The sequence below is a fragment of the Ambystoma mexicanum genome, chromosome 10, assembly GCF_040938575.1.
Source record: "Ambystoma mexicanum isolate Mex_15411 chromosome 10, UKY_AmexF1_1, whole genome shotgun sequence".
Classification (NCBI taxonomy): Eukaryota; Metazoa; Chordata; class Amphibia; order Caudata; family Ambystomatidae; genus Ambystoma; species Ambystoma mexicanum.
In genome coordinates, this window is record NC_090932.1 from 573,076,220 (window position 1) to 573,220,398 (window position 144,179).

Sequence of the window (144,179 nt, forward strand, 5' to 3'; positions counted from 1 at the left end):
GGTTATAGGAAGGATCTCAGGTTTGGTATTAGAAGCATTGAGATATCACATCTCATGCTATCGGAAGGATCTCAGGTTTGGTATTAGAAGCATTGAGATATCACATCTCATGCTATCAGAAGGGTCTCAGGATTGGAATTGGAAGGAGATGGATATCACATCTCATGCTAAAGGGAGGGTCTCAGGTTTGGAAGGGGAAGGATTTGGATATCACATCTCATGTTATCGGAAGGATCTCAGGTTTGGTATTAGAAGTATTGAGATATCACATCTCATGCTATAGGAAGGGTCTCAGGATTGGAATGGGAAGGAGTTGGATATCACATCTCATGCTAAAGGAAGGGTCTCAGGTTTGGTAGAAGCATTGAGATATCACATCTCATGCTATAGGAAGGGTCTCAGGATTGGAATGGGAAGGAGTTGTATATGACATCTCATGCCGTAGGAAGGGTCTCAGGTTTGGTATAAGCATTGAGATATCACATCTCTGCTATCGGAAGGGTCTCAGGATTGGAATGGGAAGGAGTTGGATATCCCATCTCATGTTATAGCAAGAGTCTCAGGTTTGGTATTAGAAGCATTGAGATATCACATCTCATGCTATAGGAAGTGTCTCAGGATTGGAATGGGAAGGACTTGGATATCACATCTCATGCTATAGGGAGGCTCTCAAGTTTGATATTAGAAGCATTGAGATATCACATCTCATGCTATAGGAAGGGTCTCAGGATTGGAATGGGAAGGAGTTGGATATCACATCTCATGCTATAGGAAGGGTCTCAGGTTTGGTATAAGCAGTGAGATATCACATCGCATGCTGTAGGAAGGGTCTCAGGTTTGGTATTAGAAGCATTGAGATATCACATCTCATGCTATAGGAAGGATCTCAGGTTTGGTATTAGAAGTATTGAGATATCACATCTCATGCTATAGGAAGGGTCTCAGGATTGGAATGGGAAGGAGTTGGATATCACATCTCATGCTAAAGGAAGGGTCTCAGGTTTGGTAGAAGCATTGAGATATCACATCTCATGCTATAGGAAGGGTCTCAGGATTGGAATGGGAAGGACTTAGATATCACATATCATGCTATAGGGAGGGTCTCAGTTTTGATATTAGAAGCATTGAGATATCACATCTCATGCTATCGGAAGTGTCTCACGATTGGAATGGGAAGGAGCTGGATATCACATCTCATGCTAAAGGAAGAGTCTCAGGATTGGAACGGGAAGGAGTTGGATATCACATCTCATGTTATATGAAGGGTCTCAGGTTTGGTATAAGCATTGAGATATCACATCTCTGCTATCGGAAGTGTCTCAGGATTGGAAATGGAAGGAGTTGGATATCCCATCTCATGTTATAGGACGGGTCTCTGGTTTGTTATTAGAATCATTGAGATATCATATTGCATGCTGTAGGAAGGGTCTAAGGATTGGAATGGAAAGGACTTGGATATCACATCTCATGCTATAGATAGGCTCTCAGATTTGGAAAGGGAAGGAGTTGGATATCACATTTCATGTTAGAGGAAGGATCTCAGGTTTGGTATTAGAGGCATTGAGATATCATATTGCATGCTGTAGGAAGGGTCCAAGGATTGGAATGGGAAGGACTTGGATATCACATCTCATGCTATAGGAAGGGTCTCAGGTTGGAATGGGAAGGAGTTGGATATAACATCTCATGTTAAAGGGAGGGTCTCAGAATTGGAAGGGGAAGGATTTGGATATCACATCTCAGGTTATAGGAACGATCTCAGGTTTGGTATTAGAAGCATTGAGATATCACATCTCATGCTATCGGAAGGATCTCAGGTTTGGTATTAGAAGCATTGAGATATCACATCTCATGCTATCAGAAGGGTCTCAGGATTGGAATTGGAAGGAGATGGATATCACATCTCATGCTAAAGGGAGGGTCTCAGGTTTGGAAGGGGAAGGATTTGGATATCACATCTCATGTTATCGGAAGGATCTCAGGTTTGGTATTAGAAGTATTGAGATATCACATCTCATGCTATAGGAAGGGTCTCAGGATTGGAATGGGAAGGAGTTGGATATCACATCTCATGCTAAAGGAAGGGTCTCAGGTTTGGTAGAAGCATTGAGATATCACATCTCATGCTATAGGAAGTGTCTCAGGATTGGAATGGGAAGGAGCTGGATATCACATCTCATGCTAAAGGAAGGGTCTCAGGTTTGGAACGGGAAGGAGTTGGATATCCGATCTCATGTTATAGGAAGGGTCTAAGGTCTGGTATAAGCATTGAGATATCACATCTCTGCTATCGGAAGTGTCTCAGGATTGGAATGGGAAGGAGTTGGATATCCGATCTCATGCTATCGGAAGGATCTCAGGTTTGGTATTAGAAGCATTGAGATATCACATCTCATGCTATAGGAAGGGTCTCAGGATTGGAATGGGAAGGACTTAGATATCACATATCATGCTATAGGGAGGGTTTCCGTTTTGATATTAGAAGCATTGAGATATCACATCTCATGCTATCGGAAGTGTCTCAGGATTGGAATGGGAAGGAGCTGGATATCACATCTCTTGCTAAAGGAAGGGTCTCAGGTTTGGAACGGGAAGGAGTTGGATATCCGATCTCATGTTATAGGAAGGGTCTAAGGTCTGGTATAAGCATTGAGATATCACATCTCTGCTACGGGAAGTGTCTCAGGATTGGAATGGGAAGGAGTTGGATATCCCATCTCATGTTATAGGAAGGGTCTCAGGTTTGGTATAAGCATTGAGATATCACATCTCATGCTATAGGAAGGGTCTCAGGTTGGAATGGGAAGGAGTTGGATATCACATCTCATGTTAAAGGGAGGGTCTCAGAATTGGAAGGGGAAGGATTTGGATATCACATCTCATGTTATAGGAAGGATCTCAGGTTTGGTATTAGAAGCATTGAGATATCACATCTCATGCTATAGGAAGGATCTCAGGTTTGGTATTAGAAGCATTGAGATATCACATCTCATGCTATCAGAAGGGTCTCAGGATTGGAATGGGAAGGAGTTGGATATCACATCTCATGCTAAAGGGAGGGTCTCAGGTTTGGAAGGGGAAGGATTTGGATATCACATCTCATGTTATCGGAAGGATTTCAGGTTTGGTATTAGAAGCATTGAGATATCACATCTCATGCTATAGGAAGGATCTCAGGTTTGGTATTAGAAGCATTGAGATATCACATCTCATGCTATCAGAAGGGTCTCAGGATTGGAATGGGAAGGAGTTGGATATCACATCTCATGCTATAGGAAGGGTCTCAGGATTGGAATGGGAAGGAGTTGGATATCACATCTCATGCTATAGGAAGGGTCTCAGGATTGGAATGGGAAGGAGTTGGATATCACATCTCATGCTAAAGGAAGGGTCTCAGGTTTGGTAGAAGCATTGAGATATCACATCTCATGCTATAGGAAGGGTCTCAGGATTGGAATGGGAAGGACTTAGATATCACATATCATGCTATAGGGAGGGTTTCTGTTTTGATATTAGAAGCATTGAGATATCACATCTCATGCTAAAGGGAGGGTCTCAGGATTGGAATGGGAAGGAGCTGGATATCACATCTCATGCTAAAGGAAGGGTCTCAGGTTTGGAACGGGAAGGAGTTGGATATCCGATCTCATGTTATAGGAAGGGTCTAAGGTCTGGTATAAGCATTGAGATATCACATCTCTGCTATCGGAAGTGTCTCAGGATTGGAATGGGAAGGAGTTGGATATCCCATCTCATGTTATAGGAAGGGTCTCAGGTTTGGTATAAGCATTGAGATATCACATCTCATGCTATAGGAAGGGTCTCAGGATTGGAATGGGAAGGAGTTGGATATCACATCTCATGCTAAAGGGAGGGTCTCAGGTTTGGAAGGGGAAGGATTTGGATATCACATCTCATGTTATCGGAAGGATTTCAGGTTTGGTATTAGAAGTATTGAGATATCACATCTCATGCTATAGGAAGGGTCTCAGGATTGGAATGGGAAGGAGTTGGATATCACATCTCATGCTAAAGGAAGGGTCTCAGGTTTGGTAGAAGCATTGAGATATCACATCTCATGCTATAGGAAGGGTCTCAGGATTGGAATGGGAAGGACTTAGATATCACATATCATGCTATAGGGAGGGTTTCTGTTTTGATATTAGAAGCATTGAGATATCACATCTCATGCTAAAGGGAGGGTCTCAGGATTGGAATGGGAAGGAGCTGGATATCACATCTCATGCTAAAGGAAGGGTCTCAGGTTTGGAACGGGAAGGAGTTGGATATCCGATCTCATGTTATAGGAAGGGTCTAAGGTCTGGTATAAGCATTGAGATATCACATCTCTGCTATCGGAAGTCTCTCAGGATTGGAATGGGAAGGAGTTGGATATCCCATCTCATGTTATAGGAAGGGTCTCAGGTTTGGTATAAGCATTGAGATATCACATCTCATGCTATAGGAAGGGTCTCAGGATTGGAATGGGAAGGAGTTGGATATCACATCTCATGCTATAGGAAGGGTCTCAGGTTTGGTATAAGCATTGAGATATCACATCTCATGCTATAGGAAGGGTCTCAGGATTGGAATGGGAAGGAGTTGTATATGACATCTCATGCCGTAGGAAGGGTCTCAGGTTTGGTATAAGCATTGAGATATCACATCTCATGCTATAGGAAGGGTCTCAGGATTGGAATGGGAAGGAGTTGGATATCACATCTCATGCTATAGGAAGGGTCTCAGGTTTGGTATAAGCATTGAGATATCACATCGCATGCTATAGGAAGGGTCTCAGGATTGGAATGGGAAGGAGTTGTATATGACATCTCATGCCGTAGGAAGGGTCTCAGGTTTGGTATAAGCATTGAGATATCACATCTCTGCTATCGGAAGGGTCTCAGGATTGGAATGGGAAGGAGTTGGATATCCCATCTCATGTTATAGGAAGAGTCTCAGGTTTGGTATTAGAAGCATTGAGATATCACATCTCATGCTATAGGAAGTGTCTCAGGATTGGAATGGGAAGGACTTGGATATCACATCTCATGCTATAGGGAGGCTCTCAAGTTTGATATTAGAAGCATTGAGATATCACATCTCATGCTATAGGAAGGGTCTCAGGATTGGAATGGGAAGGAGTTGGATATCACATCTCATGCTATAGGAAGGGTCTCAGGTTTGGTATAAGCAGTGAGATATCACATCGCATGCTGTAGGAAGGGTCTCAGGTTTGGTATTAGAAGCATTGAGATATCACATCTCATGCTATAGGAAGGATCTCAGGTTTGGTATTAGAAGTATTGAGATATCACATCACATGCTATAGGAAGGGTCTCAGGATTGGAATGGGAAGGAGTTGGATATCACATCTCATGCTAAAGGAAGGGTCTCAGGTTTGGTAGAAGCATTGAGATATCACATCTCATGCTATAGGAAGGGTCTCAGGATTGGAATGGGAAGGACTTAGATATCACATATCATGCTATAGGGAGGGTCTCAGTTTTGATATTAGATGCATTGAGATATCACATCTCATGCTATCGGAAGTGTCTCACGATTGGAATGGGAAGGAGCTGGATATCACATCTCATGCTAAAGGAAGAGTCTCAGGATTGGAACGGGAAGGAGTTGATTATCACATCTCATGTTATAGGAAGGGTCTCAGGTTTGGTATAAGCATTGAGATATCACATCTCTGCTATCGGAAGTGTCTCAGGATTGGAAATGGAAGGAGTTGGATATCCCATCTCATGTTATAGGACGGGTCTCAGGTTTGTTATTAGAATCATTGAGATATCATATTGCATGCTGTAGGAAGGGTCTAAGGATTGGAATGGAAAGGACTTGGATATCATATCTCATGCTATAGATAGGCTCTCAGGTTTGGAAAGGGAAGGAGTTGGATATCACATTTCATGTTAGAGGAAGGATCTCAGGTTTGGTATTAGAGGCATTGAGATATCATATTGCATGCTGTAGGAAGGGTCTAAGGATTGGAATGGGAAGGACTTGGATATCACATCTCATGCTATAGGAAGGGTCTCAGGTTGGAATGGGAAGGAGTTGGATATCACATCTCATGTTAAAGGGAGGGTCTCAGAATTGGAAGGGGAAGGATTTGGATATCACATCTCATGTTATAGGAAGGATCTCAGGTTTGGTATTAGAAGCATTGAGATATCACATCTCATGCTATCGGAAGGATCTCAGGTTTGGTATTAGAAGCATTGAGATATCACATCTCATGCTATCAGAAGGGTCTCAGGATTGGAATGGGAAGGAGATGGATATCACATATGCTAAAGGGAGGGTCTCAGGTTTGGAAGGGGAAGGATTTGGATATCACATCTCATGTTATCGGAAAGGATCTCAGGTTTGGTATTAGAAGTATTGAGATATCACATCTCATGCTATAGGAAGGGTCTCAGGATTGGAATGGGAAGGAGTTGGATATCACATCTCATGCTAAAGGAAGGGTCTCAGGTTTGGTAGAAGCATTGAGATATCACATCTCATGCTATAGGAAGTGTCTCAGGATTGGAATGGGAAGCAGCTGGATATCACATCTCATGCTAAAGGAAGGGTCTCAGGTTTGGAACGGGAAGGAGTTGGATATCCGATCTCATGTTATAGGAAGGGTCTAAGGTCTGGTATAAGCATTGAGATATCACATCTCTGCTATCGGAAGTGTCTCAGGATTGGAATGGGAAGGAGTTGGATATCCGATCTCATGCTATCGGAAGGATCTCAGGTTTGGTATTAGAAGCATTGAGATATCACATCTCATGCTATAGGAAGGGTCTCAGGATTGGAATGGGAAGGACTTAGATATCACATATCATGCGATAGGGAGGGTTTCCGTTTTGATATTAGAAGCATTGAGATATCACATCTCATGCTATCGGAAGTGTCTCAGGATTGGAATGGGAAGGAGCTGGATATCACATCTCATGCTAAAGGAAGGGTCTCAGGTTTGGAACGGGAAGGAGTTGGATATCCGATCTCATGTTATAGGAAGGGTCTAAGGTCTGGTATAAGCATTGAGATATCACATCTCTGCTATCGGAAGTGTCTCAGGATTGGAATGGGAAGGAGTTGGATATCCCATCTCATGCTAAAGGAAGGGTCTCAGTTTTGGTAGAAGCATTGCGATATCACATCTCATGCTATAGGAAGGGTCTGAGGATTGGAATGGGAAGGACTTAGATATCACATCTCATGCTATAGGGAGGGTCTCAGTTTTGATATTAGAAGCATTGAGATATCACATCTCATGCTATCGGAAGGGTCTCAGGGTTGGAATGGGAGGAGCTGGATATCACATCTCATGCTAAAGGAAGGGTCTCAGGTTTGGAAGGGGAAGGATTTGGATATCACATCTCATGCTATAGGAAGGGTTTCAGGTTTGGTAGAAGCATTGAGATATCACATCTCATGCTATAGGAAGAGTCTCAGGTTTGGGAAGGGAAGGATTTGGATTTCACATCTCATGTTATAGGATGGTTCTCATGTTTGGTTTTTGAAGCATTGAGATATCACATCTCATGCTATCGGTAGGGTCTCAGATTTGGTATTAGAAGCATTGAGATATCACATCTCATGCTATAGGATTGGGCTCCAGATTGGAATGTGAAGGATTTGGAAATCACATCTCATGCTAAAGGAAGGGTCTCAGGTTTGGAATGGGAAGGAGTTGGATATGACATCTCTTGTTATAGGGAGGGTCTCAGGATTTGAATTGCAAGGGGTTGGATATCACATCTCATGCCGTAGGAAGGGTCTCAGGTTTGGTATAAGCATTTAGATATCACATCTCTGCTATCGGAAGGGTCTCAGGATTGGATTGGGAAGGAGTTGGATATCACATCTCATGTTATAGGAAGGGTCTCCGGATTGGAATGTGAAGGATTTGGATATCACATCTCATGCTAAAGGAAGGGTCTCAGGTTTTGGAATGGGAAGGATTTGGATATGACATCTCTTGTTATAGGGAGGGTCTCAGGATTTGAATGGCAAGGAGTTGGATATCACATCTCATGCCATAGGAAGGGTCTCAGGTTTGGTATAAGCATTGAGATATCACATCTCTGCTGTCGGAAGGGTCTCAGGATTGTATTGGGAAGGAGTTGGATATCACATCTCATGCCATAGGAAGGGTCTCAGGTTTGGTAGAAGCATTGAGATATCACATCTCATGCTATAGGAAGGGTCTCAGGATTGGAATGGGAAGGACTTAGATATCACATATCATGCTATAGGGAGGGTTTCAGTTTTGATATTAGAAGCATTGAGATATCACATCTCATGCTATCGGAAGTGTCTCAGGATTGGAATGCGAAGGAGCTGGATATCACATCTCATGCTAAAGGAAGGGTCTCAGGTTTGGAACGAAAAGGAGTTGGATATCCCATCTCATGTTATAGGAAGGGTCTCAGGTTTGGTATAAGCATTGAGATATCACATCTCTGCTATCGGAAGTGTCTCAGGATTGGAATGGGAAGGAATTGGATATCCCATCTCATGTTATAGGACGGGTCTCAGGATTGTTATTAGAATCATTGAGATATCATATTGCATGCTGTAGGAAGGGTCTAAGGATTGGAATGGGAAGGACTTGGATATCACATCTCATGCTATAGGAAGGGTCTCAGGTTTGGTATAAGCATTGAGATATCAAATCTCATGCTATAGGAAGGGTCTCAGGATTGGAATGGAAGGAGTTGGATATCACATCTCATGTTATAGGAAGGATCTCAGGTTTGGTATTAGAAGCATTGATACATCACATCTCATGCTATAGGAAGGGTCTCAGGATTGGAATGGGAAGGAGTTGGATATCACATCTCATACTATAGGAAGGGTCTCAGGTTTGGTATAAGCATTGAGATATCACATCTCATGCTATAGGAAGGGTCTCAGGATTGGAATGGGAAGGAGTTGTATATGACATCTCATGCCGTAGGAAGGGTCTCAGGTTTGGTATAAGCATTGAGATATCACATCTCTGCTATCGGAAGGGTCTCAGGATTGGAATGGGAAGGAGTTGGATATCCCATCTCATGTTATAGGAAGAGTCTCAGGTTTGGTATTAGAAGCATTGTGATATCACATCTCATGCTATAGGAAGTGTCTCAGGATTGGAATGGGAAGGACTTGGATATCACATCTCATGCTATAGGGAGGGTCTCAAGTTTGATATTAGAAGCATTGAGATATCACATCTCATGCTATAGGAAGGGTCTCAGGATTGGAATGGGAAGGAGTTGTATATGACATCTCATGCCGTAGGAAGGGTCTCAGGTTTGGTATAAGCATTGAGATATCACATCTCTGCTATCGGAAGGGTCTCAGGATTGGAATGGGAAGGAGTTGGATATCCCATCTCATGTTATAGAAAGAGTCTCAGGTTTGGTATTAGAGGCATTGAGATATCACATCTCATGCTGTAGGAAGTGTCTCAGGATTGGAATGGGAAGGACTTGGATATCACATCTCATGCTATAGGGAGGCTCTCAAGTTTGATATTAGAAGCATTGAGATATCACATCTCATGCTATAGGAAGGGTCTCAGGATTGGAATGGGAAGGAGTTGGATATCACATCTCATGCTATAGGAAGGGTCTCAGGTTTGGTATAAGCAGTGAGATATCACATCTCATGCTATAGGCAGTGTCTCAGTATTGGAATGGGAAGGAGTTGGATATCACATCTCATGTTATAGGAAGGATCTCAGGTTTGGTATAAACATTGAGATATCACATCTCTGCTATCGGAAGGGTCTCAGGATTGGAATGTAAGGAGTTGGATATTCCCATCTCATGTTATAGGAAGGGTCTCAGGTTTGGTATTAGAAGCATTGAGATATCACATCTCATGCTATAGGAAGGGTCTCAGGATTGGAATGGGAAGGACTTGGATATCACATCTCATGCTATAGGGAGGGTCTCAAGTTTGATATTAGAAGCATTGAGATATCACATCTCATGATATCGGAAGGGTCTCAGGATTGGAATAGGAAGGAGTTGGATATCACATCTCATGATAAAGGAAGGGTCTAAGGTTTGGAAGGGGAAGGATTTGGATATCACATCTCATGTTATAGGACAGGTCTCAGGTTTGGTATTAGAAGCATTGAGATAGCAAGTCTCATGGTATAGGAAGGGTCTCAGAATTGGAATGGGAAGGAGTTTGATATCACATCTCATGCCATAGTATGGGTCTCAGGTTTGGTAGAAGCATTGGGATATCACATCTCATGCTATCGGAATGGCATCAGGATTGGATTTGGAAGGAGTTGGATATCCCATCTCATGCTATAGGAAGGGTCTCAGGTTGGAATGGGAAGGAGTTGGATATCACATCTCATGTTATAGGAAGGGTCTCAGGATTGGAATGGGAAGGACTTGGATATCACATCTCATGCTATAGGAAGGCTCTCAGGTTTGGAAGGGGAGAGAGTTGGATATCACATTTCATGTTAGAGGTAGGATCTCAGGTTTGGTATTAGAGGCATTGAGATATCACATCTCATGCTATCAGAAGGGTCTCAGGATTGGAATGGGAAGGACTTAGATATCACATATCATGCTATAGGGAGGGTCTCAGTTTTGATATTAGAAGCATTGAGATATCACATCTCATGCTATCGGAAGTGTCTCAGGATTGGAATGGGAAGGAGCTGGATATCACATCTCATGCTAAAGGAAGAGTCTCAGGTTTGGAACGGGAAGGAGTTGGATATCACATCTCATGTTATAGGAAGGGTCTCAGGTTTGGTATAAGCATTGAGATATCACATCTCTGCTATCGGAAGTGTCTCAGGATTGGAATGGGAAGGAGTTGGATATCCCATCTCATGTTATAGGACGCTTCTCAGGTTTGTTATTAGAATCATTGAGATATCATATTGCATGCTGTAGGAAGGGTCTAAGGATTGGAATGGGAAGGACTTGGATATCACATCTCATGATATAGATAGGCTCTCAGGTTTGGAAAGGGAAGGAGTTGGATATCACATTTCATGTTAGAGGAAGGATCTCAGGTTTGGTATTAGAGGCATTGAGATATCACATCTCATGCTATAGGAAGGGTCTCAGGTTGGAATGGGAAGGAGTTGGATATCACATCTCATGTTAAAGGGAGGGTCTCAGAATTGGAAGGGGAAGGATTTGGATATCACATCTCATGTTATAGGAAGGATCTCAGGTTTGGTATTAGAAGCATTGAGATATCACATCTCATGCTATCGGAAGGATCTCAGGTTTGGTATTAGAAGCATTGAGATATCACATCTCATGCTATCAGAAGGGTCTCAGGATTGGAATGGGAAGGAGTTGGATATCACATCTCATGCTAAAATGGAGGGTCTCAGGTTTGGAAGGGGAAGGATTTGGATATCACATCTCATGTTATCGGAAGGATCTCAGGTTTGGTATTAGAAGTATTGAGATATCACATCTCATGCTATAGGAAGGGTCTCAGGATTAGAATGGGAAGGAGTTGGATATCACATCTCATGCTAAAGGAAGGGTCTCAGGTTTGGTAGAAGCATTGAGATATCACATCTCATGCTATAGGAAGGGTCTCAGGATTGGAATGGGAAGGACTTAGATATCACATATCATGCTATAGGGAGGGTTTCCGTTTTGATATTAGAAGCATTGAGATATCACATCTCATGCTATCGGAAGTGTCTCAGGATTGGAATGGGAAGGAGCTGGATATCACATCTCATGCTAAAGGAAGGGTCTCAGGTTTGGAACGGGAAGGAGTTGGATATCCGATCTCATGTTATAGGAAGGGTCTAAGGTCTGGTATAAGCATTGAGATATCACATCTCTGCTATCGGAAGTGTCTCAGGATTGGAATGGGAAGGAGTTGGATATCCCATCTCATGTTATAGGACGGGTCTCAGGTTTGGTATAAGCATTGAGATATCACATCTCATGCTATAGGAAGGGTCTCAGGATTGGAATGGGAAGTAGTTGGATATCACATCTCATGCTATAGGAAGGGTCTCAGGTTTGGTATAAGCATTGAGATATCACATCTCATGCTATAGGAAGGGTCTCAGGATTGGAATGGGAAGGAGTTGTATATGACATCTCATGCTGTAGGAAGGGTCTCAGGTTTGGTATAAGCATTGAGATATCACATCTCATGCTATAGGAAGGGTCTCAGGATTGGAATGGGAAGGAGTTGGATATCACATCTCATGCTATAGGAAGGGTCTCAGGTTTGGTATAAGCATTGAGATATCACATCTCATGCTATAGGAAGGGTCTCAGGATTGGAATGGGAAGGAGTTGTATATGACATCTCATGCCGTAGGAAGGGTCTCAGGTTTGGTATAAGCATTGAGATATCACATCTCTGCTATCGCAAGGGTCTCTGGATTTGAATGGGAAGGAGTTGGATATCCCATCTCATGTTATAGGAAGAGTCTCAGGTTTGGTATTAGAAGCATTGAGATATCACATCTCATGCTATAGGAAGTGTCTCAGGATTGGAATGGGAAGGACTTGGATATCACATCTCATGCTATAGGGAGGCTCTCAAGTTTGATATTAGAAGCATTGAGATATCACATCTCATGCTATAGGAAGGGTCTCAGGATTGGAATGGGAAGGAGTTGGATATCACATCTCATGCTATAGGGAGGCTCTCAAGTTTGATATTAGAAGCATTGAGATATCACATCTCATGCTATAGGAAGGGTCTCAGGTTTGGTATAAGCAGTGAGATATCACATCGCATGCTGTAGGAAGGGTCTCAGGTTTGGTATTAGAAGCATTGAGATATCACATCTCATGCTATAGGAAGGATCTCAGGTTTGGTATTAGAAGTATTGAGATATCACATCTCATGCTATAGGAAGGGTCTCAGGATTGGAATGGGAAGGAGTTGGATATCACATATCATGCTAAAGGAAGGGTCTCAGGTTTGGTAGAAGCATTGAGATATCACATCTCATGCTATAGGAAGGGTCTCAGGATTGGAATGGGAAGGACTTAGATATCACATCTCATGCTAAAGGAAGAGTCTCAGGTTTGGAACGGGAAGGAGTTGGATATCACATCTTATGCTATAGGAAGGGTCTCAGGTTTGGTATAAGCATTGAGATATCACATCTCTGCTATCGGAAGTGTCTCAGGATTGGAAATGGAAGGAGTTGGATATCCCATCTCATGTTATAGGACGGGTCTCAGGTTTGTTATTAGAATCATTGAGATATCATATTGCATGCTGTAGGAAGGGTCTAAGGATTGGAATGGGAAGGACTTGGATATCACATCTCATGCTATAGATAGGCTCTCAGGTTTGGAAAGGGAAGGAGTTGGATATCACATTTCATGTTAGAGGAAGGATCTCAGGTTTGGTATTAGAGGCATTGAGATATCACATCTCAACCTATAGGAAGGGTCTCAGGTTGGAATGGGAAGGAGTTGGATATCACATCTCATGTTAAAGGGAGGGTCTCAGAATTGGAAGGGGAAGGATTTGGATATCACATCTCATGTTATAGGAAGGATCTCAGGTTTGGTATTAGAAGCATTGAGATATCACATCTCATGCTATCGGAAGGATCTCAGGTTTGGTATTAGAAGCATTGAGATATCACATCTCATGCTATCAGAAGGGTCTCAGGATTGGAATGGGAAGGAGATGGATATCACATCTCATGCTAAAGGGAGGGTCTCAGGTTTGGAAGGGGAAGGATTTGGATATCACATCTCATGTTATCGGAAGGATCTCAGGTTTGGTATTATAAGTATTGAGATATCACATCTCATGCTATAGGAAGGGTCTCAGGATTGGAATGGGAAGGAGTTGGATATCACATCTCATGCTAAAGGAAGGGTCTCAGGTTTGGTAGAAGCATTGAGATATCACATCTCATGCTATAGGAAGTGTCTCAGGATTGGAATGGGAAGGAGCTGGATATCACATCTCATGCTAAAGGAAGGGTCTCAGGTTTGGAACGGGAAGGAGTTGGATATCCGATCTCATGTTATAGGAAGGGTCTAAGGTCTGGTATAAGCATTGAGATATCACATCTCTGCTATCGGAAGTGTCTCAGGATTGGAATGGGAAGGAGTTGGATATCCGATCTCATGCTATCGGAAGGATCTCAGGTTTGGTATTAGAAGCATTGAGATATCACATCTCATGCTATAGGAAGGGTCTCAGGATTGGAATGGGAAGGACTTAGATATCACATATCATGCTATAGGGAGGGTTTCCGTTTTGATATTAGAAGCATTGAGATATCACATCTCATGCTATCGGAAGTGTCTCAGGATTGGAATGGGAAGGAGCTGGATATCACATCTCATGCTAAAGGAAGGGTCTCAGGTTTGGAACGGGAAGGAGTTGGATATCCGATCTCATGTTATAGGAAGGGTCTAAGGTCTGGTATAAGCATTGAGATATCACATCTCTGCTATGGGAAGTGTCTCAGGATTGGAATGGGAAGGAGTTGGATATCCCATCTCATGTTATAGGAAGGGTCTCAGGTTTGGTATAAGCATTGAGATATCACATCTCATGCTATAGGAAGGGTCTCAGGTTGGAATGGGAAGGAGTTGGATATCACATCTCATGTTAAAGGGAGGGTCTCAGAATTGGAAGGGGAAGGATTTGGATATCACATCTCATGTTATAGGAAGGATCTCAGGTTTGGTATTAGAAGCATTGAGATATCACATCTCATGCTATCGGAAGGATCTCAGGTTTGGTATTAGAAGCATTGAGATATCACATCTCATGCTATCAGAAGGGTCTCAGGATTGGAATGGGAAGGAGATGGATATCACATCTCATGCTAACGGGAGGGTCTCAGGTTTGGAAGGGGAAGGATTTGGATATCACATCTCATGTTATCGGAAGGATCTCAGGTTTGGTATTAGAAGTATTGAGATATCACATCTCATGCTATAGGAAGGGTCTCAGGATTGGAATGGGAAGGAGTTGGATATCACATCTCATGCTAAAGGAAGGGTCTCAGGTTTGGTAGAAGCATTGAGATATCACATATCATGCTATAGGAAGTGTCTCAGGATTGGAATGGGAAGGAGCTGGATATCACATCTCATGCTAAAGGAAGGGTCTCAGGTTTGGAACGGGAAGGAGTTGGATATCCGATCTCATGTTATAGGAAGGGTCTAAGGTCTGGTATAAGCATTGAGATATCACATCTCTGCTATCGGAAGTGTCTCAGGATTGGAATGGGAAGGAGTTGGATATCCCATCTCATGTTATAGGAAGGGTCTCAGGTTTGGTATAAGCATTGAGATATCACATCTCATGCTATAGGAAGGGTCTCAGGATTGGAATGGGAAGGACTTAGATATCACATATCATGCTATAGGGAGGGTTTCTGTTTTGATATTAGAAGCATTGAGATATCACATCTCATGCTAAAGGGAGGGTCTCAGGATTGGAATGGGAAGGAGCTGGATATCACATCTCATGCTAAAGGAAGGGTCTCAGGTTTGGAACGGGAAGGAGTTGGATATCCGATCTCATGTTATAGGAAGGGTCTAAGGTCTGGTATAAGCATTGAGATATCACATCTCTGCTATCGGAAGTGTCTCAGGATTGGAATGGGAAGGAGTTGGATATCCCATCTCATGTTATAGGAAGGGTCTCAGGTTTGGTATAAGCATTGAGATATCACATCTCATGCTATAGGAAGGGTCTCAGGATTGGAATGGGAAGGAGTTGGATATCACATCTCATGCTATAGGAAGGGTCTCAGGTTTGGTATAAGCATTGAGATATCACATCTCATGCTATAGGAAGGGTCTCAGGATTGGAATGGGAAGGAGTTGTATATGACATCTCATGCCGTAGGAAGGGTCTCAGGTTTGGTATAAGCATTGAGATATCACATCTCATGCTATAGGAAGGGTCTCAGGATTGGAATGGGAAGGAGTTGGATATCACATCTCATGCTATAGGAAGGGTCTCAGGTTTGGTATAAGCATTGAGATATCACATCTCATGCTATAGGAAGGGTCTCAGGATTGGAATGGGAAGGAGTTGTATATGACATCTCATGCCGTAGGAAGGGTCTCAGGTTTGGTATAAGCATTGAGATATCACATCTCTGCTATCGGAAGGGTCTCAGGATTGGAATGGGAAGGAGTTGGATATCCCATCTCATGTTATAGGAAGAGTCTCAGGTTTGGTATTAGAAGCATTGAGATATCACATCTCATGCTATAGGAAGTGTCTCAGGATTGGAATGGGAAGGACTTGGATATCACATCTCATGCTATATGGAGGCTCTCAAGTTTGATATTAGAAGCATTGAGATATCACATCTCATGCTATAGGAAGGGTCTCAGGATTGGAATGGGAAGGAGTTGGATATCACATCTCATGCTATAGGAAGGGTCTCAGGTTTGGTATAAGCAGTGAGATATCACATCGCATGCTGTAGGAAGGGTCTCAGGTTTGGTATTAGAAGCATTGAGATATCACATCTCATGCTATAGGAAGGATCTCAGGTTTGGTATTAGAAGTATTGAGATATCACATCACATGCTATAGGAAGGGTCTCAGGATTGGAATGGGAAGGAGTTGGATATCACATCTCATGCTAAAGGAAGGGTCTCAGGTTTGGTAGAAGCATTGAGATATCACATCTCATGCTATAGGAAGGGTCTCAGGATTGGAATGGGAAGGACTTAGATATCACATATCATGCTATAGGGAGGGTCTCAGTTTTGATATTAGAAGCATTGAGATATCACATCTCATGCTATCGGAAGTGTCTCACGATTGGAATGGGAAGGAGCTGGATATCACATCTCATGCTAAAGGAAGAGTCTCAGGATTGGAACGGGAAGGAGTTGATTATCACATCTCATGTTATAGGAAGGGTCTCAGGTTTGGTATAAGCATTGAGATATCACATCTCTGCTATCGGAAGTGTCTCAGGATTGGAAATGGAAGGAGTTGGATATCCCATCTCATGTTATAGGACGGGTCTCAGGTTTGTTATTAGAATCATTGAGATATCATATTGCATGCTGTAGGAAGGGTCTAAGGATTGGAATGGAAAGGACTTGGATATCACATCTTATGCTATAGATAGGCTCTCAGGTTTGGAAAGGGAAGGAGTTGGATATCACATTTCATGTTAGAGGAAGGATCTCAGGTTTGGTATTAGAGGCATTGAGATATCATATTGCATGCTGTAGGAAGGGTCTAAGGATTGGAATGGGAAGGACTTGGATATCACATCTCATGCTATAGGAAGGGTCTCAGGTTGGAATGGGAAGGAGTTGGATATCACATCTCATGTTAAAGGGAGGGTCTCAGAATTGGAAGGGGAAGGATTTGGATATCACATCTCATGTTATAGGAAGGATCTCAGGTTTGGTATTAGAAGCATTGAGATATCACATCTCATGCTATCGGAAGGATCTCAGGTTTGGTATTAGAAGCATTGAGATATCACATCTCATGCTATCAGAAGGGTCTCAGGATTGGAATGGGAAGGAGATGGATATCACATATGCTAAAGGGAGGGTCTCAGGTTTGGAAGGGGAAGGATTTGGATATCACATCTCATGTTATCGGAAAGGATCTCAGGTTTGGTATTAGAAGTATTGAGATATCACATCTCATGCTATAGGAAGGGTCTCAGGATTGGAATGGGAAGGAGTTGGATATCACATCTCATGCTAAAGGAAGGGTCTCAGGTTTGGTAGAAGCATTGAGATATCACATCTCATGCTATAGGAAGTGTCTCAGGATTGGAATGGGAAGGAGCTGGATATCACATCTCATGCTAAAGGAAGGGTCTCAGGTTTGGAACGGGAAGGAGTTGGATATCCGATCTCATGTTATAGGAAGGGTCTAAGGTCTGGCATAAGCATTGAGATATCACATCTCTGCTATCGGAAGTGTCTCAGGATTGGAATGGGAAGGAGTTGGATATCCGATCTCATGCTATCGGAAGGATCTCAGGTTTGGTATTAGAAGCAATGAGATATCACATCTCATGCTATAGGAAGGGTCTCAGGATTGGAATGGGAAGGACTTAGATATCACATATCATGCGATAGGGAGGGTTTCCGTTTTGATATTAGAAGCATTGAGATATCACATCTCATGCTATCGGAAGTGTCTCAGGATTGGAATGGGAAGGAGCTGGATATCACATCTCATGCTAAAGGAAGGGTCTCAGGTTTGGAACGGGAAGGAGTTGGATATCCGATCTCATGTTATAGGAAGGGTCTAAGGTCTGGTATAAGCATTGAGATATCACATCTCTGCTATCGGAAGTGTCTCAGGATTGGAATGGGAAGGAGTTGGATATCCCATCTCATGTTATAGGAAGGGTCTCAGGTTTGGTATAAGCATTGAGATATCACATCTCATGCTATAGGAAGGGTCTCAGGATTGGAATGGGAAGGAGTTGGATATCACATCTCATGCTATAGGAAGGGTCTCAGGTTTGGTATAAGCATTGAGATATCACATCTCATGCTATAGGAAGGGTCTCAGGATTGGAATGGGAAGGAGTTGTATATGACATCTCATGCCGTAGGAAGGGTCTCAGGTTTGGTATAAGCATTGAGATATCACATCTCATGCTATACTAAGGGTCTCAGGATTGGAATGGGAAGGAGTTGGATATCACATCTCATGCTATAGGAAGGGTCTCAGGTTTGGTATAAGCATTGAGATATCACATCTCATGCTATAGGAAGGGTCTCAGGATTGGAATGGGAAGGAGTTGTATATGACATCTCATGCCGTAGGAAGGGTCTCAGGTTTGGTATAAGCATTGAGATATCACATCTCTGCTATCGGAAGGGTCTCAGGATTGGAATGGGAAGGAGTTGGATATCCCATCTCATGTTATAGGAAGAGTCTCAGGTTTGGTATTAGAAGCATTGAGATATCACATCTCATGCTATAGGAAGTGTCTCAGGATTGGAATGGGAAGGACTTGGATATCACATCTCATGCTATATGGAGGCTCTCAAGTTTGATATTAGAAGCATTGAGATATCACATCTCATGCTATAGGAAGGGTCTCAGGATTGGAATGGGAAGGAGTTGGATATCACATCTCATGCTATAGGAAGGGTCTCAGGTTTGGTATAAGCAGTGAGATATCACATCGCATGCTGTAGGAAGGGTCTCAGGTTTGGTATTAGAAGCATTGAGATATCACATCTCATGCTATAGGAAGGATCTCAGGTTTGGTATTAGAAGTATTGAGATATCACATCACATGCTATATGAAGGGTCTCAGGATTGGAATGGGAAGGAGTTGGATATCATATCTCATGCTAAAGGAAGGGTCTCAGGTTTGGTAGAAGCATTGAGATATCACATCTCATGCTATAGGAAGGGTCTCAGGATTGGAATGGGAAGAACTTAGATATCACATATCATGCTATAGGGAGGGTCTCAGTTTTGATATTAGAAGCATTGAGATATCACATCTCATGCTATCGGAAGTGTCTCACGATTGGAATGGGAAGGAGCTGGATATCACATCTCATGCTAAAGGAAGAGTCTCAGGATTGGAACGGGAAGGAGTTGATTATCACATCTCATGTTATAGGAAGGGTCTCAGGTTTGGTATAAGCATTGAGATATCACATCTCTGCTATCGGAAGTGTCTCAGGATTGGAAATGGAAGGAGTTGGATATCCCATCTCATGTTATAGGACGGGTCTCAGGTTTGTTATTAGAATCATTGAGATATCATATTGCATGCTGTAGGAAGGGTCTAAGGATTGGAATGGAAAGGACTTGGATATCACATCTCATGCTATAGATAGGCTCTCAGGTTTGGAAAGGGAAGGAGTTGGATATCACATTTCATGTTAGAGGAAGGATCTCAGGTTTGGTATTAGAGGCATTGAGATATCATATTGCATGCTGTAGGAAGGGTCTAAGGATTGGAATGGGAAGGACTTGGATATCACAACTCATGCTATAGGAAGGGTCTCAGGTTGGAATGGGAAGGAGTTGGATATCACATCTCATGTTAAAGGGAGGGTCTCAGAATTGGAAGGGGAAGGATTTGGATATCACATCTCATGTTATAGGAAGGATCTCAGGTTTGGTATTAGAAGCATTGAGATATCACATCTCATGCTATCGGAAGGATCTCAGGTTTGGTATTAGAAGCATTGAGATATCACATCTCATGCTATCAGAAGGGTCTCAGGATTGGAATGGGAAGGAGATGGATATCACATATGCTAAAGGGAGGGTCTCAGGTTTGGAAGGGGAAGGATTTGGATATCACATCTCATGTTATCGGAAAGGATCTCAGGTTTGGTATTAGAAGTATTGAGATATCACATCTCATGCTATAGGAAGGGTCTCAGGATTGGAATGGGAAGGAGTTGGATATCACATCTCATGCTAAAGGAAGGGTCTCAGGTTTGGTAGAAGCATTGAGATATCACATCTCATGCTATAGGAAGTGTCTCAGGATTGGAATGGGAAGGAGCTGGATATCACATCTCATGCTAAAGGAAGGGTCTCAGGTTTGGAACGGGAAGGAGTTGGATATCCGATCTCATGTTATAGGAAGGGTCTAAGGTCTGGTATAAGCATTGAGATATCACATCTCTGCTATCGGAAGTGTCTCAGGATTGGAATGGGAAGGAGTTGGATATCCGATCTCATGCTATCGGAAGGATCTCAGGTTTGGTATTAGAAGCATTGAGATATCACATCTCATGCTATAGGAAGGGTCTCAGGATTGGAATGGGAAGGACTTAGATATCACATATCATGCGATAGGGAGGGTTTCCGTTTTGATATTAGAAGCATTGAGATATCACATCTCATGCTATCGGAAGTGTCTCAGGATTGGAATGGGAAGGAGCTGGAAATCACATCTCATGCTAAAGGAAGGGTCTCAGGTTTGGAACGGGAAGGAGTTGGATATCCGATCTCATGTTATAGGAAGGGTCTAAGGTCTGGTATAAGCATTGAGATATCACATCTCTGCTATCGGAAGTGTCTCAGGATTGGAATGGGAAGGAGTTGGATATCCCATCTCATGTTATAGGAAGGGTCTCAGGTTTGGTATAAGCATTGAGATATCACATCTCATGCTATAGGAAGGGTCTCAGGATTGGAATGGGAAGGAGTTGGATATCACATCTCATGCTATAGGAAGGGTCTCAGGTTTGGTATAAGCATTGAGATATCACATCTCATGCTATAGGAAGGGTCTCAGGATTGGAATGGGAAGGAGTTGTATATGACATCTCATGCCGTAGGAAGGGTCTCAGGTTTGGTATAAGCATTGAGATATCACATCTCATGCTATACTAAGGGTCTCAGGATTGGAATGGGAAGGAGTTGGATATCACATCTCATGCTATAGGAAGGGTCTCAGGTTTGGTATAAGCATTGAGATATCACATCTCATGCTATAGGAAGGGTCTCAGGATTGGAATGGGAAGGAGTTGTATATGACATCTCATGCCGTAGGAAGGGTCTCAGGTTTGGTATAAGCATTGAGATATCACATCTCTGCTATCGGAAGGGTCTCAGGATTGGAATGGGAAGGAGTTGGATATCACATCTCATGTTATAGGAAGGATCTCAGGTTTGGTATAAGAATTGAGATATCACATCTCATGCTATAGGAAGGGTCTCAGGATTGGAATGGGAAGGAGTTGGATATCACATCTCATGCTATAGGAAGGGTCTCAGGTTTGGTATAAGCATTGAGATATCACATCTCATGCTATAGGAAGGGTCTCAGGATTGGAATGGGAAGGAGTTGTATATGACATCTCATGCCGTAGGAAGGGTCTCAGGTTTGGTATAAGCATTGAGATATCACATCTCATGCTATACTAAGGGTCTCAGGATTGGAATGGGAAGGAGTTGGATATCACATCTCATGCTATAGGAAGGGTCTCAGGTTTGGTATAAGCATTGAGATATCACATCTCATGCTATAGGAAGGGTCTCAGGATTGGAATGGGAAGGAGTTGTATATGACATCTCATGCCGTAGGAAGGGTCTCAGGTTTGGTATAAGCATTGAGATATCACATCTCTGCTATCGGAAGGGTCTCAGGATTGGAATGGGAAGGAGTTGGATATCCCATCTCATGTTATAGGAAGAGTCTCAGGTTTGGTATTAGAAGCATTGAGATATCACATCTCATGCTATAGGAAGTGTCTCAGGATTGGAATGGGAAGGACTTGGATATCACATCTCATGCTATAGGGAGGCTCTCAAGTTTGATATTAGAAGCATTGAGATATCACATCTCATGCTATAGGAAGGGTCTCAGGATTGGAATGGGAAGGAGTTAGATATCACATCTCATGCTATAGGAAGGGTCTCAGGTTTGGTATAAGCAGTGAGATATCACATCTCATGCTATAGGAAGTGTCTCAGGATTGGAATGGGAAGGAGTTGGATATCACATCTCATGTTATAGGAAGGATCTCAGGTTTGGTATAAGAATTGAGATATCACATCTCTGCTATCAGAAGGTGTTAGGAAAGATTTCGTTATTGTAGGGAAATTTCCTTCCATGTGGCAACCCCTAAACTTTTTGCTATTGTTTTTAACCTTGTTCTTGACTTTGCCAGGGAAGTACAGCCTTCTGCCGCACTTCCCTGGGCTTTCGCTCCTTTCTTACGGGGAAACTGACATGCCCTTATGACAGTCAGTACCGGGGAACGTTGTTTCCCGTAGTTTCTTTTATCGTGTCGCCGCTTTAGTGCAACACGACACAAGAGAGCACTGTAAGCTAAGTTACAGCTCTCTTGGGTCTCTAGCCTTCTACAGGCCCTAGATACTCTTTTAGGATGGTATTTGATCGGTGCAAGTCATTCAGGGACTGGAATGGTGGCAGCGATCGTTTTGTATATTTTGAGCTCCTTTTGCCGTTCTGAGCACGTTTTTGCACTGAACCCAAAATGGTGGCCTGGCTCCCCAAAATGGCCAGACCACGAGGCTCCTTTGTCCTGTCCACTGTCCGTCTTGCTCCCTTCACCTTCCCCAGGTCCAGCGACCCGGGGCCTTCCTTATTTGGGCATATACTTTCCCGCGAAACGTGGTTGCTTTCGCGGGCTTCTACATGCCGTTTGTGTGCCTCCAGGGTGTGGGCTGGGATGTCTGGTCCCAAAACACATCCTGGGTGCCAGAGAGTCTAGGGTGGTGTGAATGCCTGGGACCACCGTGGTCCGTGATTGGTCCACGTATGGTATGTGTTTTGATTAGCGGATCTCCCATTGGTTCCCCTCCGTTTTGGCGCGAAGGGAACCGTGGATAAGAGGGGGCTGGAAACACCACTACCATGTCGATCTCCTGAGTTCTCACGAACGAAGGAATACAGGAGCCAAGTATCCTGCAACCAAGAGGCTGGACCGAGGAATCGCTGGTGACCCGCTGAAGGAATCCTCCTTTGCACTGCTGTCGTCCTGAGAGCCCCCGTCCTCCTTTGATCGAACCAGAAGGCCTGTATTGGTGCTTCGACCTATTGGAATAGCAGGAACAGCTATTCCCGGCATCTTCATCAACTCCTCGCAGTAAGCCTTCGGAAGCGTCTCTGGGCCATCCAGTTGACTGACCAGCTTACAAGGGAGTCCTGCTCTGTAACCGCCGCCAGGTTGTGCCGTATCTCGAGTCCTTGTCACTCTCCCACGCTTCGTACACTTGGCGTTCCCAAGTCTGAAGGGAGGAGTGTAGTTTTGACTCCGATACGCACGGCCGCTCCGTTGTCCTGCTGCGGCAACAAAACTGTGCTGGTTTCGTCGATTGGGACGTCTTTTTGATCTACACGACTGGAAAGCGTTCCCTGCTCTTCTGAACCTGCCAGCTGCTGAAACTAACGTGGAGAAGCCTGGGTCTGCTTGCTTCGGGGACCGGTGAGTAGTTTAGCTAGGATCTGGTCGCCCTCCTGCAGTAACCCATTGCTTTTCCCCGCTGTGTAAAACAGCACCCTTTTCGTCCGTACTCGCGCTCTGCTTCTGCTCGCTGTGGAGGCTGCGCTTGAGTTGCGGAACCTGTTCTTCTTCTGCTGTGCACTAACACGAACTGCCTGACCTCCTCCGAAGAGCTTCTCCTTTTGCCCGTTGGCACCAGCACTTGCAGGTACTTTGAGCACAAGGCTCCACTCTTCTCAGGGCTCGGACTTCCATCTAGTTAGGTGCCTCTGAAGGCGAACTGAGTCTAAAGCATTATCGCACTGCCTGTTTTCCTTCCCTTTCAGGTGGACTACATATTTCGTGCTTTAAACGCTTGCGACTGTGTATTTGTATATATATTGTGTTGATTTGGTATGTGTTGGTTTAATATTGTTATAGAGTGATTTTCTTGCTACGGTCATTGTTTTAAAGGCCTTAAAATAAATGTGTTTATATTTTTGATATAACACCTGTTTGGAGTAGTTTGTAAGCGCTCTTGCTTTGTGTGCTCATTGCGGGCTTTCAGTCACCCTCACCCCTCTTGAGACCTAGTCTTGACCGCCGCGATCGCTACCTTGATTGGTCTGGCTCGTCCAGAGGTTACCCTGTTCCAAGTAATTAGGTTGACCTTCTGAACTTCTGCGCCACCAGGACAGAGTTCAGAAATCCGTCTTAACAGAAGGGTCTCAGGATTGGAATGGGAAGGAGTTGGATATTCCAATCTCATGTTATAGGAAGGGTCTCAGGTTTGGTATTAGAAGCATTGAGATATCACATCTCATGCTATCGGAAGGATCTCAGGTTTGGTATTAGAAGCATTGAGATATCACATCTCATGCTATCAGAAGGGTCTCAGGATTGGAATGGGAAGGAGATGGATATCACATCTCATGCTAAAGGGAGGGTCTCAGGTTTGGAAGGGGAAGGATTTGGATATCACATCTCATGTTATCGGAAGGATCTCAGGTTTGGTATTAGAAGTATTGAGATATCACATCTCATGCTATAGGAAGGGTCTCAGGATTGGAATGGGAAGGAGTTGGATATCACATCTCATGCTAAAGGAAGGGTCTCAGGTTTGGTAGAAGCATTGAGATATCACATCTCATGCTATAGGAAGGGTCTCAGGATTGGAATGGGAAGGACTTAGATATCACATATCATGCTATAGGGAGGGTTTCCGTTTTGATATTAGAAGCATTGAGATATCACATCTCATGCTATCGGAAGTGTCTCAGGATTGGAATGGGAAGGAGCTGGATATCACATCTCATGCTAAAGGAAGGGTCTCAGGTTTGGAACTGGAAGGAGTTGGATATCCGATCTCATGTTATAGGAAGGGTCTAAGGTCTGGTATAAGCATTGAGATATCACATCTCTGCTATCGGAAGTGTCTCAGGATTGGAATTGGAAGGAGTTGGATATCCCATATCATGTTATAGGAAGGGTCTCAGGTTTGGTATAAGCATTGAGATATCACATCTCATGCTATAGGAAGGGTCTCAGGATTGGAATGGGAAGGAGTTGGATATCACATCTCATGCTATAGGAAGGGTCTCAGGTTTGGTATAAGCATTGAGATATCACATCTCATGCTATAGGAAGGGTCTCAGGATTGGAATGGGAAGGAGTTGTATATGACATCTCATGCCGTAGGAAGGGTCTCAGGTTTGGTATAAGCATTGAGATATCACATCTCATGCTATAGGAAGGGTCTCAGGATTGGAATGGGAAGGAGTTGGATATCACATCTCATGCTATAGGAAGGGTCTCAGGTTTGGTATAAGCATTGAGATATCACATCTCATGCTATAGGAAGGGTCTCAGGATTGGAATGGGAAGGAGTTGTATATGACATCTCATGCCGTAGGAAGGGTCTCAGGTTTGGTATAAGCATTGAGATATCACATCTCTGCTATCGGAAGGGTCTCAGGATTGGAATGGGAAGGAGTTGGATATCCCATCTCATGTTATAGGAAGAGTCTCAGGTTTGGTATTAGAAGCATTGAGATATCACATCTCATGCTATAGGAAGGGTCTCAGGATTGGAATGGGAAGGAGTTAGATATCACATCTCATGCTATAGGAAGGGTCTCAGGTTTGGTATAAGCAGTGAGATATCACATCTCATGCTATAGGAAGTGTCTCAGGATTGGAATGGGAAGGAGTTGGATATCACATCTCATGTTATAGGAAGGATCTCAGGTTTGGTATAAGAATTGAGATATCACATCTCTGCTATCGGAAGGGTCTCAGGATTGGAATGGGAAGGAGTTGGATATTCCAATCTCATGTTATAGGAAGGGTCTCAGGTTTGGTATTAGAAGCATTGAGATATCACATCTCATGCCATCGGAAGGATCTCAGGTTTGGTATTAGAAGCATTGAGATATCACATCTCATGCTATCAGAAGGGTCTCAGGATTGGAATGGGAAGGAGATGGATATCACATCTCATGCTAAAGGGAGGGTCCCAGGTTTGGAAGGGGAAGGATTTGGATATCACATCTCATGTTATCGGAAGGATCTCAGGTTTGGTATTAGAAGTATTGAGATATCACATCTCATGCTATAGGAAGGGTCTCAGGATTGGAATGGGAAGGAGTTGGATATCACATCTCATGCTAAAGGAAGGGTCTCAGGTTTGGTAGAAGCATTGAGATATCACATCTCATGCTATATTAAGGGTCTCAGGATTGGAATGGGAAGGACTTAGATATCACATATCATGCTATAGGGAGGGTTTCCGTTTTGATATTAGAAGCATTGAGATATCACATCTCATGCTATCGGAAGTGTCTCAGGATTGGAATGGGAAGGAGCTGGATATCACATCTCATGCTAAAGGAAGGGTCTCAGGTTTGGAACGGGAAGGAGTTGGATATCCGATCTCATGTTATAGGAAGGGTCTAAGGTCTGGTATAAGCATTGAGATATCACATCTCTGCTATCGGAAGTGTCTCAGGATTGGAATGGGAAGGAGTTGGATATCCCATCTCATGTTATAGGAAGGGTCTCAGGTTTGGTATAAGCATTGAGATATCACATCTCATGCTATAGGAAGGGTCTCAGGATTGGAATGGGAAGGAGTTGGATATCACATCTCATGCTATAGGAAGGGTCTCAGGTTTGGTATAAGCATTGAGATATCACATCTCATGCTATAGGAAGGGTCTCAGGATTGGAATGGGAACGAGTTGTATATGACATCTCATGCCGTAGGAAGGGTCTCAGGTTTGGTATAAGCATTGAGATATCACATCTCATGCTATAGGAAGGGTCTCAGGATTGGAATGGGAAGGAGTTGGATATCACATCTCATGCTATAGGAAGGGTCTCAGGTTTGGTATAAGCATTGAGATATCACATCTAATGCTATAGGAAGGGTCTCAGGATTGGAATGGGAAGGAGTTGTATATGACATCTCATGCCGTAGGAAGGGTCTCAGGTTTGGTATAAGCATTGAGATATCACATCTCTGCTATCAGAAGGGTCTCAGGATTGGAATGGGAAGGAGTTGGATATCCCATCTCATGTTATAGGAAGAGTCTCAGGTTTGGTATTAGAAGCATTGAGATATCACATCTCATGCTATAGGATGTGTCTCAGGATTGGAATGGGAAGGACTTGGATATCACATCTCATGCTATAGGGAGGCTCTCAAGTTTGATATTAGAAGCATTGAGATATCACATCTCATGCTATAGGAAGGGTCTCAGGATTGGAATGGGAAGGAGTTGGATATCACATCTCATGCTATTGGAAGGGTCTCAGGTTTGGTATAAGCAGTGAGATATCACATCTCATGCTATAGGAAGTGTCTCAGGATTGGAATGGGAAGGAGTTGGATATCACATCTCATGTTATAGGAAGGATCTCAGGTTTGGTATAAGAATTGAGATATCACATCTCTGCTATCGGAAGGGTCTCAGGATTGGAATGGGAAGGAGTTGGATATTCCAATCTCATGTTATAGGAAGGGTCTCAGGTTTGGTATTAGAAGCATTGAGATATCACATCTCATGCTATAGGAAGGGTCTCAGGATTGGAATGGGAAGGACTTGGATATCACATCTCATGCTATAGGGAGGGTCTCAAGTTTGATATTAGAAGCATTGAGATATTACATCTCATGATATCGGAAGGGTCTCAGGATTGGAATGGGAAGGAGTTGGATATCACATCTCATGATAAAGGAAGGGTCTAAGGTTTGGAAGGGGAAGGATTTGGATATCACATCTCATGTTATAGGACGGGTCTCAGGTTTGGTATTAGAAGCATTGAGATATCAAGTCTCATGGTATAGAAAGGGGATCAGAATTGGAATGGGAAGGAGTTGGATGTCACAACTCAAGCTATAGGAAGGGTCTCAGGATTGGAATGGGAAGGACTTGGATATCACATCTCATGCTATAGGGAGGGTCTCAAGTTTGATATTAGAAGCATTGAGATATCACATCTCATGATATCGGAAGGGTCTCAGGATTGGAATGGGAAGGAGTTGGATATCACATCTCATGATAAAGGAAGGGTCTAAGGTTTGGAAGGGGAAGGATTTGGATATCACATCTCATGTTATAGGACGGGTCTCAGGTTTGGTATTAGAAGCATTGAGATATCAAGTCTCATGGTATAGGAAGGGGCTCAGAATTGGAATGGGAAGGAGTTGGATATCAAGTCTCATGGTATAGGAAGGGGCTCAGAATTGGAATGGGAAGGAGTTGGATATCACATCTCATGCTAAAGGGAGGGTCTCAGGTTTGGAAGGGGAAGGATTTGGATATCACATCTCATGTTATAGGAAGGATCTCAGGTTTGGTATTAGAAGCATTGAGATATCACATCTCATGCTATCGGAAGTATCTCAGGTTTGGTATTAGAGGCATTGAGATATCACATCTCATGCTATCTATCATAAGGGTCTCAGGATTGGAATGGGAAGGAGTTGGATATCACATCTCATGCTAAAGGGAGGGTCTCAGGTTTGGAAGGGGAAGGATTTGGATATCACATCACATGTTATAAGAAGGATCTCAGGTTTGGTATTAGAAGCATTGAGATATCACATCTCATGCTATCGGAAGGGTCTCAGGATTGGAATGGGAAGGAGTCGGATATCACATCTCATGCTATAGGAAGGCCCTCAGGTTTGGAAGGGGAAAGAGTTGGATATCACATTTCATGTTAGAGGTAGGATCTCAGGTTTGGTATTAGAGGCATTGAGATATCACATCTCATGCTATCAGAAGGGTCTCAGGATTGGAATGGGAAGGAGTTGGATATCACATCTCATGCTAAAGGGAGGGTCTCAGGTTTGGAAGGGGAAGGATTTGGATATCACGTCTCATGTTATAGGAAGGATCTCAGGTTTGGTATTAGAAGCATTGAGATATCACATCTCATGCTATCGGAAGGATCTCAGGTTTGGTATTAGAGGCATTGAGATATCACATCTCATGCTAAAGGGAGGGTCTCAGGTTTGGAAGGGGAAGGATTTGGATATCACATCTCTTGTTATAGGAAGGATCACAGGTTTGGTATTAGAAGCATTGAGATATCACATCTCATGCTATCGGAAGGGTCTCAGGATTGGAATGGGAAGGAGTTGGATAACACATCTCATGCTAAAGGGAGGGTCTCAGGTTTGGAAGGGGAAGGATTTGGATATCACATCTCATGTTACAGGAAGGATCTCAGGTTTGGTATTAGAAGCATTGAGATATCACATCTCATGCTATCGGAAGTATCTCAGGTTTGGTATTAGAGGCATTGAGATATCACATCTCATGCTATCTATCATAAGGGTCTCAGGATTGGAATGGGAAGGAGTTGGATATCACATCTCATGCTAAAGGGAGGGTCTCAGGTTTGGAAGGGGAAGGATTTGGATATCACATCACATGTTATAAGAAGGATCTCAGGTTTGGTATTAGAAGCATTGGGATATCACATCTCATGCTATCGGAAGGGTCTCAGGATTGGAATGGGAAGGAGTCGGATATCACATCTCATGCTATAGGAAGGCTCTCAGGTTTGGAAGGGGAAAGAGTTGGATATCACATTTCATGTTAGAGGTAGGATCTCAGGTTTGGTATTAGAGGCATTGAGATATCACATCTCATGCTATCAGAAGGGTCTCAGGATTAGAATGGGAAGGAGTTGGATATCACATCTCATGCTAAAGGGAGGGTCTCAGGTTTGGAAGGGGAAGGATTTGGATATCACGTCTCATGTTATAGGAAGGATCTCAGGTTTGGTATTAGAAGCATTGAGATATCACATCTCATGCTATCGGAAGGATCTCAGGTTTGGTATTAGAGGCATTGAGATATCACATCTCATGCTAAAGGGAGGGTCTCAGGTTTGTAAGGGGAAGGATTTGGATATCACATCTCTTGTTATAGGAAGGATCACAGGTTTGGTATTAGAAGCATTGAGATATCACATCTCATGCTATCGGAAGGGTCTCAGGATTGGAATGCGAAGGAGCTGGATATCACATCTCATGCTAAAGGAAGGGTCTCAGGTTTGGAACGAAAAGGAGTTGGATATCCGATCTCATGTTATAGGAAGGGTCTCAGGTTTGGTATAAGCATTGAGATATCACATCTCTGCTATCGGAAGTGTCTCAGGATTGGAATGGGAAGGAATTGGATATCCCATCTCATGTTATAGGACGGGTCTCAGGATTGTTATTAGAATCATTGAGATATCATATTGCATGCTGTAGGAAGGGTCTAAGGATTGGAATGGGAAGGACTTGGATATCACATCTCATGCTATAGGAAGGGTCTCAGGTTTGGTATAAGCATTGAGATATCAAATCTCATGCTATAGGAAGGGTCTCAGGATTGGAATGGAAGGAGTTGGATATCACATCTCATGTTATAGGAAGGATCTCAGGTTTGGTATTAGAAGCATTGAGACATCACATCTCATGCTATAAGAAGGGTCTCAGGATTGGAATGGGAAGGAGTTGGATATCACATCTCATACTATAGGAAGGGTCTCAGGTTTGGTATAAGCATTGAGATATCACATCTCATGCTATAGGAAGGGTCTCAGGATTGGAATGGGAAGGAGTTGTATATGACATCTCATGCCGTAGGAAGGGTCTCAGGTTTGGTATAAGCATTGAGATATCACATCTCTGCTATCGGAAGTGTCTCAGGATTGGAATGGGAAGGACTTGGATATCACATCTCATGCTATAGGGAGGGTCTCAAGTTTGATATTAGAAGCATTGAGATATCACATCTCATGCTATAGGAAGGGTCTCAGGATTGGAATGGGAAGGAGTTGTATATGACATCTCATGCCGTAGGAAGGGTCTCAGGTTTGGTATAAGCATTGAGATATCACATCTCTGCTATCGGAAGGGTCTCAGGATTGGAATGGGAAGGAGTTGGATATCCCATCTCATGTTATAGGAAGAGTCTCAGATTTGGTATTAGAGGCATTGAGATATCACATCTCATGCTGTAGGAAGTGTCTCAGGATTGGAATGGGAAGGACTTGGATATCACATCTCATGCTATAGGGAGGCTCTCAAGTTTGATATTAGAAGCATTGAGATATCACATCTCATGCTATAGGAAGGGTCTCAGGATTGGAATGGGAAGGAGTTGGATATCACATCTCATGCTATAGGAAGGGTCTCAGGTTTGGTATAAGCAGTGAGATATCACATCTCATGCTATAGGCAGTGTCTCAGTATTGGAATGGGAAGGAGTTGGATATCACATCTCATGTTATAGGAAGGATCTCAGGTTTGGTATAAACATTGAGATATCACATCTCTGCTATCGGAAGGGTCTCAGGATTGGAATGTAAGGAGTTGGATATTCCCATCCCATGTTATAGGAAGGGTCTCAGGTTTGGTATTAGAAGCATTGAGATATCACATCTCATGCTATAGGAAGGGTCTCAGGATTGGAATGGGAAGGACTTGGATATCACATCTCATGCTATAGGGAGGGTCTCAAGTTTGATATTAGAAGCATTGAGATATCACATCTCATGATATCGGAAGGGTCTCAGGATTGGAATGGGAAGGAGTTGGATATCACATCTCATGATAAAGGAAGGGTCTAAGGTTTTGAAGGGGAAGGATTTGGATATCACATCTCATGTTATAGGACGGGTCTCAGGTTTGGTATTAGAAGCATTGAGATAGCAAGTCTCATGGTATAGGAAGGGTCTCAGAATTGGAATGGGAAGGAGTTTGATATCACATCTCATGCCATAGTATGGGTCTCAGGTTTGGTAGAAGCATTGGGATATCACATCTCATGCTATCGGAATGGTATCAGGATTGGATTTGGAAGGAGTTGGATATCCCATCTCATGCTATAGGAAGGGTCTCAGGTTGGAATGGGAAGGAGTTGGATATCACATCTCATGTTATAGGAAGGGTCTCAGGATTGGAATGGGAAGGACTTGGATATCACATCTCATGCTATAGGAAGGCTCTCAGGTTTGGAAGGGGAGAGAGTTGGATATCACATTTCATGTTAGAGGTAGGATCTCAGGTTTGGTATTAGAGGCATTGAGATATCACATCTCATGCTATCAGAAGGGTCTCAGGATTGGAATGGGAAGGACTTAGATATCACATATCATGCTATAGGGAGGGTCTCAGTTTTGATATTAGAAGCATTGAGATATCACATCTCATGCTATCGGAAGTGTCTCAGGGTTGGAATGGGAAGGAGCTGGATATCACATCTCATGCTAAAGGAAGAGTCTCAGGTTTGGAACGGGAAGGAGTTGGATATCACATCTCATGTTATAGGAAGGGTCTCAGGTTTGGTATAAGCATTGAGATATCACATCTCTGCTATCGGAAGTGTCTCAGGATTGGAATGGGAAGGAGTTGGATATCCCATCTCATGTTATAGGACGGGTCTCAGGTTTGTTATTAGAATCATTGAGATATCATATTGCATGCTGTAGGAAGGGTCTAAGGATTGGAATGGGAAGGACTTGGATATCACATCTCATGCTATAGATAGGCTCTCAGGTTTGGAAAGGGAAGGAGTTGGATATCACATTTCATGTTAGAGGAAGGATCTCAGGTTTGGTATTAGAGGCATTGAGATATCACATCGCATGCTATAGGAAGGGTCTCAGGTTGGAATGGGAAGGAGTTGGATATCACATCTCATGTTAAAGGGAGGGTCTCAGAATTGGAAGGGGAAGGATTTGGATATCACATCTCATGTTATAGGAAGGATCTCAGGTTTGGTATTAGAAGCATTGAGATATCACATCTCATGCTATCGGAAGGATCTCAGGTTTGGTATTAGAAGCATTGAGATATCACATCTCATGCTATCAGAAGGGTCTCAGGATTGGAATGGGAAGGAGTTGGATATCACATCTCATGCTAAAATGGAGGGTCTCAGGTTTGGAAGGGGAAGGATTTGGATATCACATCTCATGTTATCGGAAGGATCTCAGGTTTGGTATTAGAAGTATTGAGATATCACATCTCATGCTATAGGAAGGGTCTCAGGATTAGAATGGGAAGGAGTTGGATATCACATCTCATGCTAAAGGAAGGGTCTCAGGTTTGGTAGAAGCATTGAGATATCACATCTCATGCTATAGGAAGGGTCTCAGGATTGGAATGGGAAGGACTTAGATATCACATATCATGCTATAGGGAGGGTTTCCGTTTTGATATTAGAAGCATTGAGATATCACATCTCATGCTATCGGAAGTGTCTCAGGATTGGAATGGGAAGGAGCTGGATATCACTTCTCATGCTAAAGGAAGGGTCTCAGGTTTGGAACGGGAAGGAGTTGGATATCCGATCTCATGTTATAGGAAGGGTCTAAGGTCTGGTATAAGCATTGAGATATCACATCTCTGCTATCGGAAGTGTCTCAGGATTGGAATGGGAAGGAGTTGGATATCCCATCTCATGTTATAGGAAGGGTCTCAGGTTTGGTATAAGCATTGAGATATCACATCTCATGCTATAGGAAGGGTCTCAGGATTGGAATGGGAAGTAGTTGGATATCACATATCATGCTATAGGAAGGGTCTCAGGTTTGGTATAAGCATTGAGATATCACATCTCATGCTATAGGAAGGGTCTCAGGATTGGAATGGGAAGGAGTTGTATATGACATCTCATGGCGTAGGAAGGGTCTCAGGTTTGGTATAAGCATTGAGATATCACATCTCATGCTATAGGAAGGGTCTCAGGATTGGAATGGGAAGGAGTTGGATATCACATCTCATGCTATAGGAAGGGTCTCAGGTTTGGTATAAGCATTGAGATATCACATCTCATGCTATAGGAAGGGTCTCAGGATTGGAATGGGAAGGAGTTGTATATGACATCTCATGCCGTAGGAAGGGTCTCAGGTTTGGTATAAGCATTGAGATATCACATCTCTGCTATCGCAAGGGTCTCTGGATTTGAATGGGAAGGAGTTGGATATCCCATCTCATGTTATAGGAAGAGTCTCAGGTTTGGTATTAGAAGCATTGAGATATCACATCTCATGCTATAGGAAGTGTCTCAGGATTGGAATGGGAAGGACTTGGATATCACATCTCATGCTATAGGGAGGCTCTCAAGTTTGATATTAGAAGCATTGAGATATCACATCTCATGCTATAGGAAGGGTCTCAGGATTGGAATGGGAAGGAGTTGGATATCACATATCATGCTAAAGGAAGGGTCTCAGGTTTGGTAGAAGCATTGAGATATCACATCTCATGCTATAGGAAGGGTCTCAGGATTGGAATGGGAAGGTCTTAGATATCACATATCATGCTATAGGGAGGGTCTCAGTTTTGATATTAGAAGCATTGAGATATCACATCTCTTGCTATCGGAAGTGTCTCAGGATTGGAATGGGAAGGAGCTGGATATCACATCTCATGCTAAAGGAAGAGTCTCAGGTTTGGAACGGGAAGGAGTTGGATATCACATCTCATGCTATAGGAAGGGTCTCAGGTTTGGTATAAGCATTGAGATATCACATCTCATGCTATAGGAAGGGTCTCAGGATTGGAATGGGAAGGAGTTGTATATGACATCTCATGCCGTAGGAAGGGTCTGAGGTTTGGTATAAGCATTGAGATATCACATCTCTGCTATCGGAAGGGTCTCAGGATTGGAATGGGAAGGAGTTGGATATCCCATCTCATGTTATAGGAAGAGTCTCAGGTTTGGTATTAGAAGCATTGAGATATCACATCTCATGCTATAGGAAGTGTCTCAGGATTGGAATGGGAAGGACTTGGATATCACATCTCATGCTATAGGGAGGCTCTCAAGTTTGATATTAGAAGCATTGAGATATCACATCTCATGCTATAGGAAGGGTCTCAGGATTGGAATGGGAAGGAGTTGGATATCACATCTCATGCTATAGGAAGGGTCTCAGGTTTGGTATAAGCAGTGAGATATCACATCGCATGCTGTAGGAAGGGTCTCAGGTTTGGTATTAGAAGCATTGAGATATCACATCTCATGCTATAGGAAGGATCTCAGGTTTGGTATTAGAAGTATTGAGATATCACATCTCATGCTATAGGAAGGGTCTCAGGGTTGGAATGGGAAGGAGTTGGATATCACATATCATGCTAAAGGAAGGGTCTCAGGTTTGGTAGAAGCATTGAGATATCACATCTCATGCTATAGGAAGGGTCTCAGGATTGGAATGGGAAGGACTTAGATATCACATATCATGCTATAGGGAGGGTCTCAGTTTTGATATTAGAAGCATTGAGATATCACATCTCTTGCTATCGGAAGTGTCTCAGGATTGGAATGGGAAGGAGCTGGATATCACATCTCATGCTAAAGGAAGAGTCTCAGGTTTGGAACGGGAAGGAGTTGGATATCACATCTTATGTTATAGGAAGGGTCTCAGGTTTGGTATAAGCATTGAGATATCACATCTCTGCTATCGGAAGTGTCTCAGGATTGGAAATGGAAGGAGTTGGATATCCCATCTCATGTTATAGGACGGGTCTCAGGTTTGTTATTAGAATCATTGAGATATCATATTGCATGCTGTAGGAAGGGTCTAAGGATTGGAATGGGAAGGACTTGGATATCACATCTCATGCTATAGATAGGCTCTCAGGTTTGGAAAGGGAAGGAGTTGGATATCACATTTCATGTTAGAGGAAGGATCTCAGGTTTGGTATTAGAGGCATTGAGATATCACATCTCATGCTATAGGAAGGGTCTCAGGTTGGAATGGGAAGGAGTTGGATATCACATCTCATGTTAAAGGGAGGGTCTCAGAATTGGAAGGGGAAGGATTTGGATATCACATCTCATGTTATAGGAAGGATCTCAGGTTTGGTATTAGAAGCATTGAGATATCACATCTCATGCTATCGGAAGGATCTCAGGTTTGGTATTAGAAGCATTGAGATATCACATCTCATGCTATCAGAAGGGTCTCAGGATTGGAATGGGAAGGAGATGGATATCACATCTCATGCTAAAGGGAGGGTCTCAGGTTTGGAAGGGGAAGGATTTGGATATCACATCTCATGTTATCGGAAGGATCTCAGGTTTGGTATTAGAAGTATTGAGATATCACATCTCATGCTATAGGAAGGGTCTCAGGATTGGAATGGGAAGGAGTTGGATATCACATCTCATGCTAAAGGAAGGGTCTCAGGTTTGGTAGAAGCATTGAGATATCACATCTCATGCTATAGGAAGTGTCTCAGGATTGGAATGGGAAGGAGCTGGATATCACATCTCATGCTAAAGGAAGGGTCTCAGGTTTGGAACGGGAAGGATTTGGATATCCGATCTCATATTATAGGAAGGGTCTAAGGTCTGGTATAAGCATTGAGATATCACATCTCTGCTATCGGAAGTGTCTCAGGATTGGAATGGGAAGGAGTTGGATATCCAATCTCATGCTATCGGAAGGATCTCAGGTTTGGTATTAGAAGCATTGAGATATCACATCTCATGCTATAGGAAGGGTCTCAGGATTGGAATGGGAAGGACTTAGATATCACATATCATGCTATAGGGAGGGTTTCCGTTTTGATATTAGAAGCATTGAGATATCACATCTCATGCTATCGGAAGTGTCTCAGGATTGGAATGGGAAGGAGCTGGATATCACATCTCATGCTAAAGGAAGGGTCTCAGGTTTGGAACGGGAAGGAGTTGGATATCCGATCTCATGTTATAGGAAGGGTCTAAGGTCTGGTATAAGCATTGAGATATAACATCTCTGCTATGGGAAGTGTCTCAGGATTGGAATGGGAAGGAGTTGGATATCCCATCTCATGTTATAGGAAGGGTCTCAGGTTTGGTATAAGCATTGAGATATCACATCTCATGCTATAGGAAGGGTCTCAGGTTGGAATGGGAAGGAGTTGGATATCACATCTCATGTTAAAGGGAGGGTCTCAGAATTGGAAGGGGAAGGATTTGGATATCACATCTCATGTTATAGGAAGGATCTCAGGTTTGGTATTAGAAGCATTGAGATATCACATCTCATGCTATCGGAAGGATCTCAGGTTTGGTATTAGAAGCATTGAGATATCACATCTCATGCTATCAGAAGGGTCTCAGGATTGGAATGGGAAGGAGTTGGATATCACATCTCATGCTAAAGGGAGGGTCTCAGGTTTGGAAGGGGAAGGATTTGGATATCACATCTCATGTTATCGGAAGGATTTCAGGTTTGGTATTAGAAGTATTGAGATATCACACCTCATGCTATAGGAAGGGTCTCAGGATTGGAATGGGAAGGAGTTGGATATCACATCTCATGCTAAAGGAAGGGTCTCAGGTTTGGTAGAAGCATTGAGATATCACATCTCATGCTATAGGAAGGGTCTCAGGATTGGAATGGGAAGGACTTAGATATCACATATCATGCTATAGGGAGGGTTTCTGTTTTGATATTAGAAGCATTGAGATATCACATCTCATGCTAAAGGGAGGGTCTCAGGATTGGAATGGGAAGGAGCTGGATATCACATCTCATGCTAAAGGAAGGGTCTCAGGTTTGGAACGGGAAGGAGTTGGATATCCGATCTCATGTTATAGGAAGGGTCTAAGGTCTGGTATAAGCATTGAGATATCACATCTCTGCTATCGGAAGTGTCTCAGGATTGGAATGGGAAGGAGTTGGATATCCCATCTCATGTTATAGGAAGGGTCTCAGGTTTGGTATAAGCATTGAGATATCACATCTCATGCTATAGGAAGGGTCTCAGGATTGGAATGGGAAGGAGTTGGATATCACATCTCATGCTATAGGAAGGGTCTCAGGTTTGGTATAAGCATTGAGATATCACATCTCTGCTATCGGAAGTGTCTCAGGATTGGAATGGGAAGGAATTGGATATCCCATCTCATGTTATAGGACGGGTCTCAGGATTGTTATTAGAATCATTGAGATATCATATTGCATGCTGTAGGAAGGGTCTAAGGATTGGAATGGGAAGGACTTGGATATCACATCTCATGCTATAGGAAGGGTCTCAGGTTTGGTATAAGCATTGAGATATCAAATCTCATGCTATAGGAAGGGTCTCAGGATTGGAATGGAAGGAGTTGGATATCACATCTCATGTTATAGGAAGGATCTCAGGTTTGGTATTAGAAGCATTGAGACATCACATCTCATGCTATAAGAAGGGTCTCAGGATTGGAATGGGAAGGAGTTGGATATCACATCTCATACTATAGGAAGGGTCTCAGGTTTGGTATAAGCATTGAGATATCACATCTCATGCTATAGGACGGGTCTCAGGATTGGAATGGGAAGGAGTTGTATATGACATCTCATGCCGTAGGAAGGGTCTCAGGTTTGGTATAAGCATTGAGATATCACATCTCTGCTATCGGAAGTGTCTCAGGATTGGAATGGGAAGGACTTGGATATCACATCTCATGCTATAGGGAGGGTCTCAAGTTTGATATTAGAAGCATTGAGATATCACATCTCATGCTATAGGAAGGGTCTCAGGATTGGAATGGGAAGGAGTTGTATATGACATCTCATGCCGTAGGAAGGGTCTCAGGTTTGGTGTAAGCATTGAGATATCACATCTCTGCTATCGGAAGGGTCTCAGGATTGGAATGGGAAGGAGTTGGATATCCCATCTCATGTTATAGGAAGAGTCTCAGGTTTGGTATTAGAGGCATTGAGATATCACATCTCATGCTGTAGGAAGTGTCTCAGGATTGGAATGGGAAGGACTTGGATATCACATCTCATGCTATAGGGAGGCTCTCAAGTTTGATATTAGAAACATTGAGATATCACATCTCATGCTATAGGAAGGGTCTCAGGATTGGAATGGGAAGGAGTTGGATATCACATCTCATGCTATAGGAAGGGTCTCAGGTTTGGTATAAGCAGTGAGATATCACATCTCATGCTATAGGCAGTGTCTCAGTATTGGAATGGGAAGGAGTTGGATATCACATCTCATGTTATAGGAAGGATCTCAGGTTTGGTATAAACATTGAGATATCACATCTCTGCTATCGGAAGGGTCTCAGGATTGGAATGTAAGGAGTTGGATATTCCCATCTCATGTTATAGGAAGGGTCTCAGGTTTGGTATTAGAAGCATTGAGATATCACATCTCATGCTATAGGAAGGGTCTCAGGATTGGAATGGGAAGGACTTGGATATCACATCTCATGCTATAGGGAGGGTCTCAAGTTTGATATTAGAAGCATTGAGATATCACATCTCATGATATCGGAAGGGTCTCAGGATTGGAATGGGAAGGAGTTGGATATCACATCTCATGATAAAGGAAGGGTCTAAGGTTTTGAAGGGGAAGGATTTGGATATCACATCTCATGTTATAGGACGGGTCTCAGGTTTGGTATTAGAAGCATTGAGATAGCAAGTCTCATGGTATAGGAAGGGTCTCAGAATTGGAATGGGAAGGAGTTTGATATCACATCTCATGCCATAGTATGGGTCTCAGGTTTGGTAGAAGCATTGGGATATCACATCTCATGCTATCGGAATGGTATCAGGATTGGATTTGGAAGGAGTTGGAAATCCCATCTCATGCTATAGGAAGGGTCTCAGGTTGAAATGGGAAGGAGTTGGATATCACATCTCATGTTATAGGAAGGGTCTCAGGATTGGAATGGGAAGGACTTGGATATCACATCTCATGCTATAGGAAGGCTCTCAGGTTTGGAAGGGGAGAGAGTTGGATATCACATTTCATGTTAGAGGTAGGATCTCAGGTTTGGTATTAGAGGCATTGAGATATCACATCTCATGCTATCAGAAGGGTCTCAGGATTGGAATGGGAAGGACTTAGATATCACATATCATGCTATAGGGAGGGTCTCAGTTTTGATATTAGAAGCATTGAGATATCACATCTCATGCTATCGGAAGTGTCTCAGGGTTGGAATGGGAAGGAGCTGGATATCACATCTCATGCTAAAGGAAGAGTCTCAGGTTTGGAACGGGAAGGAGTTGGATATCACATCTCATGTTATAGGAAGGGTCTCAGGTTTGGTATAAGCATTGAGATATCACATCTCTGCTATCGGAAGTGTCTCAGGATTGGAATGGGAAGGAGTTGGATATCCCATCTCATGTTATAGGACGGGTCTCAGGTTTGTTATTAGAATCATTGAGATATCATATTGCATGCTGTAGGAAGGGTCTAAGGATTGGAATGGGAAGGACTTGGATATCACATCTCATGCTATAGATAGGCTCTCAGGTTTGGAAAGGGAAGGAGTTGGATATCACATTTCATGTTAGAGGAAGGATCTCAGGTTTGGTATTAGAGGCATTGAGATATCACATCTCATGCTATAGGAAGGGTCTCAGGTTGGAATGGGAAGGAGTTGGATATCACATCTCATGTTAAAGGGAGGGTCTCAGAATTGGAAGGGGAAGGATTTGGATATCACATCTCATGTTATAGGAAGGATCTCAGGTTTGGTATTAGAAGCATTGAGATATCACATCTCATGCTATCGGAAGGATCTCAGGTTTGGTATTAGAAGCATTGAGATATCACATCTCATGCTATCAGAAGGGTCTCAGGATTGGAATGGGAAGGAGTTGGATATCACATCTCATGCTAAAATGGAGGGTCTCAGGTTTGGAAGGGGAAGGATTTGGATATCACATCTCATGTTATCGGAAGGATCTCAGGTTTGGTATTAGAAGTATTGGGATATCACATCTCATGCTATAGGAAGGGTCTCAGGATTAGAATGGGAAGGAGTTGGATATCACATCTCATGCTAAAGGAAGGGTCTCAGGTTTGGTAGAAGCATTGAGATATCACATCTCATGCTATAGGAAGGGTCTCAGGATTGGAATGGGAAGGACTTAGATATCACATATCATGCTATAGGGAGGGTTTCCGTTTTGATATTAGAAGCATTGAGATATCACATCTCATGCTATCGGAAGTGTCTCAGGATTGGAATGGGAAGGAGCTGGATATCACATCTCATGCTAAAGGAAGGGTCTCAGGTTTGGAACGGGAAGGAGTTGGATATCCGATCTCATGTTATAGGAAGGGTCTAAGGTCTGGTATAAGCATTGAGATATCACATCTCTGCTATCGGAAGTGTCTCAGGATTGGAATGGGAAGGAGTTGGATATCCCATCTCATGTTATAGGAAGGGTCTCAGGTTTGGTATAAGCATTGAGATATCACATCTCATGCTATAGGAAGGGTCTCAGGATTGGAATGGGAAGTAGTTGGATATCACATATCATGCTATAGGAAGGGTCTCAGGTTTGGTATAAGCATTGAGATATCACATCTCATGCTATAGGAAGGGTCTCAGGATTGGAATGGGAAGGAGTTGTATATGACATCTCATGCCGTAGGAAGGGTCTCAGGTTTGGTATAAGCATTGAGATATCACATCTCATGCTATAGGAAGGGTCTCAGGATTGGAATGGGAAGGAGTTGGATATCACATCTCATGCTATAGGAAGGGTCTCAGGTTTGGTATAAGCATTGAGATATCACATCTCATGCTATAGGAAGGGTCTCAGGATTGGAATGGGAAGGAGTTGTATATGACATCTCATGCCGTAGGAAGGGTCTCAGGTTTGGTATAAGCATTGAGATATCACATCTCTGCTATCGCAAGGGTCTCTGGATTTGAATGGGAAGGAGTTGGATATCCCATCTCATGTTATAGGAAGAGTCTCAGGTTTGGTATTAGAAGCATTGAGATATCACATCTCATGCTATAGGAAGTGTCTCAGGATTGGAATGGGAAGGACTTGGATATCACATCTCATGCTATAGGGAGGCTCTCAAGTTTGATATTAGAAGCATTGAGATATCACATCTCATGCTATAGGAAGGGTCTCAGGATTGGAATGGGAAGGAGTTGGATATCACATCTCATGCTATAGGAAGGGTCTCAGGTTTGGTATAAGCAGTGAGATATCACATCGCATGCTGTAGGAAGGGTCTCAGGTTTGGTATTAGAAGCATTGAGATATCACATCTCATTCTATAGGAAGGATCTCAGGTTTGGTATTAGAAGTATTGAGATATCACATCTCATGCTATAGGAAGGGTCTCAGGATTGGAATGGGAAGGAGTTGGATATCACATATCATGCTAAAGGAAGGGTCTCAGGTTTGGTAGAAGCATTGAGATATCACATCTCATGCTATAGGAAGGGTCTCAGGATTGGAATGGGAAGGACTTAGATATCACATATCATGCTATAGGGAGGGTCTCAGTTTTGATATTAGAAGCATTGAGATATCACATCTCTTGCTATCGGAAGTGTCTCAGGATTGGAATGGGAAGGAGCTGGATATCACATCTCATGCTAAAGGAAGAGTCTCAGGTTTGGAACGGGAAGGAGTTGGATATCACATCTCATGCTATAGGAAGGGTCTCAGGTTTGGTATAAGCATTGAGATATCACATCTCCTGCTATAGGAAGGGTCTCAGGATTGGAATGGGAAGGAGTTGTATATGACATCTCATGCCGTAGGAAGGGTCTCAGGTTTGGTATAAGCATTGAGATATCACATCTCTGCTATCGGAAGGGTCTCAGGATTGGAATGGGAAGGAGTTGGATATCCCATCTCATGTTATAGGAAGAGTCTCAGGTTTGGTATTAGAAGCATTGAGATATCACATCTCATGCTATAGGAAGTGTCTCAGGATTGGAATGGGAAGGACTTGGATATCACATCTCATGCTATAGGGAGGCTCTCAAGTTTGATATTAGAAGCATTGAGATATCACATCTCATGCTATAGGAAGGGTCTCAGGATTGGAATGGAAAGGAGTTGGATATCACATCTCATGCTATAGGAAGGGTCTCAGGTTTGGTATAAGCAGTGAGATATCACATCGCATGCTGTAGGAAGGGTCTCAGGTTTGGTATTAGAAGCATTGAGATATCACATCTCATGCTATAGGAAGGATCTCAGGTTTGGTATTAGAAGTATTGAGATATCACATCTCATGCTATAGGAAGGGTCTCAGGATTGGAATGGGAAGGAGTTGGATATCACATATCATGCTAAAGGAAGGGTCTCAGGTTTGGTAGAAGCATTGAGATATCACATCTCATGCTATAGGAAGGGTCTCAGGATTGGAATGGGAAGGACTTAGATATCACATATCATGCTATAGGGAGGGTCTCAGTTTTGATATTAGAAGCATTGAGATATCACATCTCATGCTATCGGAAGTGTCTCAGGATTGGAATGGGAAGGAGCTGGATATCACATCTCATGCTAAAGGAAGAGTCTCAGGTTTGGAACGGGAAGGAGTTGGATATCACATCTTATGTTATAGGAAGGGTCTCAGGTTTGGTATAAGCATTGAGATATCACATCTCTGCTATCGGAAGTGTCTCAGGATTGGAAATGGAAGGAGTTGGATATCCCATCTCATGTTATAGGACGGGTCTCAGGTTTGTTATTAGAATCATTGAGATATCATATTGCATGCTGTAGGAAGGGTCTAAGGATTGGAATGGGAAGGACTTGGATATCACATCTCATGCTATAGATAGGCTCTCAGGTTTGGAAAGGGAAGGAGTTGGATATCACATTTCATGTTAGAGGAAGGATCTCAGGTTTGGTATTAGAGGCATTGAGATATCACATCTCATGCTATAGGAAGGGTCTCAGGTTGGAATGGGAAGGAGTTGGATATCACATCTCATGTTAAAGGGAGGGTCTCAGAATTGGAAGGGGAAGGATTTGGATATCACATCTCATGTTATAGGAAGGATCTCAGGTTTGGTATTAGAAGCATTGAGATATCACATCTCATGCTATCGGAAGGATCTCAGGTTTGGTATTAGAAGCATTGAGATATCACATCTCATGCTATCAGAAGGGTCCCAGGATTGGAATGGGAAGGAGATGGATATCACATCTCATGCTAAAGGGAGGGTCTCAGGTTTGGAAGGGGAAGGATTTGGATATCACATCTCATGTTATCGGAAGGATCTCAGGTTTGGTATTAGAAGTATTGAGATATCACATCTCATGCTATAGGAAGGGTCTCAGGATTGGAATGGGAAGGAGTTGGATATCACATCTCATGCTAAAGGAAGGGTCTCAGGTTTGGTAGAAGCATTGAGATATCACATCTCATGCTATAGGAAGTGTCTCAGGATTGGAATGGGAAGGAGCTGGATATCACATCTCATGCTAAAGGAAGGGTCTCAGGTTTGGAACGGGAAGGAGTTGGATATCCGATCTCATGTTATAGGAAGGGTCTAAGGTCTGGTATAAGCATTGAGATATCACATCTCTGCTATCGGAAGTGTCTCAGGATTGGAATGGGAAGGAGTTGGATATCCGATCTCATGCTATCGGAAGGATCTCAGGTTTGGTATTAGAAGCATTGAGATATCACATCTCATGCTATAGGAAGGGTCTCAGGATTGGAATGGGAAGGACTTAGATATCACATATCATGCTATAGGGAGGGTTTCCGTTTTGATATTAGAAGCATTGAGATATCACATCTCATGCTATCGGAAGTGTCTCAGGATTGGAATGGGAAGGAGCTGGATATCACATCTCATGCTAAAGGAAGGGTCTCAGGTTTGGAACGGGAAGGAGTTGGATATCCGATCTCATGTTATAGGAAGGGTCTAAGGTCTGGTATAAGCATTGAGATATAACATCTCTGCTATGGGAAGTGTCTCAGGATTGGAATGGGAAGGAGTTGGATATCCCATCTCATGTTATAGGAAGGGTCTCAGGTTTGGTATAAGCATTGAGATATCACATCTCATGCTATAGGAAGGGTCTCAGGTTGGAATGGGAAGGAGTTGGATATCACATCTCATGTTAAAGGGAGGGTCTCAGAATTGGAAGGGGAAGGATTTGGATATCACATCTCATGTTATAGGAAGGATCTCAGGTTTGGTATTAGAAGCATTGAGATATCACATCTCATGCTATCGGAAGGATCTCAGGTTTGGTATTAGAAGCATTGAGATATCACATCTCATGCTATCAGAAGGGTCTCAGGATTGGAATGGGAAGGAGTTGGATATCACATCTCATGCTAAAGGGAGGGTCTCAGGTTTGGAAGGGGAAGGATTTGGATATCACATCTCATGTTATCGGAAGGATTTCAGGTTTGGTATTAGAAGTATTGAGATATCACACCTCATGCTATAGGAAGGGTCTCAGGATTGGAATGGGAAGGAGTTGGATATCACATCTCATGCTAAAGGAAGGGTCTCAGGTTTGGTAGAAGCATTGAGATATCACATCTCATGCTATAGGAAGGGTCTCAGGATTGGAATGGGAAGGACTTAGATATCACATATCATGCTATAGGGAGGGTTTCTGTTTTGATATTAGAAGCATTGAGATATCACATCTCATGCTAAAGGGAGGGTCTCAGGATTGGAATGGGAAGGAGCTGGATATCACATCTCATGCTAAAGGAAGGGTCTCAGGTTTGGAACGGGAAGGAGTTGGATATCCGATCTCATGTTATAGGAAGGGTCTAAGGTCTGGTATAAGCATTGAGATATCACATCTCTGCTATCGGAAGTGTCTCAGGATTGGAATGGGAAGGAGTTGGATATCCCATCTCATGTTATAGGAAGGGTCTCAGGTTTGGTATGAGCATTGAGATATCACATCTCATGCTATAGGAAGGGTCTCAGGATTGGAATGGGAAGGAGTTGGATATCACATCTCATGCTATAGGAAGGGTCTCAGGTTTGGTATAAGCATTGAGATATCACATCTCATGCTATAGGAAGGGTCTCAGGATTGGAATGGGAAGGAGTTGGATATCACATCTCATGCTATAGGAAGGGTCTCAGGTTTGGTATAAGCATTGAGATATCACATCTCATGCTATAGGAAGGGTCTCAGGATTGGAATGGGAAGGAGTTGGATATCACATCTCATGCTATAGGAAGGGTCTCAGGTTTGGTATAAGCATTGAGATATCACATCTCATGCTATAGGAAGGGTCTCAGGATTGGAATGGGAAGGAGTTGTATATGACATCTCATGCCGTAGGAAGGGTCTCAGGTTTGGTATAAGCATTGAGATATCACATCTCTGCTATCGGAAGGGTCTCAGGATTGGAATGGGAAGGAGTTGGATATCACATCTCATGTTATAGGAAGAGTCTCAGGTTTGGTATTAGAAGCATTGAGATGTCACATCTCATGCTATAGGAAGTGTCTCAGGATTGGAATGGGAAGGACTTGGATATCACATCTCATGCTATAGGGAGGCTCTCAAGTTTGATATTAGAAGCATTGAGATATCACATCTCATGCTATAGGAAGGGTCTCAGGATTGGAATGGGAAGGAGTTGGATATCACATCTCATGCTATAGGAAGGGTCTCAGGTTTGGTATAAGCAGTGAGATATCACATCGCATGCTGTAGGAAGGGTCTCAGGTTTGGTATTAGAAGCATTGAGATATCACATCTCATGCTATAGGAAGGATCTCAGGTTTGGTATTAGAAGTATTGAGATATCACATCTCATGCTAAAGGAAGGGTCTCAGGATTGGAATGGGAAGGAGTTGGATATCACATATCATGCTAAAGGAAGGGTCTCAGGTTTGGTAGAAGCATTGAGATATCACATCTCATGCTATAGGAAGGGTCTCAGGATTGGAATGGGAAGGACTTAGATATCACATATCATGCTATAGGGAGGGTCTCAGTTTTGATATTAGAAGCATTGAGATATCACATCTCATGCTATCGGAAGTGTCTCAGGATTGGAATGGGAAGGAGCTGGATATCACATCTCATGCTAAAGGAAGAGTCTCAGGTTTGGAACGGGAAGGAGTTGGATATCACATCTTATGTTATAGGAAGGGTCTCAGGTTTGGTATAAGCATTGAGATATCACATCTCTGCTATCGGAAGTGTCTCAGGATTGGAAATGGAAGGAGTTGGATATCCCATCTCATGTTATAGGACGGGTCTCAGGTTTGTTATTAGAATCATTGAGATATCATATTGCATGCTGTATGAAGGGTCTAAGGATTGGAATGGGAAGGACTTGGATATCACATCTCATGCTATAGATAGGCTCTCAGGTTTGGAAAGGGAAGGAGTTGGATATCACATTTCATGTTAGAGGAAGGATCTCAGGTTTGGTATTAGAGGCATTGAGATATCACATCTCATGCTATAGGAAGGGTCTCAGGTTGGAATGGGAAGGAGTTGGATATCACATCTCATGTTAAAGGGAGGGTCTCAGAATTGGAAGTGGAAGGATTTGGATATCACATCTCATGTTATCGGAAGGATCTCAGGTTTGGTATTAGAAGTATTGAGATATCACATCTCATGCTATAGGAAGGATCTCAGGTTTGGTATTAGAAGCATTGAGATATCACATCTCATGCTATCAGAAGGGTCTCAGGATTGGAATGGGAAGGAGATGGATATCACATCTCATGCTAAAGGGAGGGTCTCAGGTTTGGAAGTGGAAGGATTTGGATATCACATCTCATGTTATCGGAAGGATCTCAGGTTTGGTATTAGAAGTATTGAGATATCACATCTCATGCTATAGGAAGGGTCTCAGGATTGGAATGGGAAGGAGTTGGATATCACATCTCATGCTAAAGGAAGGGTCTCAGGTTTGGTAGAAGCATTGAGATATCACATCTCATGCTATAGGAAGTGTCTCAGGATTGGAATGGGAAGGAGCTGGATATCACATCTCATGCTAAAGGAAGGGTCTCAGGTTTGGAACGGGAAGGAGTTGGATATCCGATCTCATATTATAGGAAGGGTCTAAGGTCTGGTATAAGCATTGAGATATCACATCTCTGCTATGGGAAGTGTCTCAGGATTGGAATGGGAAGGAGTTGGATATCCCATCTCATGTTATAGGAAGGTTCTCAGGTTTGGTATAAGCATTGAGATATCACATCTCATGCTATAGGAAGGGTCTCAGGTTGGAATGGGAAGGAGTTGGATATCACATCTCATGTTAAAGGGAGGGTCTCAGAATTGGAAGGGGAAGGATTTGGATATCATATCTCATGTTATAGGAAGGATCTCAGGTTTGGTATTAGAAGCATTGAGATATCACATCTCATGCTATCGGAAGGATCTCAGGTTTGGTATTAGAAGCATTGAGATATCACATCTCATGCTATCAGAAGGGTCTCAGGATTGGAATGGGAAGGAGTTGGATATCACATCTCATGCTAAAGGGAGGGTCTCAGGTTTGGAAGGGGAAGGATTTGGATATCACATCTCATGTTATCGGAAGCATTTCAGGTTTGGTATTAGAAGTATTGAGATATCACACCTCATGCTATAGGAAGGGTCTCAGGATTGGAATGGGAAGGAGTTGGATATCACATCTCATGCTAAAGGAAGGGTCTCAGGTTTGGTAGAAGCATTGAGATATCACATCTCATGCTATAGGAAGGGTCTCAGGATTGGAATGGGAAGGACTTAGATATCACATATCATGCTATAGGGAGGGTTTCTGTTTTGATATTAGAAGCATTGAGATATCACATCTCATGCTAAAGGGAGGGTCTCAGGATTGGAATGGGAAGGAGCTGGATATCACATCTCATGCTAAAGGAAGGGTCTCAGGTTTGGAACGGGAAGGAGTTGGATATCCGATCTCATGTTATAGGAAGGGTCTAAGGTCTGGTATAAGCATTGAGATATCACATCTCTGCTATCGGAAGTGTCTCAGGATTGGAATGGGAAGGAGTTGGATATCCCATCTCATGTTATAGGAAGGGTCTCAGGTTTGGTATAAGCATTGAGATATCACATCTCATGCTATAGGAAGGGTCTCAGGATTGGAATGGGAAGGAGTTGTATATCACATCTCATGCTATAGGAAGGGTCTCAGGTTTGGTATAAGCATTGAGATATCACATCTCATGCTATAGGAAGGGTCTCAGGATTGGAATGGGAAGGAGTTGTATATGACATCTCATGCCGTAGGAAGGGTCTCAGGTTTGGTATAAGCATTGAGATATCACATCTCATGCTATAGGAAGGGTCTCAGGATTGGAATGGGAAGGAGTTGTATATGACATCTCATGTTATAGGAAGGGTCTCAGGTTTGGTATAAGCATTGAGATATCACATCTCATGCTATAGGAAGGGTCTCAGGATTGGAATGGGAAGGAGTTGGATATCACATCTCATGCTATAGGAAGGGTCTCAGGTTTGGTATAAGCATTGAGATATCACATCTCATGCTATAGGAAGGGTCTCAGGATTGGAATGGGAAGGAGTTGGATATCACATCTCATGCTATAGGAAGGGTCTCAGGTTTGGTATAAGCATTGAGATATCACATCTCATGCTATAGGAAGGGTCTCAGGATTGGAATGGGAAGGAGTTTTATATGACATCTCATGCCGTAGGAAGGGTCTCAGGTTTGGTATAAGCATTGAGATATCACATCTCTGCTATCGGAAGGGTCTCAGGATTGGAATGGGAAGGAGTTGGATATCCCATCTCATGTTATAGGAAGAGTCTCAGGTTTGGTATTAGAAGCATTGAGATATCACATCTCATGCTATAGGAAGTGTCTCAGGATTGGAATGGGAAGGACTTGGATATCACATCTCATGCTATAGGGAGGCTCTCAAGTTTGATATTAGAAGCATTGAGATATCACATCCCATGCTATAGGAAGGGTCTCAGGATTGGAATGGGAAGGAGTTGGATATCACATCTCATGCTATAGGAAGGGTCTCAGGTTTGGTATAAGCAGTGAGATATCACATCGCATGCTGTAGGAAGGGTCTCAGGTTTGGTATTAGAAGCATTGAGATATCACATCTCATGCTATAGGAAGGATCTCAGGTTTGGTATTAGAAGTATTGAGATATCACATCTCATGCTATAGGAAGGGTCTCAGGATTGGAATGGGAAGGAGTTGGATATCACATCTCATGCTAAAGGAAGGGTCTCAGGTTTGGTAGAAGCATTGAGATATCACATCTCATGCTATAGGAAGGGTCTCAGGATTGGAATGGGAAGGACTTAGATATCACATATCATGCTATAGGGAGGGTCTCAGTTTTGATATTAGAAGCATTGAGATATAACATCTCATGCTATCGGAAGTGTCTCACGATTGGAATGGGAAGGAGCTGGATATCACATCTCATGCTAAAGGAAGAGTCTCAGGTTTGGTATAAGCATTGAGATATCACATCTCTGCTATCGGAAGTGTCTCAGGATTGGAAATGGAAGGAGTTGGATATCCCATCTCATGTTATAGGACGGGTCTCAGGTTTGTTATTAGAATCATTGAGATATCATATTGCATGCTGTAGGAAGGGTCTAAGGATTGGAATGGAAAGGGCTTGGATATCACATCTCATGCTATAGATAGGCTCTCAGGTTTGGAAAGGGAAGGAGTTGGATATCACATTTCATGTTAGAGGAAGGATCTCAGGTTTGGTATTAGAGGCATTGAGATATCATATTGCATGCTGTAGGAAGGGTCTAAGGATTGGAATGGGAAGGACTTGGATATCACATCTCATGCTATAGGAAGGGTCTCAGGTTGGAATGGGAAGGAGTTGGATATCACATCTCATGTTAAAGGGAGGGTCTCAGAATTGGAAGGGGAAGGATTTGGATATCACATCTCATGTTATAGGAAGGATCTCAGGTTTGGTATTAGAAGCATTGAGATATCACATCTCATGCTATCGGAAGGATCTCAGGTTTGGTATTAGAAGCATTGAGATATCACATCTCATGCTATCAGCAGGGTCTCAGGATTGGAATGGGAAGGAGATGGATATCACATCTCATGCTAAAGGGAGGGTCTCAGGTTTGGAAGGGGAAGGATTTGGATATCACATCTCATGTTATCGGAAGGATCTCAGGTTTGGTATTAGAAGTATTGAGATATCACATCTCATGCTATAGGAAGTGTCTCAGGATTGGAATGGGAAGGAGTTGGATATCACATCTCATGCTAAAGGAAGGGTCTCAGGTTTGGTAGAAGCATTGAGATATCACATCTCATGCTATAGGAAGTGTCTCAGGATTGGAATGGGAAGGAGCTGGATATCACATCTCATGCTAAAGGAAGGGTCTCAGGTTTGGAACGGGAAGGAGTTGGATATCCGATCTCATGTTATAGGAAGGGTCTAAGGTCTGGTATAAGCATTGAGATATCACATCTCTGCTATCGGAAGTGTCTCAGGATTGGAATGGGAAGGAGTTGGATATCCGATCTCATGCTATCGGAAGGATCTCAGGTTTGGTATTAGAAGCATTGAGATATCACATCTCATGCTATAGGAAGGGTCTCAGGATTGGAATGGGAAGGACTTAGATATCACATATCATGCTATAGGGAGGGTTTCCGTTTTGATATTAGAAGCATTGAGATATCACATCTCATGCTATCGGAAGTGTCTCAGGATTGGAATGGGAAGGAGCTGGATATCACATCTCATGCTAAAGGAAGGGTCTCAGGTTTGGAACGGGAAGGAGTTGGATATCCGATCTCATGTTATAGGAAGGGTCTAAGGTCTGGTATAAGCATTGAGATATCACATCTCTGCTATGGGAAGTGTCTCAGGATTGGAATGGGAAGGAGTTGGATATCACATCTCATGTTAAAGGGAGGGTCTCAGAATTGGAAGGGGAAGGATTTGGATATCACATCTCATGTTATAGGAAGGATCTCAGGTTTGGTATTAGAAGCATTGAGATATCACATCTCATGCTATAGGAAGGATCTCAGGTTTGGTATTAGAAGCATTGAGATATCACATCTCATGCTATCAGAAGGGTCTCAGGATTGGAATGGGAAGGAGTTGGATATCACATCTCATGCTAAAGGGAGGGTCTCAGGTTTGGAAGGGGAAGGATTTGGATATCACATCTCATGTTATCGGAAGGATTTCAGGTTTGGTATTAGAAGTATTGAGATATCACATCTCATGCTATAGGAAGGGTCTCAGGATTGGAAAGGGAAGGAGTTGGATATCACATCTCATGCTAAAGGAAGGGTCTCAGGTTTGGTAGAAGCATTGAGATATCACATCTCATGCTATAGGAAGGGTCTCAGGATTGGAATGGGAAGGACTTAGATATCACATATCATGCTATAGGGAGGGTTTCTGTTTTGATATTAGAAGCATTGAGATATCACATCTCATGCTAAAGGGAGGGTGTCAGGATTGGAATGGGAAGGAGCTGGATATCACATCTCGTGCTAAAGGAAGGGTCTCAGGTTTGGAACGGGAAGGAGTTGGATATCCGATCTCATGTTATAGGAAGGGTCTAAGGTCTGGTATAAGCATTGAGATATCACATCTCTGCTATCGGAAGTGTCTCAGGATTGGAATGGGAAGGAGTTGGATATCCCATCTCATGTTATAGGAAGGGTCTCAGGTTTGGTATAAGCATTGAGATATCACATCTCATGCTATAGGAAGGGTCTCAGGATTGGAATGGGAAGGAGTTGGATATCGCATCTCATGCTATAGGAAGGGTCTCAGGTTTGGTATAAGCATTGAGATATCACATCTCATGCTATAGGAAGGGTCTCAGGATTGGAATGGGAAGGAGTTGTATATGACATCTCATGCCGTAGGAAGGGTCTCAGGTTTGGTATAAGCATTGAGATATCACATCTCTGCTATCGGAAGGGTCTCAGGATTGGAATAGGAAGGAGTTGGATATCCCATCTCATGTTATAGGAAGAGTCTCAGGTTTGGTATTAGAAGCATTGAGATATCACATCTCATGCTATAGGAAGTGTCTCAGGATTGGAATGGGAAGGACTTGGATATCACATCTCATGCTATAGGGAGGCTCTCAAGTTTGATATTAGAAGCATTGAGATATCACATCTCATGCTATAGGAAGGGTCTCAGGATTGGAATGGGAAGGAGTTGGATATCACATCTCATGCTATAGGAAGGGTCTCAGGTTTGGTATAAGCAGTGAGATATCACATCGCATGCTGTAGGAAGGGTCTCAGGTTTGGTATTAGAAGCATTGAGATATCACATCTCATGCTATAGGAAGGATCTCAGGTTTGGTATTAGAAGTATTGAGATATCACATCTCATGCTATAGGAAGGGTCTCAGGATTGGAATGGGAAGGAGTTGGATATCACATCTCATGCTAAAGGAAGGGTCTCAGGTTTGGTAGAAGCATTGAGATATCACATCTCATGCTATAGGAAGGGTCTCAGGATTGGAATGGGAAGGACTTAGATATCACATATCATGCTATAGGGAGGGTCTCAGTTTTGATATTAGAAGCATTGAGATATCACATCTCATGCTATCGGAAGTGTCTCACGATTGGAATGGGAAGGAGCTGGATATCACATCTCATGCTAAAGGAAGAGTCTCAGGATTGGAACGGGAAGGAGTTGGATATCACATCTCATGTTATAGGAAGGGTCTCAGGTTTGGTATAAGCATTGAGATATCACATCTCTGCTATCGGAAGTGTCTCAGGATTGGAAATGGAAGGAGTTGGATATCCCATCTCATGTTATAGGACGGGTCTCAGGTTTGTTATTAGAATCATTGAGATATCATATTGCATGCTGTAGGAAGGGTCTAAGGATTGGAATGGAAAGGACTTGGATATCACATCTCATGCTATAGATAGGCTCTCAGGTTTGGAAAGGGAAGGAGTTGGATATCACATTTCATGTTAGAGGAAGGATCTCAGGTTTGGTATTAGAGGCATTGAGATATCATATTGCATGCTGTAGGAAGGGTCTAAGGATTGGAATGGGAAGGACTTGGATATCACATCTCATGCTATAGGAAGGGTCTCAGGTTGGAATGGGAAGGAGTTGGATATCACATATGCTAAAGGGAGGGTCTCAGGTTTGGAAGGGGAAGGATTTGGATATCACATCTCATGTTATCGGAAAGGATCTCAGGTTTGGTATTAGAAGTATTGAGATATCACATCTCATGCTATAGGAAGGGTCTCAGGATTGGAATGGGAAGGAGTTGGATATCACATCTCATGCTAAAGGAAAGGTCTCAGGTTTGGTAGAAGCAATGAGATATCACATCTCATGCTATAGGAAGTGTCTCAGGATTGGAATGGGAAGGAGCTGGATATCACATCTCATGCTAAAGGAAGGGTCTCAGGTTTGGAACGGGAAGGAGTTGGATATCCGATCTCATGTTATAGGAAGGGTCTAAGGTCTGGTATAAGCATTGAGATATCACATCTCATGCTATCAGAAGGGTCTCAGGATTGGAATGGGAAGGAGATGGATATCACATATGCTAAAGGGAGGGTCTCAGGTTTGGTAGAAGCATTGAGATATCACATCTCATGCTATAGGAAGGGTCTCAGGATTGGAATGGGAAGGACTTAGATATCACATATCATGCTATAGGGAGGGTCTCAGTTTTGATATTAGAAGCATTGAGATATCACATCTCATGCTATCGGAAGTGTCTCACGATTGGAATGGGAAGGAGCTGGATATCACATCTCATGCTAAAGGAAGAGTCTCAGGATTGGAACGGGAAGGAGTTGGATATCACATCTCATGTTATAGGAAGGGTCTCAGGTTTGGTATAAGCATTGAGATATCACATCTCTGCTATCGGAAGTGTCTCAGGATTGGAAATGGAAGGAGTTGGATATCCCATCTCATGTTATAGGACGGGTCTCAGGTTTGTTATTAGAATCATTGAGATATCATATTGCATGCTGTAGGAAGGGTCTAAGGATTGGAATGGAAAGGACTTGGATATCACATCTCATGCTATAGATAGGCTCTCAGGTTTGGAAAGGGAAGGAGTTGGATATCACATTTCATGTTAGAGGAAGGATCTCAGGTTTGGTATTAGAGGCATTGAGATATCATATTGCATGCTGTAGGAAGGGTCTAAGGATTGGAATGGGAAGGACTTGGATATCACATCTCATGCTATAGGAAGGGTCTCAGGTTGGAATGGGAAGGAGTTGGATATCACATATGCTAAAGGGAGGGTCTCAGGTTTGGAAGGGGAAGGATTTGGATATCACATCTCATGTTATCGGAAAGGATCTCAGGTTTGGTATTAGAAGTATTGAGATATCACATCTCATGCTATAGGAAGGGTCTCAGGATTGGAATGGGAAGGAGTTGGATATCACATCTCATGCTAAAGGAAAGGTCTCAGGTTTGGTAGAAGCAATGAGATATCACATCTCATGCTATAGGAAGTGTCTCAGGATTGGAATGGGAAGGAGCTGGATATCACATCTCATGCTAAAGGAAGGGTCTCAGGTTTGGAACGGGAAGGAGTTGGATATCCGATCTCATGTTATAGGAAGGGTCTAAGGTCTGGTATAAGCATTGAGATATCACATCTCATGCTATCAGAAGGGTCTCAGGATTGGAATGGGAAGGAGATGGATATCACATATGCTAAAGGGAGGGTCTCAGGTTTGGAAGGGGAAGGATTTGGATATCACATCTCATGTTATCGGAAAGGATCTCAGGTTTGGTATTAGAAGTATTGAGATATCACATCTCATGCTATAGGAAGGGTCTCAGGATTGGAATGGGAAGGAGTTGGATATCACATCTCATGCTAAAGGAAGGGTCTCAGGTTTGGTAGAAGCAATGAGATATCACATCTCATGCTATAGGAAGTGTCTCAGGATTGGAATGGGAAGGAGCTGGATATCACATCTCATGCTAAAGGAAGGGTCTCAGGTTTGGAACGGGAAGGAGTTGGATATCCGATCTCATGTTATAGGAAGGGTCTAAGGTCTGGTATAAGCATTGAGATATCACATCTCTGCTATCGGAAGTGTCTCAGGATTGGAATGGGAAGGAGTTGGATATCCGATCTCATGCTATCGGAAGGATCTCAGGTTTGGTATTAGAAGCATTGAGATATCACATCTCATGCTATAGGAAGGGTCTCAGGATTGGAATGGGAAGGACTTAGATATCACATATCATGCGATAGGGAGGGTTTCCGTTTTGATATTAGAAGCATTGAGATATCACATCTCATGCTATCGGAAGTGTCTCAGGATTGGAATGGGAAGGAGCTGGATATCACATCTCATGCTAAAGGAAGGGTCTCAGGTTTGGAACGGGAAGGAGTTGGATATCCGATCTCATGTTATAGGAAGGGTCTAAGGTCTGGTATAAGCATTGAGATATCACATCTCTGCTATCGGAAGTGTCTCAGGATTGGAATGGGAAGGAGTTGGATATCCCATCTCATGTTATGGGAAGGGTCTCAGGTTTGGTATAAGCATTGAGATATCACATCTCATGCTATAGGAAGGGTCTCAGGATTGGAATGGGAAGGAGTTGGATATCACATCTCATGCTATAGGAAGGGTCTCAGGTTTGGTATAAGCATTGAGATATCACATCTCATGCTATAGGAAGGGTCTCAGGATTGGAATGGGAAGGAGTTGTATATGACATCTCATGCCGTAGGAAGGGTCTCAGGTTTGGTATAAGCATTGAGATATCACATCTCATGCTATACTAAGGGTCTCAGGATTGGAATGGGAAGGAGTTGGATATCACATCTCATGCTATAGGAAGGGTCTCAGGTTTGGTATAAGCATTGAGATATCACATCTCATGCTATAGGAAGGGTCTCAGGATTGGAATGGGAAGGAGTTGTATATGACATCTCATGCCGTAGGAAGGGTCTCAGGTTTGGTATAAGCATTGAGATATCACATCTCTGCTATCGGAAGGGTCTCAGGATTGGAATGGGAAGGAGTTGGATATCCCATCTCATGTTATAGGAAGAGTCTCAGGTTTGGTATTAGAAGCATTGAGATATCACATCTCATGCTATAGGAAGTGTCTCAGGATTGGAATGGGAAGGACTTGGATATCACATCTCATGCTATAGGGAGGCTCTCAAGTTTGATATTAGAAGCATTGAGATATCACATCTCATGCTATAGGAAGGGTCTCAGGATTGGAATGGGAAGGAGTTAGATATCACATCTCATGCTATAGGAAGGATCTCAGGTTTGGTATAAGAATTGAGATATCACATCTCTGCTATCGGAAGGGTCTCAGGATTGGAATGGGAAGGAGTTGGATATTCCAATCTCATGTTATAGGAAGGGTCTCAGGTTTGGTATTAGAAGCATTGAGATATCACATCTCATGCTATCGGAAGGATCTCAGGTTTGGTATTAGAAGCATTGAGATATCACATCTCATGCTATCAGAAGGGTCTCAGGATTGGAATGGGAAGGAGATGGATATCACATCTCATGCTAAAGGGAGGGTCTCAGGTTTGGAAGGGGAAGGATTTGGATATCACATCTCATGTTATCGGAAGGATCTCAGGTTTGGTATTAGAAGTATTGAGATATCACATCTCATGCTATAGGAAGGGTCTCAGGATTGGAATGGGAAGGAGTTGGATATCACATCTCATGCTAAAGGAAGGGTCTCAGGTTTGGTAGAAGCATTGAGATATCACATCTCATGCTATAGGAAGGGTCTCAGGATTGGAATGGGAAGGACTTAGATATCACATATCATGCTATAGGGAGGGTTTCCGTTTTGATATTAGAAGCATTGAGATATCACATCTCATGCTATCGGAAGTGTCTCAGGATTGGAATGGGAAGGAGATGGATATCACATCTCATGCTAAAAGAAGGGTGTCAGTTTTGGAACTGGAAGGAGTTGGATATCCGATCTCATGTTATAGGAAGGGTCTAAGGTCTGGTATAAGCATTGAGATATCACATCTCTGCTATCGGAAGTGTCTCAGGATTGGAATGGGAAGGAGTTGGATATCCCATCTCATGTTATAGGAAGGGTCTCAGGTTTGGTATAAGCATTGAGATATCACATCTCATGCTATAGGAAGGGTCTCAGGATTGGAATGGGAAGGAGTTGGATATCACATCTCATGCTATAGGAAGGGTCTCAGGTTTGGTATAAGCATTGAGATATCACATCTCATGCTATAGGAAGGGTCTCAGGATTGGAATGGGAAGGAGTTGTATATGACATCTCATGCCGTAGGAAGGGTCTCAGGTTTGGTATAAGCATTGAGATATCACATCTCATGCTATAGGAAGGGTCTCAGGATTGGAATGGGAAGGAGTTGGATATCACATCTCATGCTATAGGAAGGGTCTCAGGTTTGGTATAAGCATTGAGATATCACATCTCATGCTATAGGAAGGGTCTCAGGATTGGAATGGGAAGGAGTTGTATATGACATCTCATGCCGTAGGAAGGGTCTCAGGTTTGGTATAAGCATTGAGATATCACATCTCTGCTATCGGAAGGGTCTCAGGATTGGAATGGGAAGGAGTTGGATATCCCATCTCATGTTATAGGAAGAGTCTCATGTTTGGTATTAGAAGCATTGAGATATCACATCTCATGCTATAGGAAGGGTCTCAGGATTGGAATGGGAAGGAGTTAGATATCACATCTCATGCTATAGGAAGGGTCTCAGGTTTGGTATAAGCAGTGAGATATCACATCTCATGCTATAGGAAGTGTCTCAGGATTGGAATGGGAAGGAGTTGGATATCACATCTCATGTTATAGGAAGGATCTCAGGTTTGGTATAAGAATTGAGATATCACATCTCTGCTATCGGAAGGGTCTCATGATTGGAATGGGAAGGAGTTGGATATTCCAATCTCATGTTATAGGAAGGGTCTCAGGTTTGGTATTAGAAGCATTGAGATATCACATCTCATGCTATCGGAAGGATCTCAGGTTTGGTATTAGAAGCATTGAGATATCACATCTCATGCTATCAGAAGGGTCTCAGGATTGGAATGGGAAGGAGATGGATATCACATCTCATGCTAAAGGGAGGGTCTCAGGTTTGGAAGGGGAAGGATTTGGATATCACATCTCATGTTATCGGAAGGATCTCAGGTTTGGTATTAGAAGTATTGAGATATCACATCTCATGCTATAGGAAGGGTCTCAGGATTGGAATGGGAAGGAGTTGGATATCACATCTCATGCTATAGGAAGGGTCTCAGGTTTGGTATAAGCATTGAGATATCACATCTCATGCTATAGGAAGGGTCTCAGGATTGGAATGGGAAGGAGTTGGATATCACATCTCATGCTATAGGAAGGGTCTCAGGTTTGGTATAAGCATTGAGATATCACATCTCATGCTATAGGAAGGGTCTCAGGATTGGAATGGGAAGGAGTTTTATATGACATCTCATGCCGTAGGAAGGGTCTCAGGTTTGGTATAAGCATTGAGATATCACATCTCTGCTATCGGAAGGGTCTCAGGATTGGAATGGGAAGGAGTTGGATATCCCATCTCATGTTATAGGAAGAGTCTCAGGTTTGGAATTAGAAGCATTGAGATATCACATCTCATGCTATAGGAAGTGTCTCAGGATTGGAATGGGAAGGACTTGGATATCACATCTCATGCTATAGGGAGGCTCTCAAGTTTGATATTAGAAGCATTGAGATATCACATCCCATGCTATAGGAAGGGTCTCAGGATTGGAATGGGAAGGAGTTGGATATCACATCTCATGCTATAGGAAGGGTCTCAGGTTTGGTATAAGCAGTGAGATATCACATCGCATGCTGTAGGAAGGGTCTCAGGTTTGGTATTAGAAGCATTGAGATATCACATCTCATGCTATAGGAAGGATCTCAGGTTTGGTATTAGAAGTATTGAGATATCACATCTCATGCTATAGGAAGGGTCTCAGGATTGGAATGGGAAGGAGTTGGATATCACATCTCATGCTAAAGGAAGGGTCTCAGGTTTGGTAGAAGCATTGAGATATCACATCTCATGCTATAGGAAGGGTCTCAGGATTGGAATGGGAAGGACTTAGATATCACATATCATGCTATAGGGAGGGTCTCAGTTTTGATATTAGAAGCATTGAGATATAACATCTCATGCTATCGGAAGTGTCTCACGATTGGAATGGGAAGGAGCTGGATATCACATCTCATGCTAAAGGAAGAGTCTCAGGTTTGGTATAAGCATTGAGATATCACATCTCTGCTATCGGAAGTGTCTCAGGATTGGAAATGGAAGGAGTTGGATATCCCATCTCATGTTATAGGACGGGTCTCAGGTTTGTTATTAGAATCATTGAGATATCATATTGCATGCTGTAGGAAGGGTCTAAGGATTGGAATGGAAAGGGCTTGGATATCACATCTCATGCTATAGATAGGCTCTCAGGTTTGGAAAGGGAAGGAGTTGGATATCACATTTCATGTTAGAGGAAGGATCTCAGGTTTGGTATTAGAGGCATTGAGATATCATATTGCATGCTGTAGGAAGGGTCTAAGGATTGGAATGGGAAGGACTTGGATATCACATCTTATGCTATACGAAGGGTCTCAGGTTGGAATGGGAAGGAGTTGGATATCACATCTCATGTTAAAGGGAGGGTCTCAGAATTGGAAGGGGAAGGATTTGGATATCACATCTCATGTTATAGGAAGGATCTCAGGTTTGGTATTAGAAGCATTGAGATATCACATCTCATGCTATCGGAAGGATCTCAGGTTTGGTATTAGAAGCATTGAGATATCACATCTCATGCTATCAGCAGGGTCTCAGGATTGGAATGGGAAGGAGATGGATATCACATCTCATGCTAAAGGGAGGGTCTCAGGTTTGGAAGGGGAAGGATTTGGATATCACATCTCATGTTATCGGAAGGATCTCAGGTTTGGTATTAGAAGTATTGAGATATCACATCTCATGCTATAGGAAGTGTCTCAGGATTGGAATGGGAAGGAGTTGGATATCACATCTCATGCTAAAGGAAGGGTCTCAGGTTTGGTAGAAGCATTGAGATATCACATCTCATGCTATAGGAAGTGTCTCAGGATTGGAATGGGAAGGAGCTGGATATCACATCTCATGCTAAAGGAAGGGTCTCAGGTTTGGAACGGGAAGGAGTTGGATATCCGATCTCATGTTATAGGAAGGGTCTAAGGTCTGGTATAAGCATTGAGATATCACATCTCTGCTATCGGAAGTGTCTCAGGATTGGAATGGGAAGGAGTTGGATATCCGATCTCATGCTATCGGAAGGATCTCAGGTTTGGTATTAGAAGCATTGAGATATCACATCTCATGCTATAGGAAGGGTCTCAGGATTGGAATGGGAAGGACTTAGATATCACATATCATGCTATAGGGAGGGTTTCCGTTTTGATATTAGAAGCATTGAGATATCACATCTCATGCTATCGGAAGTGTCTCAGGATTGGAATGGGAAGGAGCTGGATATCACATCTCATGCTAAAGGAAGGGTCTCAGGTTTGGAACGGGAAGGAGTTGGATATCCGATCTCATGTTATAGGAAGGGTCTAAGGTCTGGTATAAGCATTGAGATATCACATCTCTGCTATGGGAAGTGTCTCAGGATTGGAATGGGAAGGAGTTGGATATCACATCTCATGTTAAAGGGAGGGTCTCAGAATTGGAAGGGGAAGGATTTGGATATCACATCTCATGTTATAGGAAGGATCTCAGGTTTGGTATTAGAAGCATTGAGATATCACATCTCATGCTATAGGAAGGATCTCAGGTTTGGTATTAGAAGCATTGAGATATCACATCTCATGCTATCAGAAGGGTCTCAGGATTGGAATGGGAAGGAGTTGGATATCACATCTCATGCTAAAGGGAGGGTCTCAGGTTTGGAAGGGGAAGGATTTGGATATCACATCTCATGTTATCGGAAGGATTTCAGGTTTGGTATTAGAAGTATTGAGATATCACATCTCATGCTATAGGAAGGGTCTCAGGATTGGAAAGGGAAGGAGTTGGATATCACATCTCATGCTAAAGGAAGGGTCTCAGGTTTGGTAGAAGCATTGAGATATCACATCTCATGCTATAGGAAGGGTCTCAGGATTGGAATGGGAAGGACTTAGATATCACATATCATGCTATAGGGAGGGTTTCTGTTTTGATATTAGAAGCATTGAGATATCACATCTCATGCTAAAGGGAGGGTGTCAGGATTGGAATGGGAAGGAGCTGGATATCACATCTCGTGCTAAAGGAAGGGTCTCATGTTTGGAACGGGAAGGAGTTGGATATCCGATCTCATGTTATAGGAAGGGTCTAAGGTCTGGTATAAGCATTGAGATATCACATCTCTGCTATCGGAAGTGTCTCAGGATTGGAATGGGAAGGAGTTGGATATCCCATCTCATGTTATAGGAAGGGTCTCAGGTTTGGTATAAGCATTGAGATATCACATCTCATGCTATAGGAAGGGTCTCAGGATTGGAATGGGAAGGAGTTGGATATCGCATCTCATGCTATAGGAAGGGTCTCAGGTTTGGTATAAGCATTGAGATATCACATCTCATGCTATAGGAAGGGTCTCAGGATTGGAATGGGAAGGAGTTGTATATGACATCTCATGCCGTAGGAAGGGTCTCAGGTTTGGTATAAGCATTGAGATATCACATCTCTGCTATCGGAAGGGTCTCAGGATTGGAATAGGAAGGAGTTGGATATCCCATCTCATGTTATAGGAAGAGTCTCAGGTTTGGTATTAGAAGCATTGAGATATCACATCTCATGCTATAGGAAGTGTCTCAGGATTGGAATGGGAAGGACTTGGATATCACATCTCATGCTATAGGGAGGCTCTCAAGTTTGATATTAGAAGCATTGAGATATCACATCTCATGCTATAGGAAGGGTCTCAGGATTGGAATGGGAAGGAGTTGGATATCACATCTCATGCTATAGGAAGGGTCTCAGGTTTGGTATAAGCAGTGAGATATCACATCGCATGCTGTAGGAAGGGTCTCAGGTTTGGTATTAGAAGCATTGAGATATCACATCTCATGCTATAGGAAGGATCTCAGGTTTGGTATTAGAAGTATTGAGATATCACATCTCATGCTATAGGAAGGGTCTCAGGATTGGAATGGGAAGGAGTTGGATATCACATCTCATGCTAAAGGAAGGGTCTCAGGTTTGGTAGAAGCATTGAGATATCACATCTCATGCTATAGGAAGGGTCTCAGGATTGGAATGGGAAGGACTTAGATATCACATATCATGCTATAGGGAGGGTCTCAGTTTTGATATTAGAAGCATTGAGATATCACATCTCATGCTATCGGAAGTGTCTCACGATTGGAATGGGAAGGAGCTGGATATCACATCTCATGCTAAAGGAAGAGTCTCAGGATTGGAACGGGAAGGAGTTGGATATCACATCTCATGTTATAGGAAGGGTCTCAGGTTTGGTATAAGCATTGAGATATCACATCTCTGCTATCGGAAGTGTCTCAGGATTGGAAATGGAAGGAGTTGGATATCCCATCTCATGTTATAGGACGGGTCTCAGGTTTGTTATTAGAATCATTGAGATATCATATTGCATGCTGTAGGAAGGGTCTAAGGATTGGAATGGAAAGGACTTGGATATCACATCTCATGCTATAGATAGGCTCTCAGGTTTGGAAAGGGAAGGAGTTGGATATCACATTTCATGTTAGAGGAAGGATCTCAGGTTTGGTATTAGAGGCATTGAGATATCATATTGCATGCTGTAGGAAGGGTCTAAGGATTGGAATGGGAAGGACTTGGATATCACATCTCATGCTATAGGAAGGGTCTCAGGTTGGAATGGGAAGGAGTTGGATATCACATATGCTAAAGGGAGGGTCTCAGGTTTGGAAGGGGAAGGATTTGGATATCACATCTCATGTTATCGGAAAGGATCTCAGGTTTGGTATTAGAAGTATTGAGATATCACATCTCATGCTATAGGAAGGGTCTCAGGATTGGAATGGGAAGGAGTTGGATATCACATCTCATGCTAAAGGAAAGGTCTCAGGTTTGGTAGAAGCAATGAGATATCACATCTCATGCTATAGGAAGTGTCTCAGGATTGGAATGGGAAGGAGCTGGATATCACATCTCATGCTAAAGGAAGGGTCTCAGGTTTGGAACGGGAAGGAGTTGGATATCCGATCTCATGTTATAGGAAGGGTCTAAGGTCTGGTATAAGCATTGAGATATCACATCTCATGCTATCAGAAGGGTCTCAGGATTGGAATGGGAAGGAGATGGATATCACATATGCTAAAGGGAGGGTCTCAGGTTTGGAAGGGGAAGGATTTGGATATCACATCTCATGTTATCGGAAAGGATCTCATGTTTGGTATTAGAAGTATTGAGATATCACATCTCATGCTATAGGAAGGGTCTCAGGATTGGAATGGGAAGGAGTTGGATATCACATCTCATGCTAAAGGAAGGGTCTCAGGTTTGGTAGAAGCAATGAGATATCACATCTCATGCTATAGGAAGTGTCTCAGGATTGGAATGGGAAGGAGCTGGATATCACATCTCATGCTAAAGGAAGGGTCTCAGGTTTGGAACGGGAAGGAGTTGGATATCCGATCTCATGTTATAGGAAGGGTCTAAGGTCTGGTATAAGCATTGAGATATCACATCTCTGCTATCGGAAGTGTCTCAGGATTGGAATGGGAAGGAGTTGGATATCCGATCTCATGCTATCGGAAGGATCTCAGGTTTGGTATTAGAAGCATTGAGATATCACATCTCATGCTATAGGAAGGGTCTCAGGATTGGAATGGGAAGGACTTAGATATCACATATCATGCGATAGGGAGGGTTTCCGTTTTGATATTAGAAGCATTGAGATATCACATCTCATGCTATCGGAAGTGTCTCAGGATTGGAATGGGAAGGAGCTGGATATCACATCTCATGCTAAAGGAAGGGTCTCAGGTTTGGAACGGGAAGGAGTTGGATATCCGATCTCATGTTATAGGAAGGGTCTAAGGTCTGGTATAAGCATTGAGATATCACATCTCTGCTATCGGAAGTGTCTCAGGATTGGAATGGGAAGGAGTTGGATATCCCATCTCATGTTATGGGAAGGGTCTCAGGTTTGGTATAAGCATTGAGATATCACATCTCATGCTATAGGAAGGGTCTCAGGATTGGAATGGGAAGGAGTTGGATATCACATCTCATGCTATAGGAAGGGTCTCAGGTTTGGTATAAGCATTGAGATATCACATCTCATGCTATAGGAAGGGTCTCAGGATTGGAATGGGAAGGAGTTGTATATGACATCTCATGCCGTAGGAAGGGTCTCAGGTTTGGTATAAGCATTGAGATATCACATCTCATGCTATACTAAGGGTCTCAGGATTGGAATGGGAAGGAGTTGGATATCACATCTCATGCTATAGGAAGGGTCTCAGGTTTGGTATAAGCATTGAGATATCACATCTCATGCTATAGGAAGGGTCTCAGGATTGGAATGGGAAGGAGTTGTATATGACATCTCATGCCGTAGGAAGGGTCTCAGGTTTGGTATAAGCATTGAGATATCACATCTCTGCTATCGGAAGGGTCTCAGGATTGGAATGGGAAGGAGTTGGATATCCCATCTCATGTTATAGGAAGAGTCTCAGGTTTGGTATTAGAAGCATTGAGATATCACATCTCATGCTATAGGAAGTGTCTCAGGATTGGAATGGGAAGGACTTGGATATCACATCTCATGCTATAGGGAGGCTCTCAAGTTTGATATTAGAAGCATTGAGATATCACATCTCATGCTATAGGAAGGGTCTCAGGATTGGAATGGGAAGGAGTTAGATATCACATCTCATGCTATAGGAAGGATCTCAGGTTTGGTATAAGAATTGAGATATCACATCTCTGCTATCGGAAGGGTCTCAGGATTGGAATGGGAAGGAGTTGGATATTCCAATCTCATGTTATAGGAAGGGTCTCAGGTTTGGTATTAGAAGCATTGAGATATCACATCTCATGCTATCGGAAGGATCTCAGGTTTGGTATTAGAAGCATTGAGATATCACATCTCATGCTATCAGAAGGGTCTCAGGATTGGAATGGGAAGGAGATGGATATCACATCTCATGCTAAAGGGAGGGTCTCAGGTTTGGAAGGGGAAGGATTTGGATATCACATCTCATGTTATCGGAAGGATCTCAGGTTTGGTATTAGAAGTATTGAGATATCACATCTCATGCTATAGGAAGGGTCTCAGGATTGGAATGGGAAGGAGTTGGATATCACATCTCATGCTAAAGGAAGGGTCTCAGGTTTGGTAGAAGCATTGAGATATCACATCTCATGCTATAGGAAGGGTCTCAGGATTGGAATGGGAAGGACTTAGATATCACATATCATGCTATAGGGAGGGTTTCCGTTTTGATATTAGAAGCATTGAGATATCACATCTCATGCTATCGGAAGTGTCTCAGGATTGGAATGGGAAGGAGATGGATATCACATCTCATGCTAAAAGAAGGGTGTCAGTTTTGGAACTGGAAGGAGTTGGATATCCGATCTCATGTTATAGGAAGGGTCTAAGGTCTGGTATAAGCATTGAGATATCACATCTCTGCTATCGGAAGTGTCTCAGGATTGGAATGGGAAGGAGTTGGATATCCCATCTCATGTTATAGGAAGGGTCTCAGGTTTGGTATAAGCATTGAGATATCACATCTCATGCTATAGGAAGGGTCTCAGGATTGGAATGGGAAGGAGTTGGATATCACATCTCATGCTATAGGAAGGGTCTCAGGTTTGGTATAAGCATTGAGATATCACATCTCATGCTATAGGAAGGGTCTCAGGATTGGAATGGGAAGGAGTTGTATATGACATCTCATGCCGTAGGAAGGGTCTCAGGTTTGGTATAAGCATTGAGATATCACATCTCATGCTATAGGAAGGGTCTCAGGATTGGAATGGGAAGGAGTTGGATATCACATCTCATGCTATAGGAAGGGTCTCAGGTTTGGTATAAGCATTGAGATATCACATCTCATGCTATAGGAAGGGTCTCAGGATTGGAATGGGAAGGAGTTGTATATGACATCTCATGCCGTAGGAAGGGTCTCAGGTTTGGTATAAGCATTGAGATATCACATCTCTGCTATCGGAAGGGTCTCAGGATTGGAATGGGAAGGAGTTGGATATCCCATCTCATGTTATAGGAAGAGTCTCATGTTTGGTATTAGAAGCATTGAGATATCACATCTCATGCTATAGGAAGGGTCTCAGGATTGGAATGGGAAGGAGTTAGATATCACATCTCATGCTATAGGAAGGGTCTCAGGTTTGGTATAAGCAGTGAGATATCACATCTCATGCTATAGGAAGTGTCTCAGGATTGGAATGGGAAGGAGTTGGATATCACATCTCATGTTATAGGAAGGATCTCAGGTTTGGTATAAGAATTGAGATATCACATCTCTGCTATCGGAAGGGTCTCATGATTGGAATGGGAAGGAGTTGGATATTCCAATCTCATGTTATAGGAAGGGTCTCAGGTTTGGTATTAGAAGCATTGAGATATCACATCTCATGCTATCGGAAGGATCTCAGGTTTGGTATTAGAAGCATTGAGATATCACATCTCATGCTATCAGAAGGGTCTCAGGATTGGAATGGGAAGGAGATGGATATCACATCTCATGCTAAAGGGAGGGTCTCAGGTTTGGAAGGGGAAGGATTTGGATATCACATCTCATGTTATCGGAAGGATCTCAGGTTTGGTATTAGAAGTATTGAGATATCACATCTCATGCTATAGGAAGGGTCTCAGGATTGGAATGGGAAGGAGTTGATTATCACATCTCATGCTAAAGGAAGGGTCTCAGGTTTGGTAGAAGCATTGAGATATCACATCTCATGCTATAGGAAGGGTCTCAGGATTGGAATGGGAAGGACTTAGATATCACATATCATGCTATAGGGAGGGTTTCCGTTTTGATATTAGAAGCATTGAGATATCACATCTCATGCTATCGGAAGTGTCTCAGGATTGGAATGGGAAGGAGCTGGATATCACATCTCATGCTAAAGGAAGGGTCTCAGGTTTGGAACGGGAAGGAGTTGGATATCCGATCTCATGTTATAGGAAGGGTCTAAGGTCTGGTATAAGCATTGAGATATCACATCTCTGCTATCGGAAGTGTCTCAGGATTGGAATGGGAAGGAGTTGGATATCCCATCTCATGTTATAGGAAGGGTCTCAGGTTTGGTATAAGCATTGAGATATCACATCTCATGCTATAGGAAGGGTCTCAGGATTGGAATGGGAAGGAGTTGGATATCACATCTCATGCTATAGGAAGGGTCTCAGGTTTGGTATAAGCATTGAGATATCACATCTCATGCTATAGGAAGGGTCTCAGGATTGGAATGGGAAGGAGTTGTATATGACATCTCATGCCGTAGGAAGGGTCTCAGGTTTGGTATAAGCATTGAGATATCACATCTCATGCTATAGGAAGGGTCTCAGGATTGGAATGGGAAGGAGTTGGATATCACATCTCATGCTATAGGAAGGGTCTCAGGTTTGGTATAAGCATTGAGATATCACATCTCATGCTATAGGAAGGGTCTCAGGATTGGAATGGGAAGGAGTTGTATATGACATCTCATGCCGTAGGAAGGGTCTCAGGTTTGGTATAAGCATTGAGATATCACATCTCTGCTATCGGAAGGGTCTCAGGATTGGAATGGGAAGGAGTTGGATATCCCATCTCATGTTATAGGAAGAGTCTCAGGTTTGGTATTAGAAGCATTGAGATATCACATCTCATGCTATAGGAAGTGTCTCAGGATTGGAATGGGAAGGACTTGGATATCACATCTCATGCTATAGGGAGGCTCTCAAGTTTGATATTAGAAGCATTGAGATATCACATCTCATGCTATAGGAAGGGTCTCAGGATTGGAATGGGAAGGAGTTGGATATCACATCTCATGCTATTGGAAGGGTTTCAGGTTTGGTATAAGCAGTGAGATATCACATCTCATGCTATAGGAAGTGTCTCAGGATTGGAATGGGAAGGAGTTGGATATCACATCTCATGTTATAGGAAGGATCTCAGGTTTGGTATAAGAATTGAGATATCACATCTCTGCTATCGGAAGGGTCTCAGGATTGGAATGGGAAGGAGTTGGATATTCCAATCTCATGTTATAGGAAGGGTCTCAGGTTTGGTATTAGAAGCATTGAGATATCACATCTCATTGTATAGGAAGGGTCTCAGGATTGGAATGGGAAGGACTTGGATATCACATCTCATGCTATAGGGAGGGTCTCAGGTTTGATATTAGAAGCATTGAGATATTACATCTCATGATATCGGAAGGGTCTCAGGATTGGAATGGGAAGGAGTTGGATATCACATCTCATGATAAAGGAAGGGTCTAAGGTTTGGAAGGGGAAGGATTTGGATATCACATCTCATGTTATAGGACGGGTCTCAGGTTTGGTATTAGAAGCATTGAGATATCAAGTCTCATGGTATAGAAAGGGGATCAGAATTGGAATGGGAAGGAGTTGGATGTCACAACTCAAGCTATAGGAAGGGTCTCAGGATTGGAATGGGAAGGACTTGGATATCACATCTCATGCTATAGGGAGGGTCTCAAGTTTGATATTAGAAGCGTTGAGATATCACATCTCATGATATCGGAAGAGTCTGAGGATTGGAATGGGAAGGAGTTGGATATCACATCTCATGATAAAGGAAGGGTCTAAGGTTTGGAAGGGGAAGGATTTGGATATCACATCTCATGTTATAGGACGGGTCTCAGGTTTGGTATTAGAAGCATTGAGATATCAAGTCTCATGGTATAGGAAGGGGCTCAGAATTGGAATGGGAAGGAGTTGGATATCAAGTCTCATGGTATAGGAAGGGGCTCAGAATTGGAATGGGAAGGAGTTGGATATCACATCTCATGCTAAAGGGAGGGTCTCAGGTTTGGAAGGGGAAGGATTTGGATATCACATCTCATGTTATAGGAAGGATCTCAGGTTTGGTATTAGAAGCATTGAGATATCACATCTCATGCTATCGGAAGTATCTCAGGTTTGGTATTAGAGGCATTGAGATATCACATCTCATGCTATCTATCATAAGGGTCTCAGGATTGGAATGAGAAGGAGTTGGATATCACATCTCATGCTAAAGGGAGGGTCTCAGGTTTGGAAGGGGAAGGATTTGGATATCACATCACATGTTATAAGAAGGATCTCAGGTTTGGTATTAGAAGCATTGAGATATCACATCTCATGCTATCGGAAGGGTCTCAGGATTGGAATGGGAAGGAGTCGGATATCACATCTCATGCTATAGGAAGGCCCTCAGGTTTGGAAGGGGAAAGAGTTGGATATCACATTTCATGTTAGAGGTAGGATCTCAGGTTTGGTATTAGAGGCATTGAGATATCACATCTCATGCTATCAGAAGGGTCTCAGGATTGGAATGGGAAGGAGTTGGATATCACATCTCATGCTAAAGGGAGGGTCTCAGGTTTGGAAGGGGAAGGATTTGGATATCACGTCTCATGTTATAGGAAGGATCTCAGGTTTGGTATTAGAAGCATTGAGATATCACATCTCATGCTATCGGAAGGATCTCAGGTTTGGTATTAGAGGCATTGAGATATCACATCTCATGCTAAAGGGAGGGTCTCAGGTTTGGAAGGGGAAGGATTTGGATATCACATCTCTTGTTATAGGAAGGATCACAGGTTTGGTATTAGAAGCACTGAGATATCACATCTCATGCTATCGGAAGGGTCTCAGGATTGGAATGGGAAGGAGTTGGATAACACATCTCATGCTAAAGGGAGGGTCTCAGGTTTGGAAGGGGAAGGATTTGGATATCACATCTCATGTTACAGGAAGGATCTCAGGTTTGGTATTAGAAGCATTGAGATATCACATCTCATGCTATCGGAAGTATCTCAGGTTTGGTATTAGAGGCATTGAGATATCACATCTCATGCTATCTATCATAAGGGTCTCAGGATTGGAATGGGAAGGAGTTGGATATCACATCTCATGCTAAAGGGAGGGTCTCAGGTTTGGAAGGGGAAGGATTTGGATATCACATCACATGTTATAAGAAGGATCTCAGGTTTGGTATTAGAAGCATTGGGATATCACATCTCATGCTATCGGAAGGGTCTCAGGATTGGAATGGGAAGGAGTCGGATATCACATCTCATGCTATCGGAAGGCTCTCAGGTTTGGAAGGGGAAAGAGTTGGATATCACATTTCATGTTAGAGGTAGGATCTCAGGTTTGGTATTAGAGGCATTGAGATATCACATCTCATGCTATCAGAAGGGTCTCAGGATTAGAATGGGAAGGAGTTGGATATCACATCTCATGCTAAAGGGAGGGTCTCAGGTTTGGAAGGGGAAGGATTTGGATATCACGTCTCATGTTATAGGAAGGATCTCAGGTTTGGTATTAGAAGCATTGAGATATCACATTTCATGCTATCGGAAGGATCTCAGGTTTGGTATTAGAGGCATTGAGATATCACATCTCATGCTAAAGGGAGGGTCTCAGAATTGGAATGGGAAGGAGTTGGATATCTCAAGCTATAGGAAGGGTCTCAGGTTTGGAATGGGAAGGGGTTTGATATCACAACTCATGCCATAGTATGGGTCTCAGGTTTGGTAGAAACATTGGGATATCACATCTCATGCTATCGGAAGGGTATCAGGATTTGATTTGGAAGGAGTTGGATATCCCATCTCATGCTATAGGAAGGGTCTCAGGTTGGAATGGGAAGGAGTTGGATATCACATCTCATGTTATAGGAAGGGTCCCAGGATTGGAATGGGAAGGACTTGGATATCATATCTCATGCTATAGGAAGGCTCTCAGGTTTGGAAGGGGAAGGAGTTGGATATCACATTTCATGTTAGAGGAAGGATCTCAGGTTTGGTATTAGAGGCATTGAGATATCACCTCTTGTTATAGGAAGGGTCTCACGTTTGGTACAAGCATTGAGATATCACATCTCATGCTATAGGAAGGGTCTCAGGATTGGAATGGGAAGGAGTTGTATATCACATCTCAAGCTATAGGAAGGGTCTCACGTTTGGTATAAGCATTGAGATATCACATCTCATGCTATAGGAAGGGTCTCAGGATTGGAATGGGAAGGTGTTGGATATCACATCTCATGTTATAGGAAAGATCTCAGGTTTGGTATTAGAAGCATTGCGACATCACATCTCATGTTATAGGAAGGGTCTCAGGATTGGAATGGGAAGAAGTTGGCTATCACATCTCATGCTATAGGAAGGGTCTCAGGTTTGGTATCAGCATTAAGATATCACATCTCATGCTATAGGAAGGGTCTCAGGATTGGAATGGGAAGGAGTTGTATATGACATCTCATGCCATAGGAAGGGTCTCAGGTTTGGAATAAGCATTGAGATATCACATCTCATGCTATAGGAAGGGTATCAGGATTGGAATGGGACGGACTTGGATATCACATCTCATGCTATAGGGAGGGTCTCAGGTTTGGAAGGGGAAGGATTTGGATATCACATCGCATGTTATAGGAAGGATCTCAGGTTTGGTAAGGGAAGGAGTTGGATATCACATTTCATGTTAGAGGTAGGATCTCAGGTTTGGTATTAGAGGCATTGAGGTATCACATCTCATGCTATCAGAAGGGTCTCAGGATTGGAATGGGAAGGAGTTGGATATCACATCTCATGCTAAAGGGAGGGTCTCAGGTTTGGAAGGGGAAGGATTTGGATATCACATCGCGTGTTATAGGAAGGATCTCAGGTTTGGTATTAGAATCATTGAGATATCACATCTCATGCTATCGGAAGTATCTCAGGTTTGGTATTAGAGGCATTGAGATATCACATCTCATGCTATCATAAGGGTCTCAGGATTGGAATGGGAAGGAGTTGGATATCACTTCTCATGCTAAAGGGAGGGTCTCAGGTTTGGAAGGGGAAGGATTTGGATATCACATCACATGTTATAAGAAGGATCTCAGGTTTGGTATTAGAAGCATTGAGCTATCACATCTCATGCTATCGGAAGGGTCTCAGGATTGGAATGGGAAGGAGTTGGATATCACATCTCATGCTATAGGAAGGGTCTCAGGTTTGGAACGGGAAGGAGTTGGATATCACATCTCATGTTATAGGAAGAGTCTCAGGTTTGGTATAAGCATTGAGATATCACATCTCTGCAATCGGAAGTGTCTCAGGATTGGGATGGGAAGGAGTTGGATATCACATCTCATGCTATAGGAAGGGTCTCAGGTTTGGAACGGGAAGGAGTTGGATATCCCATCTCATGTTATAGGACGGGTCTCAGGTTTGGTATTAGAAGCATTGAGATATCACATCGCATGCTGTAGGAAGGGTCTCAGGATTGGAATGGGAAGGAGTTGGATATTACATCTCATGCTATAGGAAGGTTCTCAGGTTTGGTATAAGCATTGAGGTATCACATCTCTGCTATCGAAAGTGTCTCAGGATTGGAATGGGAAGGAGTTGGATACCCATCTCATTTTATAGGACGGGTCTCAGGTTTGTTATTAGAATCATTGAGATATCATATTGCATGCTGTAGGAAGGGTCTAAGGATTGGAATGGGAAGGACTTGAATATCACATCTCATGCTATAGGTAGGCTCTCAGGTTTGGAAAGGGAAGGAGTTGGATATCACATCTCATGTTATAGGAAGGATCTCAGGTTTGGTATTAGAAGCATTGAGATATCACATCTCATGCTATAGGAAGGGTCTCAGGATTGGAATGGGAAGGAGTTGTATATGACATCTCATGCCATATGAAGGGTCTCAGGTTTGGTATAAGCATTGAGATGTCACATCTCTGCTATCGGAAGGGTCTCAGGATTGGAATGGGAAGGAGTTGGATATCCCATCTCATGTTATAGGAAGAGTCTCAGGTTTGGTATTAGAAGCATTGAGATATCACATCTGATGCTATAGGAAGTGTCTCAGGATTGGAATGGGAAGGAGTTTGATATCACATCTCATGCCATGTATGGGTCTCAGGTTTTGTAGAAGCATTGTGATATCACATCTCATGCTATCGGAAGGGTATCAGGATTGGATTTGGAAGGAGTTGGATATCCCATGTCATGCTATAGGAAGGGTCTCAGGTTGGAATGGGAAGGAGTTTGATATCACATCTCATGCCATGTATGGGTCTCAGGTTTTGTAGAAGCATTGTGATATCACATCTCATGCTATCAGAAGGGTCTCAGGATTGGAATGTGTTAGGAAAGATTTCGTAATTGTAGGTCATTTTCCTTCCATGTGGCAACCCCTAAACGTTTTGCTGTTGTTTTTCACCTTGTTCTTGACTTTGCCAGAGAAGTGCAGCCTTCTGCCGCACTCCTCTTTGCTTTCGCTCCTTTCTTACGGGGAAACTGACATGCCCTTAAGACAGTCAGTACCGGGGAACGCTGTTTCCCGTAGTTTCTTTTACCATGTTGCGGCTTTAGTGCAACATGACACAAGAGGGCACTGTAAGCTAAGTTACAGCTCTCTTGGGTCTCTAGCCTTCTACAGGCCCTAGATACTCATTTAGGATGGTATTTGATCGGTGCAAGTCATTCAGGGACTGGAATGGTGGCAGCGATCGTTTTGTGTATTTTGAGCTCCTTTTGGCGTTCTAAGTGCGTTTTTCGCGCTGAACCCAAAATGGTGGCCTGGCTCCCAAAATGGCCAGACCACGAGGCTCCTTTGTCTTGTCCACTGACCGTCTTGCTCCCTTCACCTTCCCCAGGTCGAGCCGACCCGGGGCCTTCCTTATTTGGGCATGTACTTTCCCGCGAAAGACGGATGCTTTCGCGGGCTTCTACATGTCGTATGTGTGCCTCCAGGGTGTGGGCTGGGATGTCTGGTCCCAATACACATCCTGGGTGCCAGAGAGTCTAGGGTGGTGTGAATGCCTGGGACCACCGTGGTCCGTGATTGGTCCACGAATGGTGTGCGTGTTTGATGTGCGGATCTCCCATTGGGTCCCCTCCGTTTTGGCGCGAAGGGAACCGTGGATAAGAGGGGGCTGGAAACACCACTACCATGTCGATCTCCTGAGTTCTCACGAACGAAGGAATACAGGAGCCAAGTATCCTGCAACCAAGAGGCTGGACCGAGGAATCGCTGGTGACCCGCTGAAGGACTCCTCCTTTGCACTGCTGTCGTCCTGTGAAACCCTTTCCTCTTTTGATCGAACCAGAAGGCCTGTACTGGTGCTTCGACCTTTGGAATAGCAGGAACAACTATTCTCGGCAACTTCATCATCTCCTGCCAGTAAGCCTTCGGAAGCGTCTCTGGGCCATCCAGTTGACTGACCAGCTTACACGGGAGTCCTGCTCTGTAACCGCCGCCAGGTTGTGTAGTATCTCGAGTCCTTGTCACTCTCCCACGCTTCGTACACTTGGCGTTCCCAGGTCGGAAGGGAGGAGTGTACATTTGGCTCAGATACACACGGCCGCTCCGTTGTCCTGCTGCGGCAACAAACTGTGCAGGTTTCTTCGATTGGGACGTCTTTTTGCTCTACACGACGACGAGGCATTCCCGACTCTTCTGAACCTGCCAGCTGCTGAAACTGACGTGGAGAAGCCTGGGTCTGCTTGCATCGGGGACCGGTGAGTAGCATAGCTAGGATCTGGTCGCCCTCCTGCAGTAGCCCATTGCTTTTCCCCGCTGTGTAAAACAGCACCCTTTTGTCCGTACTCGAGCTCTGCTTCTGCCCACTGTGGAGGCTGCGCTTGAGTCGCGGAACCTGTTCTTCTTCTTTAGTGCACTAATCTGAACTGCCTGACTTCCTTCGAAGAGCTTCCCCTTTTGCCCGTTGGCACCAGCGCGTGCAGGTACTTTGAGCACAAGGCTCCACTCTTCGCAGGGCTCGGACTTCCATCTAGTTAGGTGCCGCTGAAGGCGAACTGAGTCTAAAGCATTATCGCACTGCCAGTTTTCCTTCCCTTTCAGGTGGACTACACATTTCGTGCGTATAACGCTTGCGACTGTCGTATTTGTATATATATTGTCTTGATATGGTATGTGTTGGTTTAATATTGTGATATTGTGATTTTCTCGCTACGGTCATTGTTTTAAAGGCCTTAAAATAAACGTGTATATATTTTTATATAACACCTGTTTGGAGTAGTTTGTAAGTGTTCTGGTTTTGTGTGCTCATTGCGGGCTTTCAGTCACCCTCACCCCTCTTGAGACCTAGTCTTGACCGCCGCAATCGCTACCTTGATTGGTCTGGCTCGTCCAGAGGTTACCCTGTTCCAAGTAATTAGGTTGGCCTTCTGAACTTCTGCGCCACCAGGACAGAGTTCAGAAATCTGTCTTAACAAATTGGTGTACAGCGGTGGGATACGACTGAAGGTATCCAGTGTTGCGCACGAACTAAGGCATTTCAGGTTATTCCAACCAGGACACGTAGTGAATTGTTGTAGTATAACTTTAAAAAAGCCATAGTCCTATCTAACAGTATGGAAACAAATACCTTGTTAACTTTAAATGCTTACAAATCAGAAACATTGAAGAAGATGTGTGCGGAGAGAGGTGTTTCCTCTCAAGGCACGAAATTGGAAATGATCCAAAGAATCGTGGCGTGGCAGGAAGCGCAGCTTGACGCTATAACTTCTGAGGACAGTGCGGAAGGTGGTGGGGTTCCTCCACCGCAGTGGTAGGCGAGCTCGGGGGAATATTCTCTTTCCCCCATCGTGACTTGTTGACTCCTTTCGCCTTGGGTTTCCCCTTCGGCTGGGGCGGCGTATTGGACTTGGCCAATGCTGCCCGTGCTTGAGACTGTGTGTAGGGTCTTTCGGCAGTGTCTCCTACGAGCCCTAAAGCTCTGAGATCATTACCTAACAAGACCTTTCCCGGGACGTTTCTCTGAATGCTCACTGGAATCCTGACTGCTGTACCATTTAAAGTAAGATTTACAGGTATTACTGGAAACATACGGAGGGGGCCGTCAGCCAACTTAGTGGGCATCAGAGTAGCTCTGGCAACTTCCTCTGAGTCTACCAAGGTAGAATCCACTACAGTGCGACTGCACCCACTATCCCTAAGAGCTGGAGTATCTACTCCATTGATCAGCACACTGTCTTTAAAGTAGTGCTTGGTATTATCCGGAATCCTAGCATAAGCCTCTGCGACTTTAGGCTCCCAGGAACCCAGGGATATCCAACTCCTTCCCAATCCAATCCTGAGACCCTTCCGATAGCAGAGATGTGATATCTCAATGCTTATACCAAACCTGAGACCCTTCCTATGGCATGAGATGTGATATCCAACACCTTGCCATTCAAATCCTGAGACCCTCCCTATAACAAGAGATGTCATATCCAACTCCTTCCCATTCCAAACCTGAGACCCTTCCTTTAGCATGAGATGTGATATCCAAATCCTTCACATTCCAATCTGGAGACCCTTCCTATAACATGAGATGTGATATCCAACTCCTTCCCAATCCAATCCTGAGACCCTTCCGATAGCAGAGATGTGATATCTCAATGCTTATACCAAACCTGAGACCCTTCCGATAGCAGAGATGTGATATCTCAATGCTTATACCAAACCTGAGACCCTTCCTATGGCATGAGATGTGATATCCAACACCTTGCCATTCAAATCCTGAGACCCTCCCTATAACAAGAGATGTCATATCCAACTCCTTCCCATTCCAAACCTGAGACCCTTCCTTTAGCATGAGATGTGATATCCAAATCCTTCACATTCCAATCCGGAGACCCTTCCTATAACATGAGATGTGATATCCAACTCATTCCCAATCCAATCCTGAGACCCTTCCGATAGCAGAGATGTGATATCTCAATGCTTATACCAAAACTGAGACCCTTCCTTTAGCATGAGATGTGATATCCAAGTCCTTCCCATTCCAATCCTGAGACCCTTCCTATAGCATGAGATGTGATATCTCAATGCTTCTAATACCAAACCTGAGATCCTTCCGATAGCATGAGATGTGATATCTCAATGCTTCTAATACCAAACCTGAGATCCTTCCTATAACATGAGATGTGATATCCAAATCCTTCCCCATCCAAACCTGAGACCCTCCCTTTAGCATGAGATGTGATGTCCAACTCCTTCCCATTCCAATCCTGATACCCTTCTGATAGCATGAGATGTGATATCTCAATGCCTCTAATACCAAACCTGAGATCCTAACTCTAACATGAAATGTGATATCCAACTCCTTCCCTTTCCAAACCTGAGAGCCTTCCTACAGCATGAGATGTGATATCCAAGTCCTTCCCATTCCAATCTTGAGACCCTTCCTATAACATGAGATGTGATATCCAACTCTTTCCCATTCCAACCTGAGACCTTTCCTATAGCATGAGATGGGATATCCAACAACTCCTTCCAAATCCAATCCTGATACCCTTCCGATAGCATGAGATGTGATATCCCAATGCTTCTACAAAACCTGAGACCCATACCATGGCATGATGTGATATCAAACTCCCGTCCTATACCATGAGACTTGATATCTCAATGCTTCTAATACCAAACCTGAGACCGGTCAAATAACATGAGATGTGATATCCAAATCCTTCCCCTTCCAAACCTGAGACCCTTCCTTTAGCATGAGATGTGATATCCAAATCCTTCCCATTCCAATCCTTAAACCCTTCCTATAGCATGAGATGTGATATCTCAATGTTTCTAATAAAAAACCTGAGACCCTTCCTATAGCAAGAGATGTGATATCCAAATCCTTCCCATTCCAACCTGAGACCCTTCCTATAGCATGAGAAGGGATATCCAACTCCTTCCCATTCCAATCCTTAAACCCTTCCTATAGCATGAGATGTGATATCTCAATGTTTCTAATAAAAAACCTGAGACCCTTCCTATAGCAAGAGATGTGATATCCAAATCCTTCCCATTCCAACCTGAGACCCTTCCTATAGCATGAGAAGGGATATCCAACTCCTTCCCATTCCAATCCTGAGATCCTTCCTATAACATGAGATGTGATATCCAATTCCTTCCCATTCCAAACCTGAGACCCTTCCTATTGGATGAGATGTGATATCCAACTCCTTCCCATTCCAAACCTGAGACCCTTCCTATACCATAAGATGTGATATCTCAATGCTTCTAATACCAAACCTGGGACCCGTCCTATAACATGAGATATGATATCCAAATCCTTCCCATTCCAATCCTGAAACCCTTCCGATAGCATGAGATGTGATATCTCAATGTTTCTAATAAAAAACCTGAGACCCTTCATATAGCAAGAGATGTGATATCCAAATCCTTCCCATTTCAATCTTGAGACCCTTCCTATAACATGAGATATGATATCCAACTCCTTCCCATTCCAACATGAGACCCTTCCTATAGCATGAGAAGGGATGTCCAACTCCTTCCCAATCCAATCCTGAGACCCTTCCGATAGCAGAGATGTGATATCTCAATGCTTATACCAAACCTGAGACCCTTCCTTTAGCATGAGATTTGATATCCAAATCCTTCACATTCCAATCCTGAGACCCTTCCTATAGCATGAGATGTGATATCTCAATGCTTCTAATACCAAACCTGAGATGCTTCCTATAACATGAGATGTGATATCCAACTCCTTCCCATTCCAAACCTGAGACCCTTCCAATAGCATGAGATGTGATATCTCAATGCTTCTAAAACCAAACATGAGAACCATCCTATAACATGAGATGTGAAATCCCAATCCTTCCCTTCCCAAACCTGAGACCCTTCCTATAGCTTGAGATGTGATATCAAACTCCTTCCCATTCCAATCCTGAAATAGCTTGAGATGTGATATCCAACTCCTTCCCATTCCAATCCTGAGACCCTTATTATACCATGAGATGTGATATCTCAAGGCTTCTAATACCAAACCTGAGACCCTTCCTATGGCATGAGATGTGATATCCAACTCCTTGCCATTCAAATCCTGAGACCCTCCCTATAACAAGAGATGTCATATCCAACTCCTTCCCATTCCAAACCTGAGACGCTTCCTTTAGCATGAGATGTGATATCCAAATCCTTCACATTCCAATCCAGAGACCAATCCTATAGCATGAGATGTGATATCTCAATGCTTCTAATACCAAACCTGAGACCCTTCCGATAGCATGAGATGTGATATCTCAATGCTTCAAAAACCAAACATGAGAACCATCCTATAACATGAGATGTAAAATCCAAATCCTTCCCTTCCCAAACCTGAGACTCTTCCTATAGCATGAGATGTGATATCTCAATGCTTCTACCAAACCTGAAACCCTTCCTTTAGCATGAGATGTGATATCCAGCTCCTCCCATTCCAATCCTGAGACCCTTCCGATAGCATGAGATGTGATATCTCAATGCTTCTAATATCAAAACTGAGACCCTCCCTATAGCATGAGATGTGATATTTAAGTCCTTCCCATTCCAATCCTGAGACCCTTCCGATAGCAGAGATGTGATATCTCAATGCTTATACCAAACCTGAGACCCTTCCTATGGCATGAGATGTGATATCCAACTCCTTGCCATTCAAATCCTGAGACCCTCCCTATAACAAGAGATGTCATATCCAACTCCTTCCCATTCCAAACCTGAGACCATTCCTTTAGCATGAGATGTGATATCCAAATCCTTCACATTCCAATCCGGAGACCAATCCTATAGCATGAGATGTGATATCTCAATGCTTCTAATACCAAACCTGAGACCCTTCCGATAGCATGAGATGTAATATCTCAATGCTTCAAAAACCAAACATGAGAACCATCCTATAACATGAGATGTGAAATCCAAATCCTTCCCTTCCCAAACCTGAGACTCTTCCTATAGCATGAGATGTGATATCTCAATGCTTCTAATATCAAACTTGAGACCCTCCCTATAGCATGAGATGTGATATCCAAGTCCTTCCCATTCCAATCCTGAGACACTTCCTATAGCATGAGATGTGATATCTCAATGCTTCTAATACCAAACCTGAGACTCTTCCTATAACATGAGATGGGATATCCAACTCCTTCCCATTCCAATCCTGAGACCCTTCCTATAGCATGAGATGTGATATCTCAATGCTTATCCCAAACCTGAGACCCTTCCTATAGCTTGAGATGTGATATCAAACTCCTTCCCATTCCAATCCTGAAATAGCTTGAGATGTGATATCCAACTCCTTCCCATTCCAATCCTGAGACCCTTATTATACCATGAGATGTGATATCTCAAGGCATCTAATACCAAACCTGAGACCCTTCCTATGGCATGAGATGTGATATCCAACTCCTTGCCATTCAAATCCTGAGACCCTCCCTATAACAAGAGATGTCATATCCAACTCCTTCCCATTCCAAACCTGAGACCCTTCCTTTAGCATGAGATGTGATATCCAAATCCTTCACATTCCAATCCGGAGACCCTTCCTATAACATGAGATGTGATATCCAACTCCTTCCCAATCCAATCCTGAGACCCTTCCGATAGCAGAGATGTGATATCTCAATGCTTATACCAAACCTGAGACCCTTCCTATGGCATGAGATGTGATATCCAACTCCTTGCCATTCAAATCCTGAGACCCTCCCTATAACATGAGATGTCATATCCAACTCCTTCCCATTCCAAACCTGAGACCCTTCCTTTAGCATGAGATGTGATATCCAAATCCTTCACATTCCAAACCAGAGACCAATCCTATAGCATGAGATGTGATATCTCAATGCTTCTAATACCAAACCTGAGACCCTTCCGATAGCATGAGATGTGATATCCAACTCCTTCCCATTCCAATCCTGAGACACTTCCTATAGCATGAGATGTGATATCACAATGCTTCTAATACCAAACCTGAAACCCATCCTATAACATGAGATGTGATATCCAAATCCTTCCCCTTCCAAACCTGAGACCCTTCCTTTAGCATGAGATGTGATATCCAGCTCCTCCCATTCCAATCCTGAGACCCTTCCGATAGCATGAGATGTGATATCTCAATTCTTCTAATATCAAAACTGAGACCCTCCCTATAGCATGAGATGTGATATCTAAGTCCTTCCCATTCCAATCCTGAGACCCTTCCGATAGCAGAGATGTGATATCTCAATGCTTATACCAAACCTGAGACCCTTCCTATGGCATGAGATGTGATATCCAACTCCTTGCCATTCAAATCCTGAGACCCTCCCTATAACAAGAGATGTCATATCCAACTCCTTCCCATTCCAAACCTGAGACCCTTCCTTTAGCATGAGATGTGATATCCAAATCCTTCACATTCCAATCCGGAGACCAATCCTATAGCATGAGATGTGATATCTCAATGCTTCTAATACCAAACCTGAGACCCTTCCGATAGCATGAGATGTGATATCTCAATGCTTCAAAAACCAAACATGAGAACCATCCTATAACATGAGATTATTTAAAGCGAAACTGTCAATACTACCAAAGGCTTCTATGTCAGATAAGACCTTTTCTTAATACCAAGAACAGCACCACGATAGGGAGAGCCACCATACTATCCCGCTTAGATTATGGGAACGCGCTAATGCTCGGCGCCAGCAACAACTGCCTGAAACAATGTCAGATTATCCAGAATAATGCTGTTAGGTCCATCACTAATAAATCCAAACGTGAACACATCACCAAGGACAGAAAAGATCTTCATTGGTTGGCTGTAAAGGAACGGATCAAGTTTAAATCACTGATCCTAACCCACCGATGCCTATATGGCACGGCACCTGCATACCTTAAGAATAAATTCAGCTGGTACGAGCCGAGCCGTAGCTTGAGATCTGCAAAACAAGGATTGATCAATCCCAGCCCTCCAGGTAAAGCCACTGGTCTCGGCCGAGCCTTTCCGAACCTGGCGACTTTCCACTGGAACAAACTGCCTTGCAGCCTCAGATTGGAAAACAACCTCCAACGCTTTAGGAAACAATTGAAGACCTTTCTCTTCATATAATTAGACAACCTCCACACCGCTTCTAGTTGCCATCGTTCTGCTTCCTCCCTCTCTATGCTCTCTATGTGTTGTCCCGTTCTTCTTCGTCCTTGTGTCCTTGTCGCGCCCTGATGCTTGCGAGCTTCGGCGCGTTACAAATAAATAAATAAATAAATAAATAAATAAAAATGTGAAATCCAAATCCTTCCCTTCCCAAACCTGAGACTCTTCCTATAGCATGAGATGTGATATCTCAATGCTTCTAATATCAAACTTGAGACCCTCCCTATAGCATGAGATGTGATATCCAAGTCCTTCCCATTCCAATCCTGAGACACTTCCTATAGCATGAGATGTGATACCTCAATGCTTCTAATACCAAACCTGAGACTCTTCCTATAATATGAGATGGGATATCCAACTCCTTCCCATTCCAATCCTGAGACTCTTCTGATAGCAGAGATGTGATATCTCAATGCTTATACCAAACCTGAGACCCTTCCTACGGCATGAGATGTCATATACAACTCCTTCCCATTCCAATCCTGAGACCCTTCCTATAGCATGAGATGTGATATCTCAATGCTTATACCAAACCTGAGACCCTTCCTATAGCATGAGATGTGATATCCAACTCCTTCCCATTCCAATCCTGAGACCCTTCCTATAGCATGAGATTTGATGTCTCAATGCTTCTAATACCAAACCTGAGATCCTTCCTATAACATGAGATGTGATATCCAACTCCTTCCATTCCAATCCTGAGACCCTTCCTATAGCATGAGATTTGATATCTCAATGCTTATACCAAACCTGAGACCCTTCCTATAGCATGAGATGTGATATCCAAGTCTTTCCCATTCCAATCCTTAGACCCTTCCTACAGCATGCAATATGATATCTCAATGATTCTAATAACAATCCTGAGACCCGTCCTATAACATGAGATGGGATATCTAATTCCTTCCCATTCCAATCCTGAGACACTTCCGATAGCAGAGATGTGATATCTCAATGCTTATACCAAACCTGAGACCCTTCCTATAACATGAGATCGGATATCCAACTCCTTCCCGTTCCAAACCTGAGACCCTTCCTTTAGCATGAGATGTAATATCCAGCTCCTTCCCATTCCAATCCTGAGACACTTCTGATAGCATGAGATGTGATATCTCAATGCTTCTAATATCAAAACTGAAACCCTCCCTATAGCATGATATGTGATATCTAAGTCCTTCCCATTCCAATCCTGAGACCCTTCCTATAGCATGAGATGTGATATCTCAATGCTTCTACCAAACCTGAGACCCTTCCTTTAGCATGAGATGTGATATCCAACTCCTTCCCATTCCAACCTGAGACCCTTCCTATAGCATGAGAAGGGATATCCAACTCCTTCCCAATCCAATCCTGAGACCCTTCCGATAGCAGAGATGTGATATCTCAATGCTTATACCAAACCTGAGACCCTTCCTATGGCATGAGATGTGATATCCAACTCCTTGCCATTAAAATCCTGAGACCCTCCCTATAACAAGAGATGTCATATCCAACTCCTTCCCATTCCAAACCTGAGACCCTTCCTTTAGCATGAGATGTGATATCCAAATCCTTCACATTCCAATCCGGAGACCCTTCCTATAACATGAGATGTGATATCCAACTCCTTCCCATTCCAAACCTGAGACCCTTCCTTTAGCATGAGATGTGATATCCAAATCCTTCACATTCCAATCCGGAGACCCTTCCTATAACATGAGATGTGATATCCAACTCCTTCCCAATCCAATCCTGAGACCCTTCCGATAGCAGAGATGTGATATCTCAATGCTTATACCAAACCTGAGACCCTTCCGATAGCAGAGATGTGATATCTCAATGCTTATACCAAACCTGAGACCCTTCCTATGGCATGAGATGTGATATCCAACACCTTGCCATTCAAATCCTGAGACCCTCCCTATAACAAGAGATGTCATATCCAACTCCTTCCCATTCCAAACCTGAGACCCTTCCTTTAGCATGAGATGTGATATCCAAATCCTTCACATTCCAATCCGGAGACCCTTCCTATAACATGAGATGTGATATCCAACTCCTTCCCAATCCAATCCTGAGACCCTTCCGATAGCAGAGATGTGATATCTCAATGCTTATACCAAACCTGAGACCGTTCCTATAGCATGAGATGTGATATCCAACTCCTTTCGATTCCAATCCTGAGACCCTTCCTATAGCATGAGATGTGATATCGCAATGCTTCTACTAAAACTGAGACCCTTCCTTTAGCATGAGATGTGATATCCAAGTCCTTCCCATTCCAATCCTGAGACCCTTCCTATAGCATGAGATGTGATATCTCAATGCTTCTAATACCAAACCTGAGATCCTTCCGATAGCATGAGATGTGATATCTCAATGCTTCTAATACCAAACCTGAGATCCTTCCTATAACATGAGTTGTGATATCCAAATCCTTCCCCATCCAAATCTGAGACCCTCCCTTTAGCATGAGATGTGATATCCAACTCCTTCCCATTCCAATCCTGATACCCTTCTGATAGCATGAGATGTGATATCTCAATGCCTCTAATACCAAACCTGAGATCCTAACTCTAACATGAAATGTGATATCCAACTCCTTCCCTTTCCAAACCTGAGAGCCTTCCTACAGCATGAGATGTGATATCCAAGTCCTTCCCATTCCAATCTTGAGACCCTTCCTATAACATGAGATGTGATATCCAACTCTTTCCCATTCCAACCTGAGACCTTTCCTATAGCATGAGATGGGATATCCAACAACTCCTTCCAAATCCAATCCTGATACCCTTCCGATAGCATGAGATGTGATATCCCAATGCTTCTACAAAACCTGAGACCCATACCATGGCATGATGTGATATCAAACTCCCGTCCTATACCATGAGACTTGATATCTCAATGCTTCTAATACCAAACCTGAGACCGGTCAAATAACATGAGATGTGATATCCAAATCCTTCCCCTTCCAAACCTGAGACCCTTCCTTTAGCATGAGATGTGATATCCAAATCCTTCCCATTCCAATCCTTAAACCCTTCCTATAGCATGAGATGTGATATCTCAATGTTTCTAATAAAAAACCTGAGACCCTTCCTATAGCAAGAGATGTGATATCCAAATCCTTCCCATTCCAATCTGAGACCCTTCCTATAGCATGAGAAGGGATATCCAACTCCTTCCCATTCCAATCCTTAAACCCTTCCTATAGCATGAGATGTGATATCTCAATGTTTCTAATAAAAAACCTGAGACCCTTCCTATAGCAAGAGATGTGATATCCAAATCCTTCCCATTCTAACCTGAGACCCTTCCTATAGCATGAGAAGGGATATCCAACTCCTTCCCATTCCAATCCTGAGATCCTTCCTATAACATGAGATGTGATATCCAATTCCTTCCCATTCCAAACCTGAGACCCTTCCTATTGGATGAGATGTGATATCCAACTCCTTCCCATTCCAAACCTGAGACCCTTCCTATACCATAAGATGTGATATCTCAATGCTTCTAATAAAAAACCTGAGACCCTTCATATAGCAAGAGATGTGATATCCAAATCCTTCCCATTTCAATCTTGAGACCCTTCCTATAACATGAGATATGATATCCAACTCCTTCCCATTCCAACATGAGACCCTTCCTATAGCATGAAAAGGGATGTCCAACTCCTTCCCAATCCAATCCTGAGACCCTTCCGATAGCAGAGATGTGATATCTCAATGCTTATACCAAACCTGAGACCCTTCCTTTAGCATGAGATTTGATATCCAAATCCTTCACATTCCAATCCTGAGACCCTTCCTATAGCATGAGATGTGATATCTCAATGCTTCTAATACCAAACCTGAGATGCTTCCTATAACATGAGATGTGATATCCAACTCCTTCCCATTCCAAACCTGAGACCCTTCCGATAGCATGAGATGTGATATCTCAATGCTTCTAAAACCAAACATGAGAACCATCCTATAACATGAGATGTGAAATCCCAATCCTTCCCTTCCCAAACCTGAGACCCTTCCTATAGCTTGAGATGTGATATCAAACTCCTTCCCATTCCAATCCTGAAATAGCTTGAGATGTGATATCCAACTCCTTCCCATTCCAATCCTGAGACCCTTATTATACCATGAGATGTGATATCTCAAGGCTTCTAATACCAAACCTGAGACCCTTCCTATGGCATGAGATGTGATATCCAACTCCTTGCCATTCAAATCCTGAGACCCTCCCTATAACAAGAGATGTCATATCCAACTCCTTCCCATTCCAAACCTGAGACGCTTCCTTTAGCATGAGATGTGATATCCAAATCCTTCACATTCCAATCCAGAGACCAATCCTATAGCATGAGATGTGATATCTCAATGCTTCTAATACCAAACCTGAGACCCTTCCGATAGCATGAGATGTGATATCTCAATGCTTCAAAAACCAAACATGAGAACCATCCTATAACATGAGATGTGAAATCCAAATCCTTCCCTTCCCAAACCTGAGACTCTTCCTATAGCATGAGATGTGATATCTCAATGCTTCTACAAACCTGAAACCCTTCCTTTAGCATGAGATGTGATATCCAGCTCCTCCCATTCCAATCCTGAGACCCTTCCGATAGCATGAGATGTGATATCTCAATGCTTCTAATATCAAAACTGAGACCCTCCCTATAGCATGAGATGTGATATTTAAGTCCTTCCCATTCCAATCCTGAGACCCTTCCGATAGCAGAGATGTGATATCTCAATGCTTATACCAAACCTGAGACCCTTCCTATGGCATGAGATGTCATATACAACTCCTTCCCATTCCAATCCTGAGACCCTTCCTATAGCATGAGATGTGATATCTCAATGCTTATACCAAACCTGAGACCCTTCCTATAGCATGAGATGTGATATCCAACTCCTTCCCATTCCAATCCTGAGACCCTTCCTATAGCATGAGATGTGATGTCTCAATGCTTCTAATACCAAACCTGAGATCCTTCCTATAACATGAGATGTGATATCCAACTCCTTCCATTCCAATCCTGAGACCCTTCCTATAGCATGAGATTTGATATCTCAATGCTTATACCAAACCTGAGACCCTTCCTATAGCATGAGATGTGATATCCAAGTCTTTCCCATTCCAATCCTTAGACCCTTCATACAGCATGCAATATGATATCTCAATGATTCTAATAACAATCCTGAGACCCGTCCTATAACATGAGATGGGATATCCAATTCCTTCCCATTCCAATCCTGAGACACTTCCGATAGCAGAGATGTGATATCTCAATGCTTATACCAAACCTGAGACCCTTCCTATAACATGAGATCGGATATCCAACTCCTTCCTGTTCCAAACCTGAGACCCTTCCTTTAGCATGAGATGTAATATCCAGCTCCTTCCCATTCCAATCCTGAGACACTTCCGATAGCATGAGATGTGATATCTCAATGCTTCTACCAAACCTGAGACCCTTCCTTTAGCATGAGATGTGATATCCAACTCCTTCCCATTCCAACCTGAGACCCTTCCTATAGCATGAGAAGGGATATCCAACTCCTTCCCATTCCAAACCTGAGACCCTTCCTTTAGCATGAGATGTGATATCCAAATCCTTCACATTCCAATCCAGAGACCAATCCTATAGCATGAGATGTGATATCTCAATGCTTCTAATACCAAACCTGAGACCCTTCCGATAGCATGAGATGTGATATCCAACTCCTTCCCATTCCAATCCTGAGACACTTCCTATAGCATGAGATGTGATATCACAATGCTTCTAATACCAAACCTGAAACCCATCCTATAACATGAGATGTGATATCCAAATCCTTCCCCTTCCAATCCTGAGACCCTTCCGATAGCATGAGATGTGATATCTCAATTCTTCTAATATCAAAACTGAGACCCTCCCTATAGCATGAGATGTGATATCTAAGTCCTTCCCATTCCAATCCTGAGACCCTTCCGATAGCAGAGATGTGATATCTCAATGCTTATACCAAACCTGAGACCCTTCCTATGGCATGAGATGTGATATCCAACTCCTTGCCATTCAAATCCTGAGACCCTCCCTATAACAAGAGATGTCATATCCAACTCCTTCCCATTCCAGACCTGAGACCCTTCCTTTAGCATGAGATGTGATATCCAAATCCTTCACATTCCAATCCGGAGACCAATCCTATAGCATGAGATGTGATATCTCAATGCTTCTAATACCAAACCTGAGACCCTTCCGATAGCATGAGATGTGATATCTCAATGCTTCAAAAACCAAACATGAGAACCATCCTATAACATGAGATGTGAAATCCAAATCCTTCCCTTCCCAAACCTGAGACTCTTCCTATAGCATGAGATGTGATATCTCAATGCTTCTAATATCAAACTTGAGACCCTCCGTATAGCATGAGATGTGATATCCAAGTCCTTCCCATTCCAATCCTGAGACACTTCCTATAGCATGAGATGTGATATCTCAATGCTTCTAATACCAAACCTGAGACTCTTCCTATAACATGAGATGGGATATCCAACTCCTTCCCATTCCAATCCTGAGACTCTTCTGATAGCAGAGATGTGATATCTCAATGCTTATACCAAACCTGAGACCCTTCCTACGGCATGAGATGTCATATACAACTCCTTCCCATTCCAATCCTGAGACCCTTCCTATAGCATGAGATGTGATATCTCAATGCTTATACCAAACCTGAGACCCTTCATATAGCATGAGATGTGATATCCAACTCCTTCCCATTCCAATCCTGAGACCCTTCCTATAGCATGAGATTTGATGTCTCAATGCTTCTAATACCAAACCTGAGATCCTTCCTATAACATGAGATGTGATATCCAACTCCTTCCATTCCAATCCTGAGACCCTTCCTATAGCATGAGATTTGATATCTCAATGCTTATACCAAACCTGAGACCCTTCCTATAGCATGAGATGTGATATCCAAGTCTTTCCCATTCCAATCCTTAGACCCTTCCTACAGCATGCAATATGATATCTCAATGATTCTAATAACAATCCTGAGACCCGTCCTATAACATGAGATGGGATATCCAATTCCTTCCCATTCCAATCCTGAGACACTTCCGATAGCAGAGATGTGATATCTCAATGCTTATACCAAACCTGAGACCCTTCCTATAACATGAGATCGGATATCCAACTCCTTCCCGTTCCAAACCTGAGACCCTTCCTTTAGCATGAGATGTAATATCCAGCTCCTTCCCATTCCAATCCTGAGACACTTCCGATAGCATGAGATGTGATATCTCAATGCTTCTAATATCAAAACTGAAACCCTCCCTATAGCATGATATGTGATATCTAAGTCCTTCCCATTCCAATCCTGAGACCCTTCCTATAGCATGAGATGTGATATCTCAATGCTTCTACCAAACCTGAGACCCTTCCTTTAGCATGAGATGTGATATCCAACTCCTTCCCATTCCAACCTGAGACCCTTCCTATAGCATGAGAAGGGATATCCAACTCCTTCCCAATCCAATCCTGAGACCCTTCCGATAGCAGAGATGTGATATCTCAATGCTTATACCAAACCTGAGACCCTTCCTATGGCATGAGATGTGATATCCAACTCCTTGCCATTAAAATCCTGAGACCCTCCCTATAACAAGAGATGTCATATCCAACTCCTTCCCATTCCAAACCTGAGACCCTTCCTTTAGCATGAGATGTGATATCCAAATCCTTCACATTCCAATCCGGAGACCCTTCCTATAACATGAGATGTGATATCCAACTCCTTCCCATTCCAAACCTGAGACCCTTCCTTTAGCATGAGATGTGATATCCAAATCCTTCACATTCCAATCCGGAGACCCTTCCTATAACATGAGATGTGATATCCAACTCCTTCCCAATCCAATCCTGAGACCCTTCCGATAGCAGAGATGTGATATCTCAATGCTTATACCAAACCTGAGACCCTTCCGATAGCAGAGATGTGATATCTCAATGCTTATACCAAACCTGAGACCCTTCCTATGGCATGAGATGTGATATCCAACACCTTGCCATTCAAATCCTGAGACCCTCCCTATAACAAGAGATGTCATATCCAACTCCTTCCCATTCCAAACCTGAGACCCTTCCTTTAGCATGAGATGTGATATCCAAATCCTTCACATTCCAATCCGGAGACCCTTCCTATAACATGAGATGTGATATCCAACTCCTTCCCAATCCAATCCTGAGACCCTTCCGATAGCAGAGATGTGATATCTCAATGCTTATACCAAACCTGAGACCCTTCCTATAGCATGAGATGTGATATCCAACTCCTTTCGATTCCAATCCTGAGACCCTTCCTATAGCATGAGATGTGATATCGCAATGCTTCTACTAAAACTGAGACCCTTCCTTTAGCATGAGATGTGATATCCAAGTCCTTCCCATTCCAATCCTGAGACCCTTCCTATAGCATGAGATGTGATATCTCAATGCTTCTAATACCAAACCTGAGATCCTTCCGATAGCATGAGATGTGATATCTCAATGCTTCTAATACCAAACCTGAGATCCTTCCTATAACATGAGATGTGATATCCAAATCCTTCCCCATCCAAACCTGAGACCCTCCCTTTAGCATGAGATGTGATATCCAACTCCTTCCAATTCCAATCCTGATACCCTTCTGATAGCATGAGATGTGATATCTCAATGCCTCTAATACCAAACCTGAGATCCTAACTCTAACATGAAATGTGATATCCAACTCCTTCCCTTTCCAAACCTGAGAGCCTTCCTACAGCATGAGATGTGATATCCAAGTCCTTCCCATTCCAATCTTGAGACCCTTCCTATAACATGAGATGTGATATCCAACTCTTTCCCATTCCAACCTGAGACCTTTCCTATAGCATGAGATGGGATATCCAACAACTCCTTCCAAATCCAATCCTGATACCCTTCCGATAGCATGAGATGTGATATCCCAATGCTTCTACAAAACCTGAGACCCATACCATGGCATGATGTGATATCAAACTCCCGTCCTATACCATGAGACTTGATATCTCAATGCTTCTAATACCAAACCTGAGACCGGTCAAATAACATGAGATGTGATATCCAAATCCTTCCCCTTCCAAACCTGAGACCCTTCCTTTAGCATGAGATGTGATATCCAAATCCTTCCCATTCCAATCCTTAAACCCTTCCTATAGCATGAGATGTGATATCTCAATGTTTCTAATAAAAAACCTGAGACCCTTCCTATAGCAAGAGATGTGATATCCAAATCCTTCCCATTCCAACCTGAGACCCTTCCTATAGCATGAGAAGGGATATCCAACTCCTTCCCATTCCAATCCTTAAACCCTTCCTATAGCATGAGATGTGATATCTCAATGTTTCTAATAAAAAACCTGAGACCCTTCCTATAGCAAGAGATGTGATATCCAAATCCTTCCCATTCTAACCTGAGACCCTTCCTATAGCATGAGAAGGGATATCCAACTCCTTCCCATTCCAATCCTGAGATCCTTCCTATAACATGAGATGTGATATCCAATTCCTTCCCATTCCAAACCTGAGACCCTTCCTATTGGATGAGATGTGATATCCAACTCCTTCCCATTCCAAACCTGAGACCCTTCCTATACCATAAGATGTGATATCTCAATGCTTCTAATACCAAACCTGGGACCCGTCCTATAACATGAGATATGATATCCAAATCCTTCCCATTCCAATCCTGAAACCCTTCCGATAGCATGAGATGTGATATCTCAATGTTTCTAATAAAAAACCTGAGACCCTTCATATAGCAAGAGATGTGATATCCAAATCCTTCCCATTTCAATCTTGAGACCCTTCCTATAACATGAGATATGATATCCAACTCCTTCCCATTCCAACATGAGACCCTTCCTATAGCATGAAAAGGGATGTCCAACTCCTTCCCAATCCAATCCTGAGACCCTTCCGATAGCAGAGATGTGATATCTCAATGCTTATACCAAACCTGAGACCCTTCCTTTAGCATGAGATTTGATATCCAAATCCTTCACATTCCAATCCTGAGACCCTTCCTATAGCATGAGATGTGATATCTCAATGCTTCTAATACCAAACCTGAGATGCTTCCTATAACATGAGATGTGATATCCAACTCCTTCCCATTCCAAACCTGAGACCCTTCCGATAGCATGAGATGTGATATCTCAATGCTTCTAAAACCAAACCTGAGATGCTTCCTATAACATGAGATGTGATATCCAATTCCTTCCCATTCCAAACCTGAGACCCTTCCTATTGGATGAGATGTGATATCCAACTCCTTCCCATTCCAAACCTGAGACCCTTCCTATACCATAAGATGTGATATCTCAATGCTTCTAATACCAAACCTGGGACCCGTCCTATAACATGAGATATGATATCCAAATCCTTCCCATTCCAATCCTGAAACCCTTCCGATAGCATGAGATGTGATATCTCAATGTTTCTAATAAAAAACCTGAGACCCTTCATATAGCAAGAGATGTGATATCCAAATCCTTCCCATTTCAATCTTGAGACCCTTCCTATAACATGAGATATGATATCCAACTCCTTCCCATTCCAACATGAGACCCTTCCTATAGCATGAAAAGGGATGTCCAACTCCTTCCCAATCCAATCCTGAGACCCTTCCGATAGCAGAGATGTGATATCTCAATGCTTATACCAAACCTGAGACCCTTCCTTTAGCATGAGATTTGATATCCAAATCCTTCACATTCCAATCCTGAGACCCTTCCTATAGCATGAGATGTGATATCTCAATGCTTCTAATACCAAACCTGAGATGCTTCCTATAACATGAGATGTGATATCCAATTCCTTCCCATTCCAAACCTGAGACCCTTCCTATTGGATGAGATGTGATATCCAACTCCTTCCCATTCCAAACCTGAGACCCTTCCTATACCATAAGATGTGATATCTCAATGCTTCTAATACCAAACCTGGGACCCGTCCTATAACATGAGATATGATATCCAAATCCTTCCCATTCCAATCCTGAAACCCTTCCGATAGCATGAGATGTGATATCTCAATGTTTCTAATAAAAAACCTGAGACCCTTCATATAGCAAGAGATGTGATATCCAAATCCTTCCCATTTCAATCTTGAGACCCTTCCTATAACATGAGATATGATATCCAACTCCTTCCCATTCCAACATGAGACCCTTCCTATAGCATGAAAAGGGATGTCCAACTCCTTCCCAATCCAATCCTGAGACCCTTCCGATAGCAGAGATGTGATATCTCAATGCTTATACCAAACCTGAGACCCTTCCTTTAGCATGAGATTTGATATCCAAATCCTTCACATTCCAATCCTGAGACCCTTCCTATAGCATGAGATGTGATATCTCAATGCTTCTAATACCAAACCTGAGATGCTTCCTATAACATGAGATGTGATATCCAACTCCTTCCCATTCCAAACCTGAGACCCTTCCGATAGCATGAGATGTGATATCTCAATGCTTCTAAAACCAAACATGAGAACCATCCTATAACATGAGATGTGAAATCCCAATCCTTCCCTTCCCAAACCTGAGACCCTTCCTATAGCTTGAGATGTGATATCAAACTCCTTCCCATTCCAATCCTGAAATAGCTTGAGATGTGATATCCAACTCCTTCCCATTCCAATCCTGAGACCCTTATTATACCATGAGATGTGATATCTCAAGGCTTCTAATACCAAACCTGAGACCCTTCCTATGGCATGAGATGTGATATCCAACTCCTTGCCATTCAAATCCTGAGACCCTCCCTATAACAAGAGATGTCATATCCAACTCCTTCCCATTCCAAACCTGAGACGCTTCCTTTAGCATGAGATGTGATATCCAAATCCTTCACATTCCAATCCAGAGACCAATCCTATAGCATGAGATGTGATATCTCAATGCTTCTAATACCAAACCTGAGACCCTTCCGATAGCATGAGATGTGATATCTCAATGCTTCAAAAACCAAACATGAGAACCATCCTATAACATGAGATGTGAAATCCAAATCCTTCCCTTCCCAAACCTGAGACTCTTCCTATAGCATGAGATGTGATATCTCAATGCTTCTACCAAACCTGAAACCCTTCCTTTAGCATGAGATGTGATATCCAGCTCCTCCCATTCCAATCCTGAGACCCTTCCGATAGCATGAGATGTGATATCTCAATGCTTCTAATATCAAAACTGAGACCCTCCCTATAGCATGAGATGTGATATTTAAGTCCTTCCCATTCCAATCCTGAGACCCTTCCGATAGCAGAGATGTGATATCTCAATGCTTATACCAAACCTGAGACCCTTCCTATGGCATGAGATGTCATATACAACTCCTTCCCATTCCAATCCTGAGACCCTTCCTATAGCATGAGATGTGATATCTCAATGCTTATACCAAACCTGAGACCCTTCCTATAGCATGAGATGTGATATCCAACTCCTTCCCATTCCAATCCTGAGACCCTTCCTATAGCATGAGATGTGATGTCTCAATGCTTCTAATACCAAACCTGAGATCCTTCCTATAACATGAGATGTGATATCCAACTCCTTCCATTCCAATCCTGAGACCCTTCCTATAGCATGAGATTTGATATCTCAATGCTTATACCAAACCTGAGACCCTTCCTATAGCATGAGATGTGATATCCAAGTCTTTCCCATTCCAATCCTTAGACCCTTCATACAGCATGCAATATGATATCTCAATGATTCTAATAACAATCCTGAGACCCGTCCTATAACATGAGATGGGATATCCAATTCCTTCCCATTCCAATCCTGAGACACTTCCGATAGCAGAGATGTGATATCTCAATGCTTATACCAAACCTGAGACCCTTCCTATAACATGAGATCGGATATCCAACTCCTTCCCGTTCCAAACCTGAGACCCTTCCTTTAGCATGAGATGTAATATCCAGCTCCTTCCCATTCCAATCCTGAGACACTTCCGATAGCATGAGATGTGATATCTCAATGCTTCTACCAAACCTGAGACCCTTCCTTTAGCATGAGATGTGATATCCAACTCCTTCCCATTCCAACCTGAGACCCTTCCTATAGCATGAGAAGGGATATCCAACTCCTTCCCAATCCAATCCTGAGACCCTTCCGATAGCAGAGATGTGATATCTCAATGCTTATACCAAACCTGAGACCCTTCCTATGGCATGAGATGTGATATCCAACTCCTTGCCATTCAAATCCTGAGACCCTCCCTATAACAAGAGATGTCATATCCAACTCCTTCCCATTCCAAACCTGAGACCCTTCCTTTAGCATGAGATGTGATATCCAAATCCTTCACATTCCAATCCGGAGACCCTTCCTATAACATGAGATGTGATATCCAACTCCTTCCCAATCCAATCCTGAGACCCTTCCGATAGCAGAGATGTGATATCTCAATGCTTATACCAAACCTGAGACCCTTCCTATGGCATGAGATGTGATATCCAACTCCTTGCCATTCAAATCCTGAGACCCTCCCTATAACAAGAGATGTCATATCCAACTCCTTCCCATTCCAAACCTGAGACCCTTCCTTTAGCATGAGATGTGATATCCAAATCCTTCACATTCCAATCCAGAGACCAATCCTATAGCATGAGATGTGATATCTCAATGCTTCTAATACCAAACCTGAGACCCTTCCGATAGCATGAGATGTGATATCTCAATGCTTCAAAAACCAAACATGAGAACCGTCCTATAACATGAGATGTGAAATCCAAATCCTTCCCTTCCCAAACCTGAGACTCTTCCTATAGCATGAGATGTGATATCTCAATGCTTCTAATATCAAACTTGAGCCCCTCCCTATAGCATGAGATGTGATATCCAAGTCCTTCCTATTCCAATCCTGAGACACTTCCTATAGCATGAGATGTGATATCTCAATGCTTCTAATACCAAACCTGAGACTCTTCCTATAACATGAGATGGGATATCCAACTCCTTCCCATTCCAATCCTGAGACTCTTCTGATAGCAGAGATGTGATATCTCAATGCTTATACCAAACCTGAGACCCTTCCTACGGCATGAGATGTCATATACAACTCCTTCCCATTCCAATCCTGAAACCCTTCCTATAGCATGAGATGTGATATCTCAATGCTTATACCAAACCTGAGACCCTTCCTATAGCATGAGATGTGATATCCAACTCCTTCCCATTCCAATCCTGAGACCCTTCCTATAGCATGAGATGTGATGTCTCAATGCTTCTAATACCAAACCTGAGATCCTTCCTATAACATGAGATGTGATATCCAACTCCTTCCATTCCAATCCTGAGACCCTTCCTATAGCATGAGATTTGATATCTCAATGCTTATACCAAACCTGAGACCCTTCCTATAGCATGAGATGTGATATCCAAGTCTTTCCCATTCTAATCCTTAGACCCTTCCTACAGCATGCAATATGATATCTCAATGATTCTAATAACAATCCTGAGACTCGTCCTATAACATGAGATGGGATATCCAACTCCTTCCCATTCCAATCCTGAGACACTTCCGATAGCAGAGATGTGATATCTCAATGCTTATACCAAACCTGAGACCCTTCCTATAACATGAGATCGGATATCCAACTCCTTCCCGTTCCAAACCTGAGACCCTTCCTTTAGCATGAGATGTAATATCCAGCTCCTTCCCATTCCAATCCTGAGACACTTCCGATTGCATGAGATGTAATATCTCAATGCTTCTAATATCAAAACTGAAACCCTCCCTATAGCATGAGATGTGATATCCAACTCCTTCCCTTTCCAACCTGAGACCCTTCCTATAGCATGAGAAGGGATATCCAACTCCTTCCCAATCCAATCCTGAGACCCTTCCGATAGCAGATGATGTGATATCTCAATGCTTATACCAATCCTGAGACCCTTCCTATAGCATGAGATGTGATGTCTCAATGCTTCTAATACCAAACCTGAGATCGTTCCTATAACATGAGATGTGATATCCAACTCCTTCCATTCCAATCCTGAGACCCTTCCTATAGCATGAGATTTGATATCTCAATGCTTATACCAAACCTGAGACCCTTCCTATAGCATGAGATGTGATATCCAAGTCTTTCCCATTCCAATCTTTAGACCCTTCATACAGCATGCAATATGATATCTCAATGATTCTAATAACAATCCTGAGACCCGTCCTATAACATGAGATGGGATATCCAATTCCTTCCCATTCCAATCCTGAGACACTTCCTATAGCAGAGATGTGATATCTCAATGCTTATACCAAACCTGAGACCCTTCCTATAACATGAGATCGGATATCCAACTCCTTCCCATTCCAAACCTGAGACCCTTCCTTTAGCATGAGATGTAATATCCAGCTCCTCCCCATTCCAATCCTGAGACACTTCCGATAGCATGAGATGTGATATCTCAATGCTTCTACCAAACCTGAGACCCTTCCTTTAGCATGAGATGTGATATCCAACTCATTCCCATTCCAACCTGAGACCCTTCCTATAGCATGAGAAGGGATATCCAACTCCTTCCCAATCCAATCCTGAGACCCTTACGATAGCAGAGATGTGATATCTCAATGCTTATACCAAACCTGAGACCCTTCCTATGGCATGAGATGTGATATCCAACTCCTTGCCATTCAAATCCTGAGACCCTCCCTATAACAAGAGATGTCATATCCAACTCCTTCCCATTCCAAACCTGAGACCCTTCCTTTAGCATGAGATGTGATATCCAAATCCTTCACATTCCAATCCGGAGACCCTTCCTATAACATGAGATGTGATATCCAACTCCTTCCCAATCCAATCCTGAGACCCTTCCGATAGCAGAGATGTGATATCTCAATGCTTATACCAAACCTGAGACCCTTCCTATGGCATGAGATGTGATATCCAACTCCTTGCCATTCAAATCCTGAGACCCTCCCTATAACAAGAGATGTCATATCCAACTCCTTCCCATTCCAAACCTGAGACCCTTCCTTTAGCATGAGATGTGATATCCAAATCCTTCACATTCCAATCCAGAGACCAATCTATAGCATGAGATGTGATATCTCAATGCTTCTAATACCAAACCTGAGACCCTTCCGATAGCATGAGATGTGATATCTCAATGCTTCAAAAACCAAACATGAGAACCGTCCTATAACATGAGATGTGAAATCCAAATCCTTCCCTTCCCAAACCTGAGACTCTTCCTATAGCATGAGATGTGATATCTCAATGCTTCTAATATCAAACTTGAGACCCTCCCTATAGTATGAGATGTGATATCCAAGTCCTTCCCATTCCAATCCTGAGACACTTCCTATAGCATGAGATGTGATATCTCAATGCTTCTAATACCAAACCTGAGACTCTTCCTATAACATGAGATGGGATATCCAACTCCTTCCCATTCCAATCCTGAGACTCTTCTGATAGCAGAGATGTGATATCTCAATGCTTATACCAAACCTGAGACCCTTCCTACGGCATGAGATGTCATATACAACTCCTTCCCATTCCAATCCTGAGACCCTTCCTATAACATGAGATGTGATATCTCAATGCTTATACCAAACCTGAGACCCTTCCTATAGCATGAGATGTGATATCCAACTCCTTCCCATTCCAATCCTGAGACCCTTCCTATAGCATGAGATGTGATGTCTCAATGCTTCTAATACCAAACCTGAGATCCTTCCTATAACATGAGATGTGATATCCAACTCCTTCCATTCCAATCCTGAGACCCTTCCTATAGCATGAGATTTGATATCTCAATGCTTATACCAAACCTGAGACCCTTCCTATAGCATGAGATGTGATATCCAAGTCTTTCCCATTCCAATCCTTAGACCCTTCCTACAGCATGCAATATGATATCTCAATGATTCTAATAACAATCCTGAGACCCGTCCTATAACATGAGATGGGATATCCAACTCCTTCCCATTCCAATCCTGAGACACTTCCGATAGCAGAGATGTGATATCTCAATGCTTATACCAAACCTGAGACCCTTCCTATAACATGAGATCGGATATCCAACTCCTTCCAGTTCCAAACCTGAGACCCTTCCTTTAGCATGAGATGTAATATCCAGCTCCTTCCCATTCCAATCCTGAGACACTTCCGATAGCATGAGATGTGATATCTCAATGCTTCTAATATCAAAACTGAAACCCTCCCTATAGCATGAGATGTGATATCCAACTCCTTCCCATTCCAACCTGAGACCCTTCCTATAGCATGAGAAGGGATATCCAACTCCTTCCCAATCCAATCCTGAGACCCTTCCGATAGCAGAGATGTGATATCTCAATGCTTATACCAAATCTGAGACCCTTCCTATGGCATGAGATGTCATATCCAACTCCTTCCCATTCCAAACCTGAGACCCTTCCTTTAGCATGAGATGTGATATCCAAATCCTTCACATTCCAATCCGGAGACCCTTCCTATAACATGAGATGTGATATCCAACTCCTTCCCAATCCAATCCTGAGACCCTTCCGATAGCAGAGATGTGATATCTCAATGCTTATACCAAACCTGAGACCCTTCCTATAGCATGAGATGTGATATCCAACTCCTTCCATTCCAATCCTGAGACCCTTCCGATAGCAGAGATGTGATATCTCAATGCTTCTAATACCAAACCTGAGATCGTTCCTATAACATGAGATGTGATATCCATCTCCTTCCATTCCAATCCTGAGACCCTTCCTATAGCATGAGATTTGATATCTCAATGCTTATACCAAACCTGAGACCCTTCCTATAGCATGAGATGTGATATCCAAGTCTTTCCCATTCCAATCTTTAGACCCTTCATACAGCATGCAATATGATATCTCAATGATTCTAATAACAATCCTGAGACCCGTCCTATAACATGAGATGGGATATCCAATTCCTTCCCATTCCAATCCTGAGACACTTCCTATAGCAGGGATGTGATATCTCAATGCTTATACCAAACCTGAGACCCTTCCTATAACATGAGATCGGATATCCAACTCCTTCCCGTTCCAAACCTGAGACCCTTCCTTTAGCATGATATGTAATATCCAGCTCCTTCCCATTCCAATCCTGAGACACTTCCGATAGCATGAGATGTGATATCTCAATGCTTCTACCAAACCTGAGACCCTTCCTTTAGCATGAGATGTGATATCCAACTCATTCCCATTCCAACCTGAGACCCTTCCTATAGCATGAGAAGGGATATCCAACTCCTTCCCAATCCAATCCTGAGACCCTTCCGATAGCAGAGATGTGATATCTCAATGCTTATACCAAACCTGAGACCCTTCCTATGGCATGAGATGTGATATCCAACTCCTTGCCATTCAAATCCTGAGACCCTCCCTATAACAAGAGATGTCATATCCAACTCCTTCCCATTCCAAACCTGAGACCCTTCCTTTAGCATGAGATGTGATATCCAAATCCTTCACATTCCAATCCGGAGACCCTTCCTATAACATGAGATGTGATATCCAACTCCTTCCCAATCCAATCCTGAGACCCTTCTGATAGCAGAGATGTGATATCTCAATGCTTATACCAAACCTGAGACCCTTCCTATGGCATGAGATGTGATATCCAACTCCTTGCCATTCAAATCCTGAGACCCTCCCTATAACAAGAGATGTCATATCCAACTCCTTCCCATTCCAAACCTGAGACCCTTCCTTTAGCATGAGATGTGATATCCAAATCCTTCACATTCCAATCCAGAGACCAATCTATAGCATGAGATGTGATATCTCAATGCTTCTAATACCAAACCTGAGACCCTTCCGATAGCATGAGATGTGATATCTCAATGCTTCAAAAACCAAACATGAGAACCGTCCTATAACATGAGATGTGAAATCCAAATCCTTCCCTTCCCAAACCTGAGACTCTTCCTATAGCATGAGATGTGATATCTCAATGCTTCTAATATCAAACTTGAGACCCTCCCTATAGCATGAGATGTGATATCCAAGTCCTTCCCATTCCAATCCTGAGACACTTCCTATAGCATGAGATGTGATATCTCAATGCTTCTAATACCAAACCTGAGACTCTTCCTATAACATGAGATGGGATATCCAACTCCTTCCCATTCCAATCCTGAGACCCTTCCTATAGCATGAGATTTGATATCTCAATGCTTATACCAAACCTGAGACCCTTCCTATAGCATGAGATGTGATATCCAAGTCTTTCCCATTCTAATCCTTAGACCCTTCCTACAGCATGCAATATGATATCTCAATGATTCTAATAACAATCCTGAGACCCGTCCTATAACATGAGATGGGATATCCAACTCCTTCCCATTCCAATCCTGAGACACTTCCGATAGCAGAGATGTGATATCTCAATGCTTATACCAAACCTGAGACCCTTCCTATAACATGAGATCGGATATCCAACTCCTTCCCGTTCCAAACCTGAGACCCTTCCTTTAGCATGAGATGTAATATCCAGCTCCTTCCCATTCCAATCCTGAGACACTTCCGATTGCATGAGATGTGATATCTCAATGCTTCTAATATCAAAACTGAAACCCTCCCTATAGCATGAGATGTGATATCCAACTCCTTCCCTTTCCAACCTGAGACCCTTCCTATAGCATGAGAAGGGATATCCAACTCCTTCCCAATCCAATCCTGAGACCCTTCCGATAGCAGAGATGTGATATCTCAATGCTTATACCAAACCTGAGACCCTTCCTATGGCATGAGATGTGATATCCAACTCCTTGCCATTCAAATCCTGAGACCCTTCCTATAGCATGAGAAGGGATATCCAACTCCTTCCCAATCCAATCCTGAGACCCTTCCGATAGCAGAGATGTGATATCTCAATGCTTATGCCAATCCTGAGACCCTTCCTATAGCATGAGATGTGATGTCTCAATGCTTCTAATACCAAACCTGACATCGTTCCTATAACATGAGATGTGATATCCAACTCCTTCCATTCCAATCCTGAGACCCTTCCTATAGCATGAGATTTGATATCTCAATGCTTATACCAAACCTGAGACCCTTCCTATAGCATGAGATGTGATATCCAAGTCTTTCCCATTCCAATCTTTAGACCCTTCATACAGCATGCAATATGATATCTCAATGATTCTAATAACAATCCTGAGACCCGTCCTATAACATGAGATGGGATATCCAATTCCTTCCCATTCCAATCCTGAGACACTTCCTATAGCAGAGATGTGATATTTCAATGCTTATACCAAACCTGAGACCCTTCCTATAACATGAGATCGGATATCCAACTCCTTCCCGTTCCAAACCTGAGACCCTTCCTTTAGCATGAGATGTAATATCCAGCTCCTTCCCATTCCAATCCTGAGACACTTCCGATAGCATGAGATGTGATATCTCAATGCTTCTACCAAACCTGAGACCCTTCCTTTAGCATGAGATGTGATATCCAACTCATTCCCATTCCAACCTGAGACCCTTCCTATAGCATGAGAAGGGATATCCAACTCCTTCCCAATCCAATCCTGAGACCCTTCCGATAGCAGAGATGTGATATCTCAATGCTTATACCAAACCTGAGACCCTTCCTATGGCATGAGATGTGATATCGAACTCCTTGCCATTCAAATCCTGAGACCCTCCCTATAACAAGAGATGTCATATCCAACTCCTTCCCATTCCAAACCTGAGACCCTTCCTTTAGCATGAGATGTGATATCCAAATCCTTCACATTCCAATCCGGAGACCCTTCCTATAACATGAGATGTGATATCCAACTCCTTCCCAATCCAATCCTGAGACCCTTCCTTTAGCATGAGATGTGATATCCAAATCCTTCACATTCCAATCCAGAGACCAATCTATAGCAGAGATGTGATATCTCAATGCTTATACCAAACCTGAGACCCTTCCTATGGCATGAGATGTGATATCCAACTCCTTGCCATTCAAATCCTGAGACCCTCCCTATAACAAGAGATGTCATATCCAACTCCTTCCCATTCCAAACCTGAGACCCTTCCTTTAGCATGAGATGTGATATCCAAATCCTTCACATTCCAATCCAGAGACCAATCTATAGCATGAGATGTGATATCTCAATGCTTCTAATACCAAACCTGAGACCCTTCCGATAGCATGAGATGTGATATCTCAATGCTTCAAAAACCAAACATGAGAACCGTCCTATAACATGAGATGTGAAATCCAAATCCTTCCCTTCCCAAACCTGAGACTCTTCCTATAGCATGAGATGTGATATCTCAATGCTTCTAATATCAAACTTGAGACCCTCCCTATAGCATGAGATGTGATATCCAAGTCCTTCCCATTCCAATCCTGAGACACTTCCTATAGCATGAGATGTGATATCTCAATGCTTCTAATACCAAACCTGAGACTCTTCCTATAACATGAGATGGGATATCCAACTCCTTCCCATTCCAATCCTGAGACTCTTCTGATAGCAGAGATGTGATATCTCAATGCTTATACCAAACCTGAGACCCTTCCTACGACATGAGATGTCATATACAACTCCTTCCCATTCCAATCCTGAGACCCTTCCTATAGCATGAGATGTGATATCTCAATGCTTATACCAAACCTGAGACCCTTCCTATAGCATGAGATGTGATATCCAACTCCTTCCCATTCCAATCCTGAGACCCTTCCTATAGCATGAGATGTGATGTCTCAATGCTTCTAATACCAAACCTGAGATCCTTCCTATAACATGAGATGTGATATCCAACTCCTTCCATTCCAATCCTGAGACCCTTCCTATAGCATGAGATTTGATATCTCAATGCTTATACCAAACCTGAGACCCTTCCTATAGCATGAGATGTGATATCCAAGTCTTTCCCATTCCAATCCTTAGACCCTTCCTACAGCATGCAATATGATATCTCAATGATTCTAATAACAATCCTGAGACCCGTCCTATAACATGAGATGGGATATCCAACTCCTTCCCATTCCAATCCTGAGACACTTCCGATAGCAGAGATGTGATATCTCAATGCTTATACCAAACCTGAGACCCTTCCTATAACATGAGATCGTATATCCAACTCCTTCCAGTTCCAAACCTGAGACCCTTCCTTTAGCATGAGATGTAATATCCAGCTCCTTCCCATTCCAATCCTGAGACACTTCCGATAGCATGAGATGTGATATCTCAATGCTTCTAATATCAAAACTGAAACCCTCCCTATAGCATGAGATGTGATATCCAACTCCTTCCCATTCCAACCTGAGACCCTTCCTATAGCATGAGAAGGGATATCCAACTCCTTCCCAATCCAATCCTGAGACCCTTCCGATAGCAGAGATGTGATATCTCAATGCTTATACCAAATCTGAGACCCTTCCTATGGCATGAGATGTCATATCCAACTCCTTCCCATTCCAAACCTGAGACCCTTCCTTTAGCATGAGATGTGATATCCAAATCCTTCACATTCCAATCCGGAGACCCTTCCTATAACATGAGATGTGATATCCAACTCCTTCCCAATCCAATCCTGAGACCCTTCCGATAGCAGAGATGTGATATCTCAATGCTTATACCAAACCTGAGACCCTTCCTATAGCATGAGATGTGATATCCAACTCCTTCCGATTCCAATCCTGAGACCCTTCCTATAGCATGAGATGTGATATCGCAATGCTTCTACCAAAACTGAGACCCTTCCTTTAGCATGAGATGTGATATCCAAGTCCTTCCCATTCCAATCCTGAGACCCTTCCTATAGCATGAGATGTGATATCTCAATGCTTCTAATACCAAACCTGAGATCCTTCCGATAGCATTGTTAAGACGGATTTCTGAACTCTGTCCTGGTGGCGCAGAGGTTCAGAAGGCCAACCTAATTACTTGGAACAGGGTAACCTCTGGACAAGCCAGACCAATCAAGGTAGCGATCGCGGCGGTCAAGACTAGGTCTCAAGAGGGGTGAGGGTGACTGAAAGCCCGCAATGAGCACACAAAGCAAGAGCGCTTACAAACTACTCCAAACAGTTGTTTATATCAAAAATAGATACACATTTATTATAAGGCCTCAAAACTAATGACCACAGTAAAAGCAGCAACATACAACGATATTAAACCAACACATACACTATCCACCCAATATATATACAGAATACACAGTTTCACAGCATTAGCAGCACGAAATATGTTATCCACCTGCAGGGGAAGGAAAACAGGCAGTGCGAACCAATGCTTGTGATATGTCCGCCTTCTGAGGCCCCTAACTAGATGGTAGTCCAATCCCTACGAAGAGTGGAGCCTAGCGCTCAAAAGTACCTGCACACGCCGGTGCCAATGGGCAGAAGGTGAAGCTCTTCGGAGGACGTTGGACGCTCTGTAGGGAGCTCTAATGAAGGAGAACACGGTCCGCGACTCTAGCGCAGCCTCCACTGTGAGGCAGAAGCAGGGCGCGAGTACGGACAAGGGGTGCTGTATTTACAGCGGGGAAAAGCAAGGGGCACTGCAGGAGGGCGACCAGATCCTAGCTAATCTACTCACCGGTCCCCGAAGCAAGCAGGCCCGAGCTTCTCCTCGATAGATACAGCTTCTGGCAGGTTCTGAAGAGCAGGGAACGTCTCGTCGTCGTGCAGAGTAAAAAGACGTCCCGATCGAAGAAACAAGCACAGTTTTGTCGCCACAGCAGGGCAACGGAACGGCCGGGTGTATTCAAGCCAAACGAGCACTGCTCACCTCTAGCTTAGGACTGCTAAGCAAACGAAGCGTGTGAGCATGCCCCGGACTCAGAATACCACCCAACCTGTCGGCGATTACAGAGCAGGCCTCCTTAGTAAGCTGGTCAGTCAACTGGATGGCCCAGAGACACTTCCGAAGGCTTACAGCAGGAGTTGATGAAGGTGCCGGGAATAGCTGGTCCTGCTATTCCAATAGGTCGAAGCGCCAGTACAGGCCTTCTTGTTCGATCTTAGGTGGAAAGGGCTTCACCGGACGACAGCAATGAGGAGCAGAAGTTCTTCAGGGGGTCACCAGCGATTCCTCGGTCCAGCCTCGTGTTCGCAGGATACTTGGCTCCTGTATCCCTGGGTTCGTAAGAACTCAGGAGATCGACATGGTAGTGGTGTTTCCAGCTCCCTCTTATCCACGGTTCCCTTCGCGCCAAAACGGAGGGGAGCCAATGGGAGATCCGCTCATCAACACACATACCATACGTGGACCAATCACGGACCACAGTGGTCCCAGGCATTCACACCACCCTAGACTCTCTGGCACCCAGGATGTGTATTGGGACCAGACAGCCCAGCCCACATCCTGGGGGCACTCAGACGACATGTAGAAGCCCGCGAAAGCAACCGTGTTTCGCGGGAAACTACATGCCCAAATAAGGAAGGCCCCGGGTCGCCTGACCCGGGGGAAGGTAAAGGGAGCAAGACGGACAGTGGACGAGACAAAGGAGCCTCGTGGTCCGGCCATTTTGGGTAGCCGGGCCACCCTTTTGTGTTCGCGGCAAAAAGGTGCTCAGAACGGCAAAAGGAGCTCAAAATAAACCAAATGATCGCTGCCACCAGCCCAGTCCCTGAATGACTTGCACCGATCCAAAAACCATCCTATAAGAGTGTCTAGGGTCTGTAGAAGGCTAGAGACCCAAGAGAGCTGTAACTTAGCTTACAGTGCCCTCTTGTGTCGTGTTGCACTAAAATGGCGACACGATAAAAGAAACTACGGGAAACAGCGTTCCCCGGTACTGACTGTCTTAAGGGCATGTCAGTTTCCCCGTAAGAAAGGAGCGAAAGCCCAGAGGAGTACAGCAGAAGGCTGCACTTCTCTGGCAAAGTCAAGAAAACAGGTTGAAAACAATAGCAAAAAGTTTAGGGGTTGCCACATGGAAGGAAAGTTCCCTACAATAACGAAATCTTTCCTAACACTCGCCCCTCCCAGACTATGGACAGGGGGAACTAATCCACCCCTGGATGAGTCTCTTGTTCAGGTCGGTAAAACATTCTGGACAACCCATCAGCATTGCTATGTTGGACACCTGGCCTATGCTCAATAGTGAAGTCGAAGCCTTGTAGACTTATGGACCACCTAAGCAACTTTGGATTCTCCCCCTTCATGTTCATTAGCCACTTTAACGGCTTATGGTCAGTCTGCACAGTGAAGTGGGTCCCATAGAGGTAGGGCCGCAGCTTCCTTAGGGCCCACACAACAGAGAAACATTCTTTCTCTACCGTGGACCATCTGAGCTCTCTGTCCTTAAGCTGGCGACTAATAAAACCGATAGGGTGTTCCTTACCCTTCTCATCTACTTGTGATAGTACAGCTCCTATCCCAGTGTCAGAGGCATCCGTCTGCACGATAAAAGGTCTTTGATAATCAGGGGCCCTGAGCACAGGGGCCTGGCACAAGGAGTCTTTCAAGCCATTGAAGGCCTTCTCACACTCGTCAGTCCAAGTTACCTTCTTGGGTTTCTTCGGAGTTGTGAGGGCAGTCAGAGGAGCAGCTATGGTGCCATAGTCTGCCATAAAATTGCGGTAATAACCCGTGAGTCCTAAGAAGGCTCTCACTTGGGTTTGTGTAGTGGGGGTAGGCCAGTCTTGTACTGCTTGTACTTTACTGGGGAGAGGCTGTATCCTTCCTCCACCTACTTCATGCCCAAGGTAAACCACTGAGCCTTGTCCAATCTGGCATTTACTCGCCTTTATGGTCAAGTGGGCTTTCTGAAGAGCCTGGAGCACAATCCCGAGGTGTTTCACATGGTCTTCCCAGGTGGCACTGAAAACTGCTATATCGTCCAGATATGCAAGACAGAATTCGTCCAACCCATTCAACACATGATTCACAAGCCTCTGGAAAGTGGCAGGTGCATTCTTCAATCCGAACGGCATTACCCGGAATTGGTAAAGCCCGTCGGGAGTTGAAAATGCTGTCTTCTCCTTGGCATGTTCTGCTAAAGCTATTTGCCAATAGCCCGCAGTCAGGTCAAACGTGCTGAGGTACTTGGAGGCACCCAAGGTATCCACCAGCTCGTCAGTTCGAGGCAAGGGGTGAGCGTCTGTCTTGGTGACAGCATTCAGAGCCCTGTAATCCACGCAGAACCTCAATTCAGAAGTGCCTGCTTTTGGAACCAGAACCACAGGACTGGACCAAGGACTACTAGAGGGTTCAATCACCCCAAGGTCTAACATCTTGTTGACCTCGGTCTTAATATAAGACCGTACTTTATCCGACATCCTGTATCCCCTACTTTTGGTAGGTACACTGTCTCCTGTGTCAATGTTATGTTTGCACCAAGGTGTCAAACCAGGCGACTGTGAAAACAGGGGGGAAAACTGCCTAAGCAAACTTTTCACCTCAGCCTGCTGATCAGAAGTCAGGTGAGGGGCCACTCGGACACCCTCAACGGAGCTATCTGAAGGACCGCTTTGGAACAGGTCGGGAAGAGGTTCTGACTCCTCTTCCTCAACGTCTGACGCCAGTAGCAGTGCTGCGATTTCGACTCTTGGGACGAAAGCCTTCAGCCTATTTACGTGGAACACTTTTGGAGCCTGTCCAGGCCTTCCAAGGTCCACTAAATAGTTCACCTCACCCAGGGGCTCCACCACTGTGTAAGGGCCTGACCATTTGTCCTGTAAAGCGCGAGGCCTTATGGGGTTCATGATCAGGACTTGCTGACCAGGTGTAAAGTGAATTAAGGAAGCTTTCTGGTCGTACCAATGTTTCACCAGCGCTTGTCCTGCTTTCAACTTTTCACTAGCCAAGCCCATCAGGAGTACCATCCGTTTTCTGAGCCCTAGCACATAGTCAACTACATTGGTAGTAACAGGGGGAGTGGGCATCTCCCATCCCTCTTTGACGATGGCTAAGGGTCCCCGTACGGGATGACCGAACAGAAGTTCGAAGGGGCTGAAGCCAACACCCTCCTGTGGTACCTCTCTGTAGGCAAACAACAAGCATGGTAAAAGAAGGTCCCATTTCCTCCTCTGGGGCTCCTCCAGAGCCCCAATCATGCTCTTTAGCGTTCTGTTGAAACGCTCCACCAGACCATTGGTCTGGGGGTGGTATGCAGAAGAGAACTTGTAGGTGACCCCACATTCTTTCCACATAGCCTGCATATACTTCGACATAAAGTTGCTGCCACGATCTGACACAACTTCTTTAGGGAAGCCAACCCTAGTAAATATGCCGAGTAACGCTTTTGCAACTGACTTGGCAGTTACAGTCTTTAATGGGATGGCCTCAGGATACCTGGTTGCATGGTCGACCAGCACCAGGATAAACCTATTGCCTGAGGATGTTTGCGGGTCAAGGGGACCAACGATGTCGATCCCTACCCTTTCAAATGGTACCCCCACAACTGGGAGCGGTACCAACGGAGCTTGGATTGTCGCGCCAACCTTACCAGACAACTGGCAGGAGGCACAACTCCTGCAGTGACTTTCTACTTGCACCCCCATCTTGGGCCAGTAGAAGTGCATAGATAACCTTTGCTTGGTCCTCTTCATTCCAAGGTGACCAGCAAGGGGAACTTCATGCGCCAACTGCAGGAGGAAGGGTCTAACAGAAAGGGGAACCACCAACCTCCTATGGTCTCCTTCTGTAGACTCTGTGGGCTCACTGTACAGGAGTCCACCTTCCCAATAAATCCGATGCTTCCCAGGAGGTTCACCCTCAAGCTGGGAGCAGGCCTGTCTCCTTAGGCCTTCCAGAGATGGGCACTCACGTTGGCCCTTACTGAAGTCGTCCCTATCAGGACCTCCTTCAACTAACAAGTCTTTTAGTTCAGGATGGTCGTTGGGGTCGAACACTTCAGGCATCGCCACCTCCTCGTCAGGCTCGGGCGATTGACCAACTCCCTCCACCGCAGTGGTAGGCGAGTTCGGGGGAATATTCTCTTTCCCCCGTCGGGACTTGTTGACTCCTTTCGCCTTGGGTTTCCCCTTCGGCTGGGGCGGCGTATTGGACTTGGCCAATGCTGCCCGTGCTTGAGACCGTGTGTAGGGTCTTTCGGCAGTGTCTCCTACGAGCCCTAGAGCTCTGAGATCATTGCCCAACAAGACCTTTCCCGGGACGTTTCTCTGAATGCTCACTGGAATCCTAACTGCTGTACCATTTAAAGTTAGATTAACAGGGATCACGGGAAACATACGGAGGGGGCCGTCAGCCAACTTAGTGGGCATCAGAGTAGCTCTGGCAACTTCCTCTGAGTCTACCAAGGTAGAATCCACTACAGTTCGACTGCACCCACTATCCCTAAGAGCTGGAGTATCCACTCCATTGATCAGCACACTGTCTTTAAAGTAGTGCTTGGTATTATCCGGAATCCTAGCATACGCCTCTGCGACTTTAGGCTCCCAGGAACCCAGGGACACTAAAACTACCTCAGCCTCTATTCCGCTGGGAAATGAGTCTGAGGAGAAGGATGCTCCTGTAATCTCTTCTTCCTCGTAGGAGGAGAAGGCCAGATTAGCGGAGTGGACCCCCAAAGGTCTAACCTTACAACGGGGATCCCCCTTCACATGGTCAGTTGCTCCACAAGAAAAACAAGCCCCATTGGGTCTGTTTACGTAGGGAGGCTTATTATAACCAGAGTTCTGTTTCGGAGGCGAACCTCCACTACCCTGTGAGTTCTCGGATGGCTTACCCTTATTTTTCTTTTTGTGGCCCTTATGGGAAGAAGATTTAGCAGATTCCCCACCCTCCACATCTTTGGACTTTTTCCCTTCCTCCTGCTTACCAGGATGAGTTTTGTCCTTATGGGACACTCGATGTGACACCCATAAATCTGCTGCAATGGCCAGCTTCTTAGGATCTATCTCCTTCGAATCGGCCAAATGCTGCTTAAGCTCCGGGGAAGAAGAAGCAAAAATGTGTTCCAGCATGACCAGATTGATCATGCCTTCGAAGGTAGAAACCTTATAACCTTCAACCCAGCCAGTCAAGTTTTTCAGGGACTCAGCTACATACGACACCCAAGTACCACCTTCCTTTTTCTTATACTCTCTAAACCTTTTCAAATATTGGGTCGGAGTCTTCCCAAACTTTAAAATGAGAGTCTGCTTCAACATTGCAAAATCAGCGCGCTCAGCCTTCGACATTTCCATAATGGCACTGCAACCAGAATGGGGCAGTCTGCTGAGTAACCATGCAATCTTATCCGCATTATCAACCTCTTGAACCTCGCATGCATACTCAAACGCATTTAACCAGTCCATAATGTCATTTCGTTCCTCATACACACTGAGCAGATCTTTTGGAAACCGTGGATGAGAGGAAGCCCCAGAACCATGTCCAGGACCCTTGGACCCATTTGCGAACTGAAGCTTGGCCAGTTCCAACTGGTGATCCCTGTCTTTTTGTTTTTCTGCCTGGTCGATTTTCAGTTTGGCTATGCTGAATTCAAGCTCCTGCTGCCTAAACCGCAGCTCTTGCTTCTTGAATTCAAGCATAGCCTCCCCATCAACACTGGCAGAGGAAACGTTAGACATTACATCCTCCCTGTCCTCGTGGTCGTGATGGATCAGTGCAGCGGCAGAACCGTCGGTTCTGCCAGTGAGAGCAGCCCCACCACCTTCTGCACTGTCCTCGGAAGTTATAGCGTCAAGCTGCGCTTCTTGCCACGCCACGATTCTCTGGATCATTTCCAATTTAGTGCCTTGAGAGGAAACCCCTCTCTCCGCACACATCTTCTTCAATGTTTCAGATTTCGAAGCATTTAAGGTTAATAAAGTATTCGTTTCCATACTGTCGATAGGACTATGGCCTTTTTAACGTTATATTCAATACTTTACTGCGTGTCCTGGTTGGAATAACCTGAAAACGCCTTAGCTCGTGCGCAACACTGGATACCTTCAGTCGTATCCCACCGCTGTACACCAATTTGTTAAGACGGATTTCTGAACTCTGTCCTGGTGGCGCAGAGGTTCAGAAGGCCAACCTAATTACTTGGAACAGGGTAACCTCTGGACAAGCCAGACCAATCAAGGTAGCGATCGCGGCGGTCAAGACTAGGTCTCAAGAGGGGTGAGGGTGACTGAAAGCCCGCAATGAGCACACAAAGCAAGAGCGCTTACAAACTACTCCAAACAGTTGTTTATATCAAAAATAGATACACATTTATTATAAGGCCTCAAAACTAATGACCACAGTAAAAGCAGCAACATACAACGATATTAAACCAACACATACACTATCCACCCAATATATATACAGAATACACAGTTTCACAGCATTAGCAGCACGAAATATGTTATCCACCTGCAGGGGAAGGAAAACAGGCAGTGCGAACCAATGCTTGTGATATGTCCGCCTTCTGAGGCCCCTAACTAGATGGTAGTCCAATCCCTACGAAGAGTGGAGCCTAGCGCTCAAAAGTACCTGCACACGCCGGTGCCAATGGGCAGAAGGTGAAGCTCTTCGGAGGACGTTGGACGCTCTGTAGGGAGCTCTAATGAAGGAGAACACGGTCCGCGACTCTAGCGCAGCCTCCACTGTGAGGCAGAAGCAGGGCGCGAGTACGGACAAGGGGTGCTGTATTTACAGCGGGGAAAAGCAAGGGGCACTGCAGGAGGGCGACCAGATCCTAGCTAATCTACTCACCGGTCCCCGAAGCAAGCAGGCCCGAGCTTCTCCTCGATAGATACAGCTTCTGGCAGGTTCTGAAGAGCAGGGAACGTCTCGTCGTCGTGCAGAGTAAAAAGACGTCCCGATCGAAGAAACAAGCACAGTTTTGTCGCCACAGCAGGGCAACGGAACGGCCGGGTGTATTCAAGCCAAACGAGCACTGCTCACCTCTAGCTTAGGACTGCTAAGCAAACGAAGCGTGTGAGCATGCCCCGGACTCAGAATACCACCCAACCTGTCGGCGATTACAGAGCAGGCCTCCTTAGTAAGCTGGTCAGTCAACTGGATGGCCCAGAGACACTTCCGAAGGCTTACAGCAGGAGTTGATGAAGGTGCCGGGAATAGCTGGTCCTGCTATTCCAATAGGTCGAAGCGCCAGTACAGGCCTTCTTGTTCGATCTTAGGTGGAAAGGGCTTCACCGGACGACAGCAATGAGGAGCAGAAGTTCTTCAGGGGGTCACCAGCGATTCCTCGGTCCAGCCTCGTGTTCGCAGGATACTTGGCTCCTGTATCCCTGGGTTCGTAAGAACTCAGGAGATCGACATGGTAGTGGTGTTTCCAGCTCCCTCTTATCCACGGTTCCCTTCGCGCCAAAACGGAGGGGAGCCAATGGGAGATCCGCTCATCAACACACATACCATACGTGGACCAATCACGGACCACAGTGGTCCCAGGCATTCACACCACCCTAGACTCTCTGGCACCCAGGATGTGTATTGGGACCAGACAGCCCAGCCCACATCCTGGGGGCACTCAGACGACATGTAGAAGCCCGCGAAAGCAACCGTGTTTCGCGGGAAACTACATGCCCAAATAAGGAAGGCCCCGGGTCGCCTGACCCGGGGGAAGGTAAAGGGAGCAAGACGGACAGTGGACGAGACAAAGGAGCCTCGTGGTCCGGCCATTTTGGGTAGCCGGGCCACCCTTTTGTGTTCGCGGCAAAAAGGTGCTCAGAACGGCAAAAGGAGCTCAAAATAAACCAAATGATCGCTGCCACCAGCCCAGTCCCTGAATGACTTGCACCGATCCAAAAACCATCCTATAAGAGTGTCTAGGGTCTGTAGAAGGCTAGAGACCCAAGAGAGCTGTAACTTAGCTTACAGTGCCCTCTTGTGTCGTGTTGCACTAAAATGGCGACACGATAAAAGAAACTACGGGAAACAGCGTTCCCCGGTACTGACTGTCTTAAGGGCATGTCAGTTTCCCCGTAAGAAAGGAGCGAAAGCCCAGAGGAGTACAGCAGAAGGCTGCACTTCTCTGGCAAAGTCAAGAAAACAGGTTGAAAACAATAGCAAAAAGTTTAGGGGTTGCCACATGGAAGGAAAGTTCCCTACAATAACGAAATCTTTCCTAACAAGCATGAGATGTGATATCTCAATGCTTCTAATACCAAACCTGAGATCCTTCCTATAACATGAGATGTGATATCCAAATCCTTCCCCATCCAAACCTGAGACCCTCCCTTTAGCATGAGATGTGATATCCAACTCCTTCCCATTCCAATCCTGATACCCTTCTGATAGCATGAGATGTGATATCTCAATGCCTCTAATACCAAACCTGAGATCCTACCTCTAACATGAAATGTGATATCCAACTCCTTCCCTTTCCAAACCTGAGAGCCTTCCTACAGCATGAGATGTGATATCCAAGTCCTTCCCATTCCAATCTTGAGATCCTTCCTATAACATGAGATGTGATATCCAACTCTTTCCCATTCCAACCTGAGACCTTTCCTATAGCATGAGATGGGATATCCAACAACTCCTTCCAAATCCAATCCTGATACCCTTCCGATAGCATGAGATGTGATATCCCAATGCTTCTACAAAACCTGAGACCCATACCATGGCATGATGTGATATCAAACTCCCGTCCTATACCATGAGACTTGATATCTCAATGCTTCTAATACCAAACCTGAGACCGGTCAAATAACATGAGATGTGATATCCAAATCCTTCCCCTTCCAAACCTGAGACCCTTCCTTTAGCATGAGATGTGATATCCAAAACCTTCCCATTCCAATCCTTAAACCCTTCCTATAGCATGAGATGTGATATCTCAATGTTTCTAATAAAAAACCTGAGACCCTTCCTATAGCAAGAGATGTGATATCCAAATCCTTCCCATTCCAACCTGAGACCCTTCCTATAGCATGAGAAGGGATATCCAACTCCTTCCCATTCCAATCCTTAAACCCTTCCTATAGCATGAGATGTGATATCTCAATGTTTCTAATAAAAAACCTGAGACCCTTCCTATAGCAAGAGATGTGATATCCAAATCCTTCCCATTCCAAACCTGAGACCCTTCCTATTGGATGAGATGTGATATCCAACTACTTCCCATTCCAAACCTGAGACCCTTCCTATACCATAAGATGTGATATCTCAATGCTTCTAATACCAAACCTGGGACCCGTCCTATAACATGAGATATGATATCCAAATCCTTCCCATTCCAATCCTGAAACCCTTCCGATAGCATGAGATGTGATATCTCAATGTTTCTAATAAAAAACCTGAGATCCTTCATATAGCAAGAGATGTGATATCCAAATACTTCCCATTTCAATCTTGAGACCCTTCCTATAACATGAGATATGATATCCAACTCCTTCCCATTCCAACATGAGACCCTTCCTATAGCATGAGAAGGGATGTCCAACTCCTTCCCAATCCAATCCTGAGACCCTTCCGATAGCAGAGATGTGATATCTCAATGCTTATACCAAACCTGAGACCCTTCCTTTAGCATGAGATTTGATATCCAAATCCTTCACATTCCAATCCTGAGACCCTTCCTATAGCATGAGATGTGATATCTCAATGCTTCTAATACCAAACCTGAGATGCTTCCTATAACATGAGATGTGATATCCAACTCCTTCCCATTCCAAACCTGAGACCCTTCCGATAGCATGAGATGTGATATCTCAATGCTTCTAAAACCAAACATGAGAACCATCCTATAACATGAGATGTGAAATCCCAATCCTTCCCTTCCCAAACCTGAGACACTTCCTATAGCTTGAGATGTGATATCAAACTCCTTCCCATTCCAATCCTGAAATAGCTTGAGATGTGATATCCAACTCCTTCCCATTCCAATCCTGAGACCCTTATTATACCATGAGATGTGATATCTCAAGGCTTCTAATACCAAACCTGAGACCCTTCCTATGGCATGAGATGTGATATCCAACTCCTTGCCATTCAAATCCTGAGACCCTCCCTATAACAAGAGATGTCATATCCAACTCCTTCCCATTCCAAACCTGAGACCCTTCCTTTAGCATGAGATGTGATATCCAAATCCTTCACATTCCAATCCAGAGACCAATCCTATAGCATGAGATGTGATATCTCAATGCTTTTAATACCAAACCTGAGACCCTTCCGATAGTATGAGATGTGATATCTCAATGCTTCAAAAACCAAACATGAGAACCATCCTATAACATGAGATGTGAAATCCAAATCCTTCCCTTCCCAAACCTGAGACTCTTCCTATAGCATGAGATGTGATATCTCAATGCTTCTACCAAACCTGAAACCCTTCCTATAGCATAAGATGTGATATACAACTCCTTCCCATTCCAATCCTGAGACACTTCCTATAGCATGAGATGTGATATCACAATGCTTCTAATACCAAACCTGAGACCCATTCTATAACATGAGATGTGATATCCAAATCCTTCCCCTTCCAAACCTGAGACCCTTCCTTTAGCATGAGATGTGATATCCAGCTCCTCCCATTCCAATCCTGAGACCCTTCCGATAGCATGAGATGTGATATCTCAATGCTTCTAATATCAAAACTGAGACCCTCCCTATAGCATGAGATGTGATATCTAAGTCCTTCCCATTCCAATCCTGAGACCCTTCCGATAGCAGAGATGTGATATCTCAATGCTTATACCAAACCTGAAACCCTTCCTATGGCATGAGATGTGATATCCAACTCCTTGCCATTCAAATCCTGAGACCCTCCCTATAACAAGAGATGTCATATCCAACTCCTTCCCATTCCAAACCTGAGACCCTTCCTTTAGCATGAGATGTGATATCCAAATCCTTCACATTCCAACCCCTAGACCAATCCTATAGCATGAGATGTGATATCTCAATGCTTCTAATACCAAACCTGAGACCCTTCCGATAGCATGAGATGTAATATCTCAATGCTTCAAAAACCAAACATGAGAACCATCCTATAACATGAGATGTGAAATCCAAATCCTTCCCTTCCCAAACCTGAGACTCTTCCTATAGCATGAGATGTGATATCTCAATGCTTCTAATATCAAACTTGAGACCCTCCCTATAGCATGAGATGTGATATCCAAGTCCTTCCCATTCCAATCCTGAGACACTTCCTATAGCATGAGATGTGATATCTCAATGCTTCTAATACCAAACCTGAGACTCTTCCTATAACATGAGATGGGATATCCAACTCCTTCCCATTCCAATCCTGAGACTCTTCTGATAGCAGAGATGTGATATCTCAATGCTTATACCAAACCTGAGACCATTCCTACGGCATGAGATGTCATATACAACTCCTTCCCATTCCAATCCTGAGACCCTTCCTATAGCATGAGATGTGATATCTCAATGCTTATACCAAACCTGAGACCCTTCCTATAGCATGAGATGTGATATCCAACTCCTTCCCATTCCAATCCTGAGACCCTTCCTATAGCATGAGATGTGATGTCTCAATGCTTCTAATACCAAACCTGAGATCCTTCCTATAACATGAGATGTGATATCCAACTCCTTCCATTCCAATCCTGAGACCCTTCCTATAGCATGAGATTTGATATCTCAATGCTTATACCAAACCTGAGACTCTTCCTATAGCATGAGATGTGATATCCAAGTCTTTCCCATTCCAATCCTTAGACCCTTCCTACAGCATGCAATATGATATCTCAATGATTCTAATAACAATCCTGAGACCCGTCCTATAACATGAGATGGGATATCCAATTCCTTCCCATTCCAATCCTGAGACACTTCCGATAGCAGAGATGTGATATCTCAATGCTTATACCAAACCTGAGACCCTTCCTATAACATGAGATCGGATATCCAACTCCTTCCCGTTCCAAACCTGAGACCCTTCCTTTAGCATGAGATGTAATATCCAGCTCCTTCCCATTCCAATCCTGAGACACTTCCGATAGCATGAGATGTGATATCTCAATGCTTATACCAAACCTGAGACCCTTCCTATGGCATGAGATGTGATATCCAACTCCTTGCCATTCAAATCCTGAGACCCTCCCTATAACAAGAGATGTCATATCCAACTCCTTCCCATTCCAAACCTGAGACCCTTCCTTTAGCATGAGATGTGATATCCAAATCCTTCACATTCCAATCCAGAGACCAATCTATAGCATGAGATGTGATTTCTCAATGCTTCTAATACCAAACCTGAGACCCTTCCGATAGCATGAGATGTGATATCTCAATGCTTCAAAAACCAAACATGAGAACCGTCCTATAACATGAGATGTGAAATCCAAATCCTTCCCTTCCCAAACCTGAGACTCTTCCTATAGCATGAGATGTGATATCTCAATGCTTCTAATATCAAACTTGAGACCCTCCCTATAGCATGAGATGTGATATCCAAGTCCTTCCCATTCCAATCCTGAGACACTTCCTATAGCATGAGATGTGATATCTCAATGCTTCTAATACCAAACCTGAGACTCTTCCTATAACATGAGATGGGATATCCAACTCCTTCCCATTCCAATCCTGAGACCCTTCCTATAGCATGAGATTTGATATCTCAATGCTTATACCAAACCTGAGACCCTTCCTATAGCATGAGATGTGATATCCAAGTCTTTCCCATTCTAATCCTTAGACCCTTCCTACAGCATGCAATATGATATCTCAATGATTCTAATAACAATCCTGAGACCCGTCCTATAACATGAGATGGGATATCCAACTCCTTCCCATTCCAATCCTGAGACACTTCCGATAGCAGAGATGTGATATCTCAATGCTTATACCAAACCTGAGACCCTTCCTATAACATGAGATCGGATATCCAACTCCTTCCCGTTCCAAACCTGAGACCCTTCCTTTAGCATGAGATGTAATATCCAGCTCCTTCCCATTCCAATCCTGAGACACTTCCGATTGCATGAGATGTGATATCTCAATGCTTCTAATATCAAAACTGAAACCCTCCCTATAGCATGAGATGTGATATCCAACTCCTTCCCTTTCCAACCTGAGACCCTTCCTATAGCATGAGAAGGGATATCCAACTCCTTCCCAATCCAATCCTGAGACCCTTCCGATAGCAGAGATGTGATATCTCAATGCTTATACCAAACCTGAGACCCTTCCTATGGCATGAGATGTGATATCCAACTCCTTGCCATTCAAATCCTGAGACCCTTCCTATAGCATGAGAAGGGATATCCAACTCCTTCCCAATCCAATCCTGAGACCCTTCCGATAGCAGAGATGTGATATCTCAATGCTTATACCAATCCTGAGACCCTTCCTATAGCATGAGATGTGATGTCTCAATGCTTCTAATACCAAACCTGACATCGTTCCTATAACATGAGATGTGATATCCAACTCCTTCCATTCCAATCCTGAGACCCTTCCTATAGCATGAGATTTGATATCTCAATGCTTATACCAAACCTGAGACCCTTCCTATAGCATGAGATGTGATATCCAAGTCTTTCCCATTCCAATCTTTAGACCCTTCATACAGCATGCAATATGATATCTCAATGATTCTAATAACAATCCTGAGACCCGTCCTATAAAATGAGATGGGATATCCAATTCCTTCCCATTCCAATCCTGAGACACTTCCTATAGCAGAGATGTGATATCTCAATGCTTATACCAAACCTGAGACCCTTCCTATAACATGAGATCGGATATCCAACTCCTTCCCGTTCCAAACCTGAGACCCTTCCTTTAGCATGAGATGTAATATCCAGCTCCTTCCCATTCCAATCCTGAGACACTTCCGATAGCATGAGATGTGATATCTCAATGCTTCTACCAAACCTGAGACCCTTCCTTTAGCATGAGATGTGATATCCAACTCATTCCCATTCCAACCTGAGACCCTTCCTATAGCATGAGAAGGGATATCCGACTCCTTCCCAATCCAATCCTGAGACCCTTCCGATAGCAGAGATGTGATATCTCAATGCTTATACCAAACCTGAGACCCTTCCTATGGCATGAGATGTGATATCCAACTCCTTGCCATTCAAATCCTGAGACCCTCCCTATAACAAGAGATGTCATATCCAACTCCTTCCCATTCCAAACCTGAGACCCTTCCTTTAGCATGAGATGTGATATCCAAATCCTTCACATTCCAATCCGGAGACCCTTCCTATAACATGAGATGTGATATCCAACTCCTTCCCAATCCAATCCTGAGACCCTTCCGATAGCAGAGATGTGATATCTTAATGCTTATACCAAACCTGAGACCCTTCCTATGGCATGAGATGTGATATCCAACTCCTTGCCATTCAAATCCTGAGACCCTCCCTATAACAAGAGATGTCATATCCAACTCCTTCCCATTCCAAACCTGAGACCCTTCCTTTAGCATGAGATGTGATATCCAAATCCTTCACATTCCAATCCAGAGACCAATCTATAGCATGAGATGTGATATCTCAATGCTTCTAATACCAAACCTGAGACCCTTCCGATAGCATGAGATGTGATATCTCAATGCTTCAAAAACCAAACATGAGAACCGTGCTATAACATGAGATGTGAAATCCAAATCCTTCCCTTCCCAAACCTGAGACTCTTCCTATAGCATGAGATGTGATATCTCAATGCTTCTAATATCAAACTTGAGACCCTCCCTATAGCATGAGATGTGATATCCAAGTCCTTCCCATTCCAATCCTGAGACACTTCCTATAGCATGAGATGTGATATCTCAATGCTTCTAATACCAAACCTGAGACTCTTCCTATAACATGAGATGGGATATCCAACTCCTTCCCATTCCAATCCTGAGACTCTTCTGATAGCAGAGATGTGATATCTCAATGCTTATACCAAACCTGAGACCCTTCCTACGGCATGAGATGTCATATACAACTCCTTCCCATTCCAATCCTGAGACCCTTCCTATAGCATGAGATGTGATATCTCAATGCTTATACCAAACCTGAGACCCTTCCTATAGCATGAGATGTGATATCCAACTCCTTCCCATTCCAATCCTGAGACCCTTCCTATAGCATGAGATGTGATGTCTCAATGCTTCTAATACCAAACCTGAGATCCTTCCTATAACATGAGATGTGATATCCAACTCCTTCCATTCCAATCCTGAGACCCTTCCTATAGCATGAGATTTGATATCTCAATGCTTATACCAAACCTGAGACCCTTCCTATAGCATGAGATGTGATATCCAAGTCTTTCCCATTCCAATCCTTAGACCCTTCCTACAGCATGCAATATGATATCTCAATGATTCTAATAACAATCCTGAGACCCGTCCTATAACATGAGATGGGATATCCAACTCCTTCCCATTCCAATCCTGAGACACTTCCGATAGCAGAGATGTGATATCTCAATGCTTATACCAAACCTGAGACCCTTCCTATAACATGAGATCGGATATCCAACTCCTTCCAGTTCCAAACCTGAGACCCTTCCTTTAGCATGAGATGTAATATCCAGCTCCTTCCCATTCCAATCCTGAGACACTTCCGATAGCATGAGATGTGATATCTCAATGCTTCTAATATCAAAACTGAAACCCTCCCTATAGCATGAGATGTGATATCCAACTCCTTCCCATTCCAACCTGAGACCCTTCCTATAGCATGAGAAGGGATATCCAACTCCTTCCCAATCCAATCCTGAGACCCTTCCGATAGCAGAGATGTGATATCTCAATGCTTATACCAAATCTGAGACCCTTCCTATGGCATGAGATGTCATATCCAACTCCTTCCCATTCCAAACCTGAGACCCTTCCTTTAGCATGAGATGTGATATCCAAATCCTTCACATTCCAATCCGGAGACCCTTCCTATAACATGAGATGTGATATCCAACTCCTTCCCAATCCAATCCTGAGACCCTTCCGATAGCAGAGATGTGATATCTCAATGCTTATACCAAACCTGAGACCCTTCCTATAGCATGAGATGTGATATCCAACTCCTTCCGATTCCAATCCTGAGACCCTTCCTATAGCATGAGATGTGATATCGCAATGCTTCTACCAAAACTGAGACCCTTCCTTTAGCATGAGATGTGATATCCAAGTCCTTCCCATTCCAATCCTGAGACCCTTCCTATAGCATGATATGTGATATCTCAATGCTTCTAATACCAAACCTGAGATCCTTCCGATAGCATGAGATGTGATATCTCAATGCTTCTAATACCAAACCTGAGATCCTTCCTATAACATGAGATGTGATATCCAAATCCTTCCCCATCCAAACCTGAGACCCTCCCTTTAGCATGAGATGTGATATCCAACTCCTTCCCATTCCAATCCTGATACCCTTCTGATAGCATGAGATGTGATATCTCAATGCCTCTAATACCAAACCTGAGATCCTACCTCTAACATGAAATGTGATATCCAACTCCTTCCCTTTCCAAACCTGAGAGCCTTCCTACAGCATGAGATGTGATATCCAAGTCCTTCCCATTCCAATCTTGAGACCCTTCCTATAACATGAGATGTGATATCCAACTCTTTCCCATTCCAACCTGAGACCTTTCCTATAGCATGAGATGGGATATCCAACAACTCCTTCCAAATCCAATCCTGATACCCTTCCGATAGCATGAGATGTGATATCCCAATGCTTCTACAAAACCTGAGACCCATACCATGGCATGATGTGATATCAAACTCCCGTCCTATACCATGAGACTTGATATCTCAATGCTTCTAATACCAAACCTGAGACCGGTCAAATAACATGAGATGTGATATCCAAATCCTTCCCCTTCCAAACCTGAGACCCTTCCTTTAGCATGAGATGTGATATCCAAATCCTTCCCATTCCAATCCTTAAACCCTTCCTATAGCATGAGATGTGATATCTCAATGTTTCTAATAAAAAACCTGAGACCCTTCCTATAGCAAGAGATGTGATATCCAAATCCTTCCCATTCCAACCTGAGACCCTTCCTATAGCATGAGAAGGGATATCCAACTCCTTCCCATTCCAATCCTTAAACCCTTCCTATAGCATGAGATGTGATATCTCAATGTTTCTAATAAAAAACCTGAGACCCTTCCTATAGCAAGAGATGTGATATCCAAATCCTTCCCATTCCAAACCTGAGACCCTTCCTATTGGATGAGATGTGATATCCAACTACTTCCCATTCCAAACCTGCGACCCTTCCTATACCACAAGATGTGATATCTCAATGCTTCTAATACCAAACCTGGGACCCGTCCTATAACATGAGATATGATATCCAAATCCTTCCCATTCCAATCCTGAAACCCTTCCGATAGCATGAGATGTGATATCTCAATGTTTCTAATAAAAAACCTGAGACCCTTCATATAGCAAGAGATGTGATATCCAAATACTTCCCATTTCAATCTTGAGACCCTTCCTATAACATGAGATATGATATCCAACTCCTTCCCATTCCAACATGAGACCCTTCCTATAGCATGAGAAGGGATGTCCAACTCCTTCCCAATCCAATCCTGAGACCCGCCCGATAGCAGAGATGTGATATCTCAATGCTTATACCAAACCTGAGACCCTTCCTTTAGCATGAGATTTGATATCCAAATCCTTCACATTCCAATCCTGAGACCCTTCCTATAGCATGAGATGTGATATCTCAATGCTTCTAAAACCAAACCTGAGATGCTTCCTATAACATGAGATGTGATATCCAACTCCTTCCCATTCCAAACCTGAGACCCTTCCGATAGCATGAGATGTGATATCTCAATGCTTCTAAAACCAAACATGAGAACCATCCTATAACATGAGATGTGAAATCCCAATCCTTCCCTTCCCAAACCTGAGACACTTCCTATAGCTTGAGATGTGATATCAAACTCCTTCCCATTCCAATCCTGAAATAGCTTGAGATGTGATATCCAACTCCTTCCCATTCCAATCCTGAGACCCTTATTATACCATGAGATGTGATATCTCAAGGCTTCTAATACCAAACCTGAGACCCTTCCTATGGCATGAGATGTGATATCCAACTCCTTGCCATTGAAATCCTGAGACCCTCCCTATAACAAGAGATGTCATATCCAACTCCTTCCCATTCCAAACCTGTGACCCTTCCTTTAGCATGAGATGTGATATCCAAATCCTTCACATTCCAATCCAGAGACCAATCCTATAGCATGAGATGTGATATCTCAATGCTTCTAATACCAAACCTGAGACCCTTCCGATAGTATGAGATGTGATATCTCAATGCTTCAAAAACCAAACATGAGAACCATCCTATAACATGAGATGTGAAATCCAAATCCTTCCCTTCCCAAACCTGAGACTCTTCCTATAGCATGAGATGTGATATCTCAATGCTTCTACCAAACCTGAAACCCTTCCTATAGCATAAGATGTGATATACAACTCCTTCCCATTCCAATCCTGAGACACTTCCTATAGCATGAGATGTGATATCACAATGCTTCTAATACCAAACCTGAGACCCATTCTATAACATGAGATGTGATATCCAAATCCTTCCCCTTCCAAACCTGAGACCCTTCCTTTAGCATGAGATGTGATATCCAGCTCCTCCCATTCCAATCCTGAGACCCTTCCGATAGCATGAGATGTGATATCTCAATGCTTCTAATATCAAAACTGAGACCCTCCCTATAGCATGAGATGTGATATCTAAGTCCTTCCCATTCCAATCCTGAGACCCTTCCGATAGCAGAGATGTGATATCTCAATGCTTATACCAAACCTGAGACCCTTCCTATGGCATGAGATGTGATATCCAACTCCTTGCCATTCAAATCCTGAGACCCTCCCTATAACAAGAGATGTCATATCCAACTCCTTCCCATTCCAAACCTGAGACCCTTCCTTTAGCATGAGATGTGATATCCAAATCCTTCACATTCCAACTCCTAGACCAATCCTATAGCATGAGATGTGATATCTCAATGCTTCTAATACCAAACCTGAGACCCTTCCGATAGCATGAGATGTAATATCTCAATGCTTCAAAAACCAAACATGAGAACCATCCTATAACATGAGATGTGAAATCCAAATCCTTCCCTTCCCAAACCTGAGACTCTTCCTATAGCATGAGATGTGATATCTCATTGCTTCTAATATCAAACTTGAGACCCTCCCTATAGCATGAGATGTGATATCCAAGTCCTTCCCATTCCAATCCTGAGACACTTCCTATAGCATGAGATGTGATATCTCAATGCTTCTAATACCAAACCTGAGACTCTTCCTATAACATGAGATGGGATATCCAACTCCTTCCCATTCCAATCCTGAGACTCTTCTGATAGCAGAGATGTGATATCTCAATGCTTATACCAAACCTGAGACCCTTCCTACGGCATGAGATGTCATATACAACTCCTTCCCATTCCAATCCTGAGACCCTTCCTATAGCATGAGATGTGATATCTCAATGCTTATACCAAACCTGAGACCCTTCCTATAGCATGAGATGTGATATCCAACTCCTTCCCATTCCAATCCTGAGACCCTTCCTATAGCATGAGATGTGATGTCTCAATGCTTCTAATACCAAACCTGAGATCCTTCCTATAACATGAGATGTGATATCCAACTCCTTCCATTCCAATCCTGAGACCCTTCCTATAGCATGAGATTTGATATCTCAATGCTTATACCAAACCTGAGACTCTTCCTATAGCATGAGATGTGATATCCAAGTCTTTCCCATTCCAATCCTTAGACCCTTCCTACAGCATGCAATATGATATCTCAATGATTCTAATAACAATCCTGAGACCCGTCCTATAACATGAGATGGGATATCCAATTCCTTCCCATTCCAATCCTGAGACACTTCCGATAGCAGAGATGTGATATCTCAATGCTTATACCAAACCTGAGACCCTTCCTATAACATGAGATCGGATATCCAACTCCTTCCCGTTCCAAACCTGAGACCCTTCCTTTAGCATGAGATGTAATATCCAGCTCCTTCCCATTCCAATCCTGAGACACTTCCGATAGCATGAGATGTGATATCTCAATGCTTATACCAAACCTGAGACCCTTCCTATGGCATGAGATGTGATATCCAACTCCTTGCCATTCAAATCCTGAGACCCTCCCTATAACAAGAGATGTCATATCCAACTCCTTCCCATTCCAAACCTGAGACCCTTCCTTTAGCATGAGATGTGATATCCAAATCCTTCACATTCCAATCCAGAGACCAATCTATAGCATGAGATGTGATATCTCAATGCTTCTAATACCAAACCTGAGACCCTTCCGATAGCATGAGATGTGATATCTCAATGCTTCAAAAACCAAACATGAGAACCGTCCTATAACATGAGATGTGAAATCCAAATCCTTCCCTTCCCAAACCTGAGACTCTTCCTATAGCATGAGATGTGATATCTCAATGCTTCTAATATCAAACTTGAGACCCTCCCTATAGCATGAGATGTGATATCCAAGTCCTTCCCATTCCAATCCTGAGACACTTCCTATAGCATGAGATGTGATATCTCAATGCTTCTAATACCAAACCTGAGACTCTTCCTATAACATGAGATGGGATATCCAACTCCTTCCCATTCCAATCCTGAGACCCTTCCTATAGCATGAGATTTGATATCTCAATGCTTATACCAAACCTGAGACCCTTCCTATAGCATGAGATGTGATATCCAAGTCTTTCCCATTCTAATCCTTAGACCCTTCCTACAGCATGCAATATGATATCTCAATGATTCTAATAACAATCCTGAGACCCGTCCTATAACATGAGATGGGATATCCAACTCCTTCCCATTCCAATCCTGAGACACTTCCGATAGCAGAGATGTGATATCTCAATGCTTATACCAAACCTGAGACCCTTCCTATAACATGAGATCGGATATCCAACTCCTTCCCGTTCCAAACCTGAGACCCTTCCTTTAGCATGAGATGTAATATCCAGCTCCTTCCCATTCCAATCCTGAGACACTTCCGATTGCATGAGATGTGATATCTCAATGCTTCTAATATCAAAACTGAAACCCTCCCTATAGCATGAGATGTGATATCCAACTCCTTCCCTTTCCAACCTGAGACCCTTCCTATAGCATGAGAAGGGATATCCAACTCCTTCCCAATCCAATCCTGAGACCCTTCCGATAGCAGAGATGTGATATCTCAATGCTTATACCAAACCTGAGACCCTTCCTATGGCATGAGATGTGATATCCAACTCCTTGCCATTCAAATCCTGAGACCCTTCCTATAGCATGAGAAGGGATATCCAACTCCTTCCCAATCCAATCCTGAGACCCTTCCGATAGCAGAGATGTGATATCTCAATGCTTATACCAATCCTGAGACCCTTCCTATAGCATGAGATGTGATGTCTCAATGCTTCTAATACCAAACCTGACATCGTTCCTATAACATGAGATGTGATATCCAACTCCTTCCATTCCAATCCTGAGACCCTTCCTATAGCATGAGATTTGATATCTCAATGCTTATACCAAACCTGAGACCCTTCCTATAGCATGAGATGTGATATCCAAGTCTTTCCCATTCCAATCTTTAGACCCTTCATACAGCATGCAATATGATATCTCAATGATTCTAATAACAATCCTGAGACCCGTCCTATAACATGAGATGGGATATCCAATTCCTTCCCATTCCAATCCTGAGACACTTCCTATAGCAGAGATGTGATATCTCAATGCTTATACCAAACCTGAGACCCTTCCTATAACATGAGATCGGATATCCAACTCCTTCCCGTTCCAAACCTGAGACCCTTCCTTTAGCATGAGATGTAATATCCAGCTCCTTCCCATTCCGAACCTGAGACACTTCCGATAGCATGAGATGTGATATCTCAATGCTTCTACCAAACCTGAGACCCTTCCTTTAGCATGAGATGTGATATCCAACTCATTCCCATTCCAACCTGAGACCCTTCCTATAGCATGAGAAGGGATATCCAACTCCTTCCCAATCCAATCCTGAGACCCTTCCGATAGCAGAGATGTGATATCTCAATGCTTATACCAAACCTGAGACCCTTCCTATGGCATGAGATGTGATATCCAACTCCTTGCCATTCAAATCCTGAGACCCTCCCTATAACAAGAGATGTCATATCCAACTCCTTCCCATTCCAAACCTGAGACCCTTCCTTTAGCATGAGATGTGATATCCAAATCCTTCACATTCCAATCCGGAGACCCTTCCTATAACATGAGATGTGATATCCAACTCCTTCCCAATCCAATCCTGAGACCCTTCCGATAGCAGAGATGTGATATCTTAATGCTTATACCAAACCTGAGACCCTTCCTATGGCATGAGATGTGATATCCAACTCCTTGCCATTCAAATCCTGAGACCCTCCCTATAACAAGAGATGTCATATCCAACTCCTTCCCATTCCAAACCTGAGACCCTTCCTTTAGCATGAGATGTGATATCCAAATCCTTCACATTCCAATCCAGAGACCAATCTATAGCATGAGATGTGATATCTCAATGCTTCTAATACCAAACCTGAGACCCTTCCGATAGCATGAGAAGTGATATCTCAATGCTTCAAAAACCAAACATGAGAACCGTCCTATAACATGAGATGTGAAATCCAAATCCTTCCCTTCCCAAACCTGAGACTCTTCCTATAGCATGAGATGTGATATCTCAATGCTTCTAATATCAAACTTGAGACCCTCCCTATAGCATGAGATGTGATATCCAAGTCCTTCCCATTCCAATCCTGAGACACTTCCTATAGCATGAGATGTGATATCTCAATGCTTCTAATACCAAACCTGAGACTCTTCCTATAACATGAGATGGGATATCCAACTCCTTCCCATTCCAATCCTGAGACTCTTCTGATAGCAGAGATGTGATATCTCAATGCTTATACCAAACCTGAGACCCTTCCTACGGCATGAGATGTCATATACAACTCCTTCCCATTCCAATCCTGAGACTCTTCTGATAGCAGAGATGTGATATCTCAATGCTTATACCAAACCTGAGACCCTTCCTACGGCATGAGATGTCATATACAACTCCTTCCCATTCCAATCCTGAGACCCTTCCTATAGCATGAGATGTGATATCCAACTCCTTCCCATTCCAATCCTGAGACCCTTCCTATAGCATGAGATGTGATGTCTCAATGCTTCTAATACCAAACCTGAGATCCTTCCTATAACATGAGATGTGATATCCAACTCCTTCCATTCCAATCCTGAGACCCTTCCTATAGCATGAGATTTGATATCTCAATGCTTATACCAAACCTGAGACCCTTCCTATAGCATGAGATGTGATATCCAAATCTTTCCCATTCCAATCCTTAGACCCTTCCTACAGCATGCAATATGATATCTCAATGATTCTAATAACAATCCTGAGACCCGTCCTATAACATGAGATGGGATATCCAACTCCTTCCCATTCCAATCCTGAGACACTTCCGATAGCAGAGATGTGATATCTCAATGCTTATACCAAACCTGAGACCCTTCCTATAACATGAGATCGGATATCCAACTCCTTCCAGTTCCAAACCTGAGACCCTTCCTTTAGCATGAGATGTAATATCCAGCTCCTTCCCATTCCAATCCTGAGACACTTCCGATAGCATGAGATGTGATATCTCAATGCTTCTAATATCAAAACTGAAACCCTCCCTATAGCATGAGATGTGATATCCAACTCCTTCCCATTCCAACCTGAGACCCTTCCTATAGCATGAGAAGGGATATCCAACTCCTTCCCAATCCAATCCTGAGACCCTTCCGATAGCAGAGATGTGATATCTCAATGCTTATACCAAATCTGAGACCCTTCCTATGGCATGAGATGTCATATCCAACTCCTTCCCATTCCAAACCTGAGACCCTTCCTTTAGCATGAGATGTGATATCCAAATCCTTCACATTCCAATCCGGAGACCCTTCCTATAACATGAGATGTGATATCCAACTCCTTCCCAATCCAATCCTGAGACCCTTCCGATAGCAGAGATGTGATATCTCAATGCTTATACCAAACCTGAGACCCTTCCTATAGCATGAGATGTGATATCCAACTCCTTCCGATTCCAATCCTGAGACCCTTCCTATAGCATGAGATGTGATATCGCAATGCTTCTACCAAAACTGAGACCCTTCCTTTAGCATGAGATGTGATATCCAAGTCCTTCCCATTCCAATCCTGAGACCCTTCCTATAGCATGATATGTGATATCTCAATGCTTCTAATACCAAACCTGAGATCCTTCCGATAGCATGAGATGTGATATCTCAATGCTTCTAATACCAAACCTGAGATCCTTCCTATAACATGAGATGTGATATCCAAATCCTTCCCCATCCAAACCTGAGACCCTCCCTTTAGCATGAGATGTGATATCCAACTCCTTCCCATTCCAATCCTGATACCCTTCTGATAGCATGAGATGTGATATCTCAATTCCTCTAATACCAAACCTGAGATCCTACCTCTAACATGAAATGTGATATCCAACTCCTTCCCTTTCCAAACCTGAGAGCCTTCCTACAGCATGAGATGTGATATCCAAGTCCTTCCCATTCCAATCTTGAGACCCTTCCTATAACATGAGATGTGATATCCAACTCTTTCCCATTCCAACCTGAGACCTTTCCTATAGCATGAGATGGGATATCCAACAACTCCTTCCAAATCCAATCCTGATACCCTTCCGATAGCATGAGATGTGATATCCCAATGCTTCTACAAAACCTGAGACCCATACCATGGCATGATGTGATATCAAACTCCCGTCCTATACCATGAGACTTGATATCTCAATGCTTCTAATACCAAACCTGAGACCGGTCAAATAACATGAGATGTGATATCCAAATCCTTCCCCTTCCAAACCTGAGACCCTTCCTTTAGCATGAGATGTGATATCCAAATCCTTCCCATTCCAATCCTTAAACCCTTCCTATAGCATGAGATGTGATATCTCAATGTTTCTAATAAAAAACCTGAGACCCTTCCTATAGCAAGAGATGTGATATCCAAATCCTTCCCATTCCAACCTGAGACCCTTCCTATAGCATGAGAAGGGATATCCAACTCCTTCCCATTCCAATCCTTAAACCCTTCCTATAGCATGAGATGTGATATCTCAATGTTTCTAATAAAAAACCTGAGACCCTTCCTATAGCAAGAGATGTGATATCCAAATCCTTCCCATTCCAAACCTGAGACCCTTCCTATTGGATGAGATGTGATATCCAACTACTTCCCATTCCAAACCTGAGACCCTTCCTATACCATAAGATGTGATATCTCAATGCTTCTAATACCAAACCTGGGACCCGTCCTATAACATGAGATATGATATCCAAATCCTTCCCATTCCAATCCTGAAACCCTTCCGATAGCATGAGATGTGATATCTCAATGTTTCTAATAAAAAACCTGAGACCCTTCATATAGCAAGAGATGTGATATCCAAATACTTCCCATTTCAATCTTGAGACCCTTCCTATAACATGAGATATGATATCCAACTCCTTCCCATTCCAACATGAGACCCTTCCTATAGCATGAGAAGGGATGTCCAACTCCTTCCCAATCCAATCCTGAGACCCTTCCGATAGCAGAGATGTGATATCTCAATGCTTATACCAAACCTGAGACCCTTCCTTTAGCATGAGATTTGATATCCAAATCCTTCACATTCCAATCCTGAGACCCTTCCTATAGCATGAGATGTGATATCTCAATGCTTCTAATACCAAACCTGAGATGCTTCCTATAACATGAGATGTGATATCCAACTCCTTCCCATTCCAAACCTGAGACCCTTCCGATAGCATGAGATGTGATATCTCAATGCTTCTAAAACCAAACATGAGAACCATCCTATAACATGAGATGTGAAATCCCAATCCTTCCCTTCCCAAACCTGAGACACTTCCTATAGCTTGAGATGTGATATCAAACTCCTTCCCATTCCAATCCTGAAATAGCTTGAGATGTGATATCCAACTCCTTCCCATTCCAATCCTGAGACCCTTATTATACCATGAGATGTGATATCTCAAGGCTTCTAATACCAAACCTGAGACCCTTCCTATGGCATGAGATGTGATATCCAACTCCTTGCCATTCAAATCCTGAGACCCTCCCTATAACAAGAGATGTCATATCCAACTCCTTCCCATTCCAAACCTGAGACCCTTCCTTTAGCATGAGATGTGATATCCAAATCCTTCACATTCCAATCCAGAGACCAATCCTATAGCATGAGATGTGATATCTCAATGCTTCTAATACCAAACCTGAAACCCTTCCGATAGCATGAGATGTGATATCTCAATGCTTCAAAAACCAAACATGAGAACCATCCTATAACATGAGATGTGAAATCCAAATCCTTCCCTTCCCAAACCTGAGACTCTTCCTATAGCATGAGATGTGATATCTCAATGCTTCTACCAAACCTGAAACCCTTCCTATAGCATAAGATGTGATATACAACTCCTTCCCATTCCAATCCTGAGACACTTCCTATAGCATGAGATGTGATATCACAATGCTTCTAATACCAAACCTGAGACCCATTCTATAACATGAGATGTGATATCCAAATCCTTCCCCTTCCAAACCTGAGACCCTTCCTTTAGCATGAGATGTGATATCCAGCTCCTCCCATTCCAATCCTGAGACCCTTCCGATAGCATGAGATGTGATATCTCAATGCTTCTAATATCAAAACTGAGACCCTCCCTATAGCATGAGATGTGATATCTAAGTCCTTCCCATTCCAACCCTGAGACCCTTCCGATAGCAGAGATGTGATATCTCAATGCTTATACCAAACCTGAGACCCTTCCTATGGCATGAGATGTGATATCCAACTCCTTGCCATTCAAATCCTGAGACCCTCCCTATAACAAGAGATGTCATATCCAACTCCTTCCCATTCCAAACCTGAGACCCTTCCTTTAGCATGAGATGTGATATCCAAATCCTTCACATTCCAACCCCTAGACCAATCCTATAGCATGAGATGTGATATCTCAATGCTTCTAATACCAAACCTGAGACCCTTCCGATAGCATGAGATGTAATATCTCAATGCTTCAAAAACCAAACATGAGAACCATCCTATAACATGAGATGTGAAATCCAAATCCTTCCCATTCCAATCCTGAGACACTTCCTATAGCATGAGATGTGATATCTCAATGCTTCTAATACCAAACCTGAGACTCTTCCTATAACATGAGATGGGATATCCAACTCCTTCCCATTCCAATCCTGAGACTCTTCTGATAGCAGAGATGTGATATCTCAATGCTTATACCAAACCTGAGACCCTTCCTACGGCATGAGATGTCATATACAACTCCTTCCCATTCCAATCCTGAGACCCTTCCTATAGCATGAGATGTGATATCTCAATGCTTATACCAAACCTGAGACCCTTCCTATAGCATGAGATGTGATATCCAACTCCTTCCCATTCCAATCCTGAGACCCTTCCTATAGCATGAGATGTGATGTCTCAATGCTTCTAATACCAAACCTGAGATCCTTCCTATAACATGAGATGTGATATCCAACTCCTTCCATTCCAATCCTGAGACCCTTCCTATAGCATGAGATTTGATATCTCAATGCTTATACCAAACCTGAGACTCTTCCTATAGCATGAGATGTGATATCCAAGTCTTTCCCATTCCAATCCTTAGACCCTTCCTACAGCATGCAATATGATATCTCAATGATTCTAATAACAATCCTGAGACCCGTCCTATAACATGAGATGGGATATCCAATTCCTTCCCATTCCAATCCTGAGACACTTCCGATAGCAGAGATGTGATATCTCAATGCTTATACCAAACCTGAGACCCTTCCTATAACATGAGATTGGATATCCAACTCCTTCCCGTTCCAAACCTGAGACCCTTCCTTTAGCATGAGATGTAATATCCAGCTCCTTCCCATTCCAATCCTGAGACACTTCCGATAGCATGAGATGTGATATCTCAATGCTTCTAATATCAAAACTGAAACCCTCCCTATAGCATGATATGTGATAGCTAAGTCCTTCCCATTCCAATCCTGAGACCCTTCCTATAGCATGAGATGTGATATCTCAATGCTTCTACCAAACCTGAGACCCTTCCTTTAGCATGAGATGTGATATCCAACTCCTTCCCATTCCAACCTGAGACCCTTCCTATAGCATGAGAAGGGATATCCAACTCCTTCCCAATCCAATCCTGAGACCCTTCCGATAGCAGAGATGTGATATCTCAATGCTTATACCAAACCTGAGACCCTTCCTATGGCATGAGATGTGATATCCAACTCCTTGCCATTCAAATCCTGAGACCCTCCCTATAACAAGAGATGTCATATCCAACTCCTTCCCATTCCAAACCTGAGACCCTTCCTTTAGCATGAGATGTGATATCCAAATCCTTCACATTCCAATCCGGAGACCCTTCCTATAACATGAGATGTGATATCCAACTCCTTCCCAATCCAATCCTGAGACCCTTCCGATAGCAGAGATGTGATATCTCAATGCTTATACCAAACCTGAGACCCTTCCTATGGCATGAGATGTGATATCCAACTCCTTGCCATTCAAATCCTGAGACCCTCCCTATAACAAGATATGTCATATCCAACTCCTTCCCATTCCAAACCTGAGACCCTTCCTTTAGCATGAGATGTGATATCCAAATCCTTCACATTCCAATCCAGAGACCAATCCTATAGCATGAGATGTGATATCTCAATGCTTCTAATACCAAACCTGAGACCCTTCCTATGGCATGAGATGTGATATCCAACTCCTTGCCATTCAAATCCTGAGACCAGCCCTATAACAAGAGATGTCATATCCAACTCCTTCCCATTCCAAACCTGAGACCCTTCCTTTAGCATGAGATGTGATATCCAAATCCTTCACATTCCAATCCGGAGACCAATCCTATAGCATGAGATGTGATATCTCAATGCTTCTAATACCAAACCTGAGACCCTTCCGATAGCATGAGATGTGATATCTCAATGCTTCAAAAACCAAACATGAGAACCATCCTATAACATGAGATGTGAAATCCAAATCCTTCCCTTCCCAAACCTGAGACTCTTCCTATAGCATGAGATGTGATATCTCAATGCTTCTAATATCAAACTTGAGACCCTCCCTATAGCATGAGATGTGATATCCAAGTCCTTCCCATTCCAATCCTGAGACACTTCCTATAGCATGAGATGTGATATCTCAATGCTTCTAATACCAAACCTGAGACTCTTCCTATAACATGAGATGGGATATCCAACTCCTTCCCATTCCAATCCTGAGACTCTTCTGATAGCAGAGATGTGATATCTCAATGCTTATACCAAACCTGAGACCCTTCCTATGGCATGAGATGTCATATACAACTCCATCCCATTCCAATCCTGAGACCCTTCCTATAGCATGAGATGTGATATCTCAATGCTTATACCAAACCTGAGACCCTTCCTATAGCATGAGATGTGATATCCAACTCCTTCCCATTCCAATCCTGAGACCCTTCCTATAGCATGAGATTTGATGTCTCAATGCTTCTAATACCAAACCTGAGATCCTTCCTATAACATGAGATGTGATATCCAACTCCTTCCATTCCAATCCTGAGACCCTTCCTATAGCATGAGATTTGATATCTCAATGCTTATACCAAACCTGAGACCCTTCCTATAGCATGAGATGTGATATCCAAGTCTTTCCCATTCCAATCCTTAGACCCTTCCTACAGCATGCAAAATGATATCTCAATGATTCTAATAACAATCCTGAGACCCGTCCTATAACATGAGATGGGATATCCAATTCCTTCCCATTCCAATCCTGAGACACTTCCGATAGCAGAGATGTGATATCTCAATGCTTATACCAAACCTGAGACCCTTCCTATAACATGAGATCGGATATCCAACTCCTTCCCGTTCCAAACCTGAGACCCTTCCTTTAGCATGAGATGTAATATCCAGCTCCTTCCCATTCCAATCCTGAGACACTTCCGATAGCATGAGATGTGATATCTCAATGCTTCTAATATCAAAACTGAAACCCTCCCTATAGCATGATATGTGATATCTAAGTCCTTCCCATTCCAATCCTGAGACCCTTCCTATAGCATGAGATGTGATATCTCAATGCTTCTACCAAACCTGAGACCCTTCCTTTAGCATGAGATGTGATATCCAACTCCTTCCCATTCCAACCTGAGACCCTTCCTATAGCAGAGATGTGATATCTCAATGCTTATACCAAACCTGAGACCCTTCCTATGGCATGAGATGTGATATCCAACTCCTTGCCATTCAAATCCTGAGACCCTCCCTATAACAAGAGATGTCATATCCAACTCCTTCCCATTCCAAACCTGAGACCCTTCCTTTAGCATGAGATGTGATATCCAAATCCTTCACATTCCAATCCGGAGACCCTTCCTATAACATGAGATGTGATATCCAACTCCTTCCCAATCCAATCCTGAGACCCTTGCAGAGATGTGATATCTCAATGATTATACCAAACCTGAGACCCTTCCTATGGCATGAGATGTGATATCCAACTCCTTGCCATTCAAATCCTGAGACCCTCCCTATAACAAGAGATGTCATATCCAACTCCTTCCCATTCCAAACCTGAGACCCTTCCTTTAGCATGAGATGTGATATCCAAATCCTTCACATTCCAATCCGGAGACCAATCCTATAGCATGAGATGTGATATCTCAATGCTTCTAATACCAAACCTGAGACCCTTCCGATAGCATGAGATGTGATATCTCAATGCTTCAAAAACCAAACATGAGAACCATCCTATAACATGAGATGTGAAATCCAAATCCTTCCCTTCCCAAACCTGAGACTCTTCCTATAGCATGAGATGTGATATCTCAATGCTTCTACCAAACCTGAAACCCTTCCTATAGCATGAGATGTGATATCCAACTCCTTCCCATTCCAATCCTGAGACACTTCCTATAGCATGAGATGTGATATCACAATGCTTCTAATACCAAACCTGAGACCCATCCTATAACATGAGATGTGATATCCAAATCCTTCCCCTTCCAAACCTGAGACCCTTCCTTTAGCATGAGATGTGATATCCAGCTCCTCCCATTCCAATCCTGAGACCCTTCCGATATCATGAGATGTGATATCTCAATGCTTCTAATATCAAAACTGAGACCCTCCCTATAGCATGAGATGTGATATCTAAGTCCTTCCCATTCCAATCCTGAGACCCTTCCGATAGCAGAGATGTGATATCTCAATGCTTATACCAAACCTGAGACCCTTCCTATGGCATGAGATGTGATATCCAACTCCTTGCCATTCAAATCCTGAGACCCTCCCTATAACAAGAGATGTCATATCCAACTCCTTCCCATTCCAAACCTGAGACCCTTCCTTTAGCATGAGATGTGATATCCAAATCCTTCACATTCCAATCCGGAGACCAATCCTATAGCATGAGATGTGATATCTCAATGCTTCTAATACCAAACCTGAGACCCTTCCGATAGCATGAGATGTGATATCTCAATGCTTCAAAAACCAAACATGAGAACCATCCTATAACATGAGATGTGAAATCCAAATCCTTCCCTTCCCAAACCTGAGACTCTTCCTATAGCATGAGATGTGATATCTCAATGCTTCTAATATCAAACTTGAGACCCTCCCTATAGCATGAGATGTGATATCCAAGTCCTTCCCATTCCAATCCTGAGACACTTCCTATAGCATGAGATGTGATATCTCAATGCTTATACCAAACCTGAGACCCTTCCTACGGCATGAGATGTCATATACAACTCCTTCCCATTCCAATCCTGAGACCCTTCCTATAGCATGAGATGTGATATCTCAATGCTTATACCAAACCTGAGACCCTTCCTATAGCATGAGATGTGATATCCAACTCCTTCCCATTCCAATCCTGAGACCCTTCCTATAGCATGAGATGTGATGTCTCAATGCTTCTAATACCAAACCTGAGATCCTTCCTATAACATGAGATGTGATATCCAACTCCTTCCATTCCAATCCTGAGACCCTTCCTATAGCATGAGATTTGATATCTCAATGCTTATACCAAACCTGAGACCCTTCCTATAGCATGAGATGTGATATCCAAGTCTTTCCCATTCCAATCCTTAGACCCTTCATACAGCATGCAATATGATATCTCAATGATTCTAATAACAATCCTGAGACCCGTCCTATAACATGAGATGGGATATCCAATTCCTTCCCATTCCAATCCTGAGACACTTCCGATAGCAGAGATGTGATATCTCAATGCTTATACCAAACCTGAGACCCTTCCTATAACATGAGATCGGATATCCAACTCCTTCCCGTTCCAAACCTGAGACCCTTCCTTTAGCATGAGATGTAATATCCAGCTCCTTCCCATTCCAATCCTGAGACACTTCCGATAGCATGAGATGTGATATCTCAATGCTTCTACCAAACCTGAGACCCTTCCTTTAGCATGAGATGTGATATCCAACTCCTTCCCATTCCAACCTGAGACCCTTCCTATAGCATGAGAAGGGATATCCAACTCCTTCCCAATCCAATCCTGAGACCCTTCCGATAGCAGAGATGTGATATCTCAATGCTTATACCAAACCTGAGACCCTTCCTATGGCATGAGATGTGATATCCAACTCCTTGCCATTCAAATCCTGAGACCCTCCCTATAACAAGAGATGTCATATCCAACTCCTTCCCATTCCAAACGTGAGACCCTTCCTTTAGCATGAGATGTGATATCCAAATCCTTCACATTCCAATCCGGAGACCCTTCCTATAACATGAGATGTGATATCCAACTCCTTCCCAATCCAATCCTGAGACCCTTGCAGAGATGTGATATCTCAATGCTTATACCAAACCTGAGACCCTTCCTATGGCATGAGATGTGATATCCAACTCCTTGCCATTCAAATCCTGAGACCCTCCCTATAACAAGAGATGTCATATCCAACTCCTTCCCATTCCAAACCTGAGACCCTTCCTTTAGCATGAGATGTGATATCCAAATCCTTCACATTCCAATCCGGAGACCAATCCTATAGCATGAGATGTGATATCTCAATGCTTCTAATACCAAACCTGAGACCCTTCCGATAGCATGAGATGTGATATCTCAATGCTTCAAAAACCAAACATGAGAACCATCCTATAACATGAGATGTGAAATCCAAATCCTTCCCTTCCCAAACCTGAGACTCTTCCTATAGCATGAGATGTGATATCTCAATGCTTCTACCAAACCTGAAACCCTTCCTATAGCATGAGATGTGATATCCAACTCCTTCCCATTCCAATCCTGAGACACTTCCTATAGCATGAGATGTGATATCACAATGCTTCTAATACCAAACCTGAGACCCATCCTATAACATGAGATGTGATATCCAAATCCTTCCCCTTCCAAACCTGAGACCCTTCCTTTAGCATGAGATGTGATATCCAGCTCCTCCCATTCCAATCCTGAGACCCTTCCGATATCATGAGATGTGATATCTCAATGCTTCTAATATCAAAACTGAGACCCTCCCTATAGCATGAGATGTGATATCTAAGTCCTTCCCATTCCAATCCTGAGACCCTTCCGATAGCAGAGATGTGATATCTCAATGCTTATACCAAACCTGAGACCCTTCCTATGGCATGAGATGTGATATCCAACTCCTTGCCATTCAAATCCTGAGACCCTCCCTATAACAAGAGATGTCATATCCAACTCCTTCCCATTCCAAACCTGAGACCCTTCCTTTAGCATGAGATGTGATATCCAAATCCTTCACATTCCAATCCGGAGACCAATCCTATAGCATGAGATGTGATATCTCAATGCTTCTAATACCAAACCTGAGACCCTTCCGATAGCATGAGATGTGATATCTCAATGCTTCAAAAACCAAACATGAGAACCATCCTATAACATGAGATGTGAAATCCAAATCCTTCCCTTCCCAAACCTGAGACTCTTCCTATAGCATGAGATGTGATATCTCAATGCTTCTAATATCAAACTTGAGACCCTCCCTATAGCATGAGATGTGATATCCAAGTCCTTCCCATTCCAATCCTGAGACTCTTCTGATAGCAGAGATGTGATATCTCAATGCTTATACCAAACCTGAGACCCTTCCTACGGCATGAGATGTCATATACAACTCCTTCCCATTCCAATCCTGAGACCCTTCCTATAGCATGAGATGTGATATCTCAATGCTTATACCAAACCTGAGACCCTTCCTATAGCATGAGATGTGATATCCAACTCCTTCCCATTCCAATCCCGAGACCCTTCCTATAGCATGAGATGTGATGTCTCAATGCTTCTAATACCAAACCTGAGATCCTTCCTATAACATGAGATGTGATATCCAACTCCTTCCATTCCAATCCTGAGACCCTTCCTATAGCATGAGATTTGATATCTCAATGCTTATACCAAACCTGAGACCCTTCCTATAGCATGAGATGTGATATCCAAGTCTTTCCCATTCCAATCCTTAGACCCTTCATACAGCATGCAATATGATATCTCAATGATTCTAATAACAATCCTGAGACCGGTCCTATAACATGAGATCGGATATCCAACTCCTTCATGTTCCAAACCTGAGACCCTTCCTTTAGCATGAGATGTAATATCCAGCTCCTTCCCATTCCAATCCTGAGACACTTCCTATAGCATGAGATGTGATATCTCAATGTTCTAATATCAAAACTGAAACCCTCCCTATAGCATGAGATGTGATATCCAACTCCTTCCCTTTCCAACCTGAGACCCTTCCTATAGCATGAGAAGGGATATCCAACTCCTTCCCAATCCAATCCTGAGACCCTTCCGATAGCAGAGATGTGATATCTCAATGCTTATACCAAACCTGAGACCCTTCCTATGGCATGAGATGTGATATCCAACACCTTGCCATTCAAATCCTGAGACCCTCCCTATAACAAGAGATGTCATATCCAACTCCTTCCCATTCCAAACCTGAGACCCTTCCTTTAGCATGAGATGTGATATCCAAATCCTTCACATTCCAATCCGGAGACCCTTCCTATAACAGGAGATGTGATATCCAACTCCTTCCCAATCCAATCCTGAGACCCTTCCGATAGCAGAGATGTGATATCTCAATGCTTATACCAAACCTGAGACCCTTCCTATAGCATGAGATGTGATATCCAACTCCTTCCGATTCCAATCCTGAGACCCTTCCTATAGCATGAGATGTGATATCGCAATGCTTCTACCAAAACTGAGACCCTTCCTTTAGCATGAGATGTGATATCCAAGTCCTTCCCATTCCAATCCTGAGACCCTTCCTATAGCATGAGATGTGATATCTCAATGCTTCTAATACCAAACCTGAGATCCTTCCGATAGCATGAGATGTGATATCTCAATGCTTCTAATACCAAACCTGAGATCCTTCCTATAACATGAGATGTAATATCCAAATCCTTCCCCATCCAAACCTGAGACCCTCCCTTTAGCATGAGATGTGATATCCAACTCCTTCCCATTCCAATCCTGATACCCTTCTGATAGCATGAGATGTGATATCTCAATGCCTCTAATACCAAACCTGAGATCCTACCTCTAACATGAAATGTGATATCCAACTCCTTCCCTTTCCAAACCTGAGAGCCTTCCTACAGCATGAGATGTGATATCCAAGTCCTTCCCATTCCAATCTTGAGACCCTTCCTATAACATGAGATGTGATATCCAACTCTTTCCCATTCCAACCTGAGACCTTTCCTATAGCATGAGATGGGATATCCAACAACTCCTTCCAAATCCAATCCTGATACCCTTCCGATAGCATGAGATGTGATATCCCAATGCTTCTACAAAACCTGAGACCCATACCATGGCATGATGTGATATCAAACTCCCGTCCTATACCATGAGACTTGATATCTCAATGCTTCTAATACCAAACCTGAGACCGGTCAAATAACATGAGATGTGATATCCAAATCCTTCCCCTTCCAAACCTGAGACCCTTCCTTTAGCATGAGATGTGATATCCAAATCCTTCCCATTCCAATCCTTAAACCCTTCCTATAGCATGAGATGTGATATCTCAATGTTTCTAATAAAAAACCTGAGACCCTTCCTATAGCAAGAGATGTGATATCCAAATCCTTCCCATTCCAACCTGAGACCCTTCCTATAGCATGAGAAGGGATATCCAACTCCTTCCCATTCCAATCCTTAAACCCTTCCTATAGCATGAGATATGATATCTCAATGTTTCTAATAAAAAACCTGAGACCCTTCCTATAGCAAGAGATGTGATATCCAAATCCTTCCCATTCCAACCTGAGACCCTTCCTATAGCATGAGAAGGGATATCCAACTCCTTCCAATTCAAATACTGCGACCCTTCCAATAGCATATGTGATATCTCAATGCTTCTAATATCAAAACTGAGACCCTCCCTATAGCATGAGATGTGATATCTAACTCCTTCCCATTCCAATCGAGACCCTTCCTATAACATGAGATGTGATATCTCTATGCTTCTAATACCAAACCTGAGCCATTTCTCGTAGTATATGTGATATCCAACTCCTTCCCATTCCAAACTTGTGACCCTTCCTGTAGCATGAAATGTGATTTTCACCCCTTCCAATACCAAACCCGAGACCATTCCCACAGCCTGAGATTTGAAATCTCATTTCTTCCAATACCAAACCCGAGACCCTTCCGATAGGATGAGATTTACTATCTCACTCCTTAAAATACCAAACTCGAGTCCCTTCCTAAAGGATGCGATTCTAATACCAAACCTGAGACCCTCCCTATAACAAGAGATGTCATATCCAACTCCTTCCCATTCCAATCATGAGACTCTTCCTATAGCATGACATGTGATATCGAAC